Consider the following 144,179-nt stretch of genomic DNA (forward strand, 5'->3'; position numbering starts at 1 on the left):
CATTTTCACACGTGCATTGAGATTCATAGGGAGAGGACGTGGCTGGCGTCCTCTCCGTTTATAGAGAAGAGAGTGAGACTAGAGTAGAGAGAGACACAGTAGTAATTTTGGGGAGCATTAGGAGGAGTACTACTACTTGCTGAAGTGATAGATAGATAGTGTGACTGTATAATGTATATCTGACTTGTGGGGAAGACACTGACAGTGGGGAGCAGTTAGAGTCTGAGAGCAGGACTCAGGAGTACATATAACGTACAGTGCACACTTTTGCTGCCAGAGTGCCACACTGCCATTGTGACCACACTGACCACCAGTATAATATATATTGTGATTGTCTGCTTAGGAGTACTACTTGCAAGTTGCTGATAGTGTGACCAGTGACCTGACCACCAGTTTAATAATCACCACCAGTTTAATATATATATATATATATATATATATATATATATAATTGTATATAATATATATATAATATTGTATACCACCTACCCGTTTTTTTCTTTTCTTTCTTCTTCTTTATACATACTACTATAGTAGCTTACTGTAGCAGTCTGCGGTGCTGCTGAGCTGACAGTGTCCAGCAGGTCCGTCATCAGTCATTACATAATAAATATATATACCTGTCCGGCTGCAGTACTAGTGATATTATATATATATATATTGATTTCATCTCATTATCATCCAGTCTATATTAGCAGCAGACACAGTACGGTAGTCCACGGCTGTAGCTACCTCTGTGTCGGCAGTCGCTCGTCCATCCATAATTGTATACCACCTACCCGTGGTTTTTTTTTTTTTTTTTCTTCTTTATACATACTACTATAGTAGCTTACTGTAGCAGTCTGCGGTGCTGCTGAGCTGACAGTGTCCAGCAGGTCCGTCATCAGTCATTACATAATAAATATATCTACCTGTCCGGCTGCAGTACTAGTGTGATATTATATATATATATATTGATTTCATCTCATTATCATCCAGTCTATATTAGCAGCAGACACAGTACGGTAGTCCACGGCTGTAGCTACCTCTGTGTCGGCAGTCGCTCGTCCATCCATAATTGTATACCACCTACCCGTGGTTTTTTTTTTTCTTCTTTATACATACTACTATAGTAGCTTACTGTAGCAGTCTGCGGTGCTGCTGAGCTGACAGTGTCCAGCAGGTCCGTCATCAGTCATTACATAATAAATATATCTACCTGTCCGGCTGCAGTACTAGTGTGATATTATATATATATATATTGATTTCATCTCATTATCATCCAGTCTATATTAGCAGCAGACACAGTACGGTAGTCCACGGCTGTAGCTACCTCTGTGTCGGCAGTCGCTCGTCCATCCATAATTGTATACCACCTACCCGTGGTTTTTTTTTTTCTTTCTTTTTTATACATACTACTATAGTAGCTTACTGTAGCAGTCTGCGGTGCTGCTGAGCTGACAGTGTCCAGCAGGTCCGTCATCAGTCATTACATAATAAATATATCTACCTGTCCGGCTGCAGTACTAGTGTGATATTATATATATATATATATTGATTTCATCTCATTATCATCCAGTCTATATTAGCAGCAGACACAGTACGGTAGTCCACGGCTGTAGCTACCTCTGTGTCGGCAGTCGCTCGTCCATCCATAATTGTATACCACCTACCCGTGTTTTTTTTTTTCTTTCTTCTTTATACATACTACTATAGTAGCTTACTGTAGCAGTCTGCGGTGCTGCTGAGCTGACAGTGTCCAGCAGGTCCGTCATCAGTCATTACATAATAAATATATCTACCTGTCCGGCTGCAGTACTAGTGTGATATTATATATATATATATATTGATTTCATCTCATTATCATCCAGTCTATATTAGCAGCAGACACAGTACGGTAGTCCACGGCTGTAGCTACCTCTGTGTCGGCAGTCGCTCGTCCACCCATAATTGTATACCACCTACCCGTGGTTTTTTTTTTCTTTCTTCTTTATACATACTACTATAGTAGCTTACTGTAGCAGTCTGCGGTGCTGCTGAGCTGACAGTGTCCAGCAGGTCCGTCATCAGTCATTACATAATAAATATATATACCTGTCCGGCTGCAGTACTAGTGATATTATATATATATATATATATATATATATATATATTGATTTCATCTCATTATCATCCAGTTTATATTAGCAGCAGACACAGTACGGTAGTCCACGGCTGTAGCTACCTCTGTGTCGGCAGTTGCTCGTCCATCCATAAGTATACTAGTATCCATCCATCTCCATTGTTTACCTGAGGTGCCTTTTAGTTGTGCCTATTAAAATATGGAGAACAAAAATGTTGAGGTTCCAAAATTAGGGAAAGATCAAGATTGACTTCCACCTCGTGCTGAAGCTGCTGCCACTAGTCATGGCCGAGATGATGAAATGCCAGCAACGTCGTCTGCCAAGGCCGATGCCCAATGTCATAGTACAGAGCATATAAAATCCAAAACACCAAATATCAGTAAAAAAAGGACTCCAAAATCTAAAATAAAATTGTCGGAGGAGAAGCGTAAACTTGCCAATATGCCATTTACCACACGGAGTGGCAAGGAACGGCTGAGGCCCTGGCCTATGTTCATGGCTAGTGGTTCAGCTTCACATGAGGATGGAAGCACTCAGCCTCTCGCTAGAAAAATGAAAAGACTCAAGCTGGCAAAAGCACCGCAAAGAACTGTGCGTTCTTCGAAACCCCAAATCCACAAGGAGAGTCCAATTGTGTCGGTTGTGATGCCTGACCTTCCCAACACTGGACGTGAAGAGCATGCGCCTTCCACCATTTGCACGCCCCCTGCAAGTGCTGGAAGGAGCACCCGCAGTCCAGTTCCTGATAGTCAGATTGAAGATGTCAGTGTTGAAGTACACCAGGATGAGGAGGATATTGGTGTTGCTGGCGCTGGGGAGGAAATTGACAAGGAGGATTCTGATGGTGAGGTGGTTTGTTTAAGTCAGGCACCCGGGGAGACACCTGTTGTCCGTGGGAGGAATATGGCCGTTGACATGCCTGGTGAAAATACCAAAAAAAATCAGCTCTTCGGTGTGGAAGTATTTCAACAGAAATGCGGACAACATTTGTCAAGCCGTGTGTTGCCTTTGTCAAGCTGTAATAAGTAGGGGTAAGGACGTTAACCACCTCGGAACATCCTCCCTTATACGTCACCTGCAGCGCATTCATAATAAGTCAGTGACAAGTTCAAAAACTTTGGGCGACAGCGGAAGCAGTCCACTGACCAGTAAATCCCTTCCTCTTGTAACCAAGCTCACGCAAACCACCCCACCAACTCCCTCAGTGTCAATTTCCTCCTTCCCCAGGAATGCCAATAGTCCTGCAGGCCATGTCACTGGCAATTCTGACGATTCCTCTCCTGCCTGGGATTCCTCCGATGCATCCTTGCGTGTAACGCCTACTGCTGCTGGCGCTGCTGTTGTTGCTGCTGGGAGTCGATGGTCATCCCAGAGGGGAAATCGTAAGACCACTTTTACTACTTCCACCAAGCAATTGACTGTCCAACAGTCCTTTGCGAGGAAGATGAAATATCACAGCAGTCATCCTGCTGCAAAGTGGATAACTGAGGCCTTGGCATCCTGGGTGGTGAGAAACGTGGTTCCGGTATCCATCATTACTGCAGAGCCAACTAGAGACTTGTTGGAGGTACTGTGTCGCCGGTACCAAATACCATCTAGGTTCCATTTCTCTAGGCAGGCGATACCGAAAATGTACACAGACCTCAGAAAATGAGTCACCAGTGTCCTAAAAAATGCAGCTGTACCCAATGTCCACTTAACCACGGACATGTGGACAAGTGGAGCAGGGCAGGGTCAGGACTATATGACTGTGACAGCCCACTGGGTAGATGTATGGACTCCCGCCGCAAGAACAGCAGCGGCGGCACCAGTAGCAGCATCTCGCAAACGCCAACTCTTTCCTAGGCAGGCTACGCTTTGTATCACCGGTTTCCAGAATACGCACACAGCTGAAAACCTCTTACGGCAACTGAGGAAGATCATCGCGGAATGGCTTACCCCAATTGGACTCTCCTGTGGATTTGTGGCATCGGACAACGCCAGCAATATTGTGTGTGCATTAAATCTGGGCAAATTCCAGCACGTCCCATGTTTTGCACATACCTTGAATTTGGTGGTGCAGAATTTTTTAAAAAACGACAGGGGCGTGCAAGAGATGCTGTCGGTGGCCAGAAGAATTGCGGGACACTTTCGGCGTACAGGCACCACGTACAGAAGACTGGAGCAACACCAAAAACGCCTGAACCTGCCCTGCCATCATCTGAAGCAAGAAGTGGTAACGAGGTGGAATTCAACCCTATATATGCTTCAGAGGTTGGAGGAGCAGCAAAAGGCCATTCAAGCCTATACAATTCAGCACGATATAGGAGGTGGAATGCACCTGTCTCAAGCGCAGTGGAGAATGATTTCAACGTTGTGCAAGGTTCTGCTGCCCTTTGAACTTGCCACACGTGAAGTCAGTTCAGACACTGCCAGCCTGAGTCAGGTCATTCCCCTCATCAGGCTTTTGCAGAAGAAGCTGGAGACATTGAAGGAGGAGCTAACACGGAGCGATTCCGCTAGGCATGTGGGACTTGTGGATGGAGCCCTTAATTTGCTTAACAAGGATTCACGGGTGGTCAATCTGTTGAAATCAGAGCACTACATTTTGGCCACCGTGCTCGATCCTAGATTTAAAACCTACCTTGGATCTCTCTTTCCGGCAGACACAAGTCTGCTGGGGTTCAAAGACCTGCTGGTGAGAAAATTGTCAAGTCAAGCGGAACGCGACCTGTCAACAACTCCTCCTTCACATTCTCCCGCAACTGGGGGTGCGAGGAAAAGGCTCAGAATTCCGAGCCCACCCGCTGGCGGTGATGCAGGGCAGTCTGGAGCGACTGCTGATGCTGACATCTGGTCCGGACTGAAGGACCTGTCAACGATTACGGACATGTCGTCTACTGTCACTGCATATGATTCTCTCCCCATTGAAAGAATGGTGGAGGATTATATGAGTGACCGCATCCAAGTAGGCACGTCACACAGTCCGTACTTATACTGGCAGGAAAAAGAGGCAATTTGGAGGCCCTTGCACAAACTGGCTTTATTCTACCTAAGTTGCCCTCCCACAAGTGTGTACTCCGAAAGAGTGTTTAGTGCCGCCGCTCACCTTGTCAGCAATCGGCGTACGAGGTTACTTCCAGAAAATGTGGAGAAGATGATGTTCATTAAAATGAATTATAATCAATTCCTCCGTGGAGACATTGACCAGCAGCAATTGCCTCCACAAAGTACACAGGGAGCTGAGATGGTGGATTCCAGTGGGGACGAATTGATAATCTGTGAGGAGGGGGATGTACACGGTGATATATCGGAGGATGATGATGAGGTGGACATCTTGCCTCTGTAGAGCCAGTTTGTGCAAGGAGAGATTAATTGCTTCTTTTTTGGTGGGGGTCCAAACCAACCCGTCATTTCAGTCACAGTCGTGTGGCAGACCCTGTCACTGAAATGATGGGTTGGTTAAAGTGTGCATGTCCTGTTTATACAACATAAGGGTGGGTGGGAGGGCCCAAGGACAATTCCATCTTGCACCTCATTTTTCTTTAATTTTTCTTTGCGTCATGTGCTGTTTGGGGAGTGTTTTTTGGAAGGGCCATCCTGCGTGACACTGCAGTGCCACTCCTAGATGGGCCCGGTGTTTGTGTCGGCCACTAGGGTCGCTTATCTTACTCACACAGCTACCTCATTGCGCCTCTTTTTTCTTTGCGTCATGTGCTGTTTGGGGAGTGTTTTTTGGAAGGGCCATCCTGCGTGACACTGCAGTGCCACTCCTAGATGGGCCAGGTGTTTGTGTCGGCCACTAGGGTCGCTTATCTTACTCACACAGCTACCTCATTGCGCCTCTTTTTTTCTTTGCGTCATGTGCTGTTTGGGGAGTGTTTTTTGGAAGGGCCATCCTGCGTGACACTGCAGTGCCACTCCTAGATGGGCCCGGTGTTTGTGTCGGCCACTAGGGTCGCTTATCTTACTCACACAGCTACCTCATTGCGCCTCTTTTTTTCTTTGCGTCATGTGCTGTTTGGGGAGTGTTTTTTGGAAGGGCCATCCTGCGTGACACTGCAGTGCCACTCCTAGATGGGCCCGGTGTTTGTGTCGGCCACTAGGGTCGCTTATCTTACTCACACAGCTACCTCATTGCGCCTCTTTTTTTCTTTGCGTCATGTGCTGTTTGGGGAGTGTTTTTTGGAAGGGCCATCCTGCGTGACACTGCAGTGCCACTCCTAGATGGGCCAGGTGTTTGTGTCGGCCACTAGGGTCGCTTAGCTTACTCACACAGCTACCTCATTGCGCCTCTTTTTTTCTTTGCGTCATGTGCTGTTTGGGGAGTGTTTTTTGGAAGGGCCATCCTGCGTGACACTGCAGTGCCACTCCTAGATGGGCCCGGTGTTTGTGTCGGCCACTAGGGTCGCTTATCTTACTCACACAGCTACCTCATTGCGCCTCTTTTTTTCTTTGCGTCATGTGCTGTTTGGGGAGTGTTTTTTGGAAGGGCCATCCTGCGTGACACTGCAGTGCCACTCCTAGATGGGCCCGGTGTTTGTGTCGGCCACTAGGGTCGCTTAGCTTAGTCATCCAGCGACCTCGGTGCAAATTTTAGGACTAAAAATAATATTGTGAGGTGTGAGGTATTCAGAATAGACTGAAAATGAGTGGAAATTATGGTTTTTGAGGTTAATAATACTTTGGGATCAAAATGACCCCCAAATTCTATGATTTAAGCTGTTTTTTAGTGTTTTTTGAAAAAAACACCCGAATCCAAAACACACCCGAATCCGACAAAAAAAATTCGGTGAGGTTTTGCCAAAACGCGGTCGAACCCAAAACACGGCCGCGGAACCGAAACCAAAACCAAAACACAAAACCCGAAAAATTTCAAGTGCACATCTCTACTTTTAAGTTGAATTACTGAAATAAATGAACTTTTGCATGATATTCTAATTTTCTGAGTTTCACCTGTATAAAGAGGTGTGTTGGCTGTCATTGTCTCCTGCTGTCGCCTCTAGCCTGCCCTGTTCCCTACCTATTTTCCGAGCCTGAGTCAGGGTGCATACCCTGCAACTGTACCTTTTTTTGGCCGGTACAGTACCGTTTTTTTATGGTCTGTACCGACCAAAGAGGGCTTTGTATCAATTTTTTTCTCACTAAGGCCCTCATTCCGAGTTGTTTGCTCGCTAACTGCTTTTAGCAGCATTGCACACGCTAGGCCGCCGCCCTCTGGGAGTGTATCTTAGTTTAGCAGAATAGCAAACGAAAGATTATCAGAATTGCTAATAAATAATTCTTTGCAGTTTCTGAGTAGCTCCAGACCTACTCACAGATTGCGATCAGCTCAGTCCGTTTAGTTCCTGGTTTGACGTCACAAACACGCCCTGCGTTCGGCCAGCCACTCCCCCGTTTCTCCAGACACTCCCGCGTTTTTCCCTGACACGCCTGCATTTTTTAGCACACTCCAAGAAAACGCTCAGTTACCACCCAGAAACGCCCCTTTCCTGTCAATCATTCACCGTTCAGCAGAGCGACTGAAAAGCGCCGCAGAATCCACAGCAAATCTGCTAAGTTTTTAGTTAAATAACTAAGCGCATGCGCACTGTGGCCCTCAGTCCGAGTTGTTCGCTCGCTAGCCGCTTTACGCAGCAGTACACATGCTAAGCCACCGCCCTCTGGGAGTGTATCTTAGCTTAGCAGAATTGCAAACGAAGTATTCGCAATATTGCGAAAATATTTTTCTGTGCAGTTTCTGAGTAGCTCGAGACTTACTCTTCCAGTGCGATCAGTTCAGTGCTTGTCGTTCCTGGTTTGACGTCACAAACACACCCAGCGTTCGCCCAGACACTCCACCGTTTCTTCAGCCACTCCCGCATTTTTCCCAGAAACGGCAGCGTTTTTTCACACACTCCCATAAAACGGACAGTTTCCGCCCAGAAACACCGACTTCCTGTCAATCACACTACGATCACCAGAACAAAGAAAAAACCTTGTAATGTCGTGAGTAAAAAATACCAAACTTCTTAGCAAATTTACTTGGCGCAGTCACAGTGCGACCATTGCGCATGCGCAATTAGCGGAAAATCACTGCGATGCGAAGAAAATTACCGAGCGAACAACTCGGAATGAGGGCCAGTGTGCCTTGTGCATGCGCAATTAGCAACAAATCGCAGCATAGCAAAAATCGGCAATGAGCGAACAACTCGGAATGACCCCCTAAATCTCCATAGAAAGTATAGGAAAGATGCCGTGACCACGCCCCTTTTCAAAATTCATACCGGTTTCCGAGTGTTCAATGTTGGAGGGTGTGCAGCCAGTGTGCATCCCTTCTGCTTCTCCTCCTCCCGCTCTTCGGCTGCCAGTAGTGACCTGTGGGAAAGGGGTAGGGGTGGGTGGTCAACAGAGCCGGCCCTAACCAATATGATGCCCTAGGCAAGATTTTGGCTGGTGCCCCCTAGCACCACCGCTGGTTCCGCCTCTGACCTTGTACCTCTTTCCCAGCACCATCACCCCTCACCCATAGCAGTCCTTATTTTGGTGTTTGTACCCCCTATATTTTAAATATGAACAGTTCGCACATTTGGCGCACAACCCAAAAAGGGGTGTGTTTTTGCTGGCAAGGGGCTTGGCCACACAATAGTAACCCCAATTCCAATTACGCCACACAGTACTGCACTTTATTCACATTTGATCATGCGATAGTTTCTATAATTCATATTACATCCCACAGTAGTATCACTTTACTTATAAACGTTACTCCCCCCAGTAGAGCCCCTTATTCACATTACATCACACTGAATTGCTCCTTATTCACATTACACCACACCCTATTGCTCTTTATTCACATTAGACGACACAGTAGTGCCCTTTTCTATATGCAACACCACATAGTAGAGCACCTTAAACACATAATGCCACACAGTAATACCCCTAACACATATGAGACACATTATTAATGTCCTTATAAACATAATGTGCCTTACACATTATGACAACCTTTATTAATGCCCTTTTACACATAATGTTCCTTACACATATGCCGCACATTATTAATGCCCTTATACACATAATGATACACATAGTGCCCCCTACACATTTGCTGCACATTATTAGTGCCCCTATACACATAACGACACATACAGTAGTACCCTGTTACACATATGCCGCACATTATTAATGCCCTTATACACATAATGACACACATAGTGCCCCTTACACATATGTTGCACATTATTAATGCATTTTTACATAACACACATAATGATCCTTACACATATGCTGAACACTACTGCACAACCAACCCACTCACATGCACATAGCACTCACACTGCCACTAACACTGTGACCTCTGCCTCTGATTGGATACAGATGTGTCCTCATAAATCTTGCCTCAATGCTAATGTCGGGCACATTTTTTAATGAAAATGCATCTTATTTGCATTGCTATGTGGCTAGGGTGCACAAGCAGCTTCTGCTGATTAAAATGATATGCGGCATGCCTATATACTGTGTGAGACTGTGGCTGTATCTGCATATTTAATGCTACACACAGAATATAGGCATGCCGCATATCGGCCCTCATTCCGAGTTGATCGGTCGCAAGGCGAATGTAGCAGAGTTACACACGCTAAGCCGCCGCCTACTGGGAGTGAATCTTAGCTTCTTAAAATTGCGACCGACGTACGCGCAATATTGCGATTACAAACGAGTTAGCAGTTTCTGAGTAGCTTCAGACTTACTCTGCCTGTGCGATCAGTTCAGTGCTTGTCGTTCCTGGCTGACGTCATAAACACACCCAGCGTTCGCCCAGGCACTCCCACCGTTTCTCCGGCCACTCCTGCGTTTTTTCCGGAAACGGTAGCGTTTTCAGCCACACGCCCATAAAACGCCTTGCTTCCGCCCAGTAACACCCATTTCCTGTCAATCACAATGCGAACGTCGGAGCGATGAAAAAGCCGTGAGTAAAATTACTTTCTTCATAGTAAAGTTACTTGGCGCAATCGCAGTGCGAACATTGCGCATGCGCACTAAGAGAATTCTCACTGCGATGCGATGAAAATCTCCGAGCGAACAACTCGGAATGAGGGCCATCATTTTAATCAGCAGAAGCTGCTGATGCCCATAGGTATATCAAATGCCCTAGGCAATTGCCTAGTTTGCCTATGCCTATGGCCGGCTCTGGTGGTCAACAGTGTGCCCTCTTTTTCGGCGCCCGGAGCTCGCGCTCCACTGGAGCCATCTTTGCTACACCCCTGTTCTAATATGATGTATTTTAAATAAGTGTAATAAAAGTTAGATTAAAAAATGATTGTGCACCCAATACAGACCCCCTTTTTCTTTCCCCAATCACAGGTCTATATGGGCTAGTGTGGCACTGGCAGGAACTAATTTATAAACGCCACGAAGAAATTTCTACATACACAGTCTGCCTAATTAGATAAAACACACAGACAGATCGCTGTTGCCTTCCATTGACAACATGGTTGCTGGCAGTCCGTCCTCCACGCCAGCTGGTGGCGCTGCAGATAAACGTTATACAGTATGTTGAGCTAACTTGCCGAAACCAGGAAGTGCTTAATATCTTGCAGCAACCCCACCACCACCATGGTTAATGTGGGTCTCACCCGAGTGGATGACGCTGTGGCAGCTAAACATCCAGTGTGTGATTCTATTAGTCACCGTGTGTATAGCAGCCGCATGTTCTGCCAACTGACTGTCAGTGGACATACAGCGTTGAGTTTATGCTTTGTAGAAATACAAGTCAGTAGTTCCCTGTCAACTAGAGGTCAATGTGGTATGCGGGGACTTGTAGTGCCACAGCTACTTTCATGAAATTGACCACCAGCGCTGTGTTTCACCTGTCATACTGTAAAAGAATTGGGTTATAATGTTTCTGAATTGGTATAAATGTGTAGTGCGTGTGGATATTAATGTGCCATTTCTTCCAGGGCTTGCCAGGATATACTGCCTGCCAGTCACAAGCCTTTATGAAGGGTGTTGTGACTTTCATTACAGGTAATAGCATTGTTCTGCCAACAATCCCTCTAGTGATTTTCAATTTCGGTACCCAGTTGCTCCCCCTAGCAGCCCATGTTGTAAGGATATCTATGCTTGAGAAGATATGGGTGATTCAGATGCACTAATTAAGTCAGCTACTCTGAAACACTGGCTATCCATAAAACCTGTACTGTTAGGGCTAAAACACACGCGCCGGCTTTTACCGGCCGTGAAAAAGCCGGATGGCTTTTTCCCGTGCCGGTATTGTAGTTATCAGTGTGAGGGGTAGGGGCCTTTCACACTGCACGGCCCCGGCCTGGCTGCCAGGTTGCAGCCGGAAATATCCACTGGAAGGTCCGGCTGCCGGGCCGGGGCCGTGCCATCTTTGAAGGTAGTGGACCGTGTGTGTGAAGGGGAGATTTCAGACACAACGGTTTTTTCCCAAGCCGTGTCTGCTGCTGCACATTCGCACAGCATCACACACGGTTTAAAGCCGTTGTGTGTGAAAGACTCTGCCGGATGGCAAAAAGCCGGACAAAGTTTGTCCGGCTTTTTGCCATCCGGGAGAAACTGCCGCGTGTGTTACAGCCCATAGGGGCTTGAGGACCTGGAGTAGGAAAACACTACTGACTGAGCGCTTCCTAAGCAAAACTAAAACTTTACCCTTTAGTTTTGGGTAGATGGCCGGCGAAGAAGGGGAGTGCAACGAAGCCCCTAGCGGGCCCGCTGCGCTCGCTACGCAGTGGGCTCTATGGTTTGGTGCGCTCACCACAGGTTCTATTTCCACTCTATGGGTGTCGTGGACACCCACGGGTGGGAATAGTCCCTGTTGGTTGGCATGCCGACCGACAGGATTTTCAAGGGTCGGGATCCCGGCGTCTACTGATAGCCGGTTACATAACCGCATCCTCTTTACCCAATTTGATACAATTTTATTTCTGTGATATTAGCCCTGTTGAGGACACCTGTGGTATTTGTGTTCGGTATCTCATTTATGTGTCACTTGCCCTGCATGTTAAGGGGGGTACACACTGAGCGATAATCTAAGCAATCTGACTAGATTGCTTAAGGGGGGTACTCACGGGAGAGATGTGTGCTGAGCGATCTTAACACAGACCGCTCAGCACACATCTCTCACCCCGCTCAGCACAGCGCGATGTGCTGAGCGAGGGGGAAAGCCGACGGGGGGCCGCTCACTTCACACAACGGTGAAGTGAGCGATCCGCTAGATTGAGCCTGCATGCAGCTCAATCTAGCATCGGCGATAGCGATGCGCGGGGTGCGCATCGCTATCGCTGGAGGGCATACACACGGCAGATCCGTGCTTAAAATCTAAGCAATCTAGCAAGATTGCTTAGATTTTAAGCACGGATCTCTCCGTGTGTACCCCCCTTTAGATTTTCAGCAAGATCGCTCCGTGTGTAGCCCTAACAGCGATAGCGATGCGCAGCCCCGCGCATCGCTATCGCTGCTGCTAGATTGGCCTGCATGCAGGCCAATCTAGCGGGTCGCTCACTTCACCCGCTGGGTGAAGTGAGCGGCCCCCCCGTCTCCCCCCGCGCGCTCAGCACAGATCGCGCTGTGCTGAGCGGCGGGAGAGATGTGTGCTGAGCGGTTCGCTCAGCACACATCTCTACAGCATCGGGCCGTGAGTACTGGCCTTTAGTTTAGTACGGCTAATTTGTCAAGACCAATTTAAATATTAGTCCCACTTTACATTCATGGAAAATGACTTAACATTGCTCATTTTTGCTTGCACCTCAAGAGAAATCTACAGCTATTATAAATGCTCACTTCATCAGATGTCTGTTTTTTAGGATGCTTATATAAGCACAGATACATAGTGATGTATATTATATATCTATTATATCTTATAGAACACTTAGCAGATGTACCGTAAACAGATTATTTAGCAAACTGTGTTAACATTTGTATGTCTTTGCTACCAGGCACAGGTGGAACGCTATTGATCCAGTCTATGTTGGGGAAAAGGCTGCCTTATCCTATGCAGTGGAGAATACTCATATCTGTGGGTAAGGCAGTAAATGGATGCTGATAAGATCTTGTGGAATTAAAATAAAGTACTATGAGGCAATGGTTCTCAGAAAATGCTACTAGGCCCAATCAACCAATTTTTTGTCAACCTTTATTACATGTAGTAATTTTGACCGTTTTTAATTAGAGATGAGCGTGTTTGGTTTTACTCTGATTTACTCAGATTTACCCGAATCTCCTTATTGGCTATCGGACGTCACGTGTTTTGGTTAACCAATAAGAAAAATCCAGAAAATAAATGGCGATAATTCTGGCGTAAAGAACCGAGTAAATCCGAACCCGCTCATCTCTATTTTTAATATGTTTCACTTGTGTTTTATTGTGTTCAAATCTGACCAACAGGGGGGCCAAATCAGAGAAATGACCTGTGCGTTGACGCATTGTCGTGATGATAGAGCCATGACCTGTGTGTTGTCGTGTTGACTGAGCCATGACCTTTACGTTGGTGTATTGTCGTGCTGATAGAGCCATGACCTATGCGTTGGTGCATTGTCGTGCTGACCGAGCCATTACCTGTGTATTGTCATGCTGACCGAGCCATGACCTGTGCGTTGGTGCATTGTCGTGCTGACCGAGCCATGACCTGTGCATTGTCATGCTGACCAAGCCATGACCTGTGCTTGGTGCATTTGACCAAGCCATGACCTGTGCGTTGTCATGGTCGTGCTGACCGAGCCATGACCTGTGCATTGTCATGCTGACCGAGCCATGACCTGTACGTTGGTGCATTGTCATGCTGACCGAGCCATGACCTGTGCGTTGGTGCATTGTCGTGCTGACCGAGCCATGACCTGTACGTTGGTGCATTGTTTGCTGACCGAGCCATGACCTGTGTGTTGGTGCATTGTCGTGCTGACCGAGCCATGATCTGTGCTTTGGTGCATTGTGTTGCTGACCAAGCCATGACCTGTGTATTGTCGTGCTGACCGAGCCATGACCTGTGCGTTGTCGTGCTGACCGAGCCATGACCTGTGCGTTGGTGCATTGTCGTGGTCGTACTGACCGAGCCATGACCTGTGCATTGTGTTGCTGACCGAGCCATGACCTGTGCATTGTGTTGCTGATCGAGCCATGACCTGTATGTTGGTGCATTGTGTTACTGACCGAGCCATGACCTGTACGTTGGTGCACTGTCATGCTGACCGAGCCATAACCTGTACGTTGGTGCATTGTCGTGCTGACCGAGCCATGACCTGTGCGTTGGTGCATTGTCGTGCTGACCGAGCCATGACCTGTGCTTTGGTGGATTGTGTTGCTGTACGAGCCATGACCTGTACATTGGTGCATTGTCATGCTTATCGAGGCATGACCTGTGATTTGGTGCGTTGTCGTGCTGACCGAGCCATGACCTGAGCATTGTCGTGCTGACCGAGCCATGACCTGTGTTTTGGTGGATTGTCGTGCTGACCGAGCCATGACCTGTGCGTTGCTGCATTGTCGTGCTGACCGAGTAATGACCTGTGCGTTGGTGGATTGTGTTGCTGAACAAGCCATGACCTGTACGTTGGTGCATTGTCATGCTGACTGAGCCATGACCTGTGTGTTGGTACATTGTTTGCTGACCGAGCCATGACCTGTACGTTGGTGCATTGTCGTTCTGATAGAGCCGTGACCTTTGCGTTGGTGCATATGTGTAAACACTGGATTAATATTCCCTCACTTATTTCCTTTTTATAAGGGTGTTTCCACAGTTATGGGTCACCCTGTATATTAACTCCCTGATAAATATGCACTTGGTGGACAAGCACTTCTGTATTGCTGTGCAAAGGCTAACATGAACTGAGTGAAAATAAAATGTGGCTTTTGATTTAAAAAAATAAAAAATTCACCAGTTTTTCTCTAACGTCCTAAGTGGATGCTGGGGACTCCGTAAGGACCATGGGGAATAGCGGCTCCGCAGGAGACTGGGCACATCTAAAGAAAGCTTTAGGACTATCTGGTGTGCACTGGCTCCTCCCCCTATGACCCTCCTCCAAGCCTCAGTTAGATCTTTGTGCCCGAACGAGAAGGGTGCACACTAGGGGCTCTCCTGAGCTTCTTAGTGAAAGTTTTAGTTTAGGTTTTTTATTTTCAGTGAGACCTGCTGGCAACAGGCTCACTGCATCGAGGGACTAAGGGGAGAAGAAGCGAACTCACCTGCGTGCAGAGTGGATTGGGCTTCTTAGGCTACTGGACATTAGCTCCAGAGGGACGATCACAGGCCCAGCCTGGATGGGTCCCAGAGCCGCGCCGCCGGCCCCCTTACAGAGCCAGAAGGCAGAAGAGGTCCGGAAAATCGGCGGCAGAAGACGTCCTGTCTTCAACAAGGTAGCGCACAGCACTGCAGCTGTGCGCCATTGCTCTCAGCACACTTCACACTCCGGTCACTGAGGGTGCAGGGCGCTGGGGGGGGCGCCCTGAGACGCAATAATAAACACCTTGGATGGCAAAAAAATGCATCACATATAGCTCCTGGGCTATATGGATGCATTTAACCCCTGCCAGAATACATAGAAAAACGGGAGATAAGGCCGCCGATTAGGGGGCGGAGCCTATCTCCTCAGCACACTGGCGCCATTTTCCCTCACAGCTCCGTTGGAGGGAAGCTCCCTGTCTCTCCCCTGCAGTCACTACACTACAGAAAGGGTTAAAAAAGAGAGGGGGGGCACTAATTACGCGCAGTATTAAAGATACAGCAGCTATAAGGGGAAAAACACTTATATAAGGTTATCCCTGTATATATATAGCGCTTTGGTGTGTGCTGGCAAACTCTCCCTCTGTCTCCCCAAAGGGTTAGTGGGGTCCTGTCCTCTATCAGAGCATTCCCTGTGTGTGTGCTGTATGTCGGTACGTTTGTGTCGACATGTATGAGGAGAAAAATGATGTGGAGACGGAGCAGATTGCCTGTAATAGTGATGTCACCCCCTAGGGGGTCGACACCTGAGTGGATGAACTGTTGGAAGGAATTACGTGACAGTGTCAGCTCTGTATAAAAGACAGTGGTTGACATGAGACAGCCGGCTACTCAGCTTGGGCCTGTCCAGACGTCTCATAGGCCGTCAGGGGCTCTAAAGCGCCCGTTACCTCAGATGGCAGATATAGACGCCGACACGGATACTGACTCCAGTGTCGACGGTGAAGAGACAAATGTGACTTCCAGTAGGGCCACACGTTACATGATTGAGGCAATGAAAAATGTTTTACACATTTCTGATAATACGAGTACCACCAAAAAGGGGTATTATGTTCGGTGAGGAAAAACTACCTGTAGTTTTCCTGAATCTGAGAAATTAAATGAGGTGTGTGATGATGCGTGGTTTTCCCCCGATAACAACTGATAATTTCTAAAATGTTATTGGCATTATATCCTTTCCCGCCAGAGGTTAGGGTGCGTTGGGTAAAATGGTGGCTTCCTACGAAGCAATCCCATTCGGCAGATTCCACGCAAGAACTTTCCAGTGGGACCTGCTGGACAAATGGTCCGGGTCGCATCTTCAGATGCATCAGCGGATAACCCTGTCACCAAGGACAAGGGTGTCCCTCCTGTGGTGGTTGCAGAGTGCTCATCTTCTAGAGGGCCGCAGATTCGGCATTCAGGACTGGGTCCTGGTGACCACGGATGCCAGCCTGCGAGGCTGGGGAGCAGTCACACAGGGAAGGAATAGCCAGGGCTTATGGTCAAGCCTGGAGACATCACTTCACATAAATATCCTGAAGCTAAGGGCCATTTACAATGCTCTAAGCTTAGCAAGACCTCTGCTTCAAGGTCAGCCGGTGTTGATCCAGTCGGACAACATCACGGCAGTCACCCACGTAAACAGACAGGGTGGCACAAGAAGCAGGAGGGCAATGGCAGAAGCTGCAAGGATTCTTCGCTGGGCGGAAAATCATGTGATAGCACTGTCAGCAGTATTCATTCCGGGAGTGGACAACTGGGAAGCAGACTTCCTCAGCACGACCTCCACCCGGGAGAGTGGGGACTTCACCCAGAAGTCTTCCACATGATTATAAACCGTTGGGAAAAACTCGACAGGTATTGCGCCAGGTCAAGGGACCCTCAGGCAATAGCTGTAGACGCTCTGGTAACACCGTGGGTGTACCAGTCAGTGTATGTGTTCCCTCCTCTGCCTCTCATACCCAAGGTACTGAGATTGTTAAGATGGAGAGGAGTAAGCACTATATTAGTGGCTCCGGATTGGCCAAGAAGGACTTGGTAACCGGAACTTCAAGAGATGCTCACGGAGGATCCGTGGCCTCTACCTCTAAGAAGGGACCTGCTCCAGCAAGGACCCTGTCTGTTCCAAGACTTACCGCGGCTGCGTTTGACGGCATGGCGGTTGAACGCCGGATCCTGAAGGAAAAAAGGCATTCTGGATGAAGTCATCCCTATCCTGATCAAAGCCAGGAAGGATGTAACCACAAAACATTATCACCGCATTTGGCGAAAATATGTTGCGTGGTGCGAGGCCAGTAAGGCCCGACGGAGGAAATTCAACTGGGTCGATTCCTACATTTCCTGCAAACAGGAGTGTCTATGGGCCTGAAATTGGGGTCCATTAAGGTTCAAATTTCGGCCCTGTCAATTTTCTTCCAAAAAGAACTAGCTTCAGTCCCTGAAGTTCAGACGTTTGTAAAAGGGGTACTGCATATACAGCCTCCTTTTGTGCCTCCAGTGGCACTTTGGGATCTCAATGTAGTTTTTGGGTTCCAAAAGTCACATTGGTTTGAACCACTTAAATCTGTGGAGTTAAAATATCTCACATGGAAAGTGGTCATGCTGTTGGCCCTGGCCTGGGCCAGGCGCGTGTCAGAATTTGCGGCTTTATCCTGTAAAAGCCCTTATCTGATTTTCCATTCGGACAGGGCGGAATTGAGGACTCGTCCTCATTTTCTCCCTAAGGTGGTTTCAGCGTTTTCACCTGAACCAACCTATTGTGGTGCCTGCGGCTACTAGGGACTTGGAGGACTCCAAGTTGCTAGACGTTGTCAGGGCCCTGAAAATATATGTTTCCAGGACGGCTGGAGTCAGGAAAACTGACTCGCTGTTTATCCTGTATGCACCCAACAAGCTGGGTGCTCCTGCTTCTAAGCAGACTATTGCTCGTTGGATTTGTAGTACAATTCAGCTTGCACATTCTGTGGCAGGCCTGCCACAGCCAAAAATCTGTAAATGCCCACTCCACAAGGAAGGTGGGCTCATCTTGGGCGGCTGCCCGAGGGGTCTCGGCTTTACAACTTTGCCGAGCAGCTACTTGGTCAGGAGCAAATACGTTTGTAAAATTCTACAAAATTGATACCCTGGCTGAGGAGGACCTGGAGTTCTCTCATTTGGTGCTGCAGAGTCATCCGCACTCTCCCGCCCGTTTGGGAGCTTTGGTATAATCCCCATGGTCCTTACGGAGTCCCCAGCATCCACTTAGGACGTTAGAGAAAATAAGAATTTACTTACCGATAATTCTATTTCTCGTAGTCCGTAGTGGATGCTGGACGCCCATCCCAAGTGCGGATTGTCTGCAATACTGGTACATAGTTATTGTTACCAAAAAATCGGGTTATTGCTGTAGTGAGCCATCTTTTCTAGAGGCTCCTCTGTTATCATGCTGTTAACTGGGTTCAGATCACAAGTTGTACGGTGTGATTGGTGTGGCTGGTATGAGTCTTACCCGGGATTCAAGATCCTTCCTTATTGTGTACGCTCGTCCGGGCACAGTATCCTAACTGAGGCTTGGAGGAGGGTCATAGGGGGAGGAGCCAGTGCACACCAGATAGTCCTAAAGCTTTCTTTAGATGTGCCCAGTCTCCTGCGGAGCCGCTATTCCCCATGGTCCTTACGGAGTCCCCAGCATCCACTACGGACTACGAGAAATAGAATTATCGGTAAGTAAATTCTTATTTTTTTTTAGCAAAATTATTTTTGGTTCCCAAACATTTCCATTGTTTTTTTATTTCTATAACGGCCAACTTTAATCTCTTGATATGTTTGACCATCCCAGAAATTCTGTTGTCAAATATTACCTCCTTACTCCCTTCGAGACAGCTAAACCTAATAGTACCTGATACAGGTATTTGATTTGTCATGACATCACTGTCTTTGCCTCTGTGCATCAATCAACCAATCTGCATAATACAATGCAGCCTAACTGTCAGTCTCTGTCTACCTGTTTTAGGGGCTAATTCAGACCTGATCACTAGGGTGCGTTTTTTGCATCCCTGCGATCAGGTCGTCGCCGCCTATAGGGGGAGGGGATTTCGCTGTGCAAGTGTGCGTTCCGATGTGTAGCAGAGCTGCACAAACTAATTTTGTGCAGTCTCTGCGCAGCCCACGACTTACTTTTCCAGTGCGATGATCAGGGCCGAAGCTGACATCAGAAACCCTCCCTCCAAACGCCTGGTCCCTCCAGCTTTTTTCCAGACACTCCTTGAAAACGGTCAGTTGCCACCCACAAACGCCCTCTACCTGTCAATCTCCTTGCGATCGCCAGTGTGTTCGGAATTTTCGCACCACCCTGTCGCTGCCCAGCGATCCACGTTGCTGTGGACCGTTGCTCCTGCGCATTGCGGTACATACGCATGCGCAGTTCAGACCTGATCGCCTGATGTGCGAAAATGCACAGCAGCGATCAGGTCTGAATTAGCCCCTCAGTTATACCCCTTTTCCATCTGTAGCACGGGTCGCAGCCGGAAGCCTGACACGGCTGCGACCCGTGCTACAGCCCCCTTTCCCACAGCGCTCACCAACCCGGCATATTGCCGGGTTGGTGACGCTGCTGCTGACGCGGCAGGGGCGGTGCTGGGAGATCACATGATCCCCCAGCGCCGCCCTTCCATTCACTGTGAACTGGAGCCGTGTCGCATCGACACGGCTCCCGTTCACACTACACAGCTTACCGGTTGAACACCCTACAGTACCATGTGCCCACAGTGCCAGATATGCCCCCACAGTGCCAGATACAGATATGCCCCCATAGTGCCATGTGCCCACAGTGCCAGATATGCCCCCACAGTGCCAGATTACAGATATGCCCCCACAGTGCCAGATATGCCCCCACAGTGCCAGAAATGCCCTCACAGTGCCATGTGCGCAGTGCCAGATATGCCCCCACAGTGCCAGATACAGATATGCCCCCACAGTGCCATGTGCCCACAGTGCCAGATATGCCCCCACAGTGCCAGATACAGATATGCCCCCACAGTGCCATGTGCCCACAGTGCCAGATATGCCCCCACAGTGCCAGATTACAGATATGCCCCCACAGTGCCAGATATGCCCCCACAGTGCCAGATAGGGTGGTCTTCTGTATGCCGGCGGTCGGGCTCCCGGCGCTCTGCATACCGGCGCCGGGAGCCCGACAGCCGGCATACCGACACTTATTTTCCCTCGTGGGGGTCCACGACCCCCATAGAGGGAGAATAAAATAGTGTGGCGCGCGTAGCGTGGCGAGCGCAGCGAGCCCGCAAGGGGCTCATTTGCGCTCGCCACACTGTCGGTAAGCCGGCGGTCGGGCTCCCGGAGCCGGTATGCTGGTCGCCGGGAGCCCGACCGCCGGCCAGCCGTAGTGAACCCTGCCAGATATGCCCCCACAGTGCCATGTGCCCACAGTGCCAGAAATGCCCTCACAGTGCCATGTGCCCACAGTGCCAGATATGCCCCCACAGTGCCAGATACAGATATGCCCCCACAGCGCCAGATTACAGATATGCCCCCACAGTGCCAGATATGACCCCACAGTGCCATGTGCCCGCAGAGCCAGATATGACCCCACAGTGCCAGATATGCCCCCACAGCGCCAGATTACAGATATGCCCCCACAGCGCCAGATTACAGATATGCCCCCACAGCGCCAGATTACAGATATGCCCCCACAGTGCCATGTGACCACAGAGCCAGATATGCCCCCAGTGCCACATATGACCCCACAGTGCCAGATATGCCCCCACAGTGCCAGATATGCCCCCACAGTGCCAGATATGCCCCCACAGTGCCATGTGCCCACAGTGCCACATATGCCCTCACAGTGCCATGTGCCCACAGTGCCAGATATGCCCCCACAGTGCCAGATACAGATATGCCCCCACTGCGCCAGATTACAGATATGCCCCCACAGTGCCAGATATGCCCCCACAGTGCCATGTGCCCGCAGAGCCAGATATGCCCCCAGTGCCACATATGACCCCACAGTGCCAGATATGCCCCCACTGAGCTATGTGCCCACAATGCCAGATATGCCCCCATAGAAGAGCTCACCGTTGGTGTGTGGAGAGCGCAGCGCGCGCTTCTCCTGTCTGCCGCTCTGCCTCCTCAGTCTGATCTCCGGCGGTGACGGCAGCGTGTATGGCTCAAATCAGGTGCCGGTCCGCGAGCTCTCATTGGCTAACGAACCGGCACCTGATTTGAGCTATACACTCGGCCGTCACTGCCGCAGACTAGACTGAGGAGGCAGAGCGGCAGGCAGGAGAGGCGCAGCTTCGGGTGGCTGGGCGGCGGATCGCGATCGACTGGTCGCATGTCCGCGATCGACCAGTCGATCGCGATCGACTGTTTGGCCACCCCTGCCCTATATGGTACACTACATCACTACACTACATCCCCCTATAAGCTACACCAAATCCCCCCATCTGGGAGGCAAAGCGGAGCTTGATACTGCTAACTGAGAGCACAGTGCGCTTCTATAGCTTGTACAGTGTACTGCACGCTAGTCGCAGCACTGCGTGGCAAAGAAGAGAGTTTAAGACAGTAGCCGGCATAGAAGAGATTCCAGGTACAGGAGCTCACCTGCACAGCATTGGAGCCAGCTGTGGGCAGACAGGTGGGTCAGAGACATTGCCAAGGGTGCTGTCTGGTGCCTCACTGGAGCAGCACAGCACTGCCGGTAAAAAAAAAAAAAAAACTAGAAAAAAATCCCCTGTTCCTCTGTAACTCCTTGGCGCCCCTTCAAATCCTGCACCCGGGACGCATGCCCCCTTAGCCCCCCCCCCCCCCCCCCCAACCAAGTTACGGCAATGATTTAAGCATAAGAAATATTACACATAGCAAAAAGTAACATACTATAAAACACCCAACACATTTCCAGGAGCAACCGTTACAATATTCAGATTTAACTCAAGACTTGTGTAAGAGGCTGGCCCGTACATAATACTTGAACAGGGGTGTAAAATAAAAGAGAGAAAAAAAGAGGGAAGAGGAGGGGACCAAAGTAAAAGGAAAAGGGTATGTTTACTACTCACCCGCTAGGCGGTGTGATAGGGGGATCACGCAGAAGAATTCTTGTTTCGTACCACTGTGTCAGACGCATACTATGATAGATCTGCGATTGCATCAAAGTTGGCAAATTTACAATAAAGCTTTCCCATGTATCAAAAAAGGAAGGGACCTTCTTCTCCTTATCAAACAGTGTTTCAATCCAGTCCATTCGAAAAATTAAAGTTAGTTTCTCCATATATAATTGAAAATTAATAGAGGTTGGGTATATCCAATCTTGCAAAATAGTATTTTTGCCGCAGCGCTTATAGCAAGCCGTAGTTTCCTACTGCCCTGGGTAAGTCTCTTTCCCCTCGGAAAAATACCCAAAACGACCCACTCTGGAACAAAAGGCACAAAGTTGACCAGATGTGTTTCGGCCTCTCGCCTTACCCTGCTTCAGAAGCCTTGAACCACTGGACACTCCCTGAGGCAGTGATACAGGTCAGCCTCCCATTGGCACATCTGGGGCAGATATGAGAATCAGATAAGCCCATTTTATACCGTCTATGAGTGGACATAAAAGTCCTATGATACATATTTAAGAAAAGCTCATTATAGGTAATAGCAGTCTGCAGTGCATGTGACCACAGGAGCCCTTGCACCAAGTCATCTATAGAAAGAGTTGAGAATTGCGTCAGCCATTGGCGCATCCCCTGACTGACCATTCATGATCTAGGTCTTCATTTGGGAATCTATAATAGATAGAGATGGCCCTGCATTAGAGTATTGGTCTAGAAAGACAATGGTCTAATGAGTTATCCCAGTCGGTCTCTGTGATTTTACGTTCTGCTGCGGGGTACACTGGGCTCCACAAGTAATGGACAATGGGGGTGTAGAGTAGGATCTTGATCCGAGGCACCAACAGGCTCAAAGCTTTGACTGTTCCCAGAATGCATAGCGCCGCCTCCTATATCACCCCGCCTCCCTGCACAGGATCTCAGTTTTGTAGTTGGTGCTGCAGTAGCAGGCACTTAACAGAGGGGCTACTCCAGGCAGCCCTAAGAAGAGCTTTTTTTCTGAGGAAAAAAGTGAAGACTTCAAGGGCAGCAGCAGTGTTACATGTCAATGGACATTCATGGATGCTGCTCCGGCTCTCCCTAGCGGCACTGTACACTCCCGAGCCCTGGTTGCCGGGTAACTACAGCAGGAGGCTCCGGTTTTCTTCTTGTCAGGCACACACGACGGGGGCTCTCCGGGATCGCGTGGCCGCGCTTCGGGAGGTGGTAAGTGGGTCCCGCTTGCGGGACCCGGTCTTTATCGCGATCCGGCGTGGTCAGTGGGAGGCGGGCCGCGTGCGCTGGCGGTGGAAACTGTGGCAGTACAGGCGATCCCACTAGATCACCAGGGCATGGGACAGGTCAGGTTTTCTCTATAAACCATTTTATTAGAGCCCGCAGTACCCGGTGGTTTTGCCAGCAGGGGGATGAGGCTTAGACCTGAAGCCCCTCCCCCAGCCCCAGGGCGCCATTTTCCGCAAATGTTCCCGCCCTGGAGCTGCATATCTATCTCTCCCTCACTCCCTGGCAGTGTCTGCGGCGCCATTATCCCTCAGCTCACTGTTCCTGGGAATGCTTGGGCAAATCCTTCTATGTAAAGCCGCCTGGTTGTCAGTGCTGTGACTTTACAAGACACTTAAGTATTCTACCTGCCTTTTTTAGTCAGTGTTAGTAAGAAAGAGTGCCCTTAGTCAGGGTTTCCTAGTACAATTACCCTGTGATATACATCCAGTTCTTACTGTGTAGTGTTATATCTATTGTTATATAGCTGTGTAAGCTAGTCCAGTGCAGTATTATTGTTAGTAATAACCTCTGCATTGTACAGACTGTGACTATTTGTGTGTGCATTTGATAGCTGAGTGGTGTCCATTTCGTGTCTTTCACTCAACCTGCTATCCCTATATTCTATAACCTGAGGGGGCTTGGTGCGTCAGGTTTTATCTAATATAGGATTTTCACAAAGATATACTGTATTACGTATTTTTCTCTGTGATTTAGTCACCATATCTCTCCTTTATCTCTACTGGTGCTGACTACACTGCGCAGGGGTTTGGGCTAGAGGTATTGTGCTGCTGACAAATTGTACTGTGTTACCTGATATTGCAAGTTATATCATGTCTGCTTATAAGGGTAACGGTTCTGGGGCTGAACACACTGCCGGTGTTGCTGAAGCCGCAGATACCTATGAGGAGAATATAGCAGCTTTGGGCTCTGGTTCTGGGGACTCCTTGCCCCCCAGTGGGATGGTGGCAACGGGGGCAAATAATGACCCGCCGTGGGCCGCTTTCCACGCTTCTGCATACGCTAGTTCATAAACTAACACCCCCTATGGGACCCCCAATGCCGGTACAACCGTTTGTGGTCCCTGCAGCTAACCCGCCGTGGGCGGACGATTTATCTGCTCAAATAAAGACGTTGAACCAGTCCCTGACTACTAAAAAGTCTGACCATCGCTCGCCTACGTCCAAGGGGTCTGATAAGCGAGCGCTTGTCTCCTCACAATCCACTGCTGTCACTGACACCTCGTCTGATGAAGACGGCACTTACACTGACCCCACAGGTTCTGACTCAGATACGGCTGATGGGGAGGGTGGTTCACATGTGGATGTTCCTGATCTTTTGGAGGCTATTAAGTTAATTTTACAGATTACGGATGATCCCGAGCCATCCGTTCCTCCTAAGAAACCAGATAGGTTCAAGCGTCAGAAGGTGATTAAACAAGTTTTGCCTCACTCTGACCACCTAATTGATATACGTCAGGAACTCTGGGAAAACCCGGGTACGAAGTTTGTGCCTCAAAAGAAGATGCTGGCTCGCTATCCCCTCGCGCCGGAGCTGTCTAAGAATTGGGAAACGCCTCCTCCAGTGGACTCACATGTGGCTAGGATGGTGGTTTCCTCAGCTCTACCGGTCTCTAAAAGATCCTACGGATAAACATGTGGAGGGTTGTCTGAAAGCGATTTACACCCTCACGGGTGCTGCACAAAGGCCCACTATTGCAGCTACTTGGGCTGCAGAGGCCATTGAAGCATGGGCCTTGGAGTTAGATGCTGAAATCTCCTCTGACCATGCTAGACAATGCTTGTCTTATATTGTCACAGCTTCTCGTTATATTAAAGAGGCGGCTTTTGATGCCGGTATCCTGGCAGCCAAGGCCTCTACTACGTCAGTCCTGGCTCGCCGGATATTGTGGCTGAGATCCTGGTCTGTGGATCTGGAATCTAGAATAACCCTGGAGGTGCTCCCTTTTAAGGGAGATATTCTGTTTGGGGAGGATTTAAATAAGATTGTGGCTGACTTGGCTACTGCCAAAACTGCCTGTCTGCCAAGTACTGCTCCTTCTATGTCGAAGGCTAAAGGTACTTCATTTTGCCCCTTTCGTCCTTCAGGTAAAGCAAAAGGTCAGGCGTACAACAAGCAGGCCCGCACTTCCAAACCTGGTAAGCCTAAGCCCAAAAGAGCCTGGGCGGCCCGTCAGTTAGCTTCCAAGACAGATAAGCCTGCCGCATGACGGGGCGGGCCTCCCTCTGGGGGATCCCAGGGTGGGGGGCCGGCTTCTAGGGTATACCCAGGAATGGTTGAAGACCACTTCAGATGCCTGGGTACGGGAAGTCGTCACTCGAGGTTACGCCATAGCCTTCAAAAACCGACCCCCTCATCGATTTTGCCAGACAGATGTCCCGTTGGACAAGACAAAGGCAAACACTCTACATTCGGTGGCACAGACCCTCCTGGATACAGGAGTCGTAGTACAGGTGCCTCTTGCGCAGAGGGGCCGGGGGTACTATTCTCCGCTGTTTCTAGTCTCGAAACCGAATGGGTCCTCCCGGCCCATTCTCAACCTCAACGCATTAAACAGGTTTGTGAAGGTTTCCAAGTTCCGGATGGAAACCCTTCGCTCTATAGTTCTGGCCTTGGAACCTGGGGACTTCATGGTCTTCCTGGATATACAGGATGCTTACCTGCATATTCCTATAGCAGTGTCTCATCAGCAATACCTGAGATTTGCGATTGGCAACTGCCATTACCAGTTTCGGGCATTACCTTTTGGTTTAACAACGGCTCTGCAAGTCTTTACAAAAGTCATGGCGGTGATGACGTTGGTACTCCGCCGTCAAGGGGTCAGGATACTGCCGTATTTGGACGACTTGTTAATCCTGGCAAATTCCCCAGAACTTCTCCTGCGTCATCTAGATGTGACGGTCCGGTTTCTGCAAGCCCACGGGTGGCTCATCAACTGGAAGAAGTCATCCCTGATCCCTGCTCAGAGCATGGTGCATCTGGGAGCACTATTGGACACTCACAACCAGTGGTTGTTCCTGTCTCAGGAGAAACTCCTGAATCTTAAGGACAAGATTCGTTGCTTCCTATCTCGCCCGCAAGTGTCGATACATTCGGCGATGCAGGTGCTGGGCCTCATGGTGTCAGCTTTCGACATGGTGGAGTACGCTCAATTTCACTCTCGTCCTCTCCAGAGGCTGATTCTAGCCAAATGGGACGGCCTGCCTCACCGGATCAGGTCTCAAATGATCTCATTAACTCCGGATGTCCGTCTGTCGCTGCTCTGGTGGCTCCGGGACCAACAACTGTGCAGGGGCCGTCCGTTCTGGATATCCGACTGGGTCCTGTTGACGACAGATGCCAGTCTAAGAGGTTGGGGCGCGATGCTGGAGCAACACTCCCTTCAGGGGCGGTGGACCAAGGAGGAGTCCCTCCTCTCGATCAATATTCTGGAGTTGCGGGCGGTCTTCAATGCCTTGAACCTAGCCCAGCATTTAATTCAGAACCGTCCTGTTCAAGTACAGTCGGACAACGCCACCACAGTGGCTTACATAAATCATCAAGGGGGCACTTGAAGCCGCCTAGCAATGAACGAAGTCTCACGGATTCTACAGTGGGCAGAACGCCATCTACCGGCCATATCGGCAATATTCTGGGAGTCCTGAAATGGGAAGCGGACTTTATCAGTCGTCAGGACGTGCATGCCGGCGAGTGGGGCCTCCATCCAGAAGTGTTTCAACTCCTAGTGGAATGGTGGGGCCTTCCAGACGTAAATTTGATGGCGTCTCGACACAATCACAAGGTTCCGGTCTTCGGAGCAAGGACAAGGGATCCTCAAGCAGCATTCGTGGATGCGCTGGCAGTACTGTGGAGGTTTCGGCTGCCGTACGTGTTCCGTCCGGTGTCACTCCTGCCCAGGGTAATTCGGAAGTTCAGGCAAGAAAAAGGAATTCTGTTTCTCATAGCTCCACCGTGGCCCAGACGGTACTGGTTCTCAGACCTGCAAGGCCTATCGTCAGAGCGTCCAATTCTACTTCCACAACGCCCAGACCTCCTCGTTCAGGGCCCATGTGTCTACCAAGACCTAGCCCGGCTGTCTTTGACGGCGTGGCTCTTGAAGCTTCCGTCTTAAGGGCTAAAGGGTTTTCTGAGGCGGTCATTCAAATTATGTTGCGGGCCCGGAAACCGGCTCCGGCTCGGATTTACTATAGGGTCTGGCATTCTTACTTTGTTTGTGCTCATCTAACGATTATGACGCTTCCAAGTTTAGTATAGCCAAGTTGTTGGCTTTTCTTCAGCAGGGCCTGGACTTAGGCCTGCGTCTGGCCTCCCTCAAGGTTCAAATATCTGCCTTGTCGGTGTGGTTTCAGAGAAAAATTGCGACCTTACCTGATGAGCATACTTTTATTCAGGGCGTGTTGCGTATCCAACCTCCCTATGTCCCGCCTGTGGCTCCTTGGGACTTGTCGGTGGTTTTGGAATCGTTACAAGAGTCTCCGTTTGAACCTCTTGGTTCAGCTGACCTTAAGTAGCTTTCCCTTAAGGTGGTGTTTCTGCTGGCTATTGCTTCAGCTAGAAGAGTGTCGGATTTGGGTGCCTTGTCCTGTAGTTCCCCATATCTGATATTTCATCGTGACCGGGCGGTTCTTAGGACTCGTCCCGGCTATCTACCTAAGGTGGTTTCTTCGTTCCACCTTAATCAGGAGATTGTAGTTCCGGCACTTGTTTCTCCTGATCTGTCTCCCAAAGAGCGGTCTTTGGATGTGGTACGGGCTCTCCGTCTCTATGTGAAGAGAACTTCTCCTATTAGGAAATCTAATTCTCGTTTTGTAGTGTTTGGGTTTCACAAACGGGGCTGGACTGCTCACAAGCAAACTCTGGCCAGATGGATTAGAATGGTGATTGCACATGCTTATGTGAAGGCTGGTCTCTCTGCTCCTGATCACCTTAAGGCCCATTCTACTCGGTCTGTTGGACCTTCTTGGGCGGCCCAACGTGGTGCGACCCTTGAACAATTGTGCAAGGCGGCTACGTGGTCCTCTGTGAACACGTTCATAAGGTTCTATGCCTTCGATACTGCCGCTTTCCAGGATGCTTCCTTTGGACGCCGGGTTCTTGTGCCCGCTACAGTGCGTCCCCTCCCATAAGGAACTGCTTTAGGACATCCCCATTGTCCATTCCTTGTGGAGCCCAGTGTACCCCGCAGCAGAAAACGAGTTTTATGGTAAGAACTTACCTTTATTAAAACTCTTTCTGCGAGGTACACTGGGCTCCACAAGGCGCCCACCCTGACGCACTTAGCTTCTTTGGGTTGGTATGGCATTAGCCGCTGACACGTCTCCTGTTGTGAGAATGCGGTGTTGTGTCTACTAACCGTTGTCGTCTCTTTTCCTGCTACTGCATTGGACTGGTTAACTAAAAACTGAGATCCTGTGCAGGGAGGCGGGGTGATATAGGAGGCGGCGCTATGCATTCTGGGAACAGTCAAAGCTTTGAGTCTGTTGGTGCCTCGGATCAAGATCCTACTCTACACCCCCATTGTCCATTCCTTGTGGAGCCCAGTGTACCTCGCAGAAAGAGTTTTAACAAAGGTAAGTTCTTACCATTAAACTCGTTTTTCTCATACGTCCTAGAGGATGCTGGGGACGACATCAAGACCATGGGGTATAGACGGGATCCACAGGAGACATGGGCACTCTAAAGACTTTTCATTGGGTGTGAACTGGCTCCTCCCTCTATGCCTCTCCTCCAGACCTTAGTTTTAGAAATGTGCCCAGGTCGACCTGAGGCACTCTGAGGAGCTCTACTGAGTTTCTCTGAAAAGACTCATGTTAGGTTTTTGCTTTCAGGGAGATCTGCTGGCATCAGACTCCCTGCTTCGTGGGACTGAGGGGGCAGAAGTAGGAACCAACTTCCTAAAGAGTTTCATGGTTCTGCTTCTGGCTGACAGGACACCATTAGCTCCTGAAGGGAACTGAACGCTTGCCGTGCCTAGATGCTCACTTCCACAGCATGCCGTCACCCCCCTCACAGAGCCAAAAGTCAGAAGACAGGTGAGTGTTAGAAGACAGATCTTCAATCAAGAAAGTGACGGCTAAAGGTACCGCGCGGCTGGCGGGAGCGCAGCACGCCATGTTGCCCACACATACACAGACACTGCAGGATGCAGGGAGCGGACAGGTGCCCTGGGCAGCATGAAACCTATAGAAACTGGCATAAATTAGGGGCATAAGTTGCTGAGGCACAGTCCTACCCCCGCCAGTATAAAAAAATTACCTCATAAAAGCTGAGAAGAAACACACCATTGAAGAGTGGAGCTTCCTTCTCAGTCAGCCAGCCCACTGCTCAGCCCCATTTTCTCTCTCTCCTCAGGCTGCAGAGACAACACTGGTCCTCCTCCACTACTGAACAAGTATCAGGGTGCAAAACAGGGGGGACAAAAAGAGAATTTGGTGCTATATAATTGTATGATTAACATTATAAAAGCGCTGAATGTCAGTGGGCATTTTGTGTTCACAGACATTGTGTTACTGGCGCTGGGTTGTGAACTGGCAAAATCCTATCTGTGTCCCTCTGACAGATTTTACTGTGGGTCTGTCCCCTATAAATCCCGGAGTGTCTGTGGTGTGGTTCTGCACGTGTGTGACATTTCTGTGGCAGGGAACTCTGTGGAGACATGTTAGGGACACAGAGGTGTAATATGACACTAAAAGCCTGACTGGGTGAAAGGTTACATGATAATGTGAATCATATCAGTAAGAGGTTGGACGGAATCTCACACAGAAAATGAAAATAATCTGTTGAAGATGTGATTTTTAATAGTTCTGCCTTTCATCCACAGGGACCTTTCTGGGTCACATACAAATTTGCACAAGTAGTACAAACTGATACCGACACGGACTCTGATTCCTGTGTCGACACTAGTGATTCCAGGGGAATAGGTCCTAAGTTAGCAAAAAAGCATTCAAAACATGTTTTTTACCACAAGGAGAGGGTTTACTTTAGTAAAGAAGTAATGTAATTTTCCCTCCACCTCAGGTCTGATTTAACCTGAAAAGAAATTTCTGATTCCCAAAAGAATATCAGGCAGCTTACCTTTTTCCAAAAAAGGTGGGAGTCACCCCGCATTTTAGACAGGGCCCTGTCATAAAAGAGAAAGGGTGTTTCTCCCTGCGCCTGGAATGGCTTCACTTAAGGAGCCGACAGACCGCAAGTGAGTGAGGTGATCTATTGATGTGGCCATTGGGACACTACTCAGGCCTACCATTGCTGTGCGTGGGTGAGTAGTGCTATTGAAAAGTGGTCAGAAAACTTGTCATTAGACATTGATACAATAGATGGAGACGAGATACTCCTAACGTTAGGTCATATCAAAGACGCTGCTGCGTACGTACTAGAAACCATGAAATATATTGGTCTATTGGGATCAAGAACCGCTACCATGACAGTATCGGCTCGGAGTATGGATTCGCCAGTGGAATGCTGATGCATATTCCAAAAGAAATATGGAGGCTCTCCCGTATAAAGGTGAGTGCTTGTTTGGTGATGCAGTGATCGCGCTGAGCAAAAAAAAAAGTGGGTCCCAGGGACCCCATACTTTTAAAAATTGGGGTCCTACCTGTCCTTTTTTGGGTCCCACCGGAAAGAATATTCTTATTAATTATTCAAATATAAAATCAAGGACTTGATGTGGACACTACTAAAGTGTTGGAAAGGGGTGACTATGTTGCTGGGCTGTGTAGTATACATGACACTTGCACCAAAGCTGTAACTAGACATTTTGGTGCCCCCGTACCACAAACAAAGAATAGACTGTGCGCGCCGAAGGCGCGCAGCAAAAATTTAGGGGTGTGACTTTGTGGGGGAGGGGGTGTGGCCACATAATAGTACCAATTTGCAGTACATCACTCACACTGTGCCAGGTAGAGCACTTATACACAGTGATCGTGAGTGTCAGCGAGGGAAGGGGGTGCCCACAGTCATCGCGTATGTCAGTGGGGGTGCCAAGGGGAGGAGTGACAACGATTGACGTATTAAGGCTAGTGGGGGTTCCAGGCAACAAAGGCCCCCACCAATAAAAGTGACTGTGCACACTGTTGCTATCATTAGAGAGGGAGAGGGCGAGCGATTAAGACGGTGTCAGAGAGAGAAAGACAGAGAGGTACAAGCGAGTGAGTGACAGAGATAAAGGGTGTCAGAGAGGGAGAGAGTGAGATAGAGAAGAGGGAGCAAGAGCGAGGGAGAGAGTCAAAATGACAGAAATAGGGAGGGGGTGCGAGCAGGAGAGAGTCAGGGAGGTAGACAGAGCGAGAGGGGGGAACAAGCGAGGAAAAGAGGATGTCAGGGAGGGAGATAGAGAGAGCCTGGAAGACAGAGGGTGTCAGTGAGGGAGAGAGAGAGAGAGAGAGAGAGAGAGAGAGAGAGAGAGAGTCAGGAAGATAGAGAGGGAGAGTCAGGAAGACAGGGGGAGGGGATCCAAGTGGGGGAGGAGGGGGAGAGATGAATAAAGCTGGATAAACAATACCTGTTGGGCTACAGCAGCAGTAGGTCACTGATATGTGTAAGGCACTTAATGATGTTAGGCTCCGCCCCCTTCCCCATGCACCCGCGAATCGCGGCATTATATCCACGAGGGGGCGGAGCTTACTGTAGAGACGGAGGCAGTCTCCATCTCTGAGACAAAGTCCCTCCTGTGCTGCCGGGATTCATAGCCGGTCAGGGTACAGGGGGGCCAGACCAGGGTCAGTGTGTCTGAGCCCAGTGTGAAACATGTAGGTGGCTGCTCACCTCTAATAACCCCCCACCTCTGCAGCACATACATAGCAACCAGCTCACACCTCTCCCCCCGCACACAGTCACCGGCACTCACCTCCCCCCATCCCCGCAGCACATACACAGCAACCACATACAGGCACCGGCGCTCACACACGCACCTGCCAGCCGCTGGATCCCCCTGAAATACGGCCATAGCAGAGACGCACCGTCTTCGTGACACTGTTCCAGGGAGCCGCGCCATCATGCCGGGACCCTGTGAAGGCACTGCACGCAACCAGGAGATGAGCGGTAAGGCTCCACCTCCTCTATTTAAAAGCACAGGCTCACTGATTTGCTGCTGCGGAGCGCGTCCTCAGGAACCCTCCCATTTTAGATAAGTGAGTCCCTGGACAGCAGAAGCGGGTAAAATACGCGCTATAGCGCGTTTTTGCGATCACTGGTGATGGGCTGGATGCGTTAGTCTCGGCGGCTACCGCAGGCAAGTCGACATTCTTGCCTTATGCTCCTACACCGGCGAAAAAGACACATCACTCTCCCATGCAGTCCTTTCGGCCCAACAAATACAAAAAGGCCAAAGGTTCACCCTTTTTTTGCAGGTAGGGGAAAAGGAAAGAAATCCGCAGCGTCTCCCGACCACCCCTGCTTTTGCCAAATCTGCAGCATAACGCTGGGGCTCCCTTGTGGGAGTCCGCTCGGGTGGGAGCACATCTGAAACTTTTCAGCCAAATCTGGATTCAATCTGGCCTGGACCAATAGATCTTACAAATAGTGTCCCATGGGTACAGTTTCAAGACGTCCCCCGCCCATGCCGATTTTTCAAATCGACCTTGCCAGTTTCTCTTCCGGGAAGAGAGGCAGTAACAACGGCAATTCAAAAATGATGTCAGGATCAGGTCATTTTCCTGGTACCCTTGGCACAGCAAGGAGAAGGTTTTTATTCATGCCTCTTCTTAGTTCCGAAGCTGGACGGCTCGGTCAGACCGATTTTAAACCTGAAAAATCTGAATCTCTACCTGAAAAGGTTCAAATTCAAGATGGAATCCCTGAGGGTAGTGATTTCCAGTCTGGAGGAGGGGGACTTCATGGTGTCAGTAGACATAAAGGATGCTTACTTGCATGTTCCCTTTTATCCTCCTCTCCAAGCTTATCTGAGATTCGCAGTACAGGATTGCCATTACCAGTTCCAGACGTTGCCGTTCGGACTCTCCACGGCACCGAGGGTATTCACCAAGGTGATGGCGGAGATGATGGTCCTCCTTCGTTAAAAAAGGAGTCAATATAATTCCTTATCTGGACGATCTCCTGATAAAAGCGAGATCCAGGGAACAGTTGGTGCAGAACATCGCACTCTCCCTGTCAATACTCCAACAACACGGTTGGATCATGAATTTTCTAAAGTCGCAGTTGGAACCGACGACAAGATTGTCCTTTTTAGGGATGATTCTGGACACAGAAGTACGGAGAGTATTTTTTCCAGTGGAAAAGGCTCTGGAAATCCAGAAAATGGTCAAACAAATATTGAAACCAACAAGGGTGTCGATCCATCAATGCATTCGGTTGTTGGGGAAAATGGTAGCGGCCTACGAGGCCATACAGTTTGGCCGATTTCATGCCAGAGTATTCCAGTGGGACCTATTGGACAAGTGGTCCGGATCCCACCTACACATGCACCGGAAAATAATCCTGTCCCCCAAAGCCAGGATTTCGCTCTTGTAGTGGCTACACAGTTCTCACCTACTAGAGGGATGCAGGTTTGGGATTCACGACTGGGTCCTAATAACCACGTATGCAAGTCTCCGAGGCTGGGGAGCTGTCACACAGGGGAAGAGCTTCCAAGGAAAATGGTCAAGTCAGGAAGCCTGCCTTCACATAAACGTTCTGGAATTGAGAGCCATTTTCAACGGCCTTCTACAAGCGGTACATCTTCAAGATCCCGTGCAGATCTAGTCGGACAATGTAACAGCAGTCACGTACATAAAAAGGCAAGGCGGAACGAAAAGCAGAGCGGCAATGGCAGAGGTGACAAGGATTCTCCTCTGGGCAGAAAGACATGTTAGAGCTCTGTCAGCAATTCTCATTCCGGAAATGGACAACTGGGAAGCAGACTTCCTCAGCAGACACGATCTCCATTCAGGAGAGTGGGGCCTCCACCAAGAAGTCTTCGCAGAGGTGACAAGTCTTTGGGGAGTTCCTCAAGTAGACATGATGGCATCTCGTCTAGACAAGAAGCTTCAGAGATATTGTTCCAGGTCGAGAGACCCTCGAGCAATAGCAGTGGATGCACTGGTGACCCAGTGGGTGTTTCGGTCGGTATATGTTTTCCCTCCACTTCCACTGATTCCAAAAGTTCTCAAAATAATAAGTACAACAAGAGTTTGAGCATTCTTCATTGCCCCAGACTGGCCAAGGAGGGCTTGTATCCAGATCTTCAGGAGTTGCTCATAGAAGATCCTCGGCCTCTTCCTCCTCGAGATGACCTACTACAGCAGGGGCCGTGTGTGTATCAAGACTTACCGTGGCTACGTTTGACGGCATGGTTGTTGAGCATCGGATCCTAGCCCGAAAGGGTATTCCTAAGGAAGTCATCCCCACTCTTATTCAGGCCAGGAAAGGAGTAACGTCTAAACATTACCACCGTATTTGGAGAAAATATGTGTCCTACGGAAGAGTTTGAGTTGGGATGTTTTCTCCATTTTCTGCAGGCTGGTGTGGATTGGGGTCAATCAAGGTCCAGATTTCGGCCTTATCAGTTTTCTTTCAAAAACAATTGGCCTCCTTTCCAGAAGTTCAGACGTTCGTGAAAGGGGTTCTGCACATCCAGCCTCCATTTGTGCCTCCAGTGGCACCATGGGACCGTAATGTGGTGTTGCAGTTCCTTCAATCAGATTGGTTTGAACCTCTGCAGGAGATAGAATTGAAGTTTCTCACTTGGAAAGTGGTGATGCTTTTGGCCTTGGCATCCGCAAGGCGGGTGTATGAGTTGGGGGCCTTGTCTCACAAGAGCCCTTATTACACCAAAAAGGAAATGGGGTTGTACTGTAAGGTGCACACAAAGATATATTAAAATTTAACTTTTATTATTCTATTAAGAGACCCAAATTTGGGCCATATGCGAAATATAGGGTTAAAATTGAAAGAAAAGTCAAAGAAATGTGCACTAAGATAGAAAAGTGAAGAAAATTAATTAAAAGATTTGTCCGCTCCAATGATTGCACTGGCACTAATTGTATTATTTCAATTGTTATATTTGTGCTTTATATGGATAGTATGCTACTGTTTAGAAATTACCAACTAATTCCTGGGATGATTGCTGGAGTCCTTAACTATATCAGAGTCATCTTTTTTCTGCTGACAGCTTAATAAAAATTCCTTATGTTTATTGTGATGACTCCCTGTACTTCTGCGTAAGTATGTTAAATTGATTACACTTTATTAAATTGGGTACATTTATGTATTAAATACAATTTCCTGATGATTCTCTGTACCTTTGCATTAGTATGTAAATTTAATTACACTTTATAACATTGAGTACCTGTGTGTGTGGAACTACCCTGTGTCCGGTTACACGCCGGTATTAGTTGCCACACTCAGCACAAAAGCTCTCCTTTATCTTATGAGAGCCATCAGCCACTGCTGCCCACCCGACAGACGGGAGGTGCTGGAATTTACAATTTATTTTTCTCAATCAATGTTATATGTGTGTGCACGATGTACTAGTGCCGAACTTCCCAGACTGAATATAAGATGAACCGGAGACATCTATATGTAAGCTGTATAGCTCTTTGACCACTCTAATGTGCTGATTGTGCTCTTAAGTTCACTGAAACAGATAATTTTTTATTACATACTGAGTGCACCAATTGATTGCTGATTGCTTACACGGGTGTTCCCCATTACTATAAGGGTATACAGCGTGTGTTCAATTCTCACATGTATCTGAGTATTTTACATTTCATATCTAGATAACCCTATAGTACACTCTAAATTTAATTATTGCTTTGGAAATGAAGAAACCACACTGATAACTGTTAATAATTGTTAATTAAGGACAAATGTTCACTCTATATACTTTGCAAGGAATGGTTGTCCTATATTGAGCCTCAGGTGCCTGAGAATATGATGGCTGAAATATCAATTTACTTTTTAGGGTATTCCCCAGTTAGCCATATAATATTTAAGACACCCTAGCTAAAGTGTTATGCCGTGGCAACTGACAGTATTGCGGCAGTGTTCGGACTTATCAATGTTAGTCTAGCGGGCGGGTATTCCTGTGCTCACTGCGTAATGCTTGTCAGCTAACCAGCTGTCCTCGTCCACCAAGCAGCTAGCAGAGGTGCTGATAGTTAAAGACACTACAGGATATCACCACCGCAACGGTTAGAGGTCGGCATTTGTCCGACCCACGGATGTGCCCGTGTTGCCGTGCGGTAGTTAGATATACCTTGGTACACACTATTACATATGAAGGGTCAGTGCAGGAACATTGGAGCGGATCAAAATGCCGATACGCGCATTTCGCAAGTAGCTTTTTCGAGCCTCGAAAAAGCTACTTGCGAAATGCGCGCATCGGCATTTTGATCCGCTCCAATGTTCCTGCACTGACCCTTCATATGTAATAGTGTGTACCAAGGTATATCTAACTACCGCACGGCAACACGGGCACATCCGTGGGTCGGACAAATGCCGACCTCTAACCGTTGCGGTTGTGATATCCTGTAGTGTCTTTAACTATCAGCACCTCTGCTAGCTGCTTGGTGGACGAGGACAGCTGGTTAGCTGACAAGCATTACGCAGTGAGCACGGGAATACCCGCCCGCTAGACTAACATTGATAAGTCCGAACACTGCCGCAATACTGTCATAGTTGCCACGGCATAACACTTTAGCTAGGGTGTCTTAAATATTATATGGCTAACTGGGGAATACCCTAAAAAGTAAATTGATATTTCAGCCATCATATTCTCAGGCACCTGAGGCTCAATATAGGACAACCATTCCTTGCAAAGTATATAGAGTGAACATTTGTCCTTAATTAACAATTATTAACAGTTATCAGTGTGGTTTCTTCATTTCCAAAGCAATAATTAAATTTAGAGTGTACTATAGGGTTATCTAGATATGAAATGTAAAATACTCAGATACATGTGAGAATTGAACACACGCTGTATACCCTTATAGTAATGGGGAACACCCGTGTAAGCAATCAGCAATCAATTGGTGCACTCAGTATGTAATAAAAAATTATCTGTTTCAGTGAACTTAAGAGCACAATCAGCACATTAGAGTGGTCAAAGAGCTATACAGCTTACATATAGATGTCTCCGGTTCATCTTATATTCAGTCCGGGAAGTTCGGCACTAGTACATCGTGCACACACATATAACATTGATTGAGAAAAATAAATTGTAAATTCCAGCACCTCCCGTCTGTCGGGTGGGCAGCAGTGGCTGATGGCTCTCATAAGATAAAGGAGAGCTTTTGTGCTGAGTGTGGCAACTAATACCGGCGTGTAACCGGACACAGGGTAGTTCCACACACACAGGTACTCAATGTTATAAAGTGTAATTAAATTTACATACTAATGCAAAGGTACAGAGAATCATCAGGAAATTGTATTTAATACATAAATGTACCCAATTTAATAAAGTGTAATCAATTTAACATACTTACGCAGAAGTACAGGGAGTCATCACAATAAACATAAGGAATTTTTATTAAGCTGTCAGCAGAAAAAAGATGACTCTGATATAGTTAAGGACTCCAGCAATCATCCCAGGAATTAGTTGGTAATTTCTAAACAGTAGCATACTATCCATATAAAGCACAAATATGACAATTGAAATAATACAATTAGTGCCAGTGCAATCATTGGAGCGGACAAATCTTTTAATTATTTTCTTCACTTTTCTATCTTAGTGCACATTTCTTTGACTTTTCTTTCAATTTTAACCCTATATTTCGCATATGGCCCAAATTTGGGTCTCTTAATAGAATAATAAAAGTTAAATTTTAATATATCTTTGTGTGCACCTTACAGTACAACCCCATTTCCTTTTTGGTGTAATAGGTGTTGTTTATGGTTGTCATAGGTAGCACCCCCGGAAAAAAACCATTGGATTCTTCTAAATAATTTAATCGGGGTATCCTCAATTTATTGCTTAAGTTTTTGAGAGTGCAGATTTCTCTTCTATTGTTTGTTCTCACAAGAGCCCTTACCTGATCTTCCATGAAGATAGGGCAGAGTTAAGAACTCGTCAACAATTTCTTCCAAAGGTGGTTTCGTCCTTCAACATAAACCAACCTATTGTGGTGCCAGTAGCTACTGACACTTTCACTGAGTCACAGTCTCTAGATGTGGTTAGAGCTTTGAAGATTTATGTCGGAAGAGCAGCTCGGTTACGGAAAACAGAGGCTCTGTTTGTCCTGTATGCTCCCAACAAGATTCGGTGTCCTGCTTCTAAGCCGCCTATTGCACGCTGGATCAGAGGGACAATTCAACATGCTCATTCTACGGCAGGCTTGCCGGTACCGAAGTCGGTGAAGGCCCATTCTACTAGGAAAGTGGGCTCATCCTGGGCGGCTGCCCAGGGCGTCTGGGCTTTACAACTTTGCCGAGCAGCTACTTGGTCAGGGTCAAACACATTTGCTAAATTTTATAAGTTTGACACCTTGGCCGATGAGGACCTCAAGTTTGGTCAATCGATGCTGCAGGGTCGTCCGCACTCTGCCGCCCGTACTGGAGCTTTGGTATAGACCCCATGGTCTTGATGTCGTCCCCAGCATCCTCTAGGACGTATGAGAAAATAGGATTTTGATAACCTATCGGTAAATCCTTTTCTCCTAGTCCGTAGAGGATGCTGGGCGCCCGTCCCAGTGCGTACTTTACCTGCAGTTTCGTTATTAGAGTTACACAATGTCAAAGTCAGAAAAATGTCTTAATGCACACTGCCATATTTGCACCGCACACTGGTCCGTGCTGCGCGTGCGTACGCTCTCCCGTGGAAGCGCATACTCGCAATAGCGTGCACTCGCACGCGCAGTATGCGCATTTACGGTAGAGTTTATGTGATCGTAGCGTGCGACTCATTCGTTACAAATGTTCACAATTAATGTAGTTTATAGATCATGGTCCCTTTGATAGATTCTGAAAGTTTGGTTAAAGTACAATGTCCCAGAGCTGAGGAATCCCTCCTTATATCGTACGAAGGGTCTAACAGGAATCATACAGCAGTGTTTGGTACCCATCGGAAGAGTATTTAATTAGCAATATTCCGGTGTTGGTTTGGAGCGTATTAATCGCTCGTGCGAATAGTTATGGACATAAGAAGTTTATGTCCATTTCTATTATTTACACATACTCAGGTATGCGGCGGGAAACCCAGTTTCCCACCCACCTGAGCTGTTGGAAATCGTCACAGCCCACCTGTATGAATCACCCTATGACCTTTTGTTATGATACAGGGCCGAATTCCTTCGGCCAATGGACAATGGGATTGTAGGACCAGGAGATTGCATTATGTGTGGGGCATAAATAGGCAGGCCGACCACATCCAGCTCTCACTCTCTCATCAACGGTTATCTGCTGATAATCGGGAGCTGGATATCGAGGCGCAGGCGATCATACCCTTTGTGCGTAAGTTCTCTCCATAATCATTGTCTTTCTGCGAGCCAATATCTCTCTCTCTATCTCTCTCTCTCCTCTTTTCTCTTAAATACTTCATAGTAGTATTGTATTGTATTGCATTTAGGTCAGTGTAGTATTGTCTTTTTGTATTTATTGTTTAGTTCTGTGGTTAGGAAGTCTCTGTTATATTGTAGTGTATCATATGTACTGTTATCCCCTTTTACAAGTATATTAGATATAATACAGTTAATAGGCTTTGGAAACCTAAACCAGTATCAGTGTATTTACTATAGTGTTAAGTGTTCACTTGAGCGTCGGTGACGCTCAAGCAGCTTTGTAGATAGTCAGGTTACACAAGGTTGCACTTACACCCTGTACTCACATTAAGGTATTCAGTGTATTTCATTGGTATAAGGATTTAACATAAAGGTATAGTGTTGTGAGCGTCTGCATCGCTGGTGACCTCCTCGTGGTCTCGAGCGTATGCTACGCCATAGCGATTCATTCCCCTAGACATAACCAATAACGTGTCCTGTGATCACTGGGCCGTGAGCGAACGTGACGCTTGAGCGTCTCGCCTACGGCTGAGCGATCGTTACGCAAATAGCGTATCATTACGGTATTTCTTAAGTAAACAGCGTACAGTGTTCTTAGCTTCATAAGGGTTGTTTATACGACAAAGGAATTTAGCATTCTCAATTGCGGGCTCGTCCGGTCCTTTTCACATCTGCACTAGGTAGATCAGCAGACATTATCCCCCAGCAAAGGGTGGGAGGTTGTCTCGCAGTTGCTGACGGGATAAGCGTCTGCTTCGCTTAGGTAAAGAGTGCTGAAGGAATCCGGTAACCGGAAGTAAGAACAAAACGCATGTGTCTTTTAAAACTGTTTATTTTTCTTTTGTCTTGCGTACGCATACATTTATCTGCATTTCTTTTTCAAATTTCGTATATCACTATTCCTGTTTGCCAATTTTTATAGTTGATAGAAAGTGCTAAAAAGAGATTTGCTGTTATTTAATAGTAGAGGTAATAGTTAAAGTATAGAACAAACACACGGTTTGTCTGAGATACAAGGCAGTCAGTGTGGATTGCGGTAGATGATCAGGGATCATTTACATTGATAAAAGTATATATATTGTGTTACGGTGGATCCTTTGCATTGCGTACACGTGTCGCTAACAAAGACTAGCGTACGCAATCCAAAAGGCAGACGCACGCAGCGTTCATTACGCAACGTAGCGTCTGGTTACGCCCACGTAGCCCAAGTCACGAAAAGTTGAATTAGCGCAAAGCGATAATTAGCGCAAAAGCGATAAGTAACGCACAGCGGTAAATAACGCAAATCTATTTTTGGAAAAATCTGAAATTTAGTTTAACAGATCCTGCTCCTAATTGGTAACACTCTTGGCCTGAAGACAATTTCTGCGCAGAAATAGATATAGAAACAAAGTGTACATGTGTTGAGTGAGTGTGTTTTGTATACAAAAGTTTATATAACTTTAAGGTGGAACCAAAAGGAAAGCCGGGTACTCGTCAAGGGACATACGTGTAAGTGACATATACGGTGGCCAGGGAGGCATCCCTGGTTAAATAATATTTGAGCATTAGAGTATAGCGGACCATAAGGTAACAAGACCAGGAGGTCATAAGGAACAAGACCAGGAGGTCGTAAGGTAAAAGGTCCGCTATAAAAGTCCAGTGGCACAACGCCTGGGGTGTTGGTGCAGAACCCATATAGGCCATAAGCTCTTGCTGAAGGAATCGCGGCCGGAAACATCGATTCCATTGGTCTTTCGGTACATGACAAGTAGTGCTCGTGTACTGAACGATTGGACCGCACGTAATTGTGTGCAGTAGTTAGTGATCTGACCTAATACCATTAGAGTAAAGTGGTCACAAACGCTATTTGTACATTCTGACGTGATTTGTGTAATTTTTTATTTTTGGAAGGGAAGTTCGCTGGTCACTCAGGAACTATCTAACAACCCCACCTTTACTGGAAAGAGTAAGTGTCCTGCGGGTAACCCTCACATGTTCCAGTAAACTGAAGGTTCCATAGGGGCCCTGTATCGAGTACGCCAGCACCACGTCGGTGTGATCAGGTCGTATTGGTCGAGGTGGGCGAGTGAGTGGGGTACTCGGTAAACCGCCACCGCCGGCCTACTGTGGAGTAATTTGGTTGTCTGAAAAGGCTTGCTGAAAACCTTGATACAGAGATCCAAGGAGGACTAAGCAACACCTGCAGACTATGGGGGCCAGTTGCTCAGGTAGGGGGCGATCAACCCTGGTTCAGGTTGATTCTGTGAACCGACCAGTTGGGTCGGCACGATATGTAATGTGTGAAAAATATGGAATTCACACCGAATCTTTATGTGATGAATGGGAGAGAATGACTGTACAAGACAGGGACAAGTTCCCAAGAATAGGTAGCTTCAGTCCAGAGGTGTTACAAAATTTAAGGAGGAGGATATGTCTCGTAAAATCAGCAAAGAGACGAATTCAGCATCATGATTATTTACAGTTATGGCACCAGGAAGGTGAGATACAGAGAGGTTTGGCTCTGGCGGCGGGATCTGGGGCAGTCAGGAAGTTGATTGCCACAGCTCCTCCTCCACCATACATTGCAGGAGAGAAGTTGATTGCGGAGAGAAACGCACTGGGTTGTAAAACACAAACTCTTAGTAACACTGTAAATGTTAATGATGTTAACCAAATAACTCATGCAAGTATTAACCCGTGCAAGATGTACCCTGTTTTGAACCTTCCTCAGGAGTGTGATCAAGAAGACGATTCAGCAACAATTTCAGCTCTCTCTCTTGCAGCCACCATAGCAGAGACCACAGTAGGCACAGCGACACCCACGAGATTAGTGAAAGCCCCTAGCGGAGGGATAGGTGAGGTCGTGTCAACGGGTAAGTACGGCACCATGCACTACACTGAAACAATTGTACCACAACAAGCTGTAGAATCTACACAGGAAGAGGCTTAGAATTGCTCCTGTAAGGGTAATAGCAGTTCCCAATGGAAAAACAGATGTGTCTGGAGCCACTCCCATAAGGAACATTGCCATGTACACTCCATTTTCCAGAATGGAATTAAGAACAATAGTGTCCGAATTTCCTGACCCCAGGAAGGATTTAGTGGCAAGCCAAAAATACATCAGGGATTTAGGTAACACGGTAGAACCCAACAACAAGGATTGGCAGATACTGCTAAGAGCTTGTTTACCTTCCAATGTTGATGCAACTCAGTTTTTAGCTGATTGTGCATTGGATAAAGATGTACCGCTTACAGACGTGTACAACAAGGATAATGTAAAAAGGATAAATTTACAGCTAAAAGAGTATTTCCCTGCCGTTGTTAAATGGAATAAAATATTTTCCATTAAGCAAAAGGAGTCCGAAACGGCAACAGAATATTTTCACCGGGCACTATTAGAAATGGCAAAGTACACTGGTATAGAAGACATTAAGACCAACCCAAACCATCGAGAAGTAGCAGTATCTGTACTGATGGATGGTTTGAAAGAAACATTAAAAGCTAGGGTACAGACCACGCAGCCATGTTGGCGAGGTCTGTCAGTGTCCACCTTGAGAGAGGCTGCTATTGATCACGACAGAAATATCACTAGGCACAGGGAGTCGCAAAGTGATAAGTTGATGTCCGTAAGTATACAGGCGCTGACCACAAGGCAGCCTGCGTATGTACCACCGAATCCTGTGGGTAAGGCAAGTGTAATAACATGTTTTTCTTGTAACAAACCAGGACACTTTGCACGAGACTGTAGAGTAAGAAATGTACAAAGATCTTTTCAACCCCCTAGACAACAACACCACACACGACATTGGGAGCAGGGTCCACAGAGGCGGAGTTTTGAGCCACATACAGGGGAAACAAAAAGATATCCCCCGAACAGAGATTGGCATGCCTCTGGTAGTTCCCAGCTAAACCCCGCACAAATAGTTGCTGCCAATGGGATTCAGGGAGGTAAGCATACCCAATAGGGGTGTGGCCATACCTGTAATCTGCAACCAGTTAAATTGATTGCCAGTCTTGGAAGCGAACCAGAGATTGCAATCAATGTAGCCGGTAAAACTTTAAACTTTCTTGTAGACACAGGGGCGGCCAAGTCAGTGATCAATTCGACAGTGGGCATGAGAACCACTGGTAGGACAGTTCCAGCCATAGGAGTAACAGGAGTAGTCCAGCACTACCCTGTTAGCAAACCAGCCGAGATTACAATAGGGCCTTTGCATACCAAGCATTCCTTTTTGCTGGCTGCATCGGCACCAACCAATCTCCTGGGAAGAGACTTACTATGTAAAATGGGTTGCGTCATTTATTGTACTCCTGAAGGTGTATTCTTGGACATCCCTGAGAATCACGCTCAGGAAGTACGAGACATGTTAGACTCCCCATCAAAATTAATGTCACATTCCATTATGACAAATAGGAATCCATCCCAAGTAGAAGAGATGACATCTCAGATACCAGAGTCGCTTTGGACAAAAGATGGACAAGACACTGGATTAATGGCAAATGTAGCTCCAGTAGTTGTGCAAGTAAAAGATGGTAGGATAGCTCCAAAAATCCCACAGTATCCTCTGAAGCCAGAGGTGGAGTTAGGAGTTTTTCCCGTAATAGAGCGCTTGCTACAACAGGGCATTCTAGTAAGAACGTCCAGCACAGCAAATAGTCCCATCTTCCCTGTTAAAAAGAGTGGGGGGAGGGGTTACAGGCTAGTGCAGGATCTAAGGGGGATTAACAAAATAGTCGAGAGTCAGTTCCCCGTAGTGCCTAATCCAGCTGTCATCCTAATGCAAATTCCTCCCACTGCCAAATTTTTCACTGTTATTGACCTCTGCTCCGCTTTCTTTTCGGTACCTCTGCACCCTGACAGCCAATATTTGTTTGCATTCACATACAGAGGAGTCCAATACACGTGGACTCGGTTACCCCAAGGTTTCATAGATAGTCCAAGTATGTTTTCTCAGGCTTTGCATGATTGTTTACAGTCTTTCCAACCGGAAAGTGGATCAGTGTTGATACAGTACGTGGATGATCTACTACTGTGTTCTGATTCATTGGAGGCATCCCTGAAGGATACGAAACAGCTCCTGTTTCATCTTTCAGACACAGGTCACAAGGTCTCCAAAGACAAGTTGCAATTATGCCAAGCTAAGGTAAAATACTTGGGACACTGTCTAACACAAGGACTGAGACACCTGACCGCTGATAGAATCCAAGCCATTAGAGACATGACACTGCCACAAACCCAGCAACAGATCAGGACGTTTTTAGGAATGTGTGGGTATTGCCGTAATTGGATCCCAGGGTTTTCCATATTGGCGCTACCTTTGCAGGAAATGGTCTCTTCAAACAAACCTGATCGGATTTCGCATACAGACGAATCTGAAACAGCATTTGAGAGACTCAAACAGTGCCTAACGCAGGCACCAGCACTAGGTATGCCAGATTATGGGAAACCCTTTGAACTATACGGAACAGAAAGTGCTGGGTGCGCAGCAGGTGTACTAACACAAAAACACGGTGATGCCAGCAGGCCAATTGCATACTACAGCGCTCAGCTAGACACGGTAGCGCGATCCCTCCCCACATGCTTGCGTAGCGTTGCGGCGATAGCATTGCTAGTGACGAAAAGCGAAGATGTCGTGCTAGGCCACAACCTCACAATCCATACACCACATGCGGTATCGGCCTTATTGAATTCTGCCCAAACCAGACATGTCTCATCAGCAAGGTTTACGAGATGGGAATTGGCATTAATGGCCCCAGTAAACATCACCATAAGGAGATGCAGCGCATTAAACCCTGCAACATTTCTCCCAGGTGTGCCTGGACAGGCACAAAGGGTGGGAGGTGAGAGTGATGGGGAAGGAGGATTTAATGCAAAGGAAGATACACATGATTGTATGGAATATTTGACCCAAAATTTTTCCGCAAGGCCTGACATCAGTGACAATCCACTAGAAGATGCAGAACTCACGTTCTACACGGACGGTAGTTGTCACAGACAGTCAGACTCGGGAGACTTGTGTACTGGATACGCAGTCGTAGATGACCAAGACACCATAGAAGCGGAACCGCTAGGCCCACCTCACTCAGCCCAGGTTGCTGAACTGGTCGCCCTAACCAGAGCATGTGAATTGGCTAAGGGTAAGTCTGCCAATATCTACACCGATTCTAGATACGCGTTCGGGGTAGTCCATGATTTCGGAGCGCTATGGCGTCTCAGAAATTTCATGACGGCAGCTGGTACACCGATAGCGCATGCAGCTCACATAAAAAGGCTCCTAACAGCGATACAGGAACCCGACAGAGTGGCTGTTATCAAATGTAAAGCACATACATATAGTCAAGACCCAGTATCCCTTGGTAACAGCCGAGCAGACGAAGCTGCAAAGCTTGCAGCTGCTACCCCCATACGGACAGACACCACACAACTGATGGTATTTAATACCATCAACACACAAAAGTTGTGTGAAATGCAGAATTTGTGTTCCACTCAGGAGAAGGCAGTCTGGAAGGCAAAGGGATATGGCCAGGAGTCTTCAGGGCTCTGGACGGATGGACATGGTAAACCAGTGGCCCCCAGGGCATACCTTCCGTGTCTGGCTGAAGCAGCTCACGGGCTGACTCATCTAGGCAAGGAGGGGATGTGCAAATTGGTAAGAGCATACTGGTGCGCCCCAGGATTCTCCTCTCATGCTAGTAAAAGAGCAATGTCATGCCTTACCTGTCTGAGAAAGAATATTGGAAAAGCAATACCAACAGAACCATCCCATATCCCACCTGCCGGCGGCCCTTTCCAAGTAATACAAATTGACTTCATTCAATTACCCCCATGTCGAAATTTGAAATATGTACTTGTTTGTATAGATGTTTTCTCGAATTGGGTTGAAGCTTTTCCAGCAGCTACAAATACCGCTATGTTTACAGCTAAGAAAATTGTGCAGGAATTTGTATGTAGATATGGTATCCCTAGAACCATTGAAAGTGATAGGGGTACCCATTTTACAGGTGATGTCTTTCAAGGAATGTGTAAGTTGATGGGAATTGATAGCAAGCTGCACACTCCGTACCGTCCACAGGCGAGTGCGAAGGTCGAAAGAGTGAACAGCACTATTAAAAATAAATTGAGTAAAGTAATGGCAGAGACAGGATTGACGTGGCCAGAAGCTTTACCCATTGTTTTGTATAGCATCAGAACCACTCCCAGGTCCCCTCTTAATCTGTCTCCTTTTGAAATTCTGTTTGGTCGACAACCGCATGTCATGATTAACCCTCAGGATGATTTGAAATGTAACAATGAAGTAACTGTAAAGTACTTAATTAATATGAGTAAGCAGTTGAGGAATCAAAATGATAATCTGAAGTTGGTGATTCCTGATTTACCAGATAGTAATTGTCATGACATTGAACCTGGGGATTATGTAATGATACGAAATTTTCTACGCTCAGGTTGTCTTATTGATAGATGGGAAGGACCATACCAGGTCTTATTGACTAGCACCACAGCATTGAAGGTTGCTGAGAGAGAGACTTGGGTCCATTCGTCCCACTGCAAGAAGGTTGCTGATCCAGAGAAGTCCCGTGATAAGGAACAGACGGTAGAGGTTGTATCACTGGAGTGTCTGTTCCAGGAGGACTGAGGCGGCACCTGAGCCTTGAAGACCGGAAGCAGTTGTCAACTCCCCTCTCCCTTTTATTGTTTTTCTCCACTTCCCATCCCCTCTCCCTTAAAATTTCTGTTTCCCCCTTCTCATTCTTCTCTATTTTCTCCTCAAAGATGGACTTGCCCCAAGAGACTGTAATCCGGATTTTGATGTTAACCATGATGTTGACCAGAGCAGTCTGTTCCGGCGAGAGTACCATAGAGGTCGAAAGAGGTTCTGGAATGGGTTCCGATTATGATGATGGAGGCGTAGTTTTCCAAGATCAACCAAACCAACAAGCAAAGGCGAGTATCAGAAAACGATCCGATAGAAGAAATTGTGATGGATTGTTAGCTGAAGAAAATTGTATCTGTAGGCTCTGTGATAATCTGGTTGAAGATGGATGCATAAAGAAATGCCAATCTAGTTTTAATATCCATATGGACCGGCATCCATTGAGTGACTATCACTCTCTAGTGGGTAACGTGTTAAATCAAACAGATTGTTGGGTATGCTCTCAAGTACCTCAGGGTCACAGTAAATCAGGGCTAGTACCATTTCCTTTAACGTTAGGGGAGGTACTTGAGCTAAGTGGTGGGAGACCGGTGGACCGGAGGTTTAACATCTCCAGCCCTCCTAGTTTGAAGCTCCACCAATACCATGTGGATAGGTCCCTCATATGTTTTAACATCTCCAATCCCAGAAAACCGGGAAATTGGGAAGTGTCATGGAGCAACCTTACCATGACCTTTTCACACAGAGCAGATAGAATGCCTACAGATACAGAGCTCGTACGCCACATAGCCAGTAGAGGAAAATCATTCCGGTATCGATATACCTTAGGAAATAGGATTACTAAAGTTGGAGAGGTATCACCAGGATACTGTGCACATATCGTACAAACCGATACGTGCATTAAGCAGATGGAAGAATTAGGGTCTGGAGATTTCACCTGGAAGGTTTGTAACATGGTCATGTCCTTCTCCGTCCCCTATGTTCTCCCCGATGATGCATATTTCATATGTGGGAGAAAGGCGTACAAGTGGCTTGCCCCAAACTCTGAAGGATTGTGTTATATTGGAAAAGTATTGCCTGAAGTGATGACTGTTACACATGACAAAATGAAGGACATACACCGTGGTGCCCAAGCTCCTTATACTCACACTCATTACGAGCACCGAGTTAAAAGACAACTGTCAGAAAGGTTAGAGCATCCGGCCTCTGATCTTATCCATGAATCCACCGGGATTCAGGTTCTGGTAGCGTTAGATTTCACTCGCACCGCTCGAGGTGTGATGAATTATAGATACATTTCCGCACTCGCCAATTTGTTAGATAATATCACTGAAATGTATGATGACACGTTTAGATACACTGGAAGAGAACTTCAAGCTTACAAAACAGAACTAGTTCAGCATAGGATGGTTCTTAATTATCTTACAGCAGTAACAGGCGGATATTGTGTTACATTGGCAACACAGTACGGCATAAAGTGTTGCACGTATATCACAAATAGCACCGAGGATCCGGTAGAGGTCATAGACCAAAAGATGGACGATATTCTGCAATTAAAGTGGGAATTTCGTCGAAAACACAATCTCACCCTTGCTGCTGTAGGTAATGAGCTGACTGGTTGGGTGTCATGGTTGAACCCGCGAAATTGGTTCTCCGGTTTAGGAGACTGGGCTCAAGGAGTCATAATGGATGTTGGAAAGTTTCTCCTATGTATTTTGGGTGTCGTTATATCTATTGGATTGATATTTAGATGCGGGCAGGCTTTGATGAGGTGCAAGCAAAGTACGAAAGTGATGAGCTTAAGGAGTGAGGAAACTGTAATTAACCTGGATTTGATTTATGACCCAATGCTAGAAACCATGACGTAATGATGTAATGAGTATACGGTCCGTCTTTCACCCATTTCTATGTTTTCCTCCGAGGTACAAAGACCCACGTAGACGAAGGATTTGATGAGCCAAGGGGCCGACAACGGAAAGATGGAAAGAAGAAGAGCAGACGACCTGATATACAAGATTTTGATGGACAATGCCATGGGTACCCCAGTTTCCCTAGGAACTTTAAAATCACGCTAGCCCAACATTTTTTGTAAATCCATGGACGTTGTTTGCTTTACTCACGATTTATGAGCAAAAGCACAAAGAAGAAGACTCCGATCAACCGACACCAATCAAGACCTCAATCGACGAACGTACATTAACCTGACATAGAATATCATTGCATTTTCCATAAGTGTTCTTTATCTTCATCTCTGCAACCCTCAGGTAATAACACACATAGTCGATAGGGAATACAGGCACAGATAGCAGCAACCACATACCCCCCCCAATTCATGTATCATCAACTAAAATGTGCATCCCCATTGTGTTACAACCACAGCCGAAATGAGCTCGGTAGAGTTTGACAGCCCATCCACAGACCTGTACCACAGGATAAGAAGGAATTCAAATGTATACTTCGCAATACCTCGAAGCTTGATTTACCACACGTACGGCACGATGATACATGACCCTCCAAACATGGACTCATACACACATGCTTCTACTTTCTCACTAGGTCATACCCTCTTCACACCTACTCCATTCTTCTTCCTTTCCCCACCATGGAAATCAATTAACCCCTGACTTACATTTTTCTCCTTAAATATTTTGTGGCAGTTATTATTGACTGCCAAAGGGTGGACTGTCAAAGTCAGAAAAATGTCTTAATGCACACTGCCATATTTGCACCGCACACTGGTCCGTGCTGCGCGTGCGTACGCTCTCCCGTGGAAGCGCATACTCGCAATAGCGTGCACTCGCACGCGCAGTATGCGCATTTACGGTAGAGTTTATGTGATCGTAGCGTGCGACTCATTCGTTACAAATGTTCACAATTAATGTAGTTTATAGATCATGGTCCCTTTGATAGATTCTGAAAGTTTGGTTAAAGTACAATGTCCCAGAGCTGAGGAATCCCTCCTTATATCGTACGAAGGGTCTAACAGGAATCATACAGCAGTGTTTGGTACCCATCGGAAGAGTATTTAATTAGCAATATTCCGGTGTTGGTTTGGAGCGTATTAATCGCTCGTGCGAATAGTTATGGACATAAGAAGTTTATGTCCATTTCTATTATTTACACATACTCAGGTATGCGGCGGGAAACCCAGTTTCCCACCCACCTGAGCTGTTGGAAATCGTCACAGCCCACCTGTATGAATCACCCTATGACCTTTTGTTATGATACAGGGCCGAATTCCTTCGGCCAATGGACAATGGGATTGTAGGACCAGGAGATTGCATTATGTGTGGGGCATAAATAGGCAGGCCGACCACATCCAGCTCTCACTCTCTCATCAACGGTTATCTGCTGATAATCGGGAGCTGGATATCGAGGCGCAGGCGATCATACCCTTTGTGCGTAAGTTCTCTCCATAATCATTGTCTTTCTGCGAGCCAATATCTCTCTCTCTATCTCTCTCTCTCCTCTTTTCTCTTAAATACTTCATAGTAGTATTGTATTGTATTGCATTTAGGTCAGTGTAGTATTGTCTTTTTGTATTTATTGTTTAGTTCTGTGGTTAGGAAGTCTCTGTTATATTGTAGTGTATCATATGTACTGTTATCCCCTTTTACAAGTATATTAGATATAATACAGTTAATAGGCTTTGGAAACCTAAACCAGTATCAGTGTATTTACTATAGTGTTAAGTGTTCACTTGAGCGTCGGTGACGCTCAAGCAGCTTTGTAGATAGTCAGGTTACACAAGGTTGCACTTACACCCTGTACTCACATTAAGGTATTCAGTGTATTTCATTGGTATAAGGATTTAACATAAAGGTATAGTGTTGTGAGCGTCTGCATCGCTGGTGACCTCCTCGTGGTCTCGAGCGTATGCTACGCCATAGCGATTCATTCCCCTAGACATAACCAATAACGTGTCCTGTGATCACTGGGCCGTGAGCGAACGTGACGCTTGAGCGTCTCGCCTACGGCTGAGCGATCGTTACGCAAATAGCGTATCATTACGGTATTTCTTAAGTAAACAGCGTACAGTGTTCTTAGCTTCATAAGGGTTGTTTATACGACAAAGGAATTTAGCATTCTCAACAAGTTGTGTTATCTTGGTTTCAGCATGTTGCTGCAATTAGTTCATACCTGTTGGCGTGTGTTATGTTGAATGCCATGTGTGCGGCATGGTTGAGGGTGTGAGTTGGTAGATTTCTCACCACTAGTTAAGTAATTCCTTTCCTCGAAATGTCAGTCTCCCTGGACACAGTTCCTACAACTGAGGTCTGGAGGAGGGGCATAGAGGGAGGAGCCAGTTCACACCCAATGAAAAGTCTTTAAGAGTGCCCATGTCTCCTGCGGATCCCGTCTATACCCCATGGTCTTGATGTCGTCCCCAGCATCCTCTACGGACTAGGAGAAAAGGATTTACCGGTAGGTTATCAAAATCATATTTTAAGAATTATCTGATTGAAAAACTTCTTTAGAAAATGAAGACACCTTTTTACATTTGTAAATGTTTTATTGTATACTGCTATATGCAAATCCTGGTATGTTTTCTTTATTTTTTAACTTTGATATTAAGATTTGAAGTTAAATTAGAGAAGTATAGCATTTAATAAGCAATAACCATGTTCCCCATGGGCGTTTATAATGTACACAACTGGTAATTTTGGATTAAACAGAATATCTTAACATTTCCTTATCTAAACCAACAATACCTAGAAGGTACATTAGCATTAGACAAATGCCCTTCATATGTTCAACCTAAAAGTATTTGCGTACTTCTTAATCATACAGGCACCACATGAAACATGAACGCCCCCTCCCTGCTGCAAGTGTCACTGAGGGTACACTACTCACATTTGTTTTATTACTCCTGCTGTGAAAAACAGGGTCTTGGGTTGCCTGTAGAGAATTTGCATTGTGCAGAGGTTATCATCTGACATTGAAGTTGGTAGCACCTGTTCAGCCTGGTATGCATTTAACATACCGGCCGTCGGGATGCTGGTGGTCGCAATACCGACACCAGAATCTCGATGGGGGTACAATGCCGCCGCTGGAATACCGGCGAGGCAGGTGATTTTCCCTTGGTGGGTGTCCACGACACTCAAAGAGGGAGAATAGAACCTGAGGAGAACGAAGCAAGCCACCGTGCCCGCAGCATGGTGAGCGCAGCAAGCCCGCAAGTGGCCTTGATTTGCTCTCCCCGCTGCTGGCATTGTGGCGGATGGGATGCCGCTGTTGGTATAGTGACAGCCGGCATCCCGTACGCCGGGATCCCATAACAATCCTGTTCAGCCTTATATGACTGACCAGACATCACAATTGGGTGGACATTTAAATTTGCCCACCCAGTTGTGATGTCCTTTTTGGCAGTTCCAGCAGCTGCATAAAGGGTCTCCCGTCCAATCCTACAGATGCACAGATACATCTGCTTAGATATATAGGCATCAGCTGTGCTGCGGGCCCGACGCAATATTTCTGTGAACGATATAATTTGCTAATACTTACCCTGCCTAAGTCTGATTGGGAACATCTAGTTGAGAGTTGCAGGTGCAAGCTGGCCAGGCAACCTGATGCCACAATTTCTCTAACGTCCTAGTGGATGCTGGGGACTCCGAAAGGACCATGGGGAATAGCGGCTCCGCAGGAGACTGGGCACAAAGTAAAAGCTTTAGGACTAGCTGGTGTGCACTGGCTCCTCCCCCTATGACCCTCCTCCAAGCCTCAGTTATGTTAAGATTTTGTGCCCGAACGAGAAGGGTGCAATCTAGGTGGCTCTCCTGAGCTGCTTAGAGTAAAAGTTTAAATAGGTTTTTTTATTTTCAGTGAGACCTGCTGGCAACAGGCTCACTGCATCGAGGGACTAAGGGGAGAAGAAGCGAACTCACCTGCGTGCAGAGTGGATTGGGCTTCTTAGGCTACTGGACATTAGCTCCAGAGGGACGATCACAGGCCCAGCCATGGATGGGTCCCGGAGCCGCGCCGCCGGCCCCCTTACAGAGCCAGAAGAGTGAAGAGGTCCGGAAAATCGGCGGCAGAAGACGTCCTGTCTTCAATAAGGTAGCGCACAGCACCGCAGCTGTGCGCCATTGCTCTCAGCACACTTCACACTCCGGTCACTGAGGGTGCAGGGCACTGGGGGGGGGCGCCCTGGGACGCAATGAAAATACCTTAAATGGCTAAAAATACATCACATATAGCTCCTGGGCTATATGGATGTATTTAACCCCTGCCAGTTTTCCACAAAAAAAGCGGGAGAAAGGCCGCCAAAAAAGGGGCGGAGCCTATCTCCTCAGCACACAAGCGCCATTTTTTCCTCACAGCTCCGTTGGAGGAAGGCTCCCTGACTCTCCCCTGCAGTCCTGCACTACAGAAACAGGGTAAAACAAGAGAGGGGGGGCACTAAATTGGCATATTAATATATACAGCAACTATATTAGGGAAAAACACTTATATAAGGTTATCCCTATATATATATATATATATATAGCGCTCTGGTGTGTGCTGGCAAACTCTCCCTCTGTCTCCCCAAAGGGCTAGTGGGGTCCTGTCCTCTGTCAGAGCATTCCCTGTGTGTGTGCTGTGTGTCGGTACGCTGTGTCGACATGTATGAGGAGGAAAATGGTGTGGAGGCGGAGCAATTGCCTGTGTTAGTGATGTCACCCCCTAGGGAGTCGACACCTGACTGGATGGTCTTATGGAAAGAATTACGTGATAGTGTCGGCACTTTACAAAAGACTGTTGACGACATGAGACAGCCGGCAAATCAGTTAATACCTGTACAGGCGTCTCAAACACCGTCAGGGGCTATAAAACGCCCGTTACCTCAGGTCGATACAGACACTGACACGGACACTGACTCCAGTGTCGACGGTGAGGAAACAAACGTATTTTCCAGTAGGGCCACACGTTACATGATCACGGCAATGAAGGAGGTTTTGAACATTTCTGATACTACAAGTACCACAAAAAAGGGTATTATGTGGGGTGTGAAAAAACTACCCGTAGTTTTTCCTGAATCAGATGAATTAAATGAGGTGTGTGATGAAGCGTGGGTTTCCCCCGATAAAAAACTGCTTATTTCTAAAAAATTATTGGCATTATACCCTTTCCCGCCAGAGGTTAGGGCGCGTTGGGAAACACCCCCTAGCGTAGATAAGGCGCTCACACGCTTATCAAAACAAGTGGCGTTACCGTCTCCTTATACGGCCACCCTCAAGGAACCAGCTGATAGGAAGCTGGAAAATATCCTTAAAAGTATATACACACATACTGGTATTATACTGCGACCAGCAATCGCCTCAGCCTGGATGTGCAGTGCTGGGGTGGCTTGGTCGGATTCCCTGACTGAAAATATTGATACCCTGGACAGGGACAATATATTATTGACTATAGAGCATTTAAAGGATGCATTTCTATATATGCGAGATGCACAGAGGGATATTTGCACTCTGGCATCAAGAGTAAGTGCGATGTCCATTTCTGCCAGAAGAGGATTATGGACGCGACAGTGGTCAGGGGATGCGGATTCCAAACGGCATATGGAAGTATTGCCGTATAAAGGGGAGGAGTTATTTGGGGTCGGTCTATCGGATCTGGTGGCCACGGCAACGGCTGGAAAATCCACCTTTTTACCCCAAGTCACCTCGCAGCAGAAAAAGATACCGTCTTTTCAGGCTCAGTCCTTTCGTCCCCATAAGGGCAAGCGGGCAAAAGGCCACTCATATCTGCCCCGGGGCAGAGGAAGGGGAAAAAGACTGCAGCAAACAGCCTCTTCCCACGAACAGAAGCCCTCCCCCGCTTCTGCCAAGTCCTCAGCATGACGCTGGGGCCTTACAAGCGGACTCAGGCACGGTGGGGGCCCGTCTCAAGAATTTCAGCGCGCAGTGGGCTCACTCGCAAGTGGACCCCTGGATCCTGCAGGTAGTATCTCAGGGGTACAAATTGGAATTCGAGACGTCTCCCCCTCGCCGGTTCCTGAAGTCTGCTTTACCAACGTCTCCCCCCGACAGGGAGGCGGTATTGGAAGCCATTCACAAGCTGTATTCCCAGCAGGTGATAATCAAGGTACCCCTCCTACAACAGGGAAAGGGGTATTATTCCACGCTGTTTGTGGTACCGAAGCCGGACGGCTCGGTGAGATCCATTTTAAATCTGAAATCCTTGAACACTTACATAAAAAGGTTCAAGTTCAAGATGGAGTCACTCAGAGCAGTGATAGCGAACCTGGAAGAAGGGGACTATATGGTGTCTCTGGACATCAAGGATGCTTACCTCCATGTCCCAATTTGCCCTTCTCACCAAGGGTACCTCAGGTTTGTGGTACAGAACTGTCACTATCAGTTTCAGACGCTGCCGTTTGGATTGTCCACGGCACCCCGGGTCTTTACCAAGGTAATGGCCGAAATGATGATTCTTCTTCGAAGAAAAGGCGTCTTAATTATCCCTTACTTGGACGATCTCCTGATAAGGGCAAGGTCCAGAGAACAGTTAGAGGTCGGAGTAGCACTATCTCAAGTAGTACTACGACAGCACGGATGGATTCTAAATATTCCAAAATCGCAGCTGATTCCGACGACACGTCTGCTGTTCCTAGGGATGATTCTGGACACAGTACAGAAAAAGGTGTTTCTCCCGGAGGAGAAAGCCAAGGAGTTATCCGACCTAGTCAGAAACCTCCTAAGACCAGGCCAAGTGTCAGTACATCAATGCACAAGGGTCCTGGGAAAGATGGTGGCTTCTTACGAAGCGATTCCATTCGGCAGATTCCACGCAAGAACTTTTCAGTGGGATCTGCTGGACAAATGGTCCGGATCGCATCTTCAAATGCATCAGCGGATAACCCTGTCTCCAAGGACAAGGGTGTCTCTCCTGTGGTGGTTACAGAGTGCTCATCTCCTAGAGGGCCGCAGATTCGGCATTCAGGATTGGGTCCTGGTGACCACGGATGCCAGCCTGAGAGGCTGGGGAGCAGTCACACAGGGAAGAAATTTCCAGGGCTTGTGGTCAAGCATGGAAACGTCACTTCACATAAATATCCTGGAACTAAGGGCCATTTACAATGCCCTAAGTCAGGCAAGACCTCTGCTTCAGGGTCAGCCGGTGTTGATCCAGTCGGACAACATCACGGCAGTCGCCCACGTAAACAGACAGGGCGGCACAAGAAGCAGGAGGGCAATGATGGAAGTGGCAAGGATTCTTCGCTGGGCGGAGAATCATGTGATAGCACTGTCAGCAGTGTTCATTCCGGGAGTGGACAACTGGGAAGCAGACTTCCTCAGCAGACACGATCTTCACCCGGGGGAGTGGGGACTTCACCCAGAAGTCTTCCACATGATTGTGAACCGTTGGGAAAAACCAAAGGTGGACATGATGGCGTCCCGCCTCAACAAAAAACTGGACAGATATTGCGCCAGGTCAAGGGACCCTCAGGCAATAGCTGTGGACGCTCTGGTAACACCGTGGGTGTACCAGTCAGTGTATGTGTTCCCTCCTCTTCCTCTCATACCAAAAGTACTGAGAATCATAAGAAGGAGAGGAGTAAAGACTATACTCGTGGCTCCGGATTGGCCAAGAAGGACTTGGTACCCGGAAATTCAAGAGATGCTCACGGAAGACCCGTGGCCTCTACCTCTAAGAAAGGACCTGCTCCAGCAGGGACCATGTCTGTTCCAAGTCTTACCGCGGCTGCGTTTGACGGCATGGCGGTTGAACGCCGGATCCTGAAGGAAAAAGGCATTCCGGATGAAGTCATCCCTACACTGATCAAAGCCAGGAAGGATGTAACCGTACAACATTATCACCGTATTTGGCGAAAATATGTTGCGTGGTGCGAGGCCAGGAAGGCCCCAACAGAGGAATTTCAACTGGGTCGTTTCCTGCATTTCCTGCAAACAGGACTGTCTATGGGCCTCAAATTAGGGTCCATTAAGGTTCAAATTTCGGCCCTGTCAATATTCTTCCAAAAAGAACTGGCTTCTGTTCCTGAAGTTCAGACGTTTGTCAAGGGAGTACTGCATATACAGCCTCCTTTTGTGCCTCCAGTGGCACCTTGGGATCTCAATGTAGTTTTGGGATTCCTAAAATCACATTGGTTTGAACCACTCACCACTGTGGACTTAAAATATCTCACATGGAAAGTGGTAATGCTGTTAGCCCTGGCTTCAGCCAGGCGTGTCTCAGAATTGGCGGCTTTATCCTATAAAAGCCCTTACCTAATTTTTCATACGGACAGGGCAGAATTGAGGACTCGTCCTCAATTTCTCCCTAAGGTGGTTTCAGCATTTCACTTAAACCAACCTATTGTGGTGCCTGCGGCTACTAGGGACTTGGAGGATTCCAAGTTGCTGGACGTAGTCAGGGCCCTGAAAATATATGTTTCCAGGACGGCTGGAGTCAGAAAATCTGACTCGCTGTTTATCCTGTATGCACCCAACATGCTGGGTGCTCCTGCTTCTAAGCAGACGATTGCTCGTTGGATTTGTAGTACAATTCAGCTTGCACATTCTGTGGCAGGCCTGCCACAGCCAAAATCTGTAAAAGCCCATTCCACACGGAAAGTGGGCTCATCTTGGGCGGCTGCCCGAGGGGTCTCGGCTTTACAACTTTGCCGAGCAGCTACTTGGTCAGGGGCAAACACGTTTGCTAAATTCTACAAATTTGATACCCTGGCTGAGGAGGACCTGGAGTTCTCTCATTCGGTGCTGCAGAGTCATCCGCACTCTCCCGCCCGTTTGGGAGCTTTGGTATAATCCCCATGGTCCTTTCGGAGTCCCCAGCATCCACTAGGACGTTAGAGAAAATAAGAATTTACTTACCGATAATTCTATTTCTCATAGTCCGTAGTGGATGCTGGGCGCCCATCCCAAGTGCGGATTGTCTGCATTACTTGTACATAGTTATTGTTACAAAAATCGGGTTATTGTTGTTGTGAGCCATCTTTTCAGAGGCTCCTTCTGTTATCATGCTGTTAACTGGGTTCAGATCACAAGTTGTACGGTGTGATTGGTGTGGCTGGTATGAGTCTTACCCGGGATTCAAAATCCTTCCTTATTGTGTACGCTCGTCCGGGCACAGTATCCTAACTGAGGCTTGGAGGAGGGTCATAGGGGGAGGAGCCAGTGCACACCAGCTAGTCCTAAAGCTTTTACTTTGTGCCCAGTCTCCTGCGGAGCCGCTATTCCCCATGGTCCTTTCGGAGTCCCCAGCATCCACTACGGACTATGAGAAATAGAATTATCGGTAAGTAAATTCTTATTTTATTTAGCTGGTTTTACTCCAAATGTTAAATTTAATCAGACCTTTAGAAAACATAAACTATTTCTACTCAAGAATTTCTTAAAGCTCTCCATAAAAATGTAGTCTTTAACTGTTTTCTGTTTGGCCCTGTCGTCCTAATGCATGTCGACCATTAGTGCTCTTCTTATTGACTGTAGACCTTTGTAGTGTAGATCTGTAGACCGGATACCTGTGCTCCTACATTGCATGCTCTGAAATATGTATTTTCACCAGTATGCAGAGTTTTATGGATCTTGTGGTACATCCACCCCTATCATCAACCTCATCAGAACGCACTTGAACTAGTCTATACTAAGGTACCAAAGATATGTCTGAAAACAGGTGCATTTGCGCTTACTTCCAACGCTGCTTAGCCCGCAGTTACATCGCCCTCGCCACACCTTCCCTACTAGAAAATGTCCTGGTACAGCCCAGGTAAGCCTCTTTATTTTGAAGTGTAGATGTTACTGTAATCTGTATGATTCTGTATCATCCCTTGTTTACACATTCGGTCCTGGAGCATGAGGAGTTTCAAAGTACACAAGATGCACTCTACCAACAGGCGTATGTTCAATTCAGCACAGGTGAAATACTGTATGTGCTAGATCTATTTGAAGATTTAAATTTGAAGGGGTTTCAGATTGAGTTATAAAGCTGGGAGATGTTTGTGGAACAATACATTACAACGCAATGCAATCTGTTATACTAGTATGTATCGTAAAACCACACTCATATATGAGTCCATGATTTTAGTTACAGGGTCTATTGCCAGCTATGCAGTGACAAAGAGAGAAACTGAGAAGTGCTCCGAACTGTGGCTTTACCTGGAAACGGGACAGGCTTTGCAGTTACACAACAAAGGTGATTATATTAATGTGCAGGAGTCCATGCCCTTCTAACATGCCATGTAACAATTCATAGGGAAACTGATGGCAGTTTTTTAAAATGACATTGCTGAAATGTGAAACATTTTGTATGTAGATGGAACATGTCATTGTTTAATGTTTGCACAAGTGGCATATGTGTGATACAAACATGGCTAATAGGTTTTTTTAGTACTGTAACTCTTCCTACTGCTCCAGTATTCAGAATGCTACTAGCATTTGTCTGCAGCTTTGCTCACGTGGATGGGATCTGATCAGGATCCCAGCTGTCGAAATGCAGATGCAGAATCCTGTCTCTACTTGGAATGCTAGCACCAGCATCCCAAATGTGATCACGGGGGGAAGGGTTAGGGGGGTATGGGTAGCATGCTTACCTCAACGCTGTTGGGATTCTAAACAACGGGATGCCGCGTTCGATATTCTGACCGCCAGCATTTTTGCCCCAACCCCCGTGGATGTCTGTTATTGCTCAGCTGAAATAATTTTACAAAGACAGTAGTGCCATCTAATATTGTGATGTATATTTTATATTGTACACATTGATCACAACATATATTTTTTTGTAAACAATATTTGCAGTTTTTCGTTCAGGGATTAACACAAAAAGATTCTTGGGGCTAATAACTCGTGAGCAAGCCACGTAAAGCTGCCCATGGAAGAAGCAGCTGGCCCTGAGCGGTTTTTGGGGTGTGCAATATATGTATATAGGACTTGAGGAGCCTGCACACTGCAGGTGCCGAATGTTAAGTGTCTGGTTTTTCCTTTATTGCTCTTCTTCCTGATGTCATATCAAGATCATACATACCTCTTTCTAGGTCACTAAGGTGTACAATAGTGAAAACGTGATCCAAATTCATCCAGTAGTTTTTGTGTGATTCCGAAACAGACAAAAATTCAGATCTTGTTTTTTCCTGTCTCCATAGTTCATAAACAGTCCCTAGAAGTATATTAAAAATAAATAAAAAATTGTTATGTACAGACACAACCCTTGCACTTTATTATATGTTTAGATAATTTAGGTGACAATTTGAAGACAGGGTTTTAATAACATGAGTTTTGTGGTGATTTTATTGAATTTACTCCAAAAATGTAAAACCTTGTTTTGTGTGAATCTCAATAAGATATGAGTGATTATACCTATGCAGACATCATCCAATCTGGTGAGGACTTCATCTCTCCTGCTAAGGCTAGTCTTATTCTAATGGCCCATACACACTATGCAATATTGTTCACAATCTTAACAATATTGTTCAGTCCTAAATGATATTGCATAATGTGTATGCATGATCTGACTACGATGCGCGCTCCTGCGGGTCACATGCGACGTCGTACGTCGGATTGCATGCAGTCTTAATGATGTGTTATTGTGTGGTTTTGAACTCCAGTGATGACTTTGTTTCTAGACATCGTTTGACATCGTTTGTAGTGTGTACACTCGATCCGATGTGATATCTTATATAATATCATACGATATTGTATCGTACGGGATCGCATAATGGAGGTCATTCCGACCCGATCGCTCGCTGCAGTTTATCACAGCGATCGGGTCGGAACTGCGCACTGCGGCGAGGGCGCATGCCAGACGGCCAAAGGCCGTCGTTGTCTAGCGATCGCCTCTGAGGCGGTCGCTGGGCGGAAAGGGGCTGGACGGCGACGCGGTCCGGCCAACGCAGTCATGGCCGGACCGTTGGGGGGGCGGGCCGCGGCGGCTTCGTGACGTCACACACAGCCGCTGCGACCCGGGGCAGCAAAGAGGTTCTCCCGGCGGGGGGGGGGGGGGATAGGCACTGACATGCAGGGCGGACTAGCCCTGTGCAGGGTGTCCCCCCGCATGTCTGAGTGCCTGATCGTAGCTGTATTAGTGGGGAATTTATCAAAAATCACGTTTCTAATGCGATCTGGGCACAATGTTAGTTCCCAAAATTGCATTGCAATATGCGATTCTTCTGGCGGGAAGTAACAATGAACTGCAGAGACAGGGGCTTCAAAAAAGGAGCAGGGTCCCTGTGATGTGCTGTGACTGCTGTTGGGGCTCCTGGACACGAGCAGCCTTTATGACCGCACATATGCTGCGGCCATTGCCAGAGAGGGTTCTGGGGGGACCCCTCCACCGGCTACATCTGCAATGTGTAACCCATAAGCTTCAATGGGCTACTGCCATCTTCATATAAAATGACTGCCATCTTCAGAAGGCGGTAGCTGCGGGATCCAATCTCCAGAATGCATCACATTACGGAAGTTGGTGAATATGGCAGCTGCTAGTGGGAATGGAGGGTTTGCAGCAGGTATGGGTGCGGTCCCCCTGTGATACATTCAGGTGATCCTAAATATTTGCGGTTACTCCTAAAACATTGCAAACATTTATTTATAAATGGGCCCCTTAGAAAGAAGAAAGCAGTGCCGGAACTGAATCAGGAACACCATACGCATTATGAATGTTAGTATAATGCTGTATTTTTCTTGTATTCCACCTAAAACTGTACTTCCTGTTTGGCGGTTATAAAAGTTATGAGATGTGATGGATATACCTATATTGGTCACAATCCGCTAGAATATAAATTATCTTCTTGCACTGAGGGCCTAATTCATGTTTGTACGCAATAGCCGATGTTCACGCAATGGAGAGATTATCGGCAAACTGCGCATGTGCTGCGGTCGCAATGTGCATGCGCAAGGGTGCTGCTGCGAACCTGCTTGAACTGAGAAGTTTGTCTCAGAGTGATTGACAGGAAGTGGCCATGTGGATGTGGCAGTAGCCTAGAGAATTGCAATTGCATTTGTCTGTCAACATGACTTAGGCCCGGATTTCTCAAGCTCATGAGATAGTAAGGAATGTAGGGGAATGAGATTGCTTAAATGGGGGGTAGGCTTTAATAACAGACACATTAATGCAGGCAGACAATATGTATAGTAATGTTATTCCTATCTCTTTTAGGAGCACTGCAGACGTCCGATACCGATACAAACTCCATTACAAATAAGAACAAATATGGTGACAAGGTTGAATAATCCATATTCACCGAGCCTGGAAACCACTCTCATCACTCCACTTGCAGCACAAAACAATGAGTTCTTATATTTTAATTTGTATACCCCCTTCACAAAGAAGCCTAATGTGCGTAAAGAAATACAAGAATGTCCTGTAAGATACTTTGTTGGGGGTTGTTATCGGATGATAAGGACACATTACATTTGAATATCTTTTTTTGCATAGAGATCGGTGAAGAGTACACAGTTACTAATTGGCCATCATATAAAATGACTCGGCAAATAGGGCAGCTGCCTGTCCCCAGATAAAGGAGCAATCATATTTTTCTACTATGTTGTGTTGGTATTGGCCAAATTTATATTTAACTCTAAATATATGTATATAAATTATGTTTTTCCTCTAGTACTTGTTGCATGTATGAATTTGTCTGAGTGAATTTGTCTGAGATGAGAAGCTGGTCCATACTTACCGACATTCTGGCTGCTCTCTGCGGGAGAGAGCAGCCAGGTCGTCTCAGCAGGGGGGCAGGGGAGGGCTGTGACGTGAGGAGGGGGTGGACCGGAGGCGGGAAGGGGGGGGATGTGGGGGGGGGGGTTACAGTCGCACATCCTGCAAGCCACGCCCCCCGCTCTGTAATGCCGCGATCACCGGCATTACACTGCAGGGGGCGTTGCTATGATGACGTGATTCAGCGAGAATCGCGTCATCGACTTCCCGGACCGCCCACTTTACACACTAAGTGGGCGGACGGGCAGGGGGGACCCCTGAATTCGGGAGACTTGCCTGCTCTTCCGGGGGGCCGGGAGGGTCACACGATTTTCGGGAGCCTCCCGCCCATTCCGGGAGAGTAGGCAAGTATGAGCTGGTCTTACAATTCATTGGTACAGAAGTAGTGAAGACACTGTTCTCATCTCTTCACTGTCCCCATACAATTACCACTTTCCTCACGCATTGACTATGGTGGTGAGTCTCAACCCTCAAGTTGAGGGTCAAATTTTTAGATTTTCTTGATCCAGCAAAATAGACTATATTACTTGTGCATGATTAAAGAAACCCACAAAACATGACTTGTTGGTGGTACTTGAGAACTGAGTTGAGAACCCCTGGTCTAGAAGACAGAGTGATACATATGACTGAGAGCTTCCTCATTTCGTCAGTGATTGAGGAGCACAGTCACTGACGTTGACAGTAAAGAGGAGGGTGGATATTTCTTCTCTTTGATCTCATCAGTGTGCACTTGTAAAGTTGTGAATATACGAGGAAAGCAGTAGCTGGGGACCTCAGGTGGATTGCCTTCAAGAGGTGGTCAGCTTTGTGTCTTCCACATAATCTCACAGTAGTTTTATTTGTGCAGACAGTGGGAAACTGTATAGTGGAGATAAGTCATCACGCTAAGCTTCTGCTTCCAGGACTCAACATAACGTATACAGCTCTGCTCCCATCCATCAGCCAATCACAAGAATTTTGTATGGACAGCTATTTACTATGATTCATGGTGCTCAGTATTGAGATAAGTTTGTGAATATTGGGCCTAATTCAGGTCTGATCGTAGCAGCAAGTTTGTTAGCAGATAGGTAAAACCATGTGCACTGCAGGGGGGGCAGATATAACATTTGCAGAGAGAGTTAGATTTGGGTGGGTTATTTTGTTTCTGTGCAAGGTAAATACTGGCTGCTTTATTTTTACACTGCAATTTAGATTTCCGTTTGAACACACCCCACCCAAATCTAACTCTCTGCACATGTTATATCTGCCCCCCTGTAGTGCACATGATTTTGCCCGTCTGCTAACAAATTTGCTGCTACGATCAGGTCTGAATTACGCCCATTGGTCCTTGTGTTTACTAGGTTGTTTTGTCGTACATTCAGTTTTGTTTGAAGATCTGAAATAATTTAGTGTGACAACTATGCAAAAACTAGAAGAAATCCGAAAGGGGGGCAAAAACTTTTTCACACCACTCTACGGAATTTAGATTGTAGGCTCAATTTGGGACTGTTGTGAATGATGATGTTCTCTGTATACAGCCACTTAATACTGTGTGATACATAAACAATCATAATTATGATCCACTCAGGGGGTAATTCCAAGTTGATCGCAGCAGGAAATTTTTTAGCAGTTGGGCAAAACCATGTGCACTGCAGGTGTGGCAGATATAACATTTGCAGAGAGAGATAGATTTGGGTGGGTTATTTTGTTTCTGTGCAGGGTAAATACTGGCTGCTTTACTTTTACACTGCAATTTAGATTGCAGATTTAACTCACCACACCCAAATCTATCTCTCTCTGCACATGTTATATCTGCCTCCCCTGCACTGCACTGCACATGGTTTTGCCCAACTGCTAAAAAATTTCCTGCTGCGATCAACTTGGAATTACCCCCTCAGTGTACAGTGCTGCATATTATGTTGGCATTTTATAAATAAGGAACAATAATATCACTATAAATCAGTACCTTGACTTGCACGCATGTCATATTGTAGCAATGTAGGAAAGTAAAGTGATTGATATAGTAAATAAAAAAAATTCATACGTCCTAGAGGATGCTGGGATCCACTTCATGACCATGGGGTATAGACTGTTCCGCAGGAGCCATGGGCACTCTTAAGACTTTTCAATGGGTGTGAACTGGCTCCTCCCTCTATGCCCCTCCTCCAGACCTCAGTTTTAGAAATGTGCCCAGGCAGACTGGATGCGCTCTGAGGAGCTCTACTGAGTTTCTCTGAAAAGACTTATGTTAGGTTTTTCTCTAACGTCCTAAGTGGATGCTGGGGACTCCGTAAGGACCATGGGGAATAGCGGCTCCGCAGGAGACTGGGCACATCTAAAGAAAGCTTTAGGACTAACTGGTGTGCACTGGCTCCTCCCCCCATGACCCTCCTCCAAGCCTCAGTTAGATTTCTGTGCCCGACGAGAAGGGTGCACACTAGGGGCTCTCCTGAGCTTCTTAGTGAAAGTTTTAGTTTAGGTTTGTTATTTTCAGTGAGACCTGCTGGCAACAGGCTCACTGCATCGAGGGACTAAGGGGAGAAGAAGCGAACTCACCTGCGTGCAGAGTGGATTGGGCTTCTTGGCTACTGGACATTAGCTCCAGAGGGACGATCACAGGCCCAGCCTGGATGGGTCCCGGAGCCGCACCGCCGGCCCCCTTACAGAGCCAGAAGAGCGAAGAGGTCCGGAAAAATCGGCGGCAGAAGACGTTCCTGTCTTCAATAAGGTAGCGCACAGCACTGCAGCTGTGCGCCATTGCTCTCAGCACACTTCATACTCCGGTCACTGAGGGTGCAGGGCGCTGGGGGGGGCACCCTGAGACGCAATAAAACATGATAAAAATACCTTACATGGCAAAAAATACATCACATATAGCTCCTGGGCTATATGGATGCATTTAACCCCTGCCAGAATATACAGAAAAACGGGAGATAAGGCCGCCGAAAAGGGAGCGGAGCCTATCTCCTCAGCACACTGGCGCCATTTTCCCTCACAGCTCAGTTGGAGGGAAGCTCCCTGGCTCTTCCCTGCAGTCACTACACTACAGAAAGGGTTAAAAAAAGAGAGGGGGGCACTAATTAGGCGCAGTATTAAAACATACAGCAGCTATAAGGGGAAAAACACTTATATAAGGTTATCCCTGTATATATACCGTATTTTTCGGACCATAAGACGCACCTGACCATAAGACGCACCTAGTTTTTAGAGTAGGAAAACTGGAAAAAAAATATTCTGAACCATTTCTGCTTTATCATCCTTGCGCTTGCTCCCTAGTTTTCACCAACCTCTAAGAGATATTTCTGTGTGATTTCTCAGACTCCTACAAGGATTCTGTACAATGCAGCCTTCTGTCAGAGCCAGCATACAGAGACACACACTCACAGTACCAGTGGTTCCCCGCGTCCAGGCTCTTAGCTAATGCTGCCCGCGGTGCACTCCTGAGGAGTGAGGAGGTGAGGGGGGGGAGTCACATGATGCCGGCTCTGCTGCTGAGATGCGGGCGCTCTGCTGATGACGGCGCAGCAGCAGCATCCAGGACCCGCCGCCGGCCGCCGTCGCTACCCGCAAACACGTCTTATTCGCTCCATAAGACGCACATACTTTCCCCCCCACATTTTTGGGGAGAAAAAGTGCGTCTTATGGTCCGAAAAATACGGTATATAGCGCTCTGGTGTGTGCTGGCATACTCTCCCTCTGTCTCCCCAAAGGGCTAGTGGGGTCCTGTCCTCTATCAGAGCATTCCCTGTGTGTGTGCTGTGTGTCGGTACGTTTGTGTCGACATGTATGAGGAGAAAAATGATGTGGAGACGGAGCAGAGTGTCTGTAACAGTGATGTCACCACCTAGGGGGTCGACACCTGAGTGGATGTACTGTTGAAAATTACGTGACAGTGTCAGCTCTGTATAAAAAAACAGTGGTTGACATGAGACAGCCGGCTACTCAGCTTGTGCCTGTCCAGACGTCTCATAGGCCGTCAGGGGCTCTAAAGCGCCCGTTACCTCAGATGGCAGATACAGACGCCGACACGGATACTGACTCCTGTGTCGACGGTGAAGAGACAACCGTGATTTCCAGTAGGGCCACACGTTACATGATTGAGACAATGGAAAATGTTTTATACATTTCTGATAATACGAGTACCACCAAAAAGGGGTATTATGTTCGGTGAGGGAAAAACTACCTGTAGTTTTCCTGAATCTGAGAAATAAAATGAGGTGTGTGATGATGCGTGGGTTTCCCCCCGATAACAATTGATAATTTCTTAAAAAGTATTGGTGTATACCCTTTCCCGCCAGAGGTTAGGGTGCGTTGGGAAACACCCCCTAGGGGGGATAAGGCGCTCACACGCTTGTAAGAACAAGGGCTCTACCCTCTCATGAGATGGCCGCCCTTAAGGATCCTGCTGATAGAAAACAGGAGGGTATCCAAAAATGTATTCACACACATACTGGTGTTATACTGCGACCAGCAATCGCCTCAGCCTGGAGGTGCAGTGCTGGGTTGGCATGGTCGGATTCCCTGACTGGAAATATTGATATCCTAGATAAGGATAGTATATTATTGCCTATAGAGCATTTAAAAGATGCATTTCTATATATGCATGATGCACAGCGGAATATTTGCCGACTGGCATCAAGTATAAGTGCGTTGTCCAATTCTACCAGTAAAATGGTCAGGTGATGCGGATTCCAAACGGCATTTGGAAGTATTGCCTTTGAAAAGGGACATTTGGGGTCGGTCTTTTAGACCTGGTGGCCACGGCAACAACTGGGAAATCCACGTTTGTACCCCAGGTCGCCTCTCAAAATAAGACGCCGTATTATCAGACGCAGTGCTTTGTTGGCAAGCGGACAAAAGGTTCCTCTTTTCTGCTCGTGACAGAGGGAGAGGAAAAAGGCTGAAGAGATTAGCCAGTTCCCAGGAACAGAAACCCTTTCCCGCCTCTGCCAAGCCCTCAGTATGACGCTAGGGCCTTACAAGCTCAGGCACGGTGGGGGCCCGTTCTCAATGAATTTCAGTGCGCAGTGGGCTCACTCGCAAGTAGACCCCTGGATCCTTCAGGTAATATCTCAAGGGTACATATTGGAATTCGAGACGTCTCCCCCTCGCCGTTTCCAAAAGTCGGCTTTACCGACGTCTCCCTCTGACAGGGAGGCAGTTTTGGAAGCCATTCACAAGCTGTATTCCCAGCAGGTGATAATCAAGGTACCCCTCCTGCAACAGGGAACGGGGTATTATTCCACACTATTGTGGTACCGAAGCCAGACGGCTCGGTGAGACCGATTCTAAATCTAAAATCTAAAATCTTTGAACACTTACATACAGAGGTTCAAATTCAAGATTGAGTCACTCAGAGCAGTGATTGCGAACCTGGAAGAAGGGGACTACATGATGTCTCGGGACATCAAGGATGCTTACCTTCATGTCAAAATTTACCCTTCTCACCAAGGGTACCTCAGGTTATGGTACAGAACTGTCACTATCAGTTCAGACGCTGCCGTAGGGATGGTCCACGGCACCCCGGGTCTTTACCAAGGTAATGGCCGAAATGATATCCCTTCGAAGGAAGGAAATTTTAGTTATCCCTTACTTGGACGATTCCCTGATAAGGGTAAGATCCAGAGAACAGTTGGAAGTCGGTGTAGCACTATCTCAGGTAGTGTTGCGGCAGCACGATTGGATTCTCAATATTCCAAAATCGCAGCTGGTTCCGACGACTTGTCTTCTGTTTCCTAGGGATGTTCCTGGACACAGTCCAGAAAAAAGGTGTTTCTCCCGGAAGAGAAAGCCAGGGAGTTGTCCGAGCTAGTCAGGAACCTCCTAAAACCGAACCAAGTCTCAGTGCATCAATGCACAAGGGTTCTGGGTAAAAATGGTGGCTTCCTACGAAGCAATCCCATTCGTTAGATTCCACGCAAGAACTTTCCAGTGGAACCTACTGGACAAATGGTCCGGGTCGCATTTTCAGATGCATCAGCGGATAACCCTGTCACCAAGGACAAGGGTATCCATCCTGTGGTGGTTGCAGAGTGCTCATCTTCTAGAGGGCCGCAGATTCGGCATTCAGGACTGGGTCCTGGTGACCACGGATGCCAGCCTGCGAGGCTGGGGAGCAGTCACACAGGGAAGGAATATCCAGGGCTTAGGGTCAAGCCTGGATACATCACTTCACATAAATATCCTGAAGCTAAGGGCCATTTACAATGATCTAAGCTTAGCAAGACCTCTGCTTCAAGGTCAGCCGGTGTTGATCCAGTCGGACAACATCATGGCAGTCACCCACGTAAACAGACAGGGTGGCACAAGAAGCAGGAGGGCAATGGCAGAAGCTGCAGGGATTCTTCGCTGGGCGGAAAATCATGTGATAGCACTGTCAACAGTATTCATTCCGGGAGTGGACAACTGGGAAGCAGACTTCCTCAGCACGACCTCCACCCGGGAGAGTGGGGACTTCACCCAGAAGTCGTCCACATGATTAAAAAACTCGACAGGTATTGCGCCAGGTCAAGAGACCCTCAGGCAATAGTTGTAGACGCTCTGGTAACACCGTGGGTGTACCAGTCAGTGTATGTGTTCCCTCCTCTGCCTCTCATACCCAAGGTACTGAGATTGATAAGATGGAGAGGAGAAAGCACTATATTCGTGGCTCCGGATTGGCCAAGAAGGACTTGGTAACCGGAACTTCAAGAGATGCTCACGGAGGATCCGTGGCCTCTACCTCTAAGAAGGGACCTGCTCCAGCAAGGACCCTGTCTGTTCCAAGACTTACCGCGGCTGCGTTTGACGGCATGCCGGTTGAACACCGGATCCTGAAGGAAAAAAGGCATTCCGGATGAAGTCATCCATATCCTGATCTAAAGCCAGGAAGGATGTAACCGCAAAAACATTATCACCGCAATTGGCGAAAATATGTTGCGTAGTGCGAGGCCAGTAAGGCCCGACGGAGGAAATTCAACTGGGTCGATTCCTACATTTCCTGCAAACAGGAGTGTCTATGGGCCTGAAATTGGGGTCCATTAAGGTTCAGATTTTGGCCCTGTCAATTTTCTTCCAAAAAAGAACTAGCTTCAGTCCCTGAAGTTTAGACGTTTGTAAAAGGGGTACTGCATATACAGCCTCCTTTTGTGCCTCCAGTGGCAATTTGGGATCTCAATGTAGTTTGGGTTCCAAAAGTCACATTGGTTTGAACCACTTAAATCTGTGGAGTTAAAATATCTCACATGGAAAGTGGTCATGCTGTTGGCCCTGGCCTGGGCCAGGCGCGTGTCAGAATTGGCGGCTTTATCCTGTAAAAGCCCTTATCTGATTTTCCATTCGGACAGGGCGGAATTGAGGACTCGTCCTCAGTTTCTCCCTAAGGTGGTTCCAGCGTTTTCACCTGAACCAACCTATTGTGGTGCCTGCGGCTACTAGGGACTTGGAGGAATCCAAGTTGCTGGATGTTGTCAGGGCCCTGAAAATATTCCAGGACGGCTGGAGTCAGGAAATCTGACTCGCTGTTTATCCTGTATGCACCCAACAAGCTGGGTGCTCCTGCTTCTAAGCAGACTATTGCTCGTTGGATTTGTAGTACAATTCAGCTTGCACATTCTGTGGCAGGCCTGCCACAGCTAAAATCTGTAAAAGCCCGTTCCACAAGGAAAGTGGGCTCATCTTGGGTGGCTGCCCGAGGGGTCTCGGCTTTACAACTTTGCCGAGCAGCTACTTGGTCAGGGGCAAACACGTTTGCTAAATTCTACAAATTTGATACCCTGGCTGAGGAGGACCTGGAGTTCTCTCATTCGGTGCTGCAGAGTCATCCGCACTCTCCCGCCCGTTTGGGAGCTTTGGTATAATCCCCATGGTCCTTACGGAGTCCCCAGCATCCACTTAGGACTATTTCTCATAGTCCGTAGTGGATGCTGGGCGCCCATCCCAAGTGCGGATTGTCTGCAATACTTGTACATAGTTATTGTTACAAAAATCGGGTTATTATTGTTGGGAGCCATCTTTTCAGAGGCTCCTCTGTTATCATACTGTTAACTGGGTTCAGATCACAAGTTATACGGTGTGATTGGTGTGGCTGGTATGAGTCTTACCCGGGATTCAAAATCCTTCCTTATTGTGTACGCTCGTCCGGGCACAGTATCCTGAGGCTTGGAGGAGGGTCATGGGGGGAGGAGCCAGTGCACACCAGTTAGTCCTAAAGCTTTCTTTAGATGTGCCCAGTCTCCTGCGGAGCCGCTATTCCCCATGGTCCTTACGGAGTCCCCAGCATCCACTACGGACTACGAGAAATAGAATTATCGGTAAGTAAATTCTTATTTTTATTTTCAGGGAGAACTGCTGGCAACAGACTCCCTGCTTCGTGGGACTGAGGGGGCAGAAGTAGGAACCAACTTCCTGAAGAGTTTCATGGCTCTGCTTCTGGCTGACAGGACACCATTAGCTCCTGAAGGGTACTGAACGCTAGCCGTGTCTAGATGCTCACTCCCACAGCACGCCGTCACCCCCCTCACATAGCCAGAAGTCAGAATACAGGTGAGTAGAAGAAGACAGATCTTCTATCTAGAAAAGTGACGGCTGAGGTACAGCGCGGCTGGCGGGAGTGCAGCACACCATTGCTGCCCACACACACAGGCACTGCAGGGTGCAGGGCGCGCGGGGGGGCGCCCTGGGCAGCAAAAACACCTCTATAAACTGGCAAAAAGGGGGCATAAGATGCCCAGGCACAGCCCTACCCCCGCCAGTATAAATATTATGAAAAGTTTGAGGTAAAAAGGGCGGAGCTTCTTCCTCAGGCAGCCAGCACACTGCTCAGCGCCATTTTCTCTCTCCTGAGGGTGCAGAGACATCGCTGGTCCTCCTTCACTTCTGACTACAAGTATCAGGGTGCAAAACGGGGGGGACACAAGCGAATTTGGTGCTTTACAAGTGTGTTTTACTGTGTAAAAAGCGCTGCATGTCAGTGGGCATTCTGTGTTCACAGGCATTAGATACTGGCGCTGGGGTTGTGAACTGGCTGCTCTTAAACTGTGTCCCTCTGACAGATTTTACTGTGGGTCTGTCCCCTATAAGTCCCAGTGTGTCTGTGTGAGTGTTGTACATGTGTGTAAGACATATCAGAGGCAGGGAGTTCCTCCCCGGAGGAAACCATTTTAGGGACACAGAAGTGTAATGAGGTGGCGCTGCCGGCACACCAAGACCCTGCATGGGTGAAAGAAATGCGTGATAGTATGCATCATATCAATAGGAGATTAGATAAGTCTGAATCTCATGCTGAGTGCTGGAGAAAAACTGTGGAGGATGTGATTTTTCAGGGCTCTGTTCTATCCGCAGGCGACCCCTCTGGGTCACATAAGAGACCATTTGCGAATATTGTGAATACTGATACCGACACGGACACTGATTCTTGTGTCGACGATAGTGACTCCAGAGAAATAGATCTTAAATTGGAAAAAAATATACAATATATGATTGTGGCTATAAGGGAAGTTCTGGAAGTCACGGAAGCCACTCCTGTACCTCAGGAGAAGGCTTATTTCTATAAAGAAAAGAAATCTAAGGTCACTTTCCCTCCTTCCCACGAGCATAATACACTCTTTGAAGGGATGTGGGTGAATCCCGAAAAGAAATTTCGTATTCCCAAGAGAATTCAGATAGCTTATCCTTTCCCGGTGGAGGACAGGAAAAAATGGGAGTCACCCCCGTGTTAGACAGTGCACTGTCCAGGTTGACAAAGAAGGTAATTCTCCCTGCACCTGGCATGGCTTCACTAAAAGAGCCGGCAGACCGAAAGATGGAACCTACATTAAAATCCATTTATGTTGTCAATGGTACGCTGCTCAGGCCCACAATTGCTTGCGCGTGGGTGAGTCGCGCTATTGAAAAATGGTCAGAAAGCGTGTCATCAGAAATTGACACGATTGATAAAGATGAGATACTCCTTAAGTTAGGGAATATCAAAGACGCTGCCGCATACGTGCTAGAAGCGATGAAAGATATTGGACTCTTGAGTTCACAAGCCGCTACTATGGCAGTATCGGCTCGGCGGGCTTTGTGGATTTGCTAGTGGAACACGGATGCAGATTCCAAAAGCGATATGGAGGCTCTCCCATATAAAGGTGAGGCCTTATTTGGTGATGGACTGGATGAGTTAATCTCGGCGGCTACCACAGGTAAGTCGACATTTTTGCCCTCTGCGCATGCACCGGCAAAAAAGACATATCACCCGCACGTGCAGTCCTTTCGGCCCAATAATTACAAAAAAGTGAGAGGTTCCCCCTTCTTTGCGGGTAGGGGAAAGGGAAAGAAGTCCACAGCAGCTTCAGGAGCAGAAGTCTACCCCTACTTCTGCCAAATCTTCACCATGACGCTGGGACTCCTTTGCGGGAGGCCGCTCGGGTGGGGGCACGTCTCAAACTGTTCAGCCAAGGTTGGATTCTGTCTGGCCTGGATCCCTGGGTGTTGCAAATAGTGTCCCAGGGATACACGCTGGAGTTTCAAGACGTTCCCCCATGCCAATTTTTCAAATCGACCTTGCCAGCTTTCATCTTCCAAAAAGGGAAGCAGTAACAGCAGCAATCCAAAAGTTATGTCAGGATCAGGTCATAGTCACAACAAGGGGAGGGGTTTTATTCAAGCCTTTTTGTAGTTCCGAAGCCGGACGGCTCGGTCAGACCGATCCTAAACCTGAAAAATCTGAATCTCTACTTGAAACAATTCAAGTTCAAAATGGAGTCACTGAGGGCAGTGATTTCCAGTCTGGAGGAAGGGGACTACATGGTGTCTGTAGACATAAAAGATGCTTACCTGCATGTTCCCATTTATCCTCCCCACCAGGCTTATCTGAGATTCGCGGTTCAGGATTGCCATTACCAATTCCAGACGACGTTACCTTTCGGTCTCTCCACGGCGCCGAGGGTATTCACCAAGGTGATGGCGGAGATGATGGTTCTCCTGCGTCAAAAAGGAGTCAATATAATTCCTTATCTAGATGATCTCCTGATAAAGGCGAGATCCAGGGAGCAGTTGTTACAAAACATCACACTCTCCCTGTCAATACTCCAACAACACGGTTGGATCATAAATTATCCAAAGTCACAGTTGGAACCGACGACAAGATTGTCTTTTCTCGGGATGATTCTGGACACAGAAGTTCAGAGAGTATTTCTTCCAGTGGAAAAGGCTCTGGAAATCCAGAAAATGGTAAAACAGATATTGAAACCATCGAGTGTGTCGATCCATCAGTGCATTCGGTTGTTGGGGTAGATGGTGGCGGCCTACGAGGCCATACAGTTTGGCAGGTTCAATGCCAGGGTATTCCAGTGGGACCTGTTGGACAAGTGGTCGGGATCCCACCTTCACATGCACCGGAAGATAATCCTGTCGTCAAAAGCCTGATTTCGCTCTTGTGGTGGCTACACAGTTCTCACCTACTAGAGGAACGCAGGTTCGGGATTCAGGACTGGCTCCTGGTAACCACTGATGCAAGTCTCCGAGGCTGGGGAGCTGTCACTCAGGGAGAAAGCTTCCAGGGAAAATGGTCAAGTCAGGAAGCCTGCCTTCATATAAATGTGCTGCAACTGAGAGCCATTTACAACGGCCTTCAACAAGCGGTACATCTTCTTCAAGATCATCCCGTGCAGATCCAGTCGGACAGTGTAACAGCAGTCGCGTACATAAACAGGCAGGGCGGAACGAAAAGCAGAGCGGCAATGGCAGAGGTGACGAAGATCCTCCTCTGGGCAGAAAGACATGAAAGGCTCTGTCGGCGATTTTCATTCCGGGAGTAGACAACTGGGAAGCAGACTTCCTCAGCAGACACGATCTCCATCCAGGAGAGTGGGGCCTACACCAAGAAGTCTTCACAGAGGTGACAAGTCTTTGGGGAGTTCCTCAAGTAGACATGATGGCATGTCAACAAGAAGCTTCAGAAATATTGTTCCAGGTCGAGAGACCCTCAAGCAATAGCAGTGGATGCGCTGGTGGCCGAGTGGGTGTTCCGGTCGGTGTATGTCTTCCCTCCACTTCCGCTGATCCCAAAAGTGCTCAGGATCATAAGAAGAACAAGAGTTCGAGCAATCTTCATTGCCCCAGACTGGCCAAGGAGGGCTTGGTACCCAGATCTTCAGGAGTTGCTCATAGAAGATCCTCGGCCTCTTCCTCAGTGCCGTTTCTTGCGGCGGGCGAGCCGTGCAACTGCACGGGGCGCCCGCTGCGGCACTTCTTGTGTTCTTTGACCCCCCTCCTCCCGAGTGCCCAGCTCGGGGGCGGAGTTTCGCGGAATGACGCAGGTGCGTCATTCCACGAAACTCCGCCCCCCGAGCTGGGTACTCGGGAGGAGGCCAGGAGGGGGAGCCAAGCGCCGCGAAGACGAGGGAGAGGCTGCGGGAAGAACCGCTTCAAACGTAAGTCAGCCTCTCCCTCTCTCTCCCCCCCCCCCGCCATCATGTGTAAAATGGGGACACTTGCCTTGCGTAGTGTAAAATGGGGAATCTTGCCTGCCGTACTGTTTAAAATGGGGACACTTGCCTGCCGTAATGTGTAAAATGGGGACACTTGCCTACCCTACTGTGTAAAATGGGGACACGTGCCTGCCGTACTGTGTAAAATGGGGACACTTGCCTGCCGTAATATGTAAAATGGGGACTCTGGCCTGCCGTAATGTGTAAAATGGGGACTCTTGCCTGCCGTAATGTGTAAAATGGGGACACGTGCCTGCTGTAATGTGCAAAATGGGGACACTTGCCTGCCGTATTGTGGAAAATGGGGACACTTGCCTGCCGTATTGTGGAAAATGGGGACTCCTGCCTGCTGTATTGTGGAAAATGGGGACTCTTGCCTGCCGTAATGTGTAAAATGGGGATTCTTGCCTGCCGTATTGTGTAAAATGGGGATTCTTGCCTGCCGTAATGGGGATCTAATGTATCAAGGGCATTGCGGTGTATGGCATAATATATATATTTTTTTATTTTTTTCCTGTGCTCAATGTGATCTGTTGGTGCAAGGTCAAAAACTGGGGTGTAAGGTAGCCTTTTCAGACGAGGCCATGCCCATTTTACAGAGACCACGCCCATTTTATCAAGGTCACGCCCCTTTGGCGCTCGCATAACGTTTTCGTTTTATATCTATGGGGGGGGGGCACATTTTTTTGTTATGTCAATGGGGGGGGGCGCATTTTTAAATCTCGCACTGGGAGCCAAATTGGCTAGAAACAGCCCTGCTCTTCCTCTTCGCGAGGACCTGCTACAGCAGGGGCCGTGCGTGTATCAAGACTTACCGCGGCTACGTTTGACGGCATGGCTGTTGAGCGCCGTCCCCTACCCCGAAAGGGTATTCCCAAGGAAGTCATCCCCACCCCTATTCAGGCCAGGAAAGGAGTAACGTCAAAACCACCGTACCACCGTATTTACCACCGTATTTGGAGAAAATATGTGTCTTGGTGTGAATCCAAGAAGGCTCCTAAGGAAGAGTTTGAGTTGGGACATTTTCTCCATTTTCTGCAGGCTGGTGTGGAGGCGGGCCTACGATTGGGATCAATAAAGGTCCAGATTTCGGCCTTGTCAGTGTTCTTCCAAAAACAATTGGCCTCTCTTCCAGAGGTTCAGACCTTCGTGAAAGGGGTTCTGCACATCCAGCCTCCATTTGTGCCTCCAGTGGCACCATGGGACCTTAACGTGGTGTTGCAGTTCCTTCAATCAGATTGGTTTGAGCCTCTACAAGAGATAGAGTTGAAGTTTCTCACTTGGAAAGTGGTGATGCTTTTGGCATTGGCATCCGCGCGGCGGGTGTCTGAATTGGGAGACTTGTCTCACAAGAGCCCTTACCTGATCTTCCATGAAGATAGGGCAGAGTTGAGGCTCGTCAACATTTTCTTCCGAAGGTGGTTTCATCTTTCCACATAAACCAACCTATTGTGGTGCCAGTAGTTACTGACACGTTCACTGAGTCAAAGTCTCTAGATGTGGTTAGGGCTTTGAAGATTTATGTCGCTAGAACAGCTCGAATATGGAAAACAGAGTCTTTGTTTGTCCTGTATGCTCCCAACAAGATTGGGTGTCCTGCTTCCAAGCAGACTATTGCACGTTGGATCAGAAGTACAATCCAGCACGCTCATACTACGGCTGGATTGCCGTTACCGACGTCGGTGAAGGCCCATTCCACTAGGAAGGTGGGCTCATCCTGGGCGGCTGCCCGAGGGGTCTCGGCATTGCAACTTTGCCGAGCAGCTACTTGGTCGGGGTCAAACACATTTGCTAAATTCTACAAGTTTGACACCTTGGCCGATGAAGACCTCAAGTTCGGTCAATCGGTGCTGCAGGGTCATCTGCACTCTCCCGTCCGTACTGGAGCTTTGGTATAAACCCCATGGTCATGAAGTGGACCCCAGCATCCTCTAGGACGTATGAGAAAACAGGATTTTGATACCTACCGGTAAATCCTTTTCTCCTAGTCCGTAGAGGATGCTGGGCGCCCGTCCCAGTGCGTACTTTACCTGCAGTTTTGTTATTAGAGTTACACAAGTTGTGTTATATTAGTTTCAGCATGTTGCTGTAATTGGTTCATGCCTGTTGGCGTGTATTCTGTTGAATGCCATGTTGTGCGGCATGGTTGAGATGTGAGCTGTTATGTAACTCACCACTAGTTTAAAGTAAATCCTTTCCTCGAAATGTCAGTCTCCCTGGGCACAGTTCCTATAACTGAGGTCTGGAGGAGGGGAATAGAGGGAGGAGCCAGTTCACACCCATTGAAAAGTCTTAAGAGTGCCCATGGCTCCTGCGGAACCGTCTATACCCCATGGTCATGAAGTGGACCCCAGCATCCTCTACGGACTAGGAGAAAAGGATTTACCGGTAGGTATCAAAATCCTGTTTTTTTGGAGCTATGAATTGCTATGTCCATATGAAATGTTTTTCTCATTCATCCATTTTGGGGGACACTGAGGTATTGTGGAGTATAGAGTGTTGCAGTGCTGGAGTAAGTCACTAATTCAACTGAGTTGTGCAACCTCTAGCGCAGAGGTGCTCATACGCTGTCCTCAAGGCAACTTAGCGTTCCAGGTTTCAGTTATATTCATGGCTCAGCACAGATGGTCAAATCAAACTGATTGCGGTGCTAATTAAGTCACCTGTGGCCAAGTATGGCTATACTTTAAATCTTACAACCTCTGCCCTAACCTCTACCACCAGAAATAATTCAGGTTTTTACTTGTGCCGATGTTTTCTTTTTTTGGTTTCTTTATCAGTATTGAGCAATGTTTTCTACTGAACACCAGCACAGAGAGTATGGGATTTTTCTATTTCATCCTAGAGGATGTTGGGCCGCTCAAAGAACCATGGGGTATAGACAGGGGCGGATTGGGAACAAAAAACGGCCCTGGAAAAATTTGTACTAGTGGCCCCACATGGGCAGCACCAGAGGTGTAAGGTCTAGCCATGGGCCATGGCAGCAGCACCCTCCCCCCAATACTTTCCAGATAGTGGACATGTCCAGCATCAAGGGGGAAGTTAAAAGGAAATAAAATTACATATTATGGACACATTGGGGGTAATTCCAAGTTGATCGCAGCAGGAAATTTGTTAGCAGTTGGGCAAAACCATGTGCACTGCAGGGGGGGGCAGATATAACATGTGCAGAGAGAGATAGATTTGGGTGTGGTGAGTTCAATCTGCAATCTAAATTGCAGTGTAAAAATAAACCAGCCAGTATTTACCCTGCACAGAAACAAAATAACCCACCCAAATCTAACTCTCTCTGCACATGTTATATCTGCCTCCCCTGCAGTGCACATGGTTTTGCCCAACTGCTAAAAAATTTCCTGCTGCGATCAACTTGGAATTACCCCCATTTCTCTAACGTCCTAGTGGATGCTGGGGACTCCATAAGGACCATGGGGAATAGACAGGCTCCGCAGGAGACTGGGCACTCTAAGAAAGATTTAGTACTACTGGTGTGCACTGGCTCCTCCCTCTATGCCCCTCCTCCAGACCTCAGTTAGAATCTGTGCCCGGCCAGAGCTGGGTGCTTTTAGTGGGCTCTCCTGAGCTTGCTAATAAGAAAGTATTTTAGTTAGGTTTTTTATTTTCAGAGAGCTTCTGCTGGCAACAGACTCTCTGCTACGAGGGACTGAGGGGAGAGAAGCAAACCTACTAACTGCGGCTAGGTTGCGCTTCTTAGGCTACTGGACACCATTAGCTCCAGAGGGATCGAACACAGGACCTGACCTTGTCGTCCGTTCCCGGAGCCGCGCCGCCGTCCCCCTCGCAGAGCCAGAAGACAGAAGCCGGCAGAAGCAAGAAGACATCGAAATCGGCGGCAGAAGACTCCTGTCTTCACATGAGGTAGCGCACAGCACTGCAGCTGTGCGCCATTGCTCCCGCATTACACCCACACACACCATTCACTGTAGGGTGCAGGGTGCAGGGGGGGGCGCCCTGGGCAGCAATTAAGTACCTCCTGGCAAAAGCAGCATATATACTGTTGGACACTGTTATATGCATGAGCCCCCGCCATTAATTTTACACAAAATCGCGGGAGAAGCCCGCCGCTGAGGGGGCGGGGCCTTCTTCCTCAGCACTCACCAGCGCCATTTTCTCTCCACAGATCCGCTGAGAGGAAGCTCCCCAGGCTCTCCCCTGCACGATAGAGAGGGTGTAAAAGAGAGGGGGGGGCACATAAATTTGGCGTAAAAACAATATATACAGCAGCTACTGGGTTAACACTAAGTTACTGTGTGATTCCTGGGTCTTATAGCGCTGGGGTGTGTGCTGATATACTCTCTCTGTCTCTCCAAAGGGCCTTGGGGGGGAACTGTCTTCAAATAGAGCATCCCCTGTGTGTGTGGTGTGTCGGTACGTGTGTGTCGACATGTCTGAGGTAAAAGGCTCCCCTAAGGAGGAGATAGAGCAAATATGTGTGTGAGAGGGTGTCACCGTCGACAACGCCGACACCTGTTTGGATATGTGTAAGAGCTGAGGTGAATTTATTGCACAAAAGATTAGAGAACAGACAGGAAATCTGCCCTTGTCTGTCCCTATGTCACAGAGACCTTCAGAGTCTCACAATGCTCATTATCCAAAATAATAGACACTGATATCGACACGGAGTTTGACTCCAGTGTCGACTACGATAATGCAAAGTTACAGCCAAGATGGCTGAAAGGTATTCAATATGTGATTATTGTAATAAAAGATGATTTGCATATCACTGATGACTCATATGTCCCTGACACAAGGGTACACATGTTAAGGGGAAGAAAGCTGAGGTAAATTTCCCTCCTCTCATGAGGAAAAAGGGCGGGAAACTCCAGACAAGAGACTGCAGCTTCCCACAAAAAATTCTCAAGCAGTATCCTTTCCCCAGTAGGGCCAGGATGTGATGGGAATCTTCCCCTAGGGTGTCCCGTTTGCCCAGAAGGTAGCACTAGCTATTCTCAGGGATCCTGCAGATAGCGTGCACATTCTAGTATACTACTCAGACCGGCGATTGTGTCGGCATGGGTTTATAGCGCTGTGGCAGCGTGGACAGGTACCTTATCAGCAGAGATTGAGACCCTAGTATGCATATAGATATATATATATATATATATATATAGAAATATATATATATATTAAAGATGCTGTCTTAAGTGATAGATATATATATATATATATATATATATATATATATATGGAGGTAGGGAAGAAGAACAAGCGCCATATGGTGTAGTAATTTAGGACACAAATAGGACCGAAAGATGGATAAAATTTGGTAAGTACCGGATAACGTCTTGGAATTAGGCCTGTCAAACTCAGTCTTTCACGTCGGCTGTCCCCACCTGTATGGCAGTCCCTGGACCTTTGATACATCCACTGTTGCTGTGGAGTGTTTCCCACCTGTCAACAGCTCTGAGTTGACAAACCACTGAGGATCGCGGGACCTGGTGCTCTGCAGGTTTATTCCTTTCTTAGCCTTCACCCGTGTGATATCAGGAAGTTAGAATGATCTGAGAGCGCTTGTTCTTCTTCCCTACCTCCACAGAATCGCATGACTGAACTGACCTAGGTCATACATCGAAGAACTGAGCTGCCACCAAAGAGGTTTGGAAGGTGTTTTTTGAGTATAGAATCCTTGCAGGAAGGCTGAAGATACGGACCCAGATACGACTAATTGAGTCACAGCTTATAGACAATTCGGCAAATCCCTCCTTAGGAAAGGGATCTTCTGAACGTTGGATAAGCGCACCGACCTATAAACAAATTTCTATATATATATATATATATATATATATATTAAACATGCCCAAAGAGACATGAGTATACTGGGTCCTAGAGTCAAAGCTATGTCGATTTCTGCTTGACGTGTCCTGTAGAATATGCTATGGACAGATGATGCCGACTTAAGAGGCATGTGGAAGGCTGAGGATTGTGTGGAGAAGGGTTCTCGGACCTGGTCTCCACAGCTATAGCTGGTAATTCTGATATTTTGCCTTATATTCCTGCACAGCCTAGGAAAGCACGACATTATCAAATGCAGCCTTTCAAATAAAGAAACAAGAAAGTCCGAGGTGCGTCCATTCTTGCCAGAGGCGGGGGCAGAGGAAAGAAGCTGCACAACACAGCTAGTTCCCAGGAACAGAAGTCCTCCCCGGCCTCTACAAAAATCCACCGCATGTCGCTGGGGCTCCACAGGCGGAGCTAGGCCCGGTGGGGGCACGCCTTCGTAAGTTCAGCCACAAGTGGGTTCACTCCCTGTTAGATCCCTGGGCAATAGATATTGTGTCTCTGGGATACAAGCTGGACTTTGAGAAGATGCCCCCTCACCGACGGCCCTGCCGGCTTCCCCCCACGAGAGGGAAACAGTGTTAACTGCAATTCATAAATTGTATCTTCAACAGGTGGTGGTCAAGGTTCCCCTCCTTCAACAAGGAGGGGGTTATTATTCGACCATGTTGTAGTCCCGAAACCAGACGGTTCGGTCGGAACCATATTGAATTTAAAATCCCTGAACATATACCTGAAAGGGTTCAAGTTCAAGTTGGAATCGCTAAGAGCGGTGATTGCAAGTCTGAAAGGGGGAGATTTTATGGTGACTCGGGACATAAAGGATGCATTCCTTCATGTCCCCATTTATCCACCTCATCAGGCGTACCTCAGACTTGCGGTACGGGATGGTCATTACCAATTTCAAACGTTGCCGTTTGGTCTCTCCATGGCCTTGAGAATATTCACCAAGGTAATGGCGGAAATGATGGTGCTCCTGCGGAAGCAAGGTGTCACTATTATCACGTACTTGGACGATCTCCTCATAAAAGCGAGATCAAGAGAGCAGTTGCTGAACAGCGTATCGCTTTCTCCGGAAGTGAAACGGCAACACGGCTGGATTCTATATATTCCAAAGTCGCAGTTGGTTCTTACAGCTCATCTGCCTCTCCTAGGCATGATCCTAGACACAGACCAGAAAAAGGTTTATCTCCCGATAGAGAGAGCTCAGGAGCTCGTGACACTGGTCAGGAATCTATTAAAACTAAAACAGGTGTCAGTACATCACTGCACTCGAGTCCTGGGAAGGAGGGTGGCATCATATGAGGCCATTCCCTTCGGCAGGTTCCATACCTTCCAATGGGACTTACTGGACAAGTGGTCCGGATCACATCTTCGGATGCATCGGTTCATCACCCTATCCCCCAGAGCAAGGGTGTCTCTCCTGTGGTGACTGCAGAGTGCTCACCTTCTCGAAGGTCGCAGATTCGGCATTTAGGACTGGGTCCTGGTGACCACGGATGCAAGCCTCCGAGGGTGGGGGGCAGCCACACAGGGAAGAAATTTCCAAGGAATATCCTGGAACTAAGGGCCATATACAACGCCCTAAGTCAAGCGGAGACCCTATTTCGCGACCAACCGGTTCTGATCCAGTCAGATAATATCACCGCAGTGGCTCATGTAAACTGCCAAGGCGGCACAAGAAGCAGGGTGGCGATGGTAGAAGCCACCAGAATTCTTCGCTGGGCGGAGAATCACGTAAGCACACTGTCAGCAGTGTTCATTCCGGGAGTGGACAACTGGGAAGCAGACTTCCTCAGCAGGCACGACCTCCACCCGGGAGAGTGGGGACTTCACCAAGAAGTCTTCACGCAGATTGCAAATCGACGGGAACTGCCACAGGTGGACATGATGGCGTCCCGCCTCGACAAAAAGCTAAAATGGTATTGCGCCAGGGCAAGGGACCCTCAGGCGATAGCTGTGGACGCACTAGTAACACCGTGGGTGTTCCAGTCGGTTTATGTGTTTCCTCCTCTTCCTCTCATACCAAAGGTGCTGAGAATTGTAAGAAAAAGAGGAGTGAGAACAATACTCTCGTAGTCCGTAGTGGATGCTGGGCGCCCGTCCCAAGACTTTCTGCAATACGTGTATATAGTTATTGCTTAACTAAGGGTTATGTTATGTTGGCATCCATTGGTTGATGCTCTGTTGTTTGTTCATACTGTTAACTGGGTACGTTTTTCACAAGTTATACTGTGTGATTGGTGTGGCTGGTATGAGTCTTACCCTGGATTCCAAAATCCTTTCCTTGTAATGTCAGCTCTTCCGGGCACAGTTTCCTTAACTGAGGTCTGGAGGAGGGGCATAGAGGGAGGAGCCAGTGCACACCAGTAGTACTAAATCTTTCTTAGAGTGCCCAGTCTCCTGCGGAGCCCGTCTATTCCCCATGGTCCTTACGGAGTCCCCAGCATCCACTACGGACTACGAGAAATAGATTTACCGGTGAGTAAAATCTTATTTATACGATACACCTTTAGAATTTAGGAAACTATATCATTCTTTAGAAAGATATATTTTCTTGCTTATTACACCAACCGTATCCCATCACTATTCACTCAATCTTATATGTCAGCCAAGCAGGCAGACAGAGCATACACATACACTAGGGGGGGAGGGGGGGGGCGCCCTGGGGAGCAAGTATATACCTCAAATAAGGCTGGCATATGTCTACAGTGCCCAGGCACTGCCCGCAAACCCCCGCCAGGATAACAAAATATAACAAAAAATGCGGGAAGAAGCGCGCCATGTTGGGGTCGGAGCTTCTTCCTCACTGCTTACTCTGCGCCATTTCCTTCTCCTCACAGCAGCGCTGGTCCTTCCTCACAGACAGCAAGGACCAGAGGGGCTAAAAACGGGGGGGGGGGGGGGGGGAGGCAGTTTTTATTAAATATAAAAATATATGATGTGTATGTACATAATGTTTATAACTATATATCTATATATGTTCAATGGGGAAATGTTGGTGCTTGTGTGTCAACATATCTGAAGCCGAAGTTCCTCTCAGGAGGAAAATATAGTAAGGACACAATAATGTTATGAGGGTAGCCGGGTCGGCACCGCTGATGGCTCAGGGGTTAACTACTTGCAAAATGTGACTCTCCCATAGTCAGATTTTAATTATGGGATCTATAAAAGATTAGTTTTCTTGCAGATCCAGGACCCCACGGGGTCTCAATAATGTAGTTGCCCAGTTGACTGTCACAGGTACCGACACGGGCTCTGTTCATGTGTCGACTATGCTAATTCCAGATTAGATGCTAAAATGGCAGTGCGATTTCAGTACATTGTTGTAGTAAAACTGTGTTATATGATAAGGAAAAGAAACCGGTGTTTACATTTCCTCACTCTTCTATACTGAACGCTGTTTTTGCAGTAGTCTGGGACAGCCCTGACAGAATAATCTCGACTCCTCATAGGATTACAGTGAAGTCCCCATTTTTTCCCCTGCTGAGGGAAAACGTGGGGATTGCCTCCCAAAGGAGGACAAAAGTCTGATCTCATTGTAAAATCAAGTGGCTCGGCCAGCCTCTGGTACAGCAGCCCTCAAAGATGCTACGTTACTATACATTATAACGGTACACAACTCAGTCTGATTATACTTTCTGTGTGGGTGGGTAGCGCCATTGAGACGCAGACAGATAACTGGTTCTCTGATTTGGGATGCCCTGGATAGGGATAGCATCCTCTTGACGCTCAGTTATCTGGGACGCTACAGCGTTCCAATTGAAAACTGCGAGGGACATTGCCCTTTTATTAAAAGGTGCCATGTCAGTCGCTGTTAGGCGTGATTTGGGGGTTCACCAGTGGAATACTGTTGCTACCTCTAGGAATTATAGGGACTTTCTACCATATGAAGGTGGTGTTTTTTGTTTAGATACAAAGGCCGCGGGTAAGCCGTCCCCTGTTTGTTTACGGTAGGTTCCTACGCTACTACAGGTGACACACCACTATCATCTACAGTCCGATATATGCTAGAGAGGACGAAGTTTTTTCCTTCCTTGCTTCTAGGGTAGGAGAAAGAAAAAAGAAAAAAAAAGAACCCGCCTCCTCGGGTTCCCTGGAGCAGAAGTCCTCCCCGGCTTCTGCCAAATCCACCGCATGACGCCGGGCCCCCCTTTCAGGGGCCCGCACCGGTGGGGACACATCTACAGCTTTTTCAGTTAGGTCTGGGTTCGCTCGGGTCTAGACCCTTGGGTATTGAGTATTGTGTCCCAAGGGTACAAACTGGAGTTTCAAGACGTGCCCCCTCGACGTTTTTCATACCAGCCTTACCTGCTTCGCTGCAGGATAGGTCGCTGATCTGCGGTGCAGTACAAAATCGGGTTGTGGTCCCGGTACCCCTAGCGCAACAGGGGCAGGGCTTTTATTCAAGCCTGTTTGTGGTGCCGAAGCCGGACAGCTCGGTAAGACCAATCCTCAACCTGAAATCTCTCAATTTCTTTCTGAGGAAATTCAAATTCAAGATGGAGTCTCTCAGAGCGGTGATCTCCAGTCTGGAGGAGGGGGAATTTATGGTTTCATTGGACATAAAGGACGCTTACCTTCATGTACCCATTTATCCTCCTCACCAGAGTTTCCTGAGGTTTGCAATCCAGGATACACATTACCAATTTCAGACGTTGCCGTTTGGTCTATCCGTGGCTCCGAGGATTTTCACCAAAGTAATGGTAGAAATGGTGTTTCTCCTGCGCAAGCAGGGTGTTACAATTATGCCGTACTTGGACGATCTCCTGATAAAGGCGAGGTCCAAAGACAAATTGTTACAGGACATTGCAATGTCCCTGTCCATTCTGCAACAGCACAGCTGGCTCCTAAACTTGCCGAAATCACAGTTAGTCCCGACAACACGCTTGGCGTTTTTGGGCATGATACTGGACGCGGTCCAGCAGAGGGTGCCTCCCTATGGAGAAAGCTCTGGAAAGCTCTGGAAATTCAGAGTTTGGTAAAAATCTTGCTGACACCGAAAACGGTATCCATCCATCAATGCATTCGATTGCTGAGAAAGATGGTAGCGGCATACGAGGCCCTAGAGTTCGGGAGGTTCGATGTCAGGGTGTTTCAGTGAGACCTGTTGGACAAGTGGTCCGGATCCCACCTGCATATGCACCGGAAGATAATTCTATCTCCCAACACCAGGATCTCCCTCCTGTGGTGGCTCACCTCCTTGCAGGACGTCGGTTCGGGATCCAGGACTGGATCTTAGTGACCACGGATGCAAGTCTCCGAGGTTGGGGGGCAGTCACTCTGGGGTGACCTTCCAGGGATGATGGTCAAGTCAAGAAACTCATCTTCACATCAACGTTCTGGAACTGAGGGCCATTTACAACGGCCTTCTACAAGTGGAACATCTTCTTCGAAATCTGCCGGTTCTGATCCAATCGGACAATGTCACGGCAGTAGCTTACATAAACCGCCAAGGCGGCACAAGAAACAGAGCGACAATGGCGGAAGCCACAAAGATTCTTCGCTGGGCGGAGAGGCATACAAGCGCTCTGTCGGCAATCTTCATTCCGGGAGTGGACAACTGGGAAGCAGACTTCCTCAGCAGACACGACCTGAATCCAGGAGAGTGGAGCCTCCATCAGGAGGTCTTCACGCTGCTAACAAATCGATGGGGGGTTCCCCTGTATAGACATGATGGCGTCTCGCCTCAACAAGAAACTTCCGAGGTATTGTTCCTGGTCCAGGGACCCTCAGGCGGACGCGGCGGATGCACTGACAACACCCTGGGTGTTCCCCTCAGTGTATGTGTTCCCTCCGGTTCCTCTCATCCCAAAGGTGCTGAGGCTTCTAAAAAGAACAAGCATACCGGCGATCCTTGTGGTCCCGGACTGGCCAAGAAGAACTTGGTACCCGGATCTTCTGACGTTACTGGTCGACGTTCCCTGGCCTGTTCCTCTGCGCGAGGACCTGCTGCGGCAGGGGCCGTTCGTCTATCAAGACTTACAGCGGCTACATTTGACGGCATGGCGGTTGAACGCCAGATTTTAGCCCAAGAGGGTATTCCCAGTGAAGTCATACCTACTCTTATCCTTGCCAGGAAGGGTGTGTCGTCGAAGCACTATCACCGTATTTGGAGGAAATATATTTCCTGGTGCGAGTACAAGAAAGCTCCTGTGGAGATATTTGACCTTGGACGTTTTTCTCAATTTTCTACAAAATGGTGTGGATGCGGGCCTTAAATTGGGCTCCATTAAAAGTGCAGATTTCTGCTTTGTCCATTTTCTTTCAGAAACAATTGGCCTCACTTCCTGAGGTGCAGACCTTTGTGAAAAGGGTGTTGCATATCCAACCTCCTTTTGTGCCCCCTGTGGCACCTTGGGACCTTAACGTGGTGTTATCTTTCCTTCAGTCACATTGGTTTGAACCTTTACGTAAAGTGGAGTTGAAATTCCTCACTTGGAAGGTTGTCATTTTATTGGCATTGGAATCCGCTAGGCGGGTGTCAGAGTTGGCGGCCTTGTCTCACAAGAGCCCTTATTTGATCTTCCATGAAGATCGTGCTGAGTTAAGAACTCGGCAACAATTTCTGCCAAAGGTGGTTTCCTCTTTTCATATTAACCAACCTATTGTGGTGCCAGTGGCTACTGGCGCTTTGGCTGAGGATAAGTCTCTGGATATGGTCAGAGCTTTGAAAATCTATGTAGCCAGAACGGCTCCATTGCGGAAAACAGAGGTTCTGTTTATTTTATACGCTCCCAATAAGATTGGATGTCCTGCTTCCAAGCAGACCATTGCCCGCTGGATTTGTCAAATAATTCAGCAGGCTCATTCCAAGGCAGGCTTGCCGTTACCGAAACCGGTGAATGCCCATTCCACTAGTAAGGTGGGCTCCTCCTAGGCGGCTGCGCGGTGTTGTCACGGCATTGCAACTTTGCCGAGCTGCTACTTGGTCGGGGTCAAACACGTTTGCTAAGTTTTACAAGTTTGATACCTTGGCCGATGAAGACCTTAGTTTTGGTCTATCGGTGCTGCAGAGTCATCCGCGCTCTCCCGCCCGTTTTTAGAGCTTTGGTATAATCCCCATGGTTCTTTGAGCGGCCCAACATCCTCTAGGATGAAATAGAAAATAGGATTTTGAATACCTACCGGTAAATCCTTTTCTATGAGTCCATAGAGGATGTTGGGCGCCCGTCCCAGTGCGTACTGTATCTGCAGTGTAGTTCTGGTTAAACACAGTTGGTGTTATGGTTTTTTTTTCAGCTTCTTGCTGAATCTTGTTCATGTCTGTTGACATGTGTTCAGTTATCTGCCTTGTTGTACGGCATGCTTATGGCGTGAGCTGGTGTTGTGCTCACCTTTGTTGTTAAATCCTTCCCTCGAAATGTCCGTCTCGCCGGGCACAGTTCCAAACTGAGTCTGGTGGGGGATATAGAGGGAGGAGCCAGGTCACGCCCCTTTGAAAGTCTTAAAGTGCCCATGTCTCCTGCGGATCCCGTCTATACCCCATGGTTCTTTGAGCGGCCCAACATCCTCTACGGACTCATAGAAAAGGATTTAGCGGTACGTATTCAAAATCCTATTATTTCTGCTAGCAGCCATTCCCAGCTGGATAGGTCACCCAGTCCTTGTTGTATACATTTCTCCAGTATGTCTGACAAAGGGACTTCCATTTAGGAACTGCAACCATTTTTATAAATAGGGGAAGCTATATGAAGCAGTGAACAGTGAACTGAGCCAGTGGAGAAGTTGCCCATGGCAACCAATCAGCTGCTCTGTATAATTTTCTAGAATGCACCTGATAAATATTACCTCAAAGTTGATTGGTTGCCATGGGCATTTTCATACTGGCTCACTTTCCACTCTTTATACTGCTTCATACATTTCCCCCATTGTCCCCTATTTGCAGGGGCACAAATGTCACTTCTTTGTCTTAAAAAAACTCTGGGTTGCTTTTGCAGTATGTGTTTGGTCATTGCCTATCTGTATTGTGAAGTGTCTTCCAATCAACTTTGCTATTTTTTGCTGAATCTGAGCAGACAGTACATCCCCATATACACTTCAGAATTCATCCGGCTGTTTCTGTCACATCATAAACAAACACTAGTGACCCAGTGCCATTGGAAGCCATGCATGCTCATGCTATCACACCGCCTCCACTGTGATTTACAGATAATGTGGTACGCTTCCGATCATGAGCCATGCCAAGCATTCTCCATACAATTTTCTTTGCATCATTCTGGTACAGGTTGATCAGACTTTCATCTGTCCAAAGAATGCTGTTCCAGTACTGGGCTGGATTTATTAGATGTTTATTGGCAAAGTCTAATCTTGCCTTTCTATATTTGAGGGTTATGAATGGTCTTCACTTTGTAGTGAACCCTCAGTATTTGCTCTCGTGAAGTATTCTCTTTATAGTAGACTTGGAATATGAAATGCCTACCTGCTAGAGTGTGTTCTTCACCTGGCTTAATGTTATGATGGGGGTTTTCTTTAGCATGGAAAGGATCCCGTGATCATCCACTACTGTTGTCTTCTGTGGACGCCCAGGCCTTTTTGTGTTACCGAGCACACCAGCACTTTTTTTTTTCTCTGTTGCTTTGGCCACTTCTACAGTTTCTGCTATCTCTCGGATTAATTTTTAAATATTTTTGCAGCCTAAGGATGGCCTCGTTCACTTGCATTAAGTGCTCTTTTGACCGCATGTTTTGGGTTCACAGGAACAGCTTCCAAATGCCACACTTGGAATAACTCAGGAACAGCGAGGGGTGATTAATGTGATGTTTTCCACCTGGGCTAAAGTAATTAGTGGAAAACCGCAGGGTTCTGTGCTGGGGCCACTATTGTTTAATATATTTAATAATGATTTAGGAGAAGGACTAGAAAGCACAGTGTCAATTTTTTGCAGACAATAATAATAATAATAATTTTATTTATATAGCGCTCTTTCTCCAATAGGATTCAAGACGCTTAACAGATACATAGCATAATATAGTACAGAAAATAATGAAGTACAGAACAGATTTTCATAAAATACAGAAGCATGGAGATACTAAAGGGACAATTATGGGAATGCTTGAGTAAACAGGAAAGTCTTGAGTCTACTTTTGAAGGATTCTATAGTTGGGGCGTCTCGCACTGTCCGGGGAAGTGAGTTCCATAGAGTCGGAGCCGCATGACTAAAAGCTCGACCCCCAGATGAATTACGGGAGATTCTAGGTACTGCTAAAAGTCCTTCATCTACAGATCGCAGTAATCGAGTGGGGCAGTATGGGGTCAGTAGCTGCTTCAGGTACCTTGGGCCCTGGTCATGTAGTGCTTTGAAACTCAGTAAGCCAATCTTGAAGATGATTCGCCATCTTACAGGCAGCCAGTGAAGGGAGTAGAGTATGGGTGTTATGTGGCTAGAACGGGGCTGGTTGGTTAACAGCCTGGCAGCTGTGTTTTGCACCAGCTGTAAGCGGTGCAATTCTTTTGCTGGGAGACCAAGGTAGAGGGCATTACAGCAGTCTAATCGAGATGATACAAATGCGTGGATGACTTTTGGCAGATCATCTGAGGGAATTAAGTGCTTGATTCTGGCTATGTTCCTCAGGTGATAGAATGAGGATTTGATTGTGGCTGATATCTGATGTTTAAGTGTCAAGCCACCATCCAGAACAACGCCAAGATTCCGCACACGATCAGTGGTTTGTAATTCCGAATCCCCAAGTGTAAGTCCAGTTGGTTGGCTTTGCTGCAGTCTTGTCCTTTGATGTTGCAGTCCTATCATAAGGACCTCTGTTTTATCCAGGTTCAGTCGCAGCCAACTAGCACTCATCCTCTCCTGGAGTTCAGCTAGACAGCCATTTAGGGTTGCTATTGGGTTATCAGTGCCCGGAGCAAAGGACAAGTACAGTTGTGTATCATCTGCATAGCAGTGGTAGACTAGCCCATGGCGCCTGATTATTTCACCCAGCGGGAGCATGTATACTGCAAAAAGCATGGGGGATAGTATAGAACCTTGTGGGACACCACATTGCAATGGCACTGGTGGTGATGAGTATAATCCAGTCGATACTCTTTGTGACCTGCCTGTGAGAAATGATTTGAACCAATTTAGGACTGTGCCATCCAGTCCACAAAAATTTATCAGACGCTCAATCAGAAGCCCATGCTCCACGGTATCAAATGCTGCAGAGAGATCCAGAAGGATTAATATTGAACAGTTGCCTCTGTCTCTTGCCGTCAGAAGATCATTTAACACACACACCAGGGCTGTTTCAGTGCTATGTCTTCTCCTGAATCCTGATTGGAATGGATCATAGATATCATGGGTTGTCAGGCGGGTTTCCAGTTGATTTGCAACCACTTTCTCAATAACATTTCCTAGAAAAGGAAGGTTTGATACCGGTCTATAGTTGGTCATGCAGTCGGGATCTAAATTAGATTTTTTAAGAAGAGGTCTAACAATTGCTTCCTTTAGGGGTCCAGGAAATATGCCTGTCTGTAAAGAGCACTGAACAATTTTTGCAAAGACAGGACCAATTATATCCACACAACCTATTAGAAGCTTGGTTGAGGCAGGGTCCAGATCACAGGTGGTGGGACGCAAAATCCGAGCAATTTCAGCAATGTCCTTTACATTCACTGGGTGAAAGCTGGTCCATGAAGGCAGGTGGCTTATATTGGCAGGTTTTGTAGTTTGACACTCCTTTGATGGCACTGTGGAGATTCCAGCCCGAATGGTGGATATTTTATCTGCAAAGAAGTTTGCAAACTCGTTGCATCTTGCCTGGGAGAGGGTCTCATCAGTCTGCAGGCATGCTGGCTTGCAAAGCATCTCCACTGTGCGGAAAAGTTGAGCTGGCTTATTGTTTGCTGCCGTGATCTCATTTGACAAAAACTGTGATTTCTTATGGGTGATTGTCGATTGATATTCTTCATTATGCTTTATTAGTTTTATTTTGTCATCCACTAGGTTAGTCTTCCTCCATTGTCTTTCCAGTCTACGCCCCCTTTTCATGAGCTCACTAACACTGTTGTCGAACCAGGGAGCTCGACGTTGTGGTTTACGAGGTCTTATACGCACAGGGGCGATAATATCAATTGCAGCCATAACATCCCTATTATAATAACGGACTAGGGAACAGGGATCTTCACAGGCACCCAGTATAGCAGAGAGATCCAGATTTGCTGTTAGAGCCTGGGGAGTCATACCCCTCCTTGGACGATACCTGGTCAACTCCACGGGCAGAGATTTTATTTGAGGGGTTGCAACTGAGAACCAAAGGGTGTGGTGGTCTGACCAGATGACTGGGTTTATTTTTAGGTCAGTGACTTCTAATCCAATCTGAAAGACAAGATCAAGAGTGTGACCACTTTTATGTGTGGCAGAAGGAATGACCTGTGTGAAGCCCAGACCATTCATTGTGCACAGGAGGTCTTGGCCAAGGCGAGAGAGCTCATCATCTACCCATGCATTGAAATCCCTGAGGATGAGCCATCTTTGATGTTCCAGAACCAGGCCAGCAACAGTGTCTGCAATTTCTTGTAGAAATATCTTTCCATCTCCAGGGGGCCGGTAAATGAGAAGTACTCTGAAACCTAATCCTGTCGAACTCCGGGCAGCAATGCACTCAAATGAGCGAGTAATTTCAATAGGGTGGACCCTAAGTTTAAGGTATTTTTTGAAGCAGATAGCCACCCCGCCACCCCTGCGGTCCAGTCTTGGGTTGTGGATGACAGAGTAGTTTGTTGGGACTGCAGCCTCCAATATAGGTGCTGCATTTTCATCTAGTCAGGTCTCTGTAATACAGGCTAGATCTGCAGAATCAATAAGGTCAGCAATTGTCGCAGTCTTGTTTCTTATAGATCTGGCATTACAAAGGACTGACCTGATTGGGCATACCAGTGTGCCTTCAGTTTTCTTTATGTTAGGTGCAGGAGCTCTGGGTATGGGGGTTACCAAGCGAGAATTGACAGTTCTGTTCTTCCAAGCACAGGGCTGTCTTTTGGGTATCACTTCTATTTGATTGTTCTTTGAAGCTGGGGGTGAGCAGGTGGGTAAAAGAGTTAGGTGGTTACCGGGGAAAAGAAGTTTCTGGCCTGCTCGCTTCCCACGAATGCGCCTGTGTTTTCTTTTTAAAATGCCAAGGGATTGGAGGATAGAAGCCTGTGATGGTGTAATAGGAACTGCGGAACGTGGTGGGCGGAGTGAAAGAATGAAGCTGGAGGAATACGTACGTATACATTGGGTCATCAATGGCAGATTACTATAAGTATGAGCTGCAAATGATGAGAGATGGAGAGAAAACTGTATATATTATGTGTATATATAGATATATTATATAACAACAGGGGGTACCTTCAATTATTGTCCATAGAGAAGGAAACCAGGCGGCACTCCAAGGATTTGGTGCAAACAAAAAATCTTTGTATTAAAGTGACAGTGCAAATAAATTAGTACAGCATAGTGCAAGCCACCGACGTTTCAACGCCCATCCGGCGTTTTTTTCAAGGTGCTATGCTTCTAAAGTGCAGCGTGACAAACAGCAATATCAAACATGTCTACAACAACTTTCCATAGGGGTATAAATACCTGAATAATATAATGGTATTTGTGTAATTATATGTATATGTGTAATTATCTCTGTAGGGGAACAAAAAATGTGGGATTTTGGATAAGGGATACTCAACCTGTATATATATATATGTGTATATATATATATATATATATGTGTGTGTATATATATATATATATAGTCCTCTTGAAACTCTCCTGGCAGAGAGAGTAATGCGCGGCACTGCAGGATTTTAAATAGCTGGATTTTATTTCAACGTTTCGGGACCCAAAGTCCCGTCGTCAGGAAAAAATCGTATGATTTTTTCCTGACGACGGGACTTTGGGTCCCGAAATGTTGAAATAAAATCCAGCTATTCAAAATCCTGCAGTGCCGCGCATTACTCTCTCTGCCAGGAGAGTTTCAAGAGGACTATTGATTTTTAAGAAGGCACGCAGGTACTATATTCAATATTATGAAGAGTGCCGATTCAGCTGCATACCTATATATATATATATATATATATATATATATACTAGGGACAATAACATGGCATCCTTATCTAGGGTTTCAATCTCCGCTGATAAGGTATCTGTCTACGCTGCTACAGCGCTATAAACCCATGCCGACACAATCGCCGGTCTGAGTAGTGTACCAGAATGTGTGTAAATGGACTTCAAAGTACTTTTACTGCATGCTATCTGCAGGATCCCTGATAGCTGTTAAGTCAGCGCTACTTTTTTGGGTAAACGTGTCAATGCCTTGTACACCCTAGGGGAAGATTCCCATCGTATCCTGGCCCCATTAGGGATAGGATACTCCCTGAGAATTCTTTTTGGGAAGCTGCAGCTTCTTGTCTGGAGATTCCCGCTCTTTTTCCTCATGAGAGGAGGGAAATTTACCTCAGCTTTCTTCCCCTTAAACATGTGTACCCTTGTGTCAGGGACAGATGAGTCATCAGTGATATGCAAAACATATTTTATTACAACAATCATATATTAAATACTTTTCTGCCAGTCTTGGCTGTACTTTGCATTATCGTAGTCGACACTGGAGTCAGACTCCGTGTCGATATCAGTGTCTATTATTTTGGATAGTGAGCGTTGTGAGACTCTGAAGGTCTCTGTGACATAGGGACAGACATGGGTAGATTCCCTGTATGTTCTCTAATCTTTTGTGTAATAAATTCATCTTAGCACTTAATTTCACATATCCAATCAGGTGTCGGCGTTGTCGACTGAGACACCACACACACACACACACACACATTTGCTCAATCTCTTCCTTAGGAGAGCCTTTTACCGCAGACATGTCGACACACACGTACCGACACACTCCACACACACAGGGAATCTCTTATCTGAAGACAGGTTCCCCCCTAGGCCCTTTGGAGAGACAGAGAGAGAGTATGCCAGCACACACCCCAGCGCTATATGACCCAGGAAAAAACACAGAATGTTTACCCAGTAGCGCTGCTGTAATGTATAATCGCCAAATATGTGCCCCCCCTCTTTCACCGTGTGTCAAGCAGGGGAGAGTCCGGGGAGCTTCCTCTCAGCGGTGCTGTGGAGAGAAAATGGCGCTGGTGAGTGCTGAGGGAGAAGCCCCGCCCCCTCGGCGGCGGGCTTCTGTCCCGCTCAAACTTACTAAAATATGGCGGGGGCTCTTTTATATACATGTACAGTGCCCACCTGTACATGCATATAGACTTTTGCCATAGGAGAGGTGTTTTATTGCTGCCCAGGGCGCCCCCCCTGCGCCCTGCACCCTTACAGTGACCGGAGTATGTGAGGTGTATGGGAGCAATGACGCACAGCTGCGGTGCTGTGCGTTACCTCAGTGAAGCACCGAAGGCTTCTGCCGCCTGAGACGTCTTCTGTCTTCGTTTCTTCTGGCTCTATGAGGAGAACGGCGGCGCGGCTCTGGGGTGAACGCCCAGGACGAACCTGTGTTCACTCCCTCTGGAGCTAATGGTGTCCAGTAGCCGAGGTAGCAGAGCCTATCATTTAAGTAGGTCTGCTCCTCTCTCCTCAGTCCCTCGATGCAGGGAGCCTGTTGCCTGCAGTGCTCCCTGAAAAAAAGAAAAAAATCCTAACAAAAATGCTTTCTAAGCAGGAAACTCAGAAGAGCTCCCTGCAGTGCACCCATTCTCCTCTGGGCACAGTCTAAAACTGAGGTCTGGAGGACGGGCATAGAGGGAGAAGCCAGTGCACACCCAGAGTTCAGTTCTTTCTTAAAGTGCCCATGTCTCCTGCGGAGCCCGTCTATTCCCCATGGTCCTTACGGAGTCCCAGCATCCTCTAGGACGTTAGAGAAATAATATATATGTCATTACCTCAGTAGGGGACCCAAAAATGTGTGATTTTGAATTTTGGATAAGGGATACTCAACCTGTATATATATATTTATATGTAAAAGATGTCTTATATATATATATATATATATATATATATAAGACATGCCCAAAGAGACGTTAGTCTACTGGGTTCTAGAGTCAACGCTATGTCGATTTCTGCTAGACGTGTCCTGTGGAACATGCAATGGACAGGTGATGCCGACTAAAAGTGGCATATGGAGGGTTTACCTTACAAGGCTGAGGAATTGTGTGGAGAAGGGCTCTCGGACCTGGTCTCCACAGCTATAGCTGGTAATTCTGATCTTTTCATATATAATGGTAGATGCTCAATTAGCTTAGTGATATCATTCAGGTGCTCGAAAGGGAGGGGTATTTCTAAGCAAGAAAAAAAGCCATTTGTTTCCCCCAGCACCCTGAATGATAACCGTAACCAGATTTAAATTCCACATAATAATAGAATTCAGAGATCTTCGTTACACATATTTGCGCAAATGTGTGAATAAGCCCCAAAGCCGCATCAAGGCGTCTCTGTATATTTGGGGTCCCTAGCTCTATATCTAGGTGCAGGGTGTGGCACCCCAAAACACCAGCATAAGCCAGAAAGCCCAGCGTAGCATACCAGTGAAAAAACTATAGTGTTAATAAATTAGTATTTAGGAAGCCGAAGCTATAGAGAAAGTGATACAAAAATGAAATGCAATTAAAATAGAGAAATGGTGTTAAAAAATTAATAAGTGGAGGGGCGTGGCTTAGCTGTGAATGCAGGAGGTTGTGTCGGACTTGAGCTCCTGCCCTAGTAGTAGTTTTAACTACTCAATCACCCTTTTACTTGGGAAATTGGGACCTACCTTTTGACTGCTCGGGCTCCCCTGCACTGAGTGAGTGGGTTGCAGAGCCGGCGGGTGCCTCCTGGACCCGTGCGGGTTGCGGCCTGCCCTACCAGTTGGAGCCGGGACCTCGAGTCTGGAGCTGCCCCGGACCGGAAGTGTGGTGCCCTGCGATAGAGAGCTGCGACGGAACTCTCCCCTCCATCCCTGGAGTCCCCACTCCTCTATTTCAGTCTCTCCCCTGCTGGGCTGCTCTATGCGGCGGTTCCCCCGCTGACCGCGGCGCCCGGCGGGTAGCTCCGTAGTGCAGGAGAGTGCGGCGCTGGTCACGTGGTGCCGCTCTCGGGACCAGACGCAGCCGCCGCTGCCTCCAGCGCTCGCCATCCGTTTTCTGAGGCCCCATTTTGGCTGCTGGGACACCCACCATTGCCACCAACGAGTCTTCCCCGCAGGCTGGGGCTGCAAGTGGCCGGATTACAGGTATTTGGAGCAGGAGCCTGGCGGCGCCATCTTTATTACTGGAAAGGTGCCCACACTGAGAAACGCTGTCCTGTGGGGAGACACTGCCCTGCTCGCACCTCTAGTATTGGTGACAGGTGCTGCTGGTACAGAATTCCTGCCACTTCACTAGTTGTATGGGATGAGACAAGCCTGAATACACACTCTTTACCTGACATAGGGAACCGAAGCTCCCCCTTGTGGGTCCTTGCTGAATCTCACCTTCCCTTCTGTCACACTTGCTTGTATTATAACAAAACAACTTGCCTACAATGGAATAGTCACTGCCATGTGAACACCTTGTCCCCACCCTAACGGGAGTAGATGCCTCCTTCAACAATCATGTAAGGCCGTCTCGAGGAGTGATGGCTGACACCTTCTGACACGTACTACCGACAAAACGACCATAGATTTGTTTCGCTGATCCTACATCCTTCTGCTAGACCCGACACGATAACGCAACCACTCCGACATGCCCGTAACCATGCTCTTTGCTATCTGTACCCATCACTGCACCTGACACTCTCTTCTACATGGTTGCGACGTAGTGCTCTGTGAATAACAGCCCCTAGCTATGGGAGATGGGAACGAGGGAGTGGTCAATGCGTGATCTGTGGCACTGAGCCGCCCAATACCCCTGCTCCAGCTCTTGTCGTGCAGGTTCTGACGCTCCCATCCCCTTCCTGTTACCCATGAGTCGCAGGAAACGTAGGGGAGTGAAAAACTCTATCCGTCAGTCTGAAGTTACCCCCCGCTCAGACCTTAGGCGGTATCTCAATCTCCGGAAAGATACAGATATGTCGACTCCATCGACGCCATCCTCTCCTGTTCAATCCGAGAGGTCGGAGACGCAAGTTGAAACCAGGGTGACTCCACCAGATAGGAGCTCCGCTGGACAGCAGGATATGCAGAAAGTCCTCAACCTCTTACAGTCCTTGCCCACTAAGGCGGACTTCACATCTTTGGAAAGTAAACTTCGGGACGTGGTTCACTCCGAGGTGTCCTCACTTCGGTCCGAACTGACTCAGCTGGGCTCTCGTATCGAAACATTGGAGACTAGTGGAGAAGAATCCAACGCTTTTCACCACGCATTGGTGGATACCATTAGACTTCAAGCAGAAGAGATTCAGAGCCTGCACGACCATCTTGATGATATAGACAACAGGGGACGCAGGAACAACCTGCGAGTGAGGGGCATCCCTGAAGACATACCACAGCAAAGCATCCCAGATGTCCTTAACAAGATTTTCGGTGCAGTCTTGGAAACCGACCCAAACGACCCCATCGTCTTCGACAGGGCACACAGGGCGCTGCGTCCTAGAGGCCTGCAGTCTGAACGACCAAGAGATATTATTTGCCGTCTTCACTACTATAGCCAAAAAGACGAGATAATTAGGAAACTCCGGAACTCCGGAGACCTAGACTTCAATGGCTCGCCTATCCAGGTTTTCCAAGATCTTTCTCTTCACACCCTACAGTCTAGACGCCAATTAAAGCCCTTAACTGATGCCCTTCGTAAAAGCAATATCAAATACAGATGGGGATTTCCTTTCAGCATTACAGCTACCAATGAAGGTCGGTCTGCCACGATTCGGACCCCTGAGGATGTCGCCCTCTTCTGCTCCACCCTATCTATTGACCCGGTGCAGGTCCCTGAGTGGCAATCCGTGTGCTCGAGGATTCGCCCCCCCCCAACCCCCCCGAGTTGACACACCTTTCCAAACAGTGGGATCTCCTTCAGCATCACAGAAACGGAACCGCTCCCTTCTGTCCTCTTCATCTTCCTCCTCGGCTGCGAAGACCTGATTACCCCACTCTCTGATTTGTAACTCTTACTTACTACGCGGGATTTATTGGCCCATAGAAGACTGCATCATTATGCCGAGACTCTATGGGAGGGGCCACTGTCCCTTCAAGAAGACTCCCTCCCTTGAGGCACCTTGCAGTCGGAGGGCGTGATGTTTCCCAAAGCCCTGTCTCTCTATTTGATAGTCCCATTTTGTTCGAGGGACCTGGACATTTTATTTCCCGAATAGAGTGGTGATTTAGCAACTCTGCCATGGTCTCTACTGCCTTAACATAGTTTGGGTAACGTATTGTTCCTATTACTGTGATATGTCGTGTCCATAATATTGTGGTCGCTAATTGTGTTCTACAATTTTTTTTTTTTTTTAATATTCCTTCCTATTCCTTTTTTTTTATATTCCTCATTTTATGCCAATGATGTGGTTCGTGTCGGAGGGTGGATCCGTTCCTCCCTTGTTGCCCCATTTGCACCGCAATGTTTGGTCCCGGATCGATCGGTGGGAACACCATCCCCATTGCTCGTATCACCGGGAGCGGTGTTATGTCTTTACCTTGGTTACTTGTTCAATTGTTCTATATTGTCATGTTTTTCTGTCCTGCTCTTCTTCCTCTGTCCTCTTCTCTTTCCCCTTTTCTCCTTCTGGTTCTCTCTTCCCTTCCAGAATTACCTGGATTCACTAATGCCCGAACCCTATTTTATGCTGCTGGGATCTCTATGAGACTAGATTCGTTATTTCTTTTTGGAACAAGTAAATGGTGCTATTAAAAGTGGTTTCTATTAACGCCCGGGGACTCAACATTCCTGAGAGACGGTCAAGGGCCTTGCGAGAATTGAAGGCCGAAAAAGCACACGTTGCCTTTGTGCAAGAAACCCACTTTAAAGAGGGGGTGGCCCCCTCTCTCAGGAATCGAGACTTCCCTACAGGGTATTTTTCCAATAACGCTGATGGTAAGACTTTGGGTGTAGCAATATTGTTTGCCAAACATGTTGCCCTTGCTGATGTTGTCTGCCATCAACTTGTCCCCGGCAGGGCACTGCTTATAAATTGCACTGTTGCCAATAGAGTTCTTACATTTCTTAATGTTTATGCCCCGAACAAGGTACAACCGGGCTTTTTAGAAAGAGTCCTTACCCTAGCCCAACCCCATATTAATGGGATTTTGCTCTTTGGCGGGGACTTAAATTGGTCTTTGGAGCCTCGATTGGACTCCTCCAACCCCTCCCCTAGGTATTCGGATAAACTCCATCGTAGGGTCCAGAGGATTCTACATAACTTCCAACTCATTGATGTCTGGAGGATACAACACCCCTCTACTCGTGATTTTACCTTCTATTCACACCCTCACAACACTTACACTAGGATTGACTACTTATTTATCCTGCATAGATTTTTGCACCTGGCTGAGGCTTCTGCTGTGGGTAACATATCCTGGGCTGATCATGCTCCTGTCTCTTTGGGGGTTCGTTTGTCCCCTGCCCGCCCGAATTCTTACACGTGGAGATTAAACGAGCTGATCCTTCAGGATCCTTATTGCCAACAGCAGATCAGGGAGGCTATAGCTGACTATATTGATGTTAACGACACGGAGGAGATCTCTAAAGTGGTAGTCTGGGAGGCCCACAAATGTGTAATAAGGGGAAAACTCATTCAATTGGGCGCCCATAGGAAAAAACAACACATGGCGGCACGGGAGGCCTTGATACAAAAAATTCAGGCCTTAGAACTTCTCCATAAATCCACCGTGTCAGATGATAACCTTCAACCTTTATTATTGGCTCGGAAGGAACTAGACTCGCTTATGTCCCATAGATTGAAATTGGAGGCAAGAAAATGCCGTAGTCGTTATTTTCTATGGGGGAATAAACCTGGGAAGCTGCTGGCGCGGGCTTTCTAGGCTCAACGTGCAGCATCTTTTATATCCAGAGCCGGCCTTAGGTATAGGCAAACTAGGCAAATGCCTAGGGCATTTGGTATGCTTAGGGGCACCAGCAGCTTCTGCTGATTAAAATGATATGCGGCATGCCTATATTCTGTGTGTGACTGCGGCTGTATCTGCATAAGAAATGCTACGTTGCAGTGTATTGCTGGAAATCACTGTAATGTAGTATTTCGTATGCAGATACAGCCACAGTCGTACACAGTATATAGGCATGCTGCATATCATTTTAATCAGCAGAAGCTGCTTGTGCATCCTAGCCACATAGTAATGCAAATAAGATGCATTTTCGTAAACAAAAGGCGCCCGACGTTAGCAGAGCTGCCAGCTGACTCATGCCAGGCATCTCCTTCAGTACTAGCGGCGGTGCTAGGGGGCACCAGCCAAAATCTTGCCTAGGGCATCATATTGGTTAGGGCCGGCTCTGTTTATATCTAAAGTAAAATCGCATACTGGAACAACACAGTATACCACGACAGAGATAGCAGCAGCCTTCCGACATTATTATACTCAGTTATACAATCTAAGAGGTTCTACTGAAGTCGAACCTGACCTCTTCCGAAAGGCCTCTATTGCAGAGTTCTTGCGTGAAATTAATTTCCCCACACTTACACCTGAAGAAGTCGAGTCACTCGAGGACCCCTACACTCTGGCAGAGCTTGAAGAAGCTATTAAAACCACCCCTAATGGTAGGAGTCCGGGCCCTGACGGCTTCTCTTTAGCCTATTATAAGACATTTGGAGATGTTTTGTTGCCTTTGATGCTTAGAGCTTTTAATCAGGTTTCAGACCAGTCCCCCTTCTCTCCCCAGTCTATGCTCGCACATATTACAGTGATCCATAAGGAGGGTAAGGATCCGGCCCAATGTTCCAGTTATAGGCCCATTTCCCTGTTAAATGTAGACTTGAAGCTCTTCGCCAAATTAATGGCGAATCGCCTAAAACTCCTCCTTCCAAAACTGGTACACTCGGACCAAGTGGGTTTTGTTCCGGGCCGTGAGGCCAGGGATAACACCACGAAGGTTCTGGACTTAATTTATTACGCATCAACTTGCAAATCTCCTTTCATTCTCCTCTCAACAGACGCAGAAAAAGCGTTTGATAGAGTTGACTGGGATTTTCTGTTGGGGGTGTTGGAGCACATGGGCTTGGGCCTAGTGGGCTTCCAGAGAATTAGGGCCCTGTATTCTGGGCCCGCGGCTCGTGTTCGTATTAATGGAGAATTGTCGGACCCGTTCCAGATACGGAATGGCACTCGTCAGGGTTGCCCTTTGTCACCGCTTATTTTTGTGCTCTGCATGGAGACCCTGGCGAGGGCCATTCGTCAGAACGTTAACATCACAGGGTTACAGGTGGGAAAGACGGAGTATAAGCTTGCCTTGTTTGCTGATGATCTCCTTGCAGTGATATCTAACCCTCTGACCTCTATACCCAATCTTCTTAAAGAATTTAAACGTTTTGGAACTCTCTCCAATTTTAAAATTAATTTATCTAAATCTACAGCATTGAATTTAACATTGGATCAGACGAGCCTCCAAGTTCTCCAATCCATCTCGCCCTTTGCATGGCACCCAACACAATTAAAATATTTAGGGGTGATCCTACATAGGGATCTTTCCCAGATTTACCAATTGAATTTCCCCCCACTCTTATCAAAACTTCAATCTGACCTCTCCAAATGCGGTGGGAAAAAAATTTCATGGATAGGTAGAATAGCAGTTATCAAAATGAATATTTTACCCAGAATTCTTTACCTGCTACAAACTTTACCCGTCGCTGTTCCCCGATCATGGTTTACCTTACTGCAACGAAAGATTAGAGACTACATTTGGGCGGGACGAAAACCCCGATTTAAGCATGAGATTCTCTTTAGACGGAAACACCAGGGAGGTCTCCAACTTCCCCACTTTTTATCCTACTACCAAGCAGTACTCCTTACGAGAGTAATGGAGTGGAGTCGTGAACTCCACAGGAAACAATGGGTAGACATTGAACTGGCCTCTCTCCCCTCTCTTAGCTCGGACTCCCCTTGGCTTTCCAAAGTCCCCCAGGTGTTGCACCCGATAGCTGGCCCCATCTTTTCGTGTTGGCGTCTCTTACGCTCCCTTCCTCATGTTTCAGCGCCTCCTTCTCCACTCTCGCCGCTGTTTGGGAATCCTGAGTTTCCCCCAGGATGCCACTCCTTGTCGTTCTGTTTATGGCGAGAAAGAGGCATCCTGAGAGCAAGCCAGCTGCTAGACACATCTGGCATAATATCTTTTCCCGAACTGCAAACTAAATGGAATCTACCAAATAAAGAAATTTGGAGATATCTCCAAATTAAACATTACCTAAAGACTTTTTGCTCTTCTGGGAAAGGTATACGAGCACTGACTTTGTTTGAGCAGCTGTGTCTCTCCCACACATACCCCAGGCACACTCTTTCTACGTTTTACAAATGGATATTAAACCACAGATTTTCCTCCCAACCTAAATTTGTCAAGGATTGGGAATTAGATCTTGTGGGTTTGGTGACCACAGACGATTGGGAAGATATTTATAATAATACATTCTCATTAACTACCAATGTGTTGGTTTTGGAGACTCACTACAAAGTGCTTACAAGGTGGTATAGATGCCCAAATCTCCTTGCGAAAATTTACCCTGGAGTACCCAACACATGTTGGAGATGCGGGACAGCAGTGGGCACCCCACTTCATATATGGTGGGAATGCTCTCTCCTTCAACCATATTGGCACGAGGTGGTGGAGACAGCTAGCATTATTCTCGGTGAGGATTTACCCTTCTGCCCTAGTTTTTGGTTATTAAATCTTACGCGTACACCCAGATATCAACTCAAGAAATCACTACTTCGCCATATTTTGAGTGCCTCTAAGGCAGTTATCCCAGTTCACTGGAAATCTACAGTGTCTCCCACTATGAAAGAGTGGACCGCCCGCTTAGATCACTATATGGCAATGGAGGACCTCATTTTGTCACTGGAAGTGAGAAACACATCCTTCACTGCTACTTGGAGCCCATGGCTGGAATATAAAGCGACAACCCATTATAAATCTTCTCTTTAAGAGATACCTCCCCTTTTTATCTACAGTAGTCCCCTGAAGATAAGTTAAAGCTCCTTAGGATGGGAAGAGAGACCCCCCCCCCTCTCTAAATCTTTTTTGCTTACGCTATCTTTCTCTTTATTCCTCTATTCTGAGAGTAACTTTACTCCATATCTCTTTGCTTTTTTCTCTTTCTCTTGTTTTCCATCTTTCCTTTCCTTCTTCCATTCCTTCCTTTTTGTTTTAAGTAGTTGTAATTCATGTAATGTTTTTTTTTTTTGGAGATACGATATGTTTGTGGAAAGGCGATATTCCCTTTACGGGTCTCTTTAATGTACACAGTGTTGAGAACTTCCTGACGCTGTATCTCTAATGTTACTAGGTGCTGTTTAGTTGTTTTTCTTTTTGAAATTTTCAATAAAACTTTATTTGCAAAAAAAAAATAAAAAATTAATAAGTGAAAAGTGTTAATAGAATGTAAGGGTATGCCACACTAAGGCCATCCAGCTCAGCCAGTCCAGAGGCACCACACCTCACACCTCCATTACCCCAATCTGGGTCTAAGATTAACCAGCAAGGAGCCACATGATAATGGCTCCTTACTACAATATGTCTAAGCTAAGAGCTACCTACCTTGGAGCAACCCCATAATGCTCCATGTGGCATGTGTCATATATTCCCTCACAGACTAAGAAAGCACGACATTATCAAATGCAGTCCTTTCGGTCGCAGAATAACAAGAAAGTATGAGGAGCGTCCTTTCTTACCGGAGGTAAGGGCACAGGGCACAGCTAGTTTCCAGGAACAGAAGTCCTCCCCGGCCTCTACTACATCCACCGCATAACGCGGGAGCTCCGCTAAGGGAGTCCGTCCCAGGGGGAGCACGTCTTCGACTCTTCGGCCACATCTGAGTTCACTCACAGGTGGATCCCGGGGCAATAAAAATTGTTCCGCTTACGTCCACGTGACCGGCTCCAATGCTCGCGAGAGCCGCAAAAGCCACATCAAGGTCGCGGTCATGTGACCGGACCCATTGCGTGACGCGACTCCCAGAAGTGCGTAACGTCCTGGCAATCCCGGACACACCAGCCCACATACGTAATGGGCTTAAATGCCCTTAGTTCAGTACAGTTGATATTTATATAATTAGAGAGAGGATAGCCCCATTTGTTTATCTATTTAGTGGGAACTCATTTAGCTAGTATAATCGAAAACTCTTGTTTGAACAAAAAAGTCTCAAAATCGGAGCAGGTTCCTTTTAGCCACAAATTTTGGTATGAATGTACATACAATAACTTTCAAGGAACTGGGATCTTTATTGTGGTGATACACAAAATGTCTCGATAGGTTATGTTTCATTAGCCCATTTGTGACATTTCTACGATGTTCCATGAATCTTAATTTCAATGCTCGAGTCGTTCTGCCGACATAACTTAAAGTTATTGGACTGGAGCACATTCCACCCACATGTCGAGGGGGTGATAGATATACTCGACTTTGTCGACAAGAGATTTTTTGGACATTTCAGTTGAATTCTCTATATCCCTGTGGCTTTAATGAAGCGTTGGAATTAAATGCAGTACTCTGAGTTCTTGGTCCAATTAAATAACTATAAAACTAAGATATTAATATTCTGGCCATTGTTTGCAATATAGGGGTTGTTATTCACGTTCTATATGGGTCTTAGAATGGCCATTTAATGTGTGTTCACTTAGAAAATTATTGAATGTAATTATTAAATAATTCCACAAGATGTCACTATAGAGCTATGATATCAGAACATGGATGGTTTTATAACATGGATACATATATATATATATATATATATATATATATATATATATAAATTGGGTCTATATAGATTCATGTTAAATTAAATTATGTTGTGTGTAGGTACTTGTAGATAAGATACTGTTAATACAATCTGTGTATATATAGGATTGTTATGTAGGTCACGTATGTACATTCATACCAAAATTTGTGGCTAAAAGGAACCTGCTCCGATTTTGAGACTTATTTGTTCAAACAAGAGTTTTCGATTATACTAGCTAAATAAGTTCCCACTAAATAGATAAACAAATGGGGCTCTCCTCTCTCTAATTATATAAATATCAACTGTACTGAACTAAGGGCATTTAAGCCCATTACGTATGTGGGCTGGTGTGTCCGGGATTGCCAGGACGTTACGCACTTCTGGGAGTCGCGTCACGCAATGGGTCCGGTCATGTGACCGTGACCTTGATGTGGCTTTTGCGGCTCTCGCGAGCATTGGAGCCGGTCACGTGGACGTAAGCATAGTCATATGACCGGTGCTCTTGATATCAACAACCTATTAGAGTCTGGTATGCGTTCCAGACACAGGAAGCATACACATGCGGTCACATGATCGCGGAATTTTAACCAGGAAGTGTTTCTAATAATTTATGTATTGAGTAAAAGAATTAATAAATAAAAGTGGTTTTAAAGTACATATACACTTGTCTCTATAAATTAATAACAATTTAAACTGGATATAGTTTCACTTCTTTTGATATTTGTAAATCACAAATTAAGTACAGCTGCAAATAATGGGCAATCAGCACAGCCTTTATAAAGGACATTTTCACAATGGACACATACACCTTGACAAAGCTGTTGATATAGCGAAACGCGTTGGTTTGCAGAGGCCTCCACTACAACCTCCACCTATATCCTGGAACACGCCTAGAAGTCCTTCTATGCTCTAAACGGGGAACTTGTTGGTGTCCGAGAGAAGAGTACAAGACCATGCTTTCAATAGGACTACACCTGTCCAAAATCAAGCTTTGAAGGTCCTCCATCTTACTCCATACGGACTAAATATCTCCACAAGTGCTATATACACCCCCTGGACTGTGGCATCTTTTTCCAAGGATTCTATACAGGAGGCTGTGTTTGGCCTCTAAATGTGGTAATATACTCAACAAATTGCTGTGCCATGTTTGCCCTATTTTATATATATTTTTAATCAGTCATATATATATATATTTTTTTGTTGTTGCAACTATATGTTAATTTTTAACAAATAAAAAGCTATACTGTCTATATCCAGTTTATAGCGCTGTATATCCTTTCCTACAATTATTCTTTAGGGATTAACTATCCCTTAAACAGCTGCTTTGGGTAAACACCACATTTTGAAGCGCCGGGCCTATTACTTTGGTAATTTTTCCCTGCACACCAGGAACTCATGACTCTGGTCAGGAACTTATTGAAACCAAAACAGGTGTCAGGGCATCACTGCACCCGAGTCCGGGGAAAATAATTTCCTTCGGCAGGTTCCATGCGAGGACTTTCAAATGGGACCTACTGGACAAGTGGTCCGGGTCACATCTACCGATTTATCAGTTGATCACCCTCTCCCTCAGGGCCAGGGTATCTCTCCTGTGGTGGCTGCAGGGTGCTCACCTTCTATAGGGCCGCAGGTTCGGCATTCAGGACTGGATCCTGGTGACCACGGACGCGAGCCTCCGAGGTTGGGGAGCAGTCACACAGGGAAAAATAAAATTTCCAAGGTCTTTGGTCAATTATTCCTGAGGAAGCCGCCGAGTTCAAAGGCGGAGAAACGCGTAGAGAGGTTGCACCTTATGCACGGCTGTGACTTTCTGACCATTGGTGGGACATTCAACTAACGGACTTGGTGTGGCTAGACCCCGGATCAGCTTTTGCGGTATACAGCACTTTCGGCCGCTGGAGGGGGGATCGTCTCCCGGTGGAGTCTGCAGTCACTGGTGATGATCAATGCACAGTAAGCCAACCAAGATACCAATGTCCATCATTTACCCGTGCTGACGGGATACATATTAAGACAAGTGCTTGCTAACTGCTAAATTTTAACAAATATAACTGCACTATATGTACTAAATCGGATTCAAACTAATCGGATTTTACATTCTATAACGCAAGTTTTGCTTTGAGCTTCTTTAGAAAGGCTAATATACATCAAAGCATGCATTAATAGCTGTGGACACGATTTAATACCTACGTCTAGTGACTGTTTGCACATTGTTCAATCTGGACTGTGGTTTCAATTAACAGAAGATCAACGGAATACATCTGAGTTGAAATTAATTAATTGCTAATGTGCACTGGCTAATTAACAAATGATTATCCCCAATGGTTAGGTTGTTCTAATAATAATCATTTCTTGAAGCAATTGCTATTTTTAATATTTTATACACCGGCCGTGTGTTAAGTGTTGTTTGTATATATGTGTTGTCTAATGGTGATATTAAATATATTAAATATATTCTGGTTGTATAGCGCTTCAATTATTTTTGTTTGGTTAGACTTTTTTGGGAGAATCAGTGATCTCCCTATTTTTTGAGGCAGCAATACACCCAGATATAAGTAGGGAATTTTCCCTAATTAAGTCAGCGCCCAGACTAAATCTTTTGTGTTTTCAAGAGACTTGTCTTCACATCTTGGAACTAAGGGCCATATACAACGCCCTACGTCAGGCGGAGACCCTACTTCGCGACCAACCGGTTCTGATCCAGTCAGACAACGTCACTGCAGTAGCTCAGGTAAACCGCCAAGGCGGCACAAGGAGCAGAGTGGCGATGGCGGAAGCCACCAGAATTCTTCGCTGGGCGGAGAATCATGTCAGCGCACTGTCAGCAGTGTTCATTCCGGGAGTGGACGACTGGGAAGCAGACTTCCTCAGCGGACACGACCTACGTCCTGGAGAGGGGACTTCATCAGGAAGTCTTAGCACAGATTGCAATTCGGTGGAGACTGCCACTGATAGACATGATGGCGCCCCGCTTCAACACAAAGCTGCAGAGTTATTGCGCCAGGTCAAGAGACCCTCAGGCAGTAGCTGTGGACGCCCTAGTGACACCGTGGGTGTTCCAGTCGGTCTATGTGTTTACTCCTCTTCCTCTCATACCCAAGGTATTGAGGATAATAAGAAAAAGAGGAGTGAGAACAATTCTCATTATTCCAGATTGGCCACGGAGGACCTGGTATCCAGATCTGCAGGAAATGCTCACAGAGAATCCGTGGCCTCTTCCTCTAAGACAGGACCTGCTGCAGCAGGGGCCCTGTCTGTTCCAAGACTTACCGCAGCTGCGTTTGACGGCATGGCGGTTGAACGCAGGATCCTAGCGGAAAAGGGTATTCCGGAGGAGGTCATTCCTACCCTAATTAAGGCTAGGAAGGAAGTGACATCGAAACATTGTCACCGAATATGGCGAAAATATGTTTCCTGGTGTGAGGCCAGGAATGCTCCTACGGAGGAATTCCTTTTGAGCCGTCTGCTTCACTTCCTTCAAACTGGAGTGAACTTGGGCCTGAAATTAGGATTGATAAAGGTTCAAATTTCGGCCTTATCCATTTTCTTCCAAAAAAAATTGGCTTCTCTTCCTGAAGTACAAACGTTTGTGAAGGGAGTACTGCATATTCAGCCTCCTTTTGTACCGCCGGTGGCGCCTTGGGACCTTAACGTGGTGTTACAGTTCTTTAAGTCACATTGGTTTGAACCACTTAAGACAGTCTAGTTGAAATATCTCACCTGGAGGGTGGTTATGTTGTTAGCCTTGGCTTCGGCTAGGCGAGTTTCGAAATTGCTTTATCACCTAAAAGCCCCTATCTGATTTTCCATATGGATAGAGCGGAATTGCGGACCCGTCCTCAATTCCTGCCTAAGGTGGTCTCATCCTTTCATATGAACCAACCTATTGTCGTGCCTGTGGCTACGCGTGACTTGGAGGATTCCGAGTCCCTTGATGTGGTCAGGGCTTTGAAAATTTACGTGGCCAGAACGGCTAGGATCTGAAAAACAGAAGCACTGTTTGTCTTGTATGCAGCCAACAAGGTTAGCGGCCCTGCTTCAAAGCAGACTATTGCTCGCTGGATCTGTAACACGATTCAGCAGGCGCATTCTACAGCAGGATTGCCGTTACCTAAATCGGTAAAGGCCCATTCCACTAGGAAGGTGGGCTCTTCTTGGGCGGCTGCCCGAGGGGTCTCGGCACTACAGCTGTGCCGAGCTGCTACTTGGTCGGGGTCAAATACCTTTGCAAAGTTCTATAAGTTTGATACCCTGGCTGAGGAGGACCTCCTGTTTGCTCAATTCGGTGCTGCAGAGTCATCCGCACTCTCCCGCCCGTTTGGGAGCTTTGGTATAATCCCCATGGTCCTTACGGAGTCCCAGCATCCTCTAGGACGTTAGAGAAAATAAGATTTTAAACCTACCAGTAAATCTTTTTCTCGTAGTCCGTAGAGGATGCTGGGCGCCCGTCCCAAGTGCGGACTACTTCTGCAAGACTTGTATATAGTTATTGCTTACATAAGGGTTATGTTGTAGTTTCATCGGTTTGGCCTAGACTATATTGTTTGTTCATACTGTTAACTGGGTAGTTTATCACAAGTTATACGGTGTGATTGGTGTGGCTGGTATGAATCTTGCCCTTGGATTATCAAAATCCTTTTCTCGTAGTGTCCATCTCCTCTGGGCACAGTTTCTCTAACTGAGGTCTGGAGGAGGGGCATAGAGGGAGGAGCCAGTGCACACCCAGAGTTCAGTTCTTTCTTAAAGTGCCCATGTCTCCTGCGGAGCCCGTCTATTCCCCATGGTCCTTACGGAGTCCCAGCATCCTCTACGGACTACGAGAAAAAGATTTACCGGTAGGTTAAAAATCTTATTATAATTTTTTCCCCCCAATTCGATATGTGATCCAAAAATTATATTGGGTACATGAACAGAGTTATTGCTATAACCTATTGCTGCTCCAATAATCCAATGTGTATATTTGAAACAAGTGATAAATAAAATAACTTTACTTTTCTGTTGCTGTTTTAGTAAATTATTCTGGAACAGAGCAGGCTTGTGGAAGGTGTTAGAATCCAATTCCTACTGTGTAGGCGTGAAAAGTCTCAGTGTGAGGGGCCTTTGAAGTAGATTTCTTGTGGGGGTAGTGATATCCTTTGTCCTGGGGAATGGCTGGGATGCTGCTATTTGAAATGGTGACCCTTAAGCCATTCAGAGCCTGAGTATACTGATATTAGTTGAAAAATGCAAGAAACCAGAGTTATTTGTTGCTCAGAGAACAGAGGTGGATGATGACTAAATGAGGGGCTGGATGGAGCCAAATATACAGATGTGTCCTGATATATCGTTGCTGCGTACCGCATAGCGGGCGCCATGCAACTCGCGCCAGCTCCTTGCGCTATAACTCCCGTTATAAGTTGCGTTGTAAATGTGACGTCACGTTATAATTGTAACGTTCATTCTACTTTCTGTCCACCAGATGTCGCTTTTCCTAAACTCTACAGCACATGCCTCAAATAGCCAACGGACCCTTCATAGCGCTGCCTGCTGATTGGCTGACATTTATTGTGACAATGATGAACCATTAATCACTTCCCTTTATATGGGAATTATTTCGGACTAGCTTTGTGTTTCAGTCACTACCAGATGGTCTCCAGCCACACTGCCGCCCAATCACGCTAGCTATAGATATTGTCGTTACAGTGTGTACAAATTGCAGGATCACATTAGCGTAAGCAGCTACCTTTTTTTTTTTTTAAAGCACCAAGATACAACACATGACATATAAACCCGGACGGCCCACCTCTACCATGGTTGACTGTGGCCTAACTAGAACAGCGGCTGAAAGGATTTGCCCTTATATTCTTTAACCCTCGATGTGATGGCCTCTTAGACGTCTGGAGTATGAACTTTTAGCCACAAGGTACATGCACAACACAAGCAGTAAAAATTCACACTGTTTTATTATGAGGTTAACAAAAGTATATAAGGCAATGCATATGGGTGTAACTGACATGTCGTTACACTCCCATTGGCTCGTTAATAGTTACCAGGCAGAACAGAAAAGGCGGATGTCCATATATGGGTTTTCTACAAGTTTCTCAAACATTTAACAAAGTTTTTGTAACACAGTATATTTGGGTAGAAAGAACAAGTTTCATCTGGTATGGAACTGACCTTGGATGCCAGACCCACACAGGCCTGGTATCTGTATGAGAGACAAAGGCACCTAGCACAGGGCAGCACGCATCCATGCAAACACATAAGAGTTCATATAGCATGTTTTAACCCTTCATTAGGGAGGTAGAAATATTCACTTTTACACTGTAACTATTATAAGGAAATTGATCATATAAAAAGTAATATTTACAAAGCACAGAAGAGTTAACCCTTCAATCCCCTCTTAGAATCATGATTATTATATGACATGATTCTTGAGTGAGGCTCCTTTCTTGTTCCTCCAGTTCTTGAGATATTGGACATAATCGTCGGGTCCCTTACTATCAGAGGAGGTGACAGGACTGGTGGTTATATCATAGTACATCAGGGCCTTATCAATGCCTTTGGAGGTAAGTTTCTTTCCACAGGGAATTACACAATAAACTATAATGCCTACAAGAATTAAAGTTACAAGTATGAATATGCTTATTTGCACAATACCCTGGTGGGAAGGTTTTTAAATTTCTCCCTGTGGTGGTGTTAGATGTATAACAGGTATAGTTTCCAGGATATATGGTTATGGTGCTTCCTGGGTTGGGATTTTTTGACAATATGGGATATTCCCTTTTCCACATTTCGCACTGACTGTCATTTGTTTTGGTGTCATTAAAAAGGCTGAAAAAACAATTTTCCTGTTCTAGGGGTATATTAAGGGGCACTGTACCTAGGTGGGGCCTAGATTTGCCACAGACATAACAGTTGCTTTTATTGTGTTTGTTAGCACTATACTTCATCCATTCCAACCAAAAATTAATGTCAGAGAAACCAGTTTCAATAGCTAGGGTGTCTTCAAAGGTAGGGTTAGTAATAGCCACCATATCTTTAGAAGTGGCAATATGGGGCTTTAAAGGTTTGTTTTGGGGATATTTGCTATTTTAGGCTGGTATTTTGGGTTTTTATACATGTCCCACAAATAAAACATTTGTCTTGCACTATAGTACCATTCGTCAGTAACACAAATATATACTGTCTCAGACATTCCTGATTTCCTCCTTTGTTGTATATAATATTTGTCATCAGCAATTTTGGGGAACATAAAATAATCAAGGATGTATGTGGCTACGTGTGTATTGGAGGAATTGTACCACAAGGTGGGGACCCCATCTGTTTGTGTGATGTCGACTTCACATATTGTGAGGTGAATGAGGGCCAGTAGGGCTATCGAGATAGTCCCCAGGATAAAGATAGGGGACAGGTTCCTCATCTTCTTCTGTTCTTCTTTCTTCGCTAGGTGGGAGGTCAGGGCTGTCTGCCCCGGTTCGTACCTCACTGGAATCACTTGCTTCCCTCTCTAGGTCTGGTCTAGGAACCTTTTTTACTCGGGATGCATGGATCCAGGCAGGACTTTCCTCTGTCAGGACTGCTGTTCGGGTAACTGCTACGACCTCTGTCTCTGGACCATAGGTGAAGTCTCCTGGGCTCTTGTTCCTGGGGAGCACCTTCACCACGACTCTGTCTCCGACTTTAAAGGGGTGTGTAGGTTCCTGTGGATTCAAAGGGTTTTTACAAACAACCTCATGTTCAATTTCATTCAGTTTTGTTATCAGGGACCTGACATACTCTTCTCTGATGAGTTCTAGATCTCCTTCCTGTATTACTAGTGGTTTCTTAGCCCAGGGTGTAGGAAAAGGGTCTACCCATTAGTATTTCAAAGGGTGAGTATCCTAGAGTTTTCTGTGGGGTATTCAAGATGCTGGTGTTTAGCTTTATTAGGGTTGTTCCTGAGGCAAGTGATGCATCTGCTAACATACTGGTCCACAAGTGATTTGGCATTAGTAACATAAAAATCATTGGTTAGTAGGAGGAGTGTTGTGGCTTCACCACGGTGACCAACACCACGGCACTGGGCAACGAGCAAAGGGGCACTGGACTGGGGTATACAGGGTTTCCCCTCTTTGCAGATTAATCCTGATTTAGGATTTTTTCTGCAGAATTGGGTAAGTTCAGTCGGAGAGATCAGCATTAGTCGCAGCAGCTTGAAGTTGAGTGAGCAGATGGACGTTGTCAAGGGAGGGACATGCTCTAATGAGTGCAATGAGTTCTGCAGCTTGCGCGGACTGATAAGGTACTGGCAGGGTTTCCAACACAGTGTCAGGGAGGGTGACAATGGCATAGCCAGCCTGGTATGTATTGTCATTGGGCCTACTACAGGAGCCGTCAACAAAAACTATGTCTGCGCCTGGTATGGGAACGGGAGACATGTCAAGTCTGGGAGAAGTTTCAGCTTCAATGGAAGCAGCACAGTCATGTAGGTCGGGTGGTTCATCCTCGGGACCTTTCAAGCCTAAAAGGGCATTGAGAATGGGTGCAGGGCCAGAAGAACTAGCAGTGTACTTGATGGTAAGGGTAGGGTTACTCAAAAGGAGTACTTCATATCCACTAAGGCGTTGTGCTGACATGTGCTGTGTGTGTAAGCCTTTAAGTATTGCCAGGACATCATGTGTGGTGTGGAGTACTGTGATGTGGCCTAAAGTGAGGGTAGTGGCCATTTTTGCAACCATTGCACAGGCTGCCAAAGCCCCGAGGCAGGCAGGCATACCTTGCACAGACACTGGCATGACTTTGGAAAAAAATGCCACGGGGCGCAACTTCCCTCCATGAAACTGTGTGAGCACCCCCGCCATGGTTTTACAATTGTCCCTTGCATATAGATGGAAAGGTAGTACATAATTGGGGAGGCCAAGTGCCGGACTTTTCATCAACATACATTTTAAACTTTCATATGCAGTTAACATTTCTTGTGACCATTGTACAGTTTTAGGTTTGTCCTTCAGTGTGGCTTGTCTCAAAATGTTATCATAATAAGAGCAATCAGATATCCACTGTCTGCAGTAATTTACCATACCCAGGAAGGACAATAGTTCCTTCTGGGTAGTTGGGGTGACCAGGCCCAATACAGACTGTATGCGTTGTGGACTGATTTTCCTCTCTCCCTGAGTGAGCACAAAACCTAAGTAATCAACATGCTTTTTACACCATTGCATTTTTATTTTGGACACCTTGTGTCCACATTCACAAAGCCAGTTTAGTAATGAAACACCATCCTCTCGGCAGGCCTCCTCAGTTTTACTACAGAGCAGCAGATCATCTGCATACTGTAGCAGGACTGAACCATGGTGAGGTTGCCAGGGCCCCAATGTGGCCTGGAGACAACAGGTGCGTCAATAATCTGCACCAGGTAAGTTGTTTACCCTCAAAAGAAAAGGCAAAAAGTAATTGTGTCTGTGAATCTACAGGTATGCTGAAAAAAAGGCATTCTTCAAATCAATTACAGAGAAGAACGCAGCATCTGCAGGGATTGCAGAAATGAGTGAGTTTACATCTGGAACAATTGGTGCAATTGGGACAATTGGCTGATTGATCGCTCTGAGATTCTGTACAAATCTTATACTGCCATCAGCTTTGGCAACAGGGTTCACAGGAGTACAGTATGGTGATACAATATGTCTGAGAATACCCTGTTGTAAGAATTGCTGTATCATGGGGCGGAGACCTTCTATCTTTTCTGGTGAGAGGGGATACTGCATAGGTCAGAACACAAAACACTGGTTGTTGCACCGCTGTCCACTAAAAAGGGAATTTTACTTCCATTTATAATAAGTGGCAGCAGAGGTGAATCTTTACTATGACGGGAGAGTTGAATAAAGGCTGGGATACCCTCCTCCGGGCCCCGTCAGTGCGCGGGGTCTTTGGAATCTTCCCTGACTGCGGGGTCGGCTCTGTCTGTCAAAGCGTCCGGAGCTCTGATAGGCATGAGTGGGTGGGGAAATGAGTAAGCTTTCTGAGTTAAGCAAAGGTAAGCCAGCGTCATCTGTCCAGCAGTCCTTAAACCTTTTCCAAAACGCAGTAACAGACTATGAAGGTTTCTGTTTACAAGCCACAGCGACAGGCAAAAAAAAAAAGCACAGGCAAAAAAGCCTTCCTTCATATGTGTATAGCTGCGTCCTTTGCAAGCTTTGCGCAAATAAGATATACAGCCATCGAGGGTAATGGTGGGCTTGGGACAGTGTTTTACTATTATCTAAACTCTGGGTTATTGGTGCTAGGGATAGAGCTAGTGGACGCACCCTCCAGCAGTGGAGCTGGAGGCAATCCCATTTAGTGTGAAAGGGTTACTGCTGCCAAGAGATTTGTGTCTCTGAGCGCACGATACATTGGAATGCAAGGGGGAGGGAGAGGGATACAGTTTCTCACTGCCTCGCTTCTGTGCTGTTGGAAACTGACATTTTTTCTTAAATCTCCATATAGAAAGGGTAATTACTGCCTTCCCGTAGGAATGGGTCCTGTCCTGCTTTCTCTATCCATCCCGCTAAATTATCCACCCATGGGTTAACTAAGTAATACTCTGAGGTAGAGTTGCGGGCGACATACATCTTGCATGTCTCACCAGGGAGGGGCGGGGAATATGCAGGGTTTTTTTTTACTCTGACTAGAGCCCATTGTCAGACAGTAATATAAATCAGCAGTACAACTTTAAAGGAAAATATCTAAAATTTACAACTCTACTATACATGCATCAGCTAACCAGTTAATTAGTCATTGACAATATCACAATATTATCTGTATAGTGAGAACATGAAATCTTTTGACGGGTACGATACTTACCATTCGTACAAGATGTCAGAAAAATACAGCGTTTTAGACAGGAAGCAAGAAAAGTGTTTGAGTAAAGATATCTGGCAGACGAAAACTTACCAGCCGTCTGGACCAAATATAAGAACTTATCTCACTACAAACATACAAGAATATAGACGATCAAATCGAGGTATTCTCTACGTTACGTATAGACCCCAGGTCTATTTTTTTTAAGTATCCCAGATACTGACGTCTTTGGAGAATTGCGCTTGGACCCCGGGTCCTTTCTCAGACGTATCTTTAAGTCCCAGACATTAAAGATTCTATGGTATCCCTGATACCTGTTTTATGCTTTTACATAAAACTTCGTAATATTAAGTCCCGGACTTAAATATTACCTTGTCACGTGTTCCCGGAACACTGACACGGATTCAGCTTCAGTGTATGACCGCAATCCTGTATGGCAAAGACAGACAATAAATTCTCTATCTTACCATTCAGGGACGATCACTGAATTCCGGACATAGCCCCCAGCTGAAAGGATTTGCCCTTATATTCTTTAACCCTCGATGTGATGGCCTCTTAGACGTCTGGAGTATGAACTTTTAGCCACAAGGTACATGCACAACACAAGCAGTAAAAATTCACACTGTTTTATAATGAGGTTAACAAAAGTATATAAGGCAATGCATATGGGTGTAACTGACATGTCGTTACACTCCCATTGGCTCGTTAATAGTTACCAGGCAGAACAGAAAAGGCGGATGTCCATATATGGGTTTTCTACAAGTTTCTCAAACATTTAACAAAGTTTTTGTAACACAGTATATTTGGGTAGAAAGAACAAGTTTCATCTGGTATGGAACTGACCTTGGATGCCAGACCCACACAGGCCTGGTATCTGTATGAGAGACAAAGGCACCTAGCACAGGGCAGCACGCATCCATGCAAACACATAAGAGTTCATATAGCATGTTTTAACCCTTCATTAGGGAGGTAGAAATATTCACTTTTACACTGTAACTATTATAAGGAAATTGATCATATAAAAAGTAATATTTACAAAGCACAGAAGAGTTAACCCTTCAGCGGCCGCCTGCAATGCTTGAAGACCCGTGTTCGATACAGAGTTCGGCACCCATTTATTATTTTATTTTAAAGTTTTTATTCTTTTTTAATACAATAAAGTTATTTAGTGTTTTAAGTTTCTACTTCTCGTTATATAAAAAAGTCCGCTTCTACTAAATTTCGGACTAGCTTTGTGTCTCTGTTGTTTCAAATGGGCAGAAATATTGAATTCAAAGTGCAACTGGGTACCTACAGTATCTCATGAATGCACAGTATGACTACCAGATGGTCTACAGGCACACTGCCGCCCGATCACGCTAGCTGTGGATATTGTCGTTACAGTGTGTACAAATTGCAGGATCAGATTAGCATAAACAGCATTTCTATTTCAGACATCCTTTCTGGTCTATTTGTTTCAAATGGGCAGAAATATTGAATGTAAAGTGCAACTGGGTACCTCATGAATGCACAGTATGACTACCAGATGGTCTACAGGCACACTGCTGCCCGATCACGCTAGCTATAGATATTGTCGTTATGTTCTGTACAAATAGCCGGGTAGCATTAGCATAAACACTCCATGTTAACTTGCTATCAAATACTGTATGACAAAGGATGACAATATTTTCCAAATTCTGATACAGGTGCATTTGCATTGTGTTTGACCAATAGCAGGGCAGACCCACCGGCAATGCACACAATGGCAATTAGCAGCATTGTCTAGGGTGTCAGCCGCTAAGAGCTCACACAAATGAGTCTTCCTTTTTGATAATTGGTATTACAGACTTGGTGGCACCGCAGACAGAGTGGCCACACACTTTATAGACACCTCATACTGTATAAAGCCACTTTGTAGACACAAGAAGCTATCCATTCTGTGATTCTGCATCTTACAGTGTAGACTTGCTACTGGATTCGTCTCTTTGGCCGTATCACCCATACAAGCCCTTGAGATACATTCTGCTGCTTCTGCTGACTTCAAAGTCAAGTTGTTGCTGTATTCTACTTTTTCTACCACAAACTTTTTCTACTGAAGGATCATCTCGCTGGTATAGTAAGCATAGTAAGTACAGGTCATTTGTACATTATGCAGTATGCCACTGATTTCTGCATTTAAAGTATACACTAATGCTACGTCCAGTTACATGGCAGTTACTGTAGGATCTGATTGGCTGGTACTTTGGGGAACATCTACTAAGCAGTGATAAAAGTGGAGAAGAAAGCCAGTGGAGAAGGTGCCTATGGCAACCAATCAGCTGCTCTGTATACTTTTATAGTATGCAACTTATTAATGTTACGTTAATGCTGATTGGTTGCCATGGGCAACTTCTCCACTGGCTCACCTCCACTTTTATCGCTGCTTAGTACATGTTACCCTTTATCTCCTACCACTTTATCTCCATCCAAGGCTTTGTAAATAGACCCCTAAGCCCCCTGCTGCTACTGCACTGTATCATACTGTACCTCCCAACATGACCCTCTCCACTGGAGGGACAAAATACTTTATTCCTGGAATAATTAAATTACCCTGTTGCTTTTCCCCCAGCACATTTGCCCCCTGTAGCTGTGCCCCTTGTGCCCCCAGTTGATTTTCCCCTGTAGCTGTTCCCCCTGTAGCAGTGTCCCCAGTATGTCCCCCCTGTAGTTGTGCCCCCTGTAGATGTGCCCCTAGTATGTGCCCCCTGTAGTAGTGCTCCTTGTAGCTGTGTCCCCAGTAGCTGTGCCCACAGTTGATTTGCCCCCAGTAGCTGTTCCCCCTGTAGCAGTGCCCTCTGTAGTCAGTCAGTCAGCGACGCTGGCTGCAGCCGGCATCCACACAGCCCACGGCGCCTGCTGCAGCCAGGGAGGGGGTCAGGAGTAGCTGCTCTTGCCATGGCGGTGGCACTCTCAGGGCAGCGGCGCTCCTGGGTAAAAAGCCTGCTACTGACCCTAGCAGGTCCTAAGAGCAAGCCATGTACAGGTTCGTAGGAAGACAAAATGTCCATTTTGTCCCCGAACATGCCTCTTCTCTCCTGTTACATTAGCTAAGCCCCACACTGTACCGTATGTCCGTGTATTCCTTTCTTGTACACTAGCCATGCCTATAGATGCACATCTACTGTACAGTATGTACAGTAATTTGCAGTGCCGCAAGTAGACATTTTAGCACTGTGTGCAAGAAACTGCAACACCGATTCGCAGATATCACGAGGGGCAATTGAATTGTTTTAACATCTATAATACTGTACACAGTTCTGTACTCTACTGTACAGTATATTGTAAAAAATAATTATATAATGGAGTGCCAAAAATTACAGTACAGGTCAGTATTTACTGTACATTATCTTGTCTCCCTAGTTCCTGACGTGAAACATGACAGTAAAAATCAGCAAATCTATGAGCCAGATAATTGCAAAGATGAAAAAAGAAAACAAGACAACACGACAGATCCAGGCTTGGCTTAAAGAAAGTGGTGTTGTAGTTCATTTACAGACTGTGCGCAATCATGCTTTTATGAGGATGCGCCGCAGATATAGAACTCCTTCTAAATGCACATGGTAAGTACAGTAGAAGACTGTAGATACAGTACTGTACTTTACAGATTCATTGGACAGTAGATCAGTGATGTTCGGGGAGGTCAATAGCTGGGGAGGCACTGGCTTCTCCAGTACATCCTCAGCAGCACAAGAACGCAAACCTCAGCTCACTTTTTAGGAACATCAGATACAGTACAGTACAGTACATTAGAGTACATGGGGGTGGGCTGCTACTGATGACATTGTGTATACAGTACTGTATACTGTGATTAAAGGACAGACTCCAAAGTACTCAGACAACTCCAGGCCTACTAGCACTCTGAGCAAGATCTTTTGAAGTGCCCTCCAATCTCACCAATGTGTGAGTCGAAGGCGCACGTGGTTCTAGAAACGTGGGCGGGGCCTCACAACTAATGTATACAGTATACAGTATTATGTTATTACATTATAAATATATACAGTATACCACATTGTCACACCACCCTACACACACAATTGGCAGCCTTACACATAATGAACACAGTAGTACTCTTTACAGGTAATGCCCCCAGTATAGTGCCAGTTACACGTAATGCCCCCAGTATACTGTAGTGCCAGTTACACATAATGACTCAGTATAGTGCCAGTTACACATGATGCCACCAGTATGGTGCCAGTTACACGTAATGCTTCCTATAGTGCCATTTACACATAATGCCTTGTGTAGTGCCAGTTACACGTAATGACCCCCTGTAGTGCCAGTTACTGTACACCTAATGCCTCCTATAGTGTCAGTTACATGTACTGTTCCTGTAGCGCAAATTACAGTACATGTAATGACCACCTGGAGTGCTGCTATTCCCACTCCCCAGTGCCGCTTGCTGGGGGGACACTGGGATAATTATAATTCTGTAATTACTGTATACTGTACAATAATTTTTGTGTATTACTGTAGAAGAGTCAAAAAGATTGTTGAAGAATTAACTCATGCGGATGATGAGCGTACTGCTGGACAAATAAGACGCATTCTTCATTCAGAATATAATCTGGACATCTCATGTTCCAGTATCAAACGGATGCGGAGAGAAATGGGATGGAGTTATGGTCAGACAAGGTACTGTAAAATACTGTATACCAACCCTAATTTATTTAGTAATACTGTAAGTCTTTAACAATACACTGAGTGACTGCATTGTCCACATTTTTATTTGCACAGGATAAATCCCATGATCAGAGATGTTAATAAAGAAAAGCGAGTTGAACAAGCTAACGATGGATTGACAGTGGTGAAAAATTTAATGATGTAATTTTCACAGATGAAACTTATGTTTCTATGGAGAGGTTCTCAAGAATGTCCTTCCGCAAACATAACTTTATCTCATTGAAACCACGTGCAAAGTTTCCATTAAAGGTCCATGTATGGGGAGGTATATCTCGCATGGGTGCTGGACCTATGTGCATTTTTGAAGGTACTGTACAGTGTTAGTTCTAAACAATGCAGAACAAATAATATTTTTTCATTCCTGTATTGTAAATGACAGTATACAGTACAATACTGCAATGTGTTCTTGTTAGTGATAAACATTTCTTATCTCTGTAGGGATTACGGATAAGATCTTCTTCCAAGAACACATAGTAGATAAGTGTTTGATGCCATATATCAGACAATACTATCCATCTAGACAGAGTTTTCCAAGATAACGACCCTAAACATTCTGCCTCTGCAAAATTCATGGAAGATAGAGGAATAAATTGGCAACGCACACCGCCAGAGTGAGTATTATCCTAATGTACAGTAACAGTAGCCACTAATTATTGTGCAATATGCATTTATTATAGTTGACTTTGTATTGATTGAATTACTGTACTGTGCAGTATGCTAATAATTTATTTTTATGTACTATTGTATACTGTAGGTCACCGGACATGAATCCTATAGAAATGGTCTGGGCACAATTGAAGAGGTTCATCAGGTGTGATGTGAAACCAAGAAATAAACAAGAACTTATGGCTGGGATAAAGAAATTTTGGGAAGAAGTACTGACACCTGCCCAGTGTAATAATTACATAAACCATCTGGACAGAGTGTTGCCTGTCATCATTGAACGAAATGGTCATGCCACTGCTATGTAGTTTCTCCAGCACCTCTCACTTGACTCAATGTTCCCTTCACTGTCCACCTCACAAGACATCTCCCTCCCTTCAGTGTCGACATCACATACAGTATATTCCTCCCTGCAGTACCTTAAATATCCATCTCTCAGCACTCCTTACAGTACAGTACTCACACTGAGAAGGGTCTGAGAAGAAGAGCAGAGTTGAAGAACATAAGCCTGTGATATTACCATATACAGTATAACAGTCTTTGGTATCTCTCTACTTGACATTATCTCTCCCCTGAAACTGTATCTCTCTCCCACCCTCTCTATTTTCTCTGAAACTGTATCTCTCTCCCTCCCCCTCTCTCCCCATGTTACTTTTTCTCTCCCTCGCTCATATTTCTCCATGACACCATCCTGCTGCTGCTCCTCCTCCTCGAGCTTCTGCGGCACTTTGCCCTGGGATCCCTGCTGTCCAGAGTTCGGCTGCTGCATTTGACACTACTTCTGACCCTGTTGTCCAGTGATCCAGGTAAGCCCTCAGTAAGGCTCCATCTCGGTGTAGGTATTGTGTTTCACTATATTCTCCTAGAGTAGGTATTGTCTCACTGTATTGTCATAGGCTGCAGGTATTGTGTTTCACTATATTCTCCTAGAGTAGGTATTGTGTGTCACTGTATTCTTATAGACTGTAGGTACAGTATTGTACATATGTCACTGTATGTTTCTGAATTGTACAGTATTTCCTGTGCGCATAGCGTTCTGCGATATTCCACCTCATAGTGGTTAGGGGGGTACAGATTGGTCAGGCCGCAGGCATCGCTTAGGCGCTAGACAGCAGGTACCCAGTCGAGGTCCGCCTCCACGCATAACTTCCCAGTCAGGCGCCCCTCGCAGGTAGGCTGTTAGCTGTGCAAAGTTCCAGTCAGTGACAGAGCTGCTCGCTTGTGTGTGCCTCCGCCCGCGGCGCTTTCTCTTGCGTATTCCTGTCCTAGGTACCAGAAGTGTGATCGCTCGTCATGCAAGTGGGCAAGATAGAGTCAGGTGAGAAAACCTGTATGCCGTGTGTGTTACGTAAGTTTGTCACCACATTCCCCACCCCTCCCCCTGTTCGTGGGCGTTTCCGTCCGTGGTTGCACCGGGTGCTTCTGCACCTCATGGGCATCCAGTCTGAGGCCACAAGTGCCAATGATGACCTATTATTGAACTCACCCGTGGGTGTCCCTCCTCCCCTCCTCTCAGTCCGTGCGTATGTAGGTTGTTTTCTCCTTTACAGGAACCATCCAGGACTCCCAGCCATTCCAGTCTAGCGAGCCAGAGCCACCCCCGAGGGGAACCCGGGGCATCCAAAGGGGAGCAGAAGGTCCACCCTCGGTAAGTGTAATAGATACCCAGCCCACACCCGGCCCCTCCTACATATACACCATCTCTCTCGCTCCTGACTCTTTTTTAACATGAAACCCTCTCTCTCTCCCCCTTCTCTTTCTTGTTCCTCTCTCTACTGCATGGGATTTGATATTGACACCAGCAGGGTGGGCTTTCAAGGTTTTGCTTTGGGGCTAATCAAAGTTTTATCATTCCAATCTACTGTATTCACTAATTATTGTACAATACAGTACGGTATGTACAGTATTTACAGTATATACTGTAGTTGACTTTGTATTGATTGAATTACTGTACTGTACAGTATGCTAATATACTGTATATTAGTGTACTGTAGGTCACTGGACAGGAATCCTATTGAATTGGTCTGGGCACAGTTGAAGAGGTTCATCAGGTGTGATGTGAAACCAAAAAATAAACAAACACTTTTGGCTGGGATAAAGATGTACTGTAATACACTAAATGAACAACAACAAATACTGTACAGTAATAATAAATATTTTTTACAAAGAGCAATAAATGTAGTCAAACAGGGTGTTTGCCAATGACATTAGTCTTCCGAGTTCTGTGAAAATAAAAAACAATGTACTGTATTAGAACAGTAATACAGGCTGAGTACTGTACAGATACAGATAAGATCTAGATACAGATAAGGTTGAGAAACAGTGGTGAAATTAACCTTAACTTAACAAAAAATGTCTTACCGGGAGGTGGTGGATTGCCGGATTCTAGCTGTGGTGGGACTGCAAAAAACAAACAAAACATTTTTTGTCATTTCGGGATGTACAGTACATTTCTACAGTATTGTTAGTGTCACTCAGAGGGAATTTTGGGGTAGTAGTAAATCATAATACAGTATACAGTCCAGTAGAATACAGTACTGTACAATACTAGGCAACTCAATGGTGACAATCCTGAAAGTACAGTAGGTACAGTAAGTACAGTATACAGTACTTACCATACCCCCTACCTTCTAACCCACCTTTTCTGCAGCCTAACCCTTATAACCCCTCCACAGCTTAGCCCTAACCCTCCACGCCATAGACTAACCTTAACCTCCACCAGCGATGCCTACACTTATACATCCCTGGCGGTGACTAACCCAAACCCCTCTTCCCTGCAGCCTATCCCTAAACTCCCTCTTCTCCTTACACTGTAATACTAACCCTCACCAGTTATCGTAGCATCTAGTGTCAATGTTAAACCCCCCCCCACCCCTGCAGCCTAACCCTAACCTGATCGCACCTGCCTCTTTTAAGTTAGTCTCCCCTAAAATGACTACTGTTTCCTCTGGCTTTCTCCACAAGTTTATCAACGGCTCACCCACACCTAGCAATAGTCCTGCTGGATTCTTTCAGGACAGTAAAGTTCTTACTGGACAGAGGTGTCCATACACAGTAATGTAGACTTTTCCTATACTTTAAAGTATTTTTCCGTGTACAGTACATGTACAGCAATGTACAGTGCAGGAATGCTTACTTATTGACGGTACAGATGTGCCGGCATCATGAAGTGGGTGGTCGGGTGGTGGTAGTAGCGGGAGTGCTGGGGGGTCCTGGAGACCATGTTTGGCCCTCGCCCTCCTGGAGGCCTGTCAATGGTGAAAAATAATAAAACACATTGGCCCCTGTACAGTAGTAGTAGTTACTGTATCGAACACATTGGCCACAGCATTCACATTGTCCCCAGGAGTGATCAAACAGAAGCATTCACCCCCACATGGTTTAAATTTCACAAGGTGCACATCGCACCTGTGGCCTATTTCAGATCAGATCGTAGATGTACTGTAGATGTGCTACATTTAGCACATCTACGATCAGTTCTACAATCAGTTTCACAGACATGCGGGAGGACGCCCAGCATGTCTGGCCCTACACCCCAGCATACAGTAGGTACAAAAGCATTGCATGGCTGCAAATATTGGGATAGTAAAGCATAATACAGTATACAGTACATTAATACGTTGTACTGTAATTACAGATAGGAGAGGGCTACTGAGGCAGCTTGTCCCACCCTCCTCTTAATGTGCCTCCCCAAACCCTGCCATGAATAAACATACAGTACATATGAAATGCAACAAGGAAATCCCCACAATGCCCTACCACTCCCCACTGGAAAAAATACACAGTACTGTACATTACTAGGGCTACAGTATTTTGGAAGCCAAAATCCTAGGCAATGTTGTGGGTACTGTAGTTATACATGAATGGCAACCTTACAGTATTTACTGGATTTTGACCTGGTGAATGGCGAATACATTAAAATACTGTACTTTAGTGCAGTAGATTTTAACATACAGTACTGTACTGTACTGGATTCAGCAAGCATTGCAGAAGTCTGAAGATTATTCCCACTTGATACTGTAAACAGCAATGAGGGATCTTAATACTGAAAGTTATTAATAATTACAGTACTGTACTTTGGAGGTCTACCTCTTCTACAGGCGTTGCTGTAAAAAAATAGTGCACTGTCAGTTTACTGTGCAGTACTGTACCTCGAACCCATGTGAACAAACACAATACAGTGAATGGATAGAGAAGGTAAAGGCGGGGCATGAGATACACTTTACAATAATGTACACTGCACATGTGGTGTTTTATTTAAATTACAGTAGAGAAGGTACTGTACAGTACAGTTCAGTACTCTGAGGTATACTGTAGGTTTAGTTCTCTACCGTAGACCTCACGGGGCCCTAATCAAAATGCAGATTTAGGGCACCCCTCCCTCAAACAATCCAGCATCCCCAATACTGTACTTAAAATAACACTGTACACCCAACCCCCTCCACTACACACCCAGCTTTGTGAAATTTAAAATTATATGCAAAATTAATGTACTGTATGTTATACTGTACAAAATACTCCAGAAATGTCCTATAGTGTATACAGCCTTGTGGTTGGCCTCTTATGGCAAGCAGAGACCCGTGAGACCTACAGGACCTAAGCAGATGCTTTGGTTAACTTGTGGTAAATCCTCCACTGTGTACTGTAGTGTAGAGACAGTGGAGGTCATTCCGAGTTGATCGCTCGCTAGCTGTTTTTAGCAGCCATGCAAACACTTTGCCGCCGCCCACTGGGGAGTGTACTGTATTTTAGCTTTGCAGGAGTGCGAACGCTTGTGCAGCCGAGCTCTGCAAAAACAGTTTGTGCAGTTTCAGAGTACTGTAGCTCTGAACTTACTCAGCCCTTGTGATCACTACAGCCTATTCGTGTCAGGATTGGACGTCATACACCCGCCCAGCGACCGGCCAGCCACGCCTGCATTTTCTCCGACACGCCTGCATTTTTCCAAACACTCCCTGAAAACGGTCAGTTGACACTCAGAAACGCCCCCTTCATGTCAGTCATCTTGCGTTCTGCCGTGTGAATGGAATCGTCGATAGATTCCATTCAAACGGCAAGGAACCGTTGTACGACGCGCCTGCGCATTGCAGTGCATACCATGTGCAGAAAAGCAGATTTTTAGCCTGATCGCTACACAGGGAACAAATGCAGCTAGCGATAAACTCTGAATGACCACCAGTATTACTAAAAGTTAGAGACAGTACAGTCAGTAATGTACTGTACAGTACAGTAGTTCTTACATGGTAGTGGAGGAGTCTCAGGCCACTCCCCATCCTCAGATTCCTCCTCTGGTAGTATGGGGGAATGCACTGTGGATAAAGAAATGATTGTTCACTTTCTGATATGATAGTAATACAGTACAGCATACAGAAATACTATACAATATCATACGGCAGCACATGTGAAAACCAATAAAGTACAGTAAGAAGATTATTGATGCTGGAGCCCAACATTCTGTGTACTGTAATGTAATGTGCTGTACCATGGAGTGCCCGAAGAACAAATCAATCACTAATACAAAAGACAAATCTGTGTTCTCCTACAGTACCTACTGTACTGTACTGTAGCTAATGTATACTACTCTACTTTGGACAGCATGCGCAGAAAGGTGCAGTACTGTACAGTATCCATACAGAAAAACAGGGGAAGACCAGCAGTAAGATGGCTTGACAACTACAGTATTACTGTATGTTGTACAGTATCTACAGTACTACGTACAGTATACTATCACACTATCAACACTGAGCCGCTTCAGGGAAGATACAAATTTGCTTAGGGCAGCAATCCATAGGGTCATCATACTGTAAATCATCATTAACAATACAACATGATGTACAGTACAGTTCAGTACTTACAGCCTGGGAGAGGCCTGGTCCATACAGGAGGCAGTGCTGCTGCCACCTCCTCATCGGAGGAGCAGGATGCATAGTATAGGGTTGGCTCCGGGGGCTCAGGGCTGCTCCAGCACTCGTAGCTGTCTGTGCTGGGGCCTGAAGGGCTGCTTGGCCCTGCTTCCTCCTGCTGAACTGTGGATCAAAAAATGGTAGCACAATTTTCAGTAAGACAGACCGGGGAGGGTGGGAGGAGATGAGGTTGGTGATACTGTATACTGTATAATAGGGAATAATGAAGTCTTTTGTGTAGAGGAGGGAGACACACACACATTTTCAACAATTTAGAAATACAGTATACTGTATGCATACAGTTAGCCCTTATTAAAAAACTCACAAAGTAACAAAAACAAAAACAAGTACTGTACTTACTATGGGGAGGGCTGTGCTTGCCTTTCCAGTGGAGGATGGGTGGACGGGTGGTGGCGGGTCCTGGAGGGCACGGTGGGCCCTGGTCCACCTGGAGGCCTGTCACTGTGGAAAAATAATAAAACACATTGGTCCCTACAGAGTAGTTACTGTATCAAACACATTGCCCACAGCATTAACCCTGTCCCCAGCAGTGATCAAACAGAAGCATTCATCCCCACAGGAATAAAGCACATTGGGCCCCCCACAGTAAGCAAACACATAGGGGGTAATTCCTAGTTGATCGCAGCATGAAATTTTTTAGCAGTTGGGCAAAACCATGTGCACTGCAGGGGGGGCAGATATAACATTTGCAGAGAGAGTTAGATTTGGGTGGGTTATTTTGTTTCTGTGTAAGGTAAATACTGGCTGCTTTATTTTTACACTGCAATTTAGATTGCAGATTGAACACACCACACCCAAATCTAACTCTCTCTGCACATGTTATATCTGCCTCCCCTGCAGTGCACATGGTTTTGCCCAACTGCTAACAAAAATCCTGCTGCAATCAACTTGGAATTACCCCCATTGTTCCCCGTACTAAGCAAAAACAGCAGGCCCAGCAGTAACTTTTTTGGGTAGTAAAGCATAACACAGTATACAGTACTTACCATATCCCCTACCTTTAACCCACATTTTCTGCAGCCTAACCCCAAAAACTCCTCCACAGCTTAGCCCTAACCCTCCCTGCCACGGACTATCCTTAACCTCCACCAGCGATGCCTAAACTTAACCATCCCTGGATGGTCGGGTCGTGGTGGTGGTGGAGGAGGTGGGAGCCGGAGGGCGCGGTGGGCCCTGGTCCGCCTGGAGGCCTGTCACTGTGGAAAAATAATAAAAATCATTGGCCCCTGTACAGTGGTCACTGTATCAACACCCCCCCCACCCCCCACAGTAAGCAAACACATTGTTCCCATACTAAGCAAAAACAGCAGGCCCGGCAGTAACGTAGCATCTACTGTCAAGGTGAAGCCCTCTGCCCCTGTACTTACCTGGCAAGGGAGGGAGAGTGCCACTGGGGCCCTCCAGAGGATCAGCTCCCTGGCTAGACGGGTGGAGGCGGGGCCTTCGTTCTGTGAAAAATAAACATTATTTAAAAATCGTCACCCCCTCCCACAAAAAATTATACTATAAATACAGTATGCACCCATATTATACAGTAATTAATCATTAAAAATAAATTTAAAAAAATCAAAGGATACTTTCCGTATGCCAGCTGAGGGATTTCCAGCAAATGGTAAACAGATGCCAGAATCACAAGTGTAGGACGACATGTTCTACTGTAGGTCGACAGGTCAGAAGGGCAACATTAGTTTTTCACATTTTTTTTATTTTTTGAAAACCTTTTCATGCAGTACTTTACGATCCACGTGGACTACAATTGGGAACGGAAACCTGTGGCAAGTGCAACGGTAGCGGAGGGAGGAACCTTGCACGAAACATGGCGAGCAAAGCGAACCATCCGAGGGGGCTCGGTGCACTACTTGGGGTTCTCGGTCACTACTGTATATGGAGGAAACCACACAAAATAAACATCAAAAACTCATGTCTACCATCTCATCTGTCGACACAGATCGTGTCGACCTGCAGACCCTGTCATCCTAGAAACCCTGTCACCCTACAGTACTTAGTGTCGACCAATAGTGGTCGACCTAGACACCGTGTCCTACAGTAGTTACTGTCGATCTTCCATACAGTACCAGACCCCTTGAGCAAGCCCTGTACTTACTGTACTTGTAATAATAATAATAATAATAATAATATACTGACTCGGCTGCAGTACTGTACAGTAATACTTTTTAGTATACTGTACTGTAGTACATAAAAATGTAATGACAGTAATAAAAAAATCACTGTACTGTACCTCTAGCAACTTTGGCCCTCAATAGTTGCAGCCTCTGCGGTTCCCGTCTAACCAGGTCACTCCATCTTCTCTGGAGAGCCGGGATACCTCTCTCCCTGTGCAGTCTAGATAGGATCTCCTGTCTGGCACATTCATATGCTGCCAATTTCTCAGCATTATTGGCCAGGGGCCTGTCAATATGCTGCACAAGAATCTGTAGCTCCTTACTACTGAACCTTCTTGCCCTGTGCGCCATTTTGTCACAGAGGTAATAATAATGGCGCCCCCGCCCGATCACGCTAGCTGTGGATATTGTCGATACAGTGTGTACAAATTGCAGGATCACATTAGCGTAAGCAGCTACCTTTTTTTTTTAAAGCACCAAGATACAACACATGACATATACACCCGGAGGGCTCACCTGGTCGGCTGTGGCCTAACTATAACAGCGGCTGCCTGCAATGCTTGAAGACCCGGGTTCGATACAGAGTTCGGCACCCATTTATTATTTTATTTTTATTTTTTTATTCTTTTTTAATACAATAAAGTTATTTGTGTTTTAAGTTTCTACTTCTCGTTATATAAAAAAAGTCCGCTTCTACTAAATACAAGGCCACGCTGCAGCCCTGTTCACACTATTCATCTAGTCGTTATGTTGTGTACAAAATGATGGATAACATTAGCATAAGCAGCGATCCTATTTCGGACTAGCTTTGTGTCTCTGTTGTTTCAAATGGGCAGAAATATTGAATACAAAGTGCAACTGGGCACCTACAGTATCTCATGAATGCACAGTATGACTACCAGATGGTCTACAGGCACACTGCCGCCCGATCACGCTAGCTATAGATATTGTCATTACAGTATGTACAAATTGCAGGATCACATTAGCGTAAGCAGCAATACTATATTGGACTAGCTTTTATTTTATTTTTTTTGAAAGCAGTCAGATATAACACATCACATACAGTATACACCCGGAGGACCACTGGGTCCATGTTTCCCTATTCAGTATATTATATTTTAAGAAGGTGCTTGCTGATACCAGAGATATTGGTGGCCTAGTGGTTAGAGTAAGGCATGTGCATTGCGTGCTCCCTGGGTTCGATCCCCGGTTGGAGCACACAACTTATTTATTTACTTATTTATCCTACTATCTGTCAGGTGCATCCAGCGTCATGCTAGGGACTTCAGTAGGAAAAATAGCGACCCACGGAAGCCCATACCTATGTGGGGAGCTCCTCATTCTATTGAGGTGGCGCGACCGGCCCTTGGCCAATAATCGGGAGAAGGGGCGGGCATATAACCGAGCCTGCCGTGAAATTTTATTTAAGTATGAGAGATCACGTTCTATACGGTCACTCCAGCAGAGGTGGAGTGACTTGGTCTCCAGACAGCCGAGGAAGCTGGAGTTGCTGCGGCTGTCTCTAATAATGAGTAAGTACAGTCCAGTACTGCACTTTATTATTGTTTAGTACAGTACACAGGGCCAGATTAACAATGGGGCGGATGGAGCTCCAGGCCTACACATCAAAATAGGCCCATCATCATGGCAGCATGATGATCACTAGCCACCACCTGTACACATGGTCTGCCACAAAACATAACTAATAGGCCCCAGGGCCGGCGCCACCACTAGGCAGCTTTAGGCAGCTGCCTATGGGCGCCTGCCACTGGAGGGCGGCACGCTTCCACTAAACTTACTTTTTTTTTTAATCAACTGCCCCTAGAGGATGCGCCCACAGATTATGTGTCCCAGGCAATCCCCCCACCGCATCCCCCGAGCCTGTCACTTCCACACACAGCTGCATGTTCGGCTCCGCTGTTGCCGCCCTCCTCCGATTCCAGTCAAACAGCAGAATAGCCGCTGTTCTGCCGCTTGACTGGGATCGGAGGAGGCGGCGACAGCGGAGCCGAACATGCAGCTGTGTGTGGAAGTGACAGGTGGGGGGGAGCGGGCGCAGTTTATCCTGATGGAGCGGAGGAAGCAGCGGAGCCCAGCCAAGCATGCGGCTGTGTGCGGTAGTGACTCGGGGGCTGCTTCTCAGGATGGAGACGCTGAGGAGCGGAGGAGGCGGCAGAGGCAGAGCCGTGAATGCTGCAGCTGTGCGGGTAAGTGATGGGCTCGGGAGATGCCAGGGAGCAGTGGATGCAGGGAGCAGTGGTGGATCAGCAGCCCGAATCCTGGAGATCAGGTCACTGCTGGCCTCTCCCTGCTTTGCCATGTTATTCCGAAGACCCTGTGTCACAACAGCGGTGCACACGGCTGGTAAGAGCAGAGAAACAAGTGGCCAGAGTGTGGACAGTAGCGCAGTATGTGTGTGTATATGTGCAATGCATGCTGTATATATATATATATGTGTGCATGCTATATGTGTGTGATATTTGTGTGCATGCTGTGCCTGTGTATATATCTATATGTGTGTGTGTGTGTGTGTGCGCGCGTATGTTGTATGTGTGTATATATGCATGCTGTATGTGTGTGTGTCTCTATGTGCATGCTGTATGTGTGCGTGATATGTATGTGTATATGTGAGTGTGTGTATATATCTGCATGTAATATGTGTGTATATGTGGACGCACTGTATTCCCCTATCACAGACACATAGCGTTCAGTTTCTGCGGCCCTATGAGGGGGTTCAGTATGATATACGGTCGGCCGGGATGCTGTCCGTCAGTATACCGACAACAGCATCCCGACCGTCAGTATGCCAGCAGCAGGGTGAGTGCAAAGAGTCCGCTTACGGGCTCGATGCACTCGCCATGCTGCAGCCTCGGTGGCATGCTGCGCTTGCCATAGGTTCTATTCCCACTCTATGGGTGTTGTGGACACCCACAAGTGGGAATAGCCCATTAGCTGGTATTCCGGCTGTCAGAAGTGTCAGTGATCGGGATCCCAGCGTCGGTATCCTGACTGTCGCCAACTTAACTGCATCCCCTATGAGGAGCCCTATTAACAATTGCAGGCTTTTCAGCCCACAGTATTATTAACAATGAGATATAGTGCCTATCTATAATATAAAACAACAGATTGTGGTACTGTATTATACTGTACCTTACCTGGTTTTGGGACTGGGTTCATTTTAACATGTAATTTATGCAATACTGTATATATCTAGTTTTTCTTTTTCTGCTATTTGCACAGCCTCTAGATCACACCTCACACTTCACGTCTTTATTAGAACTAATTTTTACTGATAGAGGGGGAAGGGGGGGGGGGGGCTGTAGGCTGACTTTTGCCTAGGGTGCCAAAAAACCTTGCACCGGCCCTGATAGGCCCAATTCACACTATAGTACTGTATATGGGTTTTGTCTTTACAGTGTGTACTGATGGGTTTCATTTCTTAGCATAAACACTGTGGGGCATACTTGCCTACCTGACCCTCTCCATGAGGGAGAACATGCTCTGTTCCTGGACTTTCCTGGTAATGTATGATTGCCTTCACCTGTGGTGAAACACCTTGCTTGTCAATTACCTAGCTCACCACAGGTGATGGCAATCATACATTACCAGGAAAGTCCAGGAACAGAGCATTTTCTCCCTCATGGAGAGGGTCAGGTAGGCAAGTATGCCGTGGGGGCATACTGTATCTGGCACTGTGGGGGCATACCATGTGTAGCTGGCACTGCTGGGGGGCATATCATGTCTATCTGGCATTGCACTACTGTAGGCATTGTTTGTAAGGCCCAATTCACACTACAGTACTGTATATGGATTTTGTCTTTACAGTGTGTATTGATGCAGTACGTGTCATTTCTTAGCATAAACACTGGGGGCATACTGTATCTGGCACTGTGGGGGCATACCATGTGTAGCTGGCACTGCTGGGGGGCATATCATGTCTATCTGGCACTGCACTACTGTAGGCATTGTTTGTAAGGCCCAATTCACACTACAGTACTTTATATGGATTTTGTCTTTACAGTGTGTACTGATGCAGTACGTGTCATTTCTTAGCATAAACACCATGGGGGCATACTGTATCTGGCATAATGTGTAGCTGGCACTGCTGGGGGGCATATCATGTCTATCTGGCACTGCACTACTGTAGGCATTGTTTGTAAGGCTCAATTCACACTACAGTACTGTATATGGATTTTGTCTTTACAGTGTGTACTGATGCAGTACGTGTCATTTCTTAGCATAAACACCGTGGGGGCATACTGTATCTGGCATAATGTGTAGCTGGCACTGCTGGGGGGCATATCATGTCTATCTGGCACTGCACTACTGTAGGCATTGTTTGTAAGGCCCAATTCACACTACAGTACTGTATATGGATTTTGTCTTTACAGTGTGTACTGATGCAGTACGTGTCATTTCTTAGCATAAACACCATGGGGGCATACTGTATCTGGCATAATGTGTAGTTGGCACTGCTGGGGGGCATATCATGTCTATCTGGCACTGCACTACTGTAGGCATTGTTTGTAAGGCCCAATTCACACTACAGTACTGTATATGGATTTTGTCTTTACAGTGTGTACTGATGCAGTACGTGTCATTTCTTAGCATAAACACCGTGGGGGCATACTGTATCTGGCATAATGTGTAGCTGGCACTGCTGGGGGGCATATCATGTCTTTCTGGCACTGCACTACTGTAGGCATTGTTTGTAAGGAACACTACTGTTTGATAATATGAAATTACTGTTACAGTATTCAGTACTGTATGTGCAGGACTGTGTCTAAGGACACTGTAATTATTTTTTGTACCCAGAACGTCGGAGGATACTACAGGACAGAGCCCGGCGACATGGCTTTAAAGCCATACCAGGCACAAGCCCAGCAACCAGTAAGTCCTGTACTCTCTTTATTGTGTCCTTTTTCTTTTTTCATTTAAAGTAAAACATTAAAGGTAGGGGGGTATGGTAAGTACTGTATACTGCGTTATGCTTTACTACCCCAAAAGACACTGCTGGGCCTGCTGATTTTGCTTAGTACGGGGAACAATGTGTTTGTTTACTGTGAGGGGACCAATGTGCGTTATTCCTGTGGGGGTGAATGCTTCTGTTTGATCACTGCTGGGGACAGTGTTAATGCTGTGGGTAATGTGTTTGATACAGTAACTACTGTACAGGGACCAATGATTTTTATTATTTTTCCACAGTGACAGACCTCCAGTCGGACCAGGGCCCACCAAGCCCTCCGGCTCCCACCTCCTCCACCTCCACCACCACCACCACCACCACTCCTCCACCTTCCAGCATTCCCGGACCCTCAATAAGTAAGCTAAGTCAATAGGCTGCAGGGAAGAGGGCTTTGGCTAAGTCACCTCCAGGGATGGTTAAGTTTAGGCATCGCTGGTGGAGGTTAAGGATAATCTATGGCAGGGAGGGTTAGGGCTAAGCTGCGGAGGAGTTTTTTGGGTTAGGCTGCAGAAAAGGTGGGTTAAAGGTAGGGGGTATGGTAAGTACTGTATACTGTGTTATGCTTTACTACCCCAAAAGATACTGCTGGGCCTGCTGATTTTGCTTAGTACGGGGAACAATGTGTTTGCTTACTGTGGGGGGGCCAATGTGCGTTATTCCTGTGGGGGTGAATGCTTCTGTTTGATCACTGCTGGGGACAGTGTTAATGCTGTGGGCAATGTGTTTGATACAGTAACTACTGTACAGGGACCAATGGTTTTTATTATTTTTCCACAGTGACAGACCTCCAGGCAGACCAGGGCCCACCAAGCCCTCCGGCTCCCACTTCCTCCACCTCCTCCTCCACCACCACCACCACCATCACTCCTCCACCTTCCAGCATTCCCGGACCCTCAATAAGTAAGCTAAGTCAATAGGCTGCAGGGAAGAGGGCTTTGGCTAAGTCACCGCCAGGGATGGTTAAGTTTAGGCATCGCTGGTGGAGGTTAAGGATAGTCTATGGCAGGGAGGGTTAGGGCTAAGCTGTGGAGGAGTTTTTTGGGTTAGGCTGCAGAAAAGGTGGGTTAAAGGTACTACCCCAAAAGTTACTGCCGGGCCTGCTGTTTTTTGCTAAGTACAGGGAACAATGTGTTTGATTACTGTGGGGGGGCCAATGTGCTTTATTCCTGCGGGGGTGAATGTTTCTGTTTGATCACTGCTGGGCACAATGTTAATGTTGTGACCAATGTGTTTGATACAGTCAATACTGTACAGGGGCCAATGTGTTTTATTATTTTTCCACATTGACAGGCCTCCAGTCGCACCTGGGCCGACTGCGCCCTCTGGCTGCCTCCACCACCACCACCCGGCCAGTGGACGTACATGTAGCCGAACCCTCAATGAGTAAGCTAAGTCAATAGGCTTGGGGTTCTCGGTCACTACTGTATATGGAGGAAACCACACCAAATAAACATCAAAAACTCATGTCTATCATCTTATCTGTCGACACAGATCGTGTCGACCTGCAGACCCTGTCATCCTAGAAACCCTGTCACCCTACAGTACTTAGTGTCGACCAATAGTGGTCGACCTAGACACTGTGTCCTACAGTAGTTACTGTCGATCTTCCATACAGTACCAGACCCCTTGAGCAAGCCCTGTACTTACTGTACTTGTAATAATAATAATAATAATAATAATAATAATATACTGACTCGGCTGCAGTACTGTACAGTAATACTTTTTAGTATACTGTACTGTAGTACATAAAAATGTAATGACAGTAATAAAAAAATCACTGTACTGTACCTCTAGCAACCTTGCTGCACAAGAATCTGTAGCTCCTTACTACTGAACCTTCTTGCCCTGTGCGCCATTTTGTCACAGAGGTAATAATAATGGCGCCCCCGCCCGATCACGCTAGCTGTGGATATTGTCGTTACAATGTGTACAAATTGCAGGATCACATTAGCGTAAGCAGCTACCTTTTTTTTTTTTAAAGCACCAAGATACAACACATGACATATACACCCGGAGGGCTCACCTGGTCGGCTGTGGCCTAACTATAACAGTGGCTGCCTGCAATGCTTGAAGACCCGGGTTCGATACAGAGTTCGGCACCCATTTTTTATTTTATTTTAATTTTATTATTCTTTTTTAATACAATAAAGTTATTTGTGTTTTAAGTTTCTACTTCTCGTTATATAAAAAAAGTCCGCTTCTACTAAATACAAGGCCACGCTGCAGCCCTGTTCACACTATTCATCTAGTCGTTATGTTGTGTACAAAATGATGGATAACATTAGCATAAGCAGCGATCCTATTTCGGACTAGCTTTGTGTCTCTGTTGTTTCAAATGGGCAGAAATATTGAATACAAAGTGCAACTGGGCACCTACAGTATCTCATGAATGCACAGTATGACTACCAGATGGTCTACAGGCACACTGCCGCCCGATCACGCTAGCTATAGATATTGTCGTTACAGTATGTACAAATTGCAGGATCACATTAGCGTAAGCAGCAATACTATATTGGACTAGCTTTTATTTTTATTTTTTTGAAAGCAGTCAGATATAACACATCACATACAGTATACACCCGGAGGACCACTGGGTCCATGTTTCCCTATTCAGTATATTATATTTTAAGAAGGTGCTTGCTGATACCAGAGATATCGGTGGCCTAGTGGTTAGAGTAAGGCATGTGCATTGCGTGCTCCCTGGGTTCGATCCCCGGTTGGAGCACACAACTTATTTATTTACTTATTTATCCTACTATCTGTCAGGTGCATCCAGCGTCATGCGTCACGCTAGGGACTTCAGTAGGAAAAATGGCGACCCACGGAAGCCCATACCTATGTGGGGAGCTCCTCATTCTATTGAGGTGGCGCGACCGGCCCTTGGCCAATAATCGGGAGAAGCGGCGGGCATATAACCGAGCCTGCCGTGAAATTTTATTTAAGTATGAGAGATCACGTTCTATACGGTCACTCCAGCAGAGGTGGAGTGACTTGGTCTCCAGACAGCCGAGGAAGCTGGAGTTGCTGCGGCTGTCTCTAATAATGAGTAAGTACAGTCCAGTACTGCACTTTATTATTGTTTAGTACAGTACACAGGGCCAGATTAACAATGGGGCGGATGGAGCTCCAGGCCTACACATCAAAATAGGCCCATCATCATGGCAGCATGATGATCACTAGCCACCACCTGTACACATGGTCTGCCACAAAGCATAACTAATAGGCCCCAGGGCCGGCGCCACCACTAGGCAGCTTTAGGCAGCTGCCTTAAGGGCGCCTGCCACTGGAGGGCGGCACGCTTCCACTAAACTTACTTTTTTTTTTTAATCAACTGCCCCTAGAGGATGCGCCCACAGATTATGTGTCCCAGGCAATCCCCCCACCGCATCCCCCGAGCCTGTCACTTCCACATACAGCTGCATGTTCGGCTCCGCTGTTGCCGCCCTCCTCCGATTCCAGTCAAACAGCAGAATAGCCGCTGTTCTGCCGCTTGACTGGGATCGGAGGAGGCGGCGACAGCGGAGCCGAACATGCAGCTGTGTGTGGAAGTGACAGGTGGGGGGGAGCGGGCGCAGTTTATCCTGATGGAGCGGAGGAAGCAGCGGAGCCCAGCCAAGCATGCGGCTGTGTGCGGTAGTGACTCGGGGGCTGCTTCTCAGGATGGAGACGCTGAGGAGCGGAGGAGGCGGCAGAGGCAGAGCCGTGAATGCTGCAGCTGTGCGGGTAAGTGATGGGCTCGGGAGATGCCAGGGAGCAGTGGATGCAGGGAGCAGTGGTGGATCAGCAGCCCGAATCCTGGAGATCAGGTCACTGCACCCTGCTGGCCTCTCCCTGCTTTGCCATGTTATCCCGAAGACCCTGTGTCACAACAGCGGTGCACACGGCTGGTAAGAGCAGAGAAACAAGTGGCCAGAGTGTGGACAGTAGCGCAGTATGTGTGTGTATATGTGCAATGCATGCTGTATATATATATATATATATATATATAGACAAACAGTCCCTTCCCACCTGTGGCTCAGGTGTTGTGTAGAGAAGGAAAAGGCGGCACTCCAAGGACTTGTATAACAAACTTGTATTCAAAACATAGTAAAAAAAACAAAGCAAAACAAAAGTACAGGTGTCTTACAACGTTTCAAGGCATGGCAGCCTTTTCATCAGGTAAGTGACCCTGGTGCTGTGAAAGAAAAGAAAACCGAACCAAACAGCACCAGGGTCACTTACCTGATGAAAAGGCTGCCATGCCTTGAAACGTTGTAAGACACCTGTACTTTTGTTTTGCTTTGTTTTTTTTACTATGTTTTGAATACAAGTTTGTTATACAAGTCCTTGGAGTGCCGCCTTTTCCTTCTCTACACAACACCTGAGCCACAGGTGGGAAGGGACTGTTTGTCTGCATTATCTTTTGGAGGGCACCCAGGCGTTATTCTACTTATCAGAGTGCCGGATATTTCTTTTTTGTATATATATATATATATATATGTGTGCATGCTATATGTGTGTGATATTTGTGTGCATGCTGTGCCTGTGTATATATCTATATGTGTGTGTGTGTGTGTGCGCGCGTATGTTGTATGTGTGTATATATGCATGCTGTATGTGTGTGTGTCTCTATGTGCATGCTGTATGTGTGCGTGATATGTATGTGTATATGTGAGTGTGTATATATCTGCATGTAATATGTGTGTATATGTGGACGCACTGTATTCCCCTATCACAGACACATAGCGTTCAGTTTCTGCGGCACTATGAGGGGGTTCAGTATGATATACGGTTGGCCGGGATGCTGTCCGTCAGTATACCGACAACAGCATCCCGACCGTCAGTATGCCAGCAGCAGGGTGAGTGCAAAGAGTCCGCTTACGGGCTCGATGCACTCGCCATGCTGCAGCCTCGGTGGCATGCTGCGCTTGCCATAGGTTCTATTCCCACTCTGTGGGTGTTGTGGACACCCACAAGTGGGAATAGCCCATTAGCTGGTATTCCGGCTGTCAGAAGTGTCAGTGATCGGGATCCCAGCGTCGGTATCCTGACTGTCGCCAACTTAACTGCATCCCCTATGAGGAGCCCTATTAACAATTGCAGGCTTTTCAGCCCACAGTATTATTAACAATGAGATATAGTGCCTATCTATAATATAAAACAACAGATTGTGGTACTGTATTATACTGTACCTTACCTGGTTTTGGGACTGGGTTCATTTTAACATGTCATTTATGCAATACTCTATATATCTAGTTTTTCTTTTTCTGCTATTTGCACAGCCTCTAGATCACACCTCACACTTCACGTCTTTATTAGAACTAATTTTTACTGATAGAGGGGGAAGGGGGGGGGGGGGGGGGCTGTAGGCTGACTTTTGCCTAGGGTGCCAAAAAACCTTGCACCGGCCCTGATAGGCCCAATTCACACTATAGTACTGTATATGGGTTTTGTCTTTACAGTGTGTACTGATGGGTTTCATTTCTTAGCATAAACACTGTGGGGCATACTTGCCTACCTGACCCTCTCCATGAGGGAGAACATGCTCTGTTCCTGGACTTTCCTGGTAATGTATGATTGCCATCACCTGTGGTGAAACACCTTGTTTGTCAATTAACTAGCTCACCACAGGTAATGGCAATCATACATTACCAGGAAAGTCCAGGAACAGAGCATTTTCTCGCTCATGGAGAGGGTCAGGTAGGCAAGCATGCCGTGGGGCATACTTGCCTACCTGACCCTCTCCATGAGGGAGAAAATGCTCTGTTTCTGGACTTTCCTGGTAATGTATGATTGCCATCACCTGTGGTGAAACACCTTTCTTATCAAATACCTAGCTCACCACAGGTGATGGCAATCATACATTACCAGGAAAGTCCAGGAACAGAGCATTTTCTCCCTCATGGAGAGGGTCAGGTAGGCAAGTATGCCGTGGGGGCAGACTGTATCTGGCACTGTGGGAGCATACCATGTGTAGCTGGCACTGCTGGGGGGCATATCATGTCTATCTGGCATTGCACTACTGTAGGCATTGTTTGTAAGGCCCAATTCACACTACAGTACTGTATATGGATTTTGTCTTTACAGTGTGTATTGATGCAGTACGTGTCATTTCTTAGCATAAACACCGTGGGGGCATACTGTATCTGGCACTGTGGGGGCATACCATGTGTAGCTGGCACTGCTGGGGGGCATATCATGTCTATCTGGCACTGCACTACTGTAGGCATTGTTTGTAAGGCCCAATTCACACTACAGTACTTTATATGGATTTTGTCTTTACAGTGTGTACTGATGCAGTACGTGTCATTTCTTAGCATAAACACCATGGGGGCATACTGTATCTGGCATAATGTGTAGCTGGCACTGCTGGGGGGCATATCATGTCTATCTGGCATTGCACTACTGTAGGCATTGTTTGTAAGGCCCAATTCACACTACAGTACTGTATATGGATTTTGTCTTTACAGTGTGTATTGATGCAGTACGTGTCATTTCTTAGCATAAACACTGGGGGCATACTGTATCTGGCACTGTGGGGGCATACCATGTGTAGCTGGCACTGCTGGGGGGCATATCATGTCTATCTGGCACTGCACTACTGTAGGCATTGTTTGTAAGGCCCAATTCACACTACAGTACTGTATATGGATTTTGTCTTTACAGTGTGTACTGATGCAGTACGTGTCATTTCTTAGCATAAACACCATGGGGGCATACTGTATCTGGCATAATGTGTAGTTGGCACTGCTGGGGGGCATATCATGTCTATCTGGCACTGCACTACTGTAGGCATTGTTTGTAAGGCTCAATTCACACTACAGTACTGTATATGGATTTTGTCTTTACAGTGTGTACTGATGCAGTACGTGTCATTTCTTAGCATAAACACCGTGGGGGCATACTGTATCTGGCATAATGTGTAGCTGGCACTGCTGGGGGGCATATCATGTCTATCTGGCACTGCACTACTGTAGGCATTGTTTGTAAGGCCCAATTCACACTACAGTACTGTATATGGATTTTGTCTTTACAGTGTGTACTGATGCAGTACGTGTCATTTCTTAGAATAAACACCATGGGGGCATACTGTATCTGGCATAATGTGTAGTTGGCACTGCTGGGGGGCATATCATGTCTATCTGGCACTGCACTACTGTAGGCATTGTTTGTAAGGCCCAATTCACACTACAGTACTGTATATGGATTTTGTCTTTACAGTGTGTACTGATGCAGTACGTGTCATTTCTTAGCATAAACACCGTGGGGGCATACTATATCTGGCATAATGTGTAGCTGGCACTGCTGGGGGGCATATCATGTCTATCTGGCACTGCACTACTGTAGGCATTGTTTGTAAGGAACACTACTGTTTGATAATATGAAATTACTGTTACAGTATTCAGTACTGTATGTGCAGGACTGTGTCTAAGGACACTGTAATTATTTTTTGTACCCAGAACGTCGGAGGATACTACAGGACAGAGCCCGGCGACATGGCTTTACAGCCATACCAGGCACAAGCCCAGCAACCAGTAAGTCCTGTACTCTCTTTATTGTGTCCTTTTTCTTTTTTCATTTAAAGTAAAACATTAAAGGTAGGGGGGTATGGTAAGTACTGTATACTGCGTTATGCTTTACTACCCCAAAAGATACTGCTGGGCCTGCTGATTTTGCTTAGTACGGGGGAACAATGTGTTTGTTTACTGTGGGGGGACCAATGTGCGTTATTCCTGTGGGGGTGAATGCTTCTGTTTGATCACTGCTGGGGACAGTGTTAATGCTGTGGGTAATGTGTTTGATACAGTAACTACTGTACAGGGACCAATGATTTTTATTATTTTTCCACAGTGACAGACCTCCAGTCGGACCAGGGCCCACCAAGCCCTACGGCTCCCACCTCCTCCACCTCCACCTCCACCACCACCACCACCACCACCACTCCTCCACCTTCCAGCATTCCCGGACCCTCAATAAGTAAGCTAAGTCAATAGACTGCAGGGAAGAGGGCTTTGGCTAAGTCACCTCCAGGGATGGTTAAGTTTAGGCATCGCTGGTGGAGGTTAAGGATAATCTATGGCAGGGAGGGTTAGGGCTAAGCTGCGGAGGAGTTTTTTGGGTTAGGCTGCAGAAAAGGTGGGTTAAAGGTAGGGGGTATGGTAAGTACTGTATACTGTGTTATGCTTTACTACCCCAAAAGATACTGCTGGGCCTGCTGATTTTGCTTAGTACGGGGAACAATGTGTTTGCTTACTGTGGGGGGGCCAATGTGCGTTATTCCTGTGGGGGTGAATGCTTCTGTTTGATTACTGCTGGGGACAGTGTTAATGCTGTGGGCAATGTGTTTGATACAGTAACTACTGTACAGGGACCAATGGTTTTTATTATTTTTCCACAGTGACAGACCTCCAGGCAGACCAGGGCCCACCAAGCCCTCCGGCTCCCACTTCCTCCACCTCCTCCTCCACCACCACCACCACCATCACTCCTCCACCTTCCAGCATTCCCGGACCCTCAATAAGTAAGCTAAGTCAATAGGCTGCAGGGAAGAGGGCTTTGGCTAAGTCACCGCCAGGGATGGTTAAGTTTAGGCATCGCTGGTGGAGGTTAAGGATAGTCTATGGCAGGGAGGGTTAGGGC

The 144,179-nt window shown here is 46.7% G+C and overlaps 2 protein-coding genes across 3 annotated transcripts in view; both read left to right on the forward strand.

Annotated features, from left to right (window-relative positions):
* Positions 1 to 10,636: 10,636 nt before the first annotated feature.
* TMEM141 (transmembrane protein 141) lies at positions 10,637 to 63,255 on the forward strand. 2 transcript variants are annotated; one of them, XM_063938800.1, is made up of 5 exons: positions 10,637 to 10,727; positions 11,018 to 11,084; positions 13,016 to 13,099; positions 59,734 to 59,841; positions 62,800 to 63,255. In XM_063938800.1, the coding sequence occupies exons 1-5, from the start codon at positions 10,674 to 10,676 to the stop codon at positions 62,871 to 62,873; spliced, it is 387 nt and encodes a 128-aa protein (XP_063794870.1). In that variant the 5' UTR covers positions 10,637 to 10,673; the 3' UTR covers positions 62,874 to 63,255. The 2 variants fall into 2 exon arrangements, with proteins under 2 accessions (XP_063794870.1, XP_063794869.1); XM_063938799.1 differs by lacking the exon at positions 10,637 to 10,727 and adding an exon at positions 10,739 to 10,829.
* Positions 63,256 to 132,608: 69,353 nt separating this feature from the next.
* Positions 132,609 to 144,179, forward strand: part of LOC134958817 (mucin-2-like) — a 13,990-nt gene continuing 2,419 nt past the window's right edge. Inside the window, exons 1-7 of the mRNA XM_063941536.1 lie at positions 132,609 to 132,801; positions 135,410 to 135,484; positions 135,800 to 135,916; positions 136,338 to 136,460; positions 143,000 to 143,074; positions 143,391 to 143,516; positions 143,938 to 144,060. Coding sequence (XP_063797606.1) covers positions 132,609 to 132,801; positions 135,410 to 135,484; positions 135,800 to 135,916; positions 136,338 to 136,460; positions 143,000 to 143,074; positions 143,391 to 143,516; positions 143,938 to 144,060 — 832 coding nt within the window. The remainder of the gene's footprint in view (positions 132,802 to 135,409; positions 135,485 to 135,799; positions 135,917 to 136,337; positions 136,461 to 142,999; positions 143,075 to 143,390; positions 143,517 to 143,937; positions 144,061 to 144,179) is intronic.

The sequence above is a fragment of the Pseudophryne corroboree genome, chromosome 9 (genome assembly GCF_028390025.1).
Source record: "Pseudophryne corroboree isolate aPseCor3 chromosome 9, aPseCor3.hap2, whole genome shotgun sequence".
Lineage (NCBI taxonomy): Eukaryota > Metazoa > Chordata > Amphibia > Anura > Myobatrachidae > Pseudophryne > Pseudophryne corroboree.

Coding starts and splice junctions, on each gene's coding strand:
- TMEM141 (XM_063938799.1), top strand. CDS start 10,767: ATGTTCTGCCAACTGACTGTCAGTGGACATACAGCGTTGAGTTTATGC. Junction 11,085..13,015: donor TGTTGTGACTTTCATTACAG/GTAATAGCATTG, acceptor CTTTGCTACCAG/GCACAGGTGGAACGCTATTG. Junction 59,842..62,799: donor TTTGCAGTTACACAACAAAG/GTGATTATATTA, acceptor TATCTCTTTTAG/GAGCACTGCAGACGTCCGAT.